Source organism: Varroa destructor, unplaced genomic scaffold, assembly GCF_002443255.2.
Source record: "Varroa destructor unplaced genomic scaffold, Vdes_3.0 BEIS01000003.1, whole genome shotgun sequence".
Taxonomy (NCBI): domain Eukaryota; kingdom Metazoa; phylum Arthropoda; class Arachnida; order Mesostigmata; family Varroidae; genus Varroa; species Varroa destructor.
The window spans coordinates 8,796,397-8,940,575 of NW_019211456.1; the positions used below are offsets into that span (position 1 = coordinate 8,796,397).

Consider the following 144,179-nt stretch of genomic DNA (forward strand, 5'->3'; position numbering starts at 1 on the left):
GCTCCACGTAGAGAAGAACGCACCACAAGGGCATCGTTGCTAAGTTTTAACTGAAATTCGGTTTCTGCAAACTGGGACCATAGGAAGAGTCATGGCTTTACTCTAAACACTTTGAGTAATAACTTAACAAATACAACCCTGATACAACGGTTACTTTACCTGTTGTTCCATGCTGAGTTTACATGTGAGACCATGAAACCGTGAAGCCGCTGCTATATTTCATCTGCTCTGGTATTACCGTTAAGGGAAGGACTGATACATGACCTGCACTGTGGTAAGTTACATAAATCGCCGGGCGCTATGACAGACAGCCTTCCCTAGTATATTGGGCTTAATATAAATATTACTAATTGTTGGAAATCAAGATGAATATAAATAGAAAGCAATTACTTTTAAGTTTTATCACATTATTGACAGTCAGCCGAGCGTGTCAAGCGGCGGTATTGATAGAAAAACATATATTCTTCTCATTTATAAGCATTTTTAACTAGAGCTACTTCGAGAACACATACATGAAGCATTTCTAATAATATCGTATGGAAGATTAAAAAAAAAAACAAGATGAAAATATCCTTACTTCTCAACTCAACCAAAAAAAAATGATCCTTAATTCTACGTGTTTCATTATATATTGACTAGGCCATTTAGGCCCAACTGGTCTACATCGTTGACTTTGCCAGCAAGAATTCATACACTTACAATTAACACCGATAACATTTTTTCGATGCACTTTTTGAGATTCTCCACGGGGCTCTATCGACTTTTATCAGGAAGCGGAAAAATCGAAAGGTCATTCGATGACGGGCCGACCCGATCCTTGTATTTACCGCAATGTGCGTATTTGTAATCTATTATATAACAGTGCTCGGAACTCGTATCTCGCTTGTTGGTTTCCATTTGGGTGAACGGTTATAGGTCCCCGAAGGTTAAAGTTATGAAACGACCTTGCTCGTTCTGTAGCTGCTATCGTTGATGAAACCGGATTATTTAACAGTATACTGCTATTTACAAGAACATAGTGATACGATGGTGACTCGGACAATTGTTTTCGCAGTAATAATATACCTGCAGCAGCAGCAGCAGCAGCAATGAGATCAGAAGACAAACTCCGGACTAAATTTACGACCGAAAATGGAGCTAGCTGCTGATAACCCGAGAGGGTTATACAGGCGTCTCAATTAAGGAAAATACTTTCACGATTTGTTTAATGTAATGTTCGAGAGTATACCAAACTTTATGTGTTGATCAGATCAGAATCTGCTAATCGGAAGGTCGCCAGTGAACGGAAGAGGCATCACGCTGCACAGACGGTGCTTACCGAACCCACAATCTGAACGAACAATATGATTCTGCACGTTGGCAGCATATATTCGTAAACAGATCTTATTCACCGAATATAATTGATTTAGTTAGCATGAATTTATCTAGATATCTTTTTAATATGCAAGATGAAGCTTTTTGTTCAGCCGATTACTCACCCATTGACAAAAAGCAGTACAAAAACGAGCAACAATCCTTCGGTCTTTTTATCGGTATATGTAATAATACCATGAGAAGCGCATGACACTGGTGGGCAGATGGGTCAGCCGCTCTGTCTAGACTGTAGGAACATCATCAAAAATATATTTTTCGTTACGCCAAAAGTATGCCTAGCGAAGACTGTTTTAGAAAAAGTTAAGGCTAGAATAGCGGATTCGAAAGTTTCACTGAAGTCTGATTCCTAAATTATTCTTTGTCGCAGTTTTCTATTCAGTAAATGTAGGTGCAGTCTGCTCCATATACGTGTCACAGTAATTAACCTAACTAATAAATAACCTAAGATTCTATGCTAGAGATTTGGGCTACACACAAATGTAGCTCGGATTTGAAACTGGTTATTGGTACCTAACCTCGCCATTCTGCTCATACTGATACGCGTTTAACTTACGATCTGATCCTGATGCAATTCGAACTAAGCTAACTCAGTGTCATCTAGAAGCGTAACAATGAGTATCTTCGTTTTCGTACATTTATGAGACCGATAAGGGAAGGTTGCTTGGACTCAACTTACGCCATTTTAACGACCGCCGTCGGCGTTCGATTGTCCTTCAACGTTTTTCATTGCCGTAAACTCTATCGTCATTGTCACCATTTAGGAAATTGCAGCCTTAAAAAGCTCATAGAGAAACTAACGGCAAAAATGACAGATAACAGTCTTTTTGCTCGATCATTCCGCGCACCCGGGCTTATTTCGTCATCCTCGAATAAGCCCAATCAAACCCATCAAGCACATGGTATTGCCCACCCAAGCAATTCGTTGACAATCAGCTGTGCTGACTGACGCACGAGCAGCGACAATCCGTGCCAGACCAATATTGATTTCTCTTATTTACCGACGAGCAGCGTGACGATGAAACGGTCAACTCATTCCGAAAATTGATCGCCTTCGTTGGTCTGGTCTCCGTTTTTCAGCTTCAGACTTAGAGCGATTCATATACAACCGAGCGCTGCCACTGATCTGTGTAAATAGCTAGCGTATAGACTTCTTTTAAAGTAGGGAGAGGCGCAACAGAAGACCGTGATTTGCCGATTAAACCTATAATCGTACATGTCAAATATTTTACAGATGACCGCAAGCGCCTATAATTATATAGGTAAAAGATCTATCATACATGCGCATTATAATGATATTCACAGCTTATTAAAGGTAAGCCAACCTATCTTTAAATTTGTTGCTATCGGTTCACTTCCACCGAATAGATCCTTAATGTGAGCGGATGAAAAATAATTTACTAGTTACGGACCCTTTCTAACGGACAAAGTATCACAAGCGTTACGTTATTAAGGTTGGGTGTGGAAAGCTTTATCCGTCAGCAGAAATAGAATGACTGAAGAACCGGTACTTTGTTAACGTGACAGGACACGAACGAATACAACAATTAGACCGACAAACCGACCGGAATCGAGTGGACAGATCTACGTAACCGAAACCACAGTTTTTGACATAAACGAACACTTCTAGTACCTTAAATAACCAAGCTTAATGGTTCTCTAGTTAACAAACTCTAGCGGCCAATGTTCTTCACTGTCAAGTAAAAGCCATAGGATTAAAGAGATGAATGACATAATGTTGCCTCCGTTTTCCTTGTTGATAGGATTCATTTGTCCAGGTTCATTTTATGCGCTACCAGATGGTTCTTTTTAGTAGTCGATGAATGTACGGAGTAGTGGGGGGCGCGTTTTGCTGAGGAGGTACCGCTATCAACTTTCTACAGCTTTTGCTCAGGCTTATATTCCTTCGTGTCCAGCTCAAGCTATAATCGAAAAGCATGAATGAAAACAATGAGGGAACGTAGTTGTCGATCCGGTCGTTTTGAATGTACGCATGCCTGTCTAAATTTATTACGTTACGGTCTACATTTGTCGTTTCGCAATTAGGGCGGACTGGGTGGAGCGAAGACGGACGTAAGACAGAGGAACATGACATTGGCTGACCGTTAGCTTAGCAACAACTTGAAATGTTTTTATCAACGACTGGGATCGAAAACAGCATTATGAGACTTCAATTTTACAACATTCATATTGGTATGGACTCGAGTAAAAAACTAAATATGATAGGTTCATGACCTTTTTTTTTAATTTGAACTCTTTACTTAGCGTAAATTTGCCTCGGGCTCAATTAAACAATAAGGAACATCATGTGTGATATGATAACAATATAAGACGTTCAGCAGAAGTATCCTGTTGGGGTAATAGCCGTTGATTATTATAACTCTTATTTTTCTTTAGTTAGAAAATGATTAAGATAAACTAATTCTATAGGCAGCTAGGACAGCCCATTCCATCAGCAAGATTATTGAAAATGTCTGTTGGAGTGTCACCTCTTAGAACCCGATTGGAAATACATTTTCATCTCTGCACAAACAACCGACCTATTGTTGAGTTTTTCCTCACTGCCTTGAGAATAGCGTAGCTACTTGTGTCAATCAGTCCTGTACGAGTTCTCATTGCAGTGCAGTATGTTTATAAGTTTTTCCTTCATCTCTCTATACATACACACATGCATCTGTGTATACATACATCTATAAGGGGTTATCTATAGGGTCTTTAACGTTTCCAAAAGAAAATCCACAGCGCGGCTAGCCATGGCCGCTTGAATGACGAGGGTCCGAATGGAAGAGTCAAGGTGGCAAGCAACAACCGCAGTAGCTCGTGCTCCAGCAGTACGCTGCGATTGCTACTAGTAGCACAGCTGCTGGTGATAGGAGTCGACGAGAGATGCCGACACCAACGGGAATAGCGAGTGGGAACGGGGCTGTTCGGCCTCGCGACAAAAAGGACCAGCACTCGATAAATCGGCCCTGCTGATTTGTTCGCTTTTTCCATAAAAAGCAGCGATTAAACAAGATACAATGGCAGCGAAGTAGCACAAACGATGTTAAGAGCCGCGAGTCATTCTGTTTGTTTCGTTGTACATCCTACCGGTATGGTGCATACATGTACTTACAGCTATTTGGAGATTTAACAGCTAGCCAGCTAGCCAGCCAGCCAGCCAGCCACCCGACCAACGTAAGGGGAGCTGGCCTTCGGGCTTGGCCTATTTAGAAGAATGAAGAGGAATCGTGAATGAGTGTTATTTGTTAAGATGATAAGAAGAGTGAATCAATATAATTTTTATATAGATATTACTTGAGTTGAGACACAATACATGACTTTAATTGTGGATTCGTTTAATTCTAAGCCACGTGTCCTATTACCCCTATACAATAACGTCAAAAACAAGGCTGCTTAAATCCTCGCGCATATTTAAAAGGTCTCGGATATAGTATTTCTCTGATGGCCTATGCTAACAACGATATCGTGTAACTCTTGTTATCCAAGTGGTCAAGCGTCCACCTCAAACGGCAAAGACTGCTTAGTATTTGGAGACAATATCTGCGTACACACTAGCTCCCTAATGCGTAGTAAACTAAGGCATACCTGTTTAAGAAAGCATTACAGTGCGTATAATGGATCGAGGTAGTGGTATTAGCGTAGGACCAGCGACAGGGTACATTAGGTAGTGGATGTCATTGCAGTTAGGAAGTGCTGGAAAAATATGAGGCTCGGTGTTTGGAAGAGGGATTTACTTATTAACGTTGTGAACGTTTTTCTCACGTTGAGATTTTAGATCTATCTTTGAAACATGTTTTGCACTATGTCTAGTTAGTCCAAGTAATGAACCAACTATCATCCCATCGTTTGCCCCATTAGCCCATTGTAGCTTTTTTTCTAACGGTAAAGTTACTCACCGCTCAAAATGATTGATTTCAAACTAATGCATATATACGTAACAATACATCGTGAAGCAAAAGCCATCGACTGCAACATTGTGAACGAAAAGAAGAGTTCTACGTCAGAGATGATAAAGCTGCTCTGATGTACTCCTATGGTAAAATTGCTTTACTTCGTGGAGACGGTGGAATTGAGTCGATTTCAAACTTTTCAAAAGTTATACACGTGTACATCAAGTTTTATACACGCATGTCCCGCCCGATTCTTCTTGGTCTTGTTATTGTATGCCCCTTGAAGGTGTACGAGGGCCCCTAACGAATCAAGCAACACCAATCACTATGATGTCGAGTTGATCAAAGGCAGCAGTAGCATTAGTAATAACATCAGCTATCGTCTACTGCCTAGCGCCTTGTAAAAGTTGCCAACAATTCGACATGAGTCGTAATCTTGCCTTACATCAACCAGTCTTTTGTGTATTGGTAGAACTCGTTAAACATTGCCGTTGCCCGCCTCCACGCCCCTCCATTTATTGACTCCTTTGCCACACGATGACGATGACAACAACAGCAGCAGAAATAGCGTTTACCGAGTTTATCTTATAAACGTTTCGCATTTCGCTCGTTCAGTAGCGTTCGGTGGTGAAGCGCTGAATCCCTACTCGACTCTGCCAATGTCTGATCACGCGCCTCTTTCAGTCGCTGTCGACTGCTATTGTCCGAGTGGGGCTGTGACGCTTCTGTGTATTTGCAGAGAACAACAACACCCCGTCCCCCCAACGGTGCTGATGAGTCTATTCGAATGTCGTCGTCGATCTCATTATCTCATCTTCACTGTTAGAGATCCGCCAAGCCGCGGCAATTTACGGTCGTGAGCGTGGTGTGTATACTACCATTGCGTGACCGATGGACCCTTTATAGCGTATCACAGATATTCATGCATAATCGCGTAGGTAAATCGTAAGTAAGGTACTCTAAAGTTACTCTCTAACTCTGTGATTATGTATGTACGCATTTGTAGACATAATCCGAGCATTTAATAAAGTGGATTTATTTTTTTCGTCGAATCGATTTTCTCGCCATAGCTGTACTTTCTTCCTCAACAGAATAAATAGCTTAATTTAAAAAAAAAATAAATTATACAGGTGTGATTCAATTTTTCGCATGAATGTACAAATCCACCTATCATATCAAAGCCTATTATTTAATGTATGCGATACTTTACCATCTAACTTTGTGCTGGTTTCGATTAATGTAACTTCCAATTCTTCATTCGCTACCATAGATATTGCAGGCACCACTAATGAAGAACTATATATCGATATCGACTTGGAAGATATCTAGCTAACAAGCAGTTACTAATGACCAAGCCGACTACAGCATATCTTCTAACAATTTCATCGTAACAGAACAATGTATTTTTTGTTTTTATATACGGTAAGTACTATTGTTGGCGTGCCGTCAGCTTTGGGCTACAAAAATAGTAAAATAAAGTGTAACGTGGCCGAGTCTGGGCCAAGCGGTTGAAGCGGAATAACAATCGAGTATTGGCTAACATTTGGTATTTATATTCGATGCGCGAGAAATTGATCTTCGATCTGGTGAACTATCATGTTTGTGGTTATCGCTTAGGCCAATGTCGCATGGGTGTGATCTCGTTCCTTAGCACAGACAATAGGACACATCATGTATTAAATGGGACATACGCGGTTTGAAAAGATGGCAAAATTAGAATTGTTCCAATGTCGCCGCCACAGTTGGAGCACATAATGAAGACTTGCAAAAATCAGTATGCTCTTTATTGTGTATTTTTTTTTCTATGCTGGGCCTATTTCATCAATAACAGCGGCTAGATTTATTATATGAATTATTTTTTTTCGTGATTTAATCTCTTTGAATGTTAGAACTGCGACTGATCGTATGTGCAAGGACGACTGTGTCTGTGATGAGAATATTGCTGCCTTATCCGCGATGTGTACCTATACGAATACTCGTAGTGACGCTGGTCATGGTTCGAGACCATGACGGGCTACTAGTGCTATTTGTTACTCTGTATACGTACACATGCGAGCTTACGGTAGCAGGAAGCAGCATCAAGCGGTCGTGTCCAAAGATCGACTCATCAATAAGTGCTTGTTCAAGGGGCAACAGTCGTTTTGCCCAATAAGTTCGGGTCTGTCAAGTATGAAAGTTCAGCATAATGTCTCATCATATATATATATATATATATATCTCGAGCATCTGAAGCGAGCGCATACTAAGAATTTACATGAAGACATCTTGACTAAATTCAGATGAGATGATATTCAGTAAAGAAAACGTCAAATATGTGAAGGAAGACCGCCTTTTATTGCGCCGTACCAGTCTTTAAGGTCACATATATCCTGTTATATACACGGCTAATACATCTGTTGACTTATAAGCTGCTCTAACGGGCGACAGAATAGGTAGATCATTTTTCCTCTTGACCCGCGCATCAGCTACTCAGCCCAGCATGGCGTACCGGGAGAGGTAGGCGAGGGTTGGGAAGGGAGGAAAGGGAGCACTTTCGAGAGCACTGCCGTTCTAGGGACGACACATACGCCCTCGGCGGATCGAGAGCAATCAACCTAAATGACGATCATTATTTTGTACGGTAACAGCGACGGCGCTGTCGTCGCTCCCGTCTACGAATCAAACGGTACTTCGAATACAGCCAGCGACATCACACGTCGTCGGCATTCATGTGACTGCATCACACAGCATTGACTTGTAACGGCGTTAACAGTGCTAGATCGTTGTATAAAGAGTCGTTCCTTCCCCCTTTAGAGAATAATGATAATAGCACCTTGATTCGCGTCTTGGCTCCAATGAAGGAGCGTTAGATACAAACAGGACATTCTGACGATGAGCTGGTAGCGCACACCGCAGTGCTTCCTCAAGGTTTAGGAAATGAATGTAGCATATACAGCGTCGTGCTGAGATCAGTGACACAAGCATTGATCTCACGTAGGTTGGCAGGTTACCAAATTGGATAGTTAGTAGTGGGGTCGTCATAAAAGTTAAAGTTGAATATGCGACAATAGGTCCTCAACAGACTGGCTGATGGCTTTCATTTAATGTTTCCTTCAAATAAAATTCAATAATAAGTATACAGACAACTCTGTGTCCGCGAGTTGATTACCGGCTGCGCTATGGCTCTGTGAGTTTCTCGGTCGTGCGAAATCGCGTTTCAGATTGTTTGTCCTTTACTTTGCCGTGGGCGCATGTTTGAGCACGAAAAAGGGAACACTAACTATATCCAGCTGAACAATTGACTTATTATATTATCGCAGCAACGCTCAAGGTCATACAGAAATACGAGACAGGTAGGTGTCCAAGCACCACTCCAGCCTTATTATGCAAGGCTCATCAATAGCTCCACCCAAGGCCTAATATCGTTGACACGGTGGGGTGCATTTCAAACACTCCTTAGCAAGCAGTAAGTATGAAGTTGCCACCTTCAATCGTCAGATGTCCGGACAGCCTTTCTCCTAAAAGCTTCCGTTCAATCACAAGTCCCCTGTACAAGAGAACTGATGCGCTAACCTGATGATAGGTACGCACGTATGTAAATACAGCAATATTTATATTTATGTCCTCAAACATCCTTTCACGCCGCACGTGGTACATATATATATATATTAAATACAGTGTTAACAACTCTAACAAATCCCTAAATGCCAACATATCACCTACTCGAAATGCGACTCCACCTGTACATAACTATTGCATGTAGCCAATTACAGGTACTCATGACTCCGATCTAGCCATCCTTAACAGCGCCAACAGGAAGCTCGTCGTTCGCATTTCGAGGAACGAAGCATATGATAGCGTCCGATCTATAACCGTGTGCGTGAACCTGCCACACCGTATCAGAGATACTAGGAAAATGAATGTCATGCCGAAATGGTGGCATCGCGGGCGACCATAGGCCAGATCCTCTCGGAGGCAGTCCGGCACCTTCAACTCGCTCTCTTTCTATTTGTGCTTCTCTCTATTTTGTACATTTGTTTCTCGTCTGCTGCTTCTGTGTAACGGCAGTACTGGCGACGGCGGCAGCAGCGACGGATAAATGCTAATAAGGCCGATACCACGGCCACTCGCTGAGACAGTGGGGTGTTCATGCTGCATTTATTCAACGCGGATAACAAACGACGCCTGGGACGACAAATCTGCACGGTGCGTCAGTGGCGCCGCAGCTGCTCGTGTGGCCTTTCGCCTCAGTATGCCGTGACATCCAATGTCCTTTTGGGTTCCGGTAAAAACAAACTCCTCGCCAGATCGCTGTTGTTCATCGCGCTCACTCATCCTAACTCCACCCGGCACCATGACAGTGACCGTATAGGCTGTCACGGTTACTTCAGCAGCAGTCGAAGCGACAACTATAGCGCTTCTACGCTAGGCAACCATGTAGCAACAACGGATGCCGCATCGGCGCCTATCTGAAACATCTTTTCGTCCGTCGTACTCGTGGCCGCGCGTTTTGCCTAGTAACGCTTAAAGCCAGCTAGTTAGTTAGCCTGTCAGTCGTAGTTCCCATTCCTGCTATGTCATACTACGGAGAGTCATGCTACGCATTCAAGCAGATAGCCGTAGCCAGCGGCGTGTCATGGCGGCACTCGCTGTTCTGATGGCGTACGCTGCTGCTGCTATGACCGTGCCTGACACTGGTGAATTATGTCAGTGGTAACGCTGTCTTAACCGAAGAAGCCAAAGCGAAAGAGCGACGACACCGTTCCAGTCACGGAACGGATCGTGCTTCGTTTATTGCCATCTCTGTTACTACCGTCACCAACATGGCGACTACCGAAGACTCACACACACAACAGATTACACGTATATAGTAGCCAAAATCGCCCAGAAGCCGACCTACCAATCTAAGTAATAGATCGTGCGTATTCTTTGGTCTCGTTAGGGTAATTGTAACCTATCTTGCTCGACGGTGGCATCAGTACTATACATATATATATGTATGCTAATATTTCATTCAGCTGCCAAAAATGCCTGGAGAGCGGCTCTGAATGTCCACGCGCGCGAAGACAGACGACTTCTGCTTATGTATATGATTTCGTTTCCATTCATAGCACTTCTGTTGCCTAACGGATCCATTCGAAATTGTCTCTTCACTATACCCGCCCTCTTCCAGCATAATAACGATGGGCTCTCACTGGAGATTTATCGACTTATAGAATATGCTGTCAGGCAGGCACTTAGTATGCTTTTGAGCGGTATATTTAAAGCTAACAACAGAAACGAATATTCTTTTTTGTGGAAAGCAGAACTTGATAGAAACAAATAAGATTTGCATTATGCAGCAGAAAGCTATAATGCCTTTGCAGTGATCAAGAGCACTTAACTGGGCTTTCACTGAGCTAAGCCAGGATAAAAAAATAGCGGGCTACTCTTTATCAAGAACAAAAGTCGTCGAAAGTAGTTAACTTGCCATTTAGTAACTTCAATGTATTTGTGCAACTTCAAAGATAAAACTAAATTGTTACAACGATAACAAAGGACTTAGTATTGTGCTTTGAGGTAAGCCTTTTCTTCTTCTTTTTCGCGACAGCCATCGTATCGCTCGCTGTACATAACATGATATAGCCTTGACAGCCAAGCCAGATAAATTAAGCCACCTCTGATAGAGGAATTGGATAGGTTTTTATTTTAAGATAGGGAGATCTTTACTTAGGGATTGTTGATCATGCAATTGATACGTACACTTTTTTGTAAAATGTACGTTGTGTGTTATATCATACGGGTGCACTTCAGTAAATTGAAGCTGATCCTTGACTTGCTTTCGAAAGCTTGGAGCTAAGATGTACACCATTTGAATACATCGCTAGAGACGAGGCAAACCCATCGGAAGGTACATCGGCCTTTTTTGAGCTCCCTGAAAAGGACTCATGAGCCATTCAAGTGGCAAAAATTGAGGGATCCCTTACACAACGAGCAGCAGAAGCCCTCAATCAGCAACGGAAGATTCACTTGGTCCCACTTAAGTAGTTCAATAGCCTTTACTGTTTGCCAGCCGTCGTCCTTAAGTGTCATTAGGCGCCATTCTCAATGAAGATTCTATTGTGCTATCGAGATTATTCCGACCGATTTTGACGTACATGTCAGTCACATCATACAAAGAAGCCAAAGATAGGTGATGAGCAACGGCTGTATTTAACATGTCTTTGAATGGGCGTGCAACAATTTCAAAAGTCGTATGGAACTGCCAACCATGTTACATGAGACCTGCTTTCTAATTACCCATAATCTAAACTGTACCCTACTACGAAACAGGACAAGTCTGAGTAAAAAAAAAAGAAGATTGAAAGGGAGTCCATTCTTTTCATGTCGTCTTCTTTACCCATAATTAAACGGCATTTTGTATATCCCAAAAAAAGGAAAGGACAGAGTGAAAGTCAACGTCCAGAATAGTTTTTCTGAACTTGTAAGTTGAAGCTGTTGCTCAATGAGTTTGCGACGGAACCGATTCAACAACGCAACATCTCGAAGGAAGTATTGACGATTCTATTCGCGTACGTAAATGTGTACTTTGTTAAGTAAATGCATATTGATTTCACTGGATCTCCCGTCGGACAGATCGACGTTATCGGCGGCGATATATACACTAAATAGACACCAATTGATCGTATCGTATTCATGACCCTCTAGCGTTTCCATGCATGCACCGCCAGCTAAAATTAGCTGGCATTTGTAAATTCGGTATAATTAGTATCTTGTAAATCTAGGAACGATGATGTCGTTATTTTCGTCGGGTGCCATAAACCTAAAAATGTTATAGTGCTACGGTCAGTCTGCCCAATTGAACAGCCTAACCTTTTGAGTACACCCGCCTAACTATGGATAGGCCCAGCTGCACATAGAAGCAATCTAACTGTTCAACGAAAGCTATTCCATATTGAACATATGCAGCATATTTTGCAGCAATTTGTAGCAACGGGCAACAAACAGCCTCTGACGAAGGTCGTTTGATTTAATGGTAGTCATAGCGCACACATACCTACTGAGCTCGTTCAGTCCGTTCATATCATTTACAGCTCATATGCCTAAAGTACAAACAGAAGAGCATGTGTCTGAAGAAGCTTTTGCAGATCTATCGTAGCACTCTTTCCGGCCGGAGTCTGAACTACTTACTCCTTTAAAATTCGGACGGACGAGCCCTTTGTAGGTTAGTGACAGCTTGAAGACGTACAGGTGTCGTTTTCAGCTGCGAAGCCAACCGAGATGCTTCGACATCAACGAAAAAATTAAAACAACGACGACGATGAAGCTAAATGGGTAGCGTCAATCGTGAATCCAGACAGGAACTCAGCTGCACGTCCTTCATACGTGTGTGAAAACGTGAAGTAATGAGCACTATACTTCTCTGGCCACATTATCGATCTCAGTACAAAAAGTTAAGTAGCCCTTTTTCCGCTAGCGAACGTGTGTTGTGATCTTAGCATTTGCTAAAACATCAGTACGTGAAACGAGCCGTTCTAATTAGATATAAAAAGACTACACACATTAATAAGATGTTGGTTTTTGAGTTACGTACGTCTTACGCGATACTGAAAACTTACCTTCTAGCTAACTGTAGCTCTAATGAAATTCTAGGTTCATTAGCCAATCAGAGATCCTCTTCGCTAAATCCGTCAATAACTTCCATTTTCAATTGGAACCGTCACTTATTTATTTGTGCGATCTTTATATACAGTAAACTATTTTGATGAATCTAAAACTTTGGCGACTGCGCTTGTTAAACTAGAAAAGTAGTGCTATTTAACTTAACAAAAAAAAAACTTCTGCGACTGCTACGAAATCGCGAATCGGTGTTAAGGTCCTTCGTGTTATCTCTGATCGTCGGGCTGCAAAGGGGCGCAGTAGGATTTCATAGCGTATACAGGTAGAACTACAGATAACGTTTGCGTTTTCGATATAACGTACAGTTACCGGATCTTTCCGATCTTTTCTCGAACTGTTTAGTTCTATTACCATCTATGAATCATTTTTACGCTAGCATGCCTAATGATAGATACATTTTATAGAGTTTCCATAGATAATTTCTAGAAAATATACCTAATTTTTACTTTTAGTATTCACAAATTCGTCTCGGAGATATATATATGTATATATCAACCACTATAAGCTTGGCACATCTCAGACGCATTACAAACAATTAAATACTTTTCATAATAAAATAAATTATTTTCAGTAGTATCAGGTGTTCTCAAAATAGATCTGTCAGGTAACCTGACGTGTCATGCGAACCTATGATCCCAGATAGCTTTTGCGGTCAACGCGTCATGGCAACGCTTGACCGCTGGTAGCGTTCCCGATCTTCTGAAGATATGGTGCCGGCAGCGTATAGCGATGGTCTAGCTTATATGTGGCCTTTCTCAACAAAATATAATAAATTAGGGTTATCTGGTGACGTTGCTTCCTGACATTTCCGACTCCGCCACAAAACAGAGTAAGCTTCCGAAAAAAAAAAACAGCAAGCTATGTTTTGGTCATTTTACTAATCTCCGTACGTATCACCGTTTCGTTCAGTCAATATTATTTCATTTAATTATACAAAATTACCTAGATGACTCGAGCTCGCTTCTACGACATTTGCTAATTCTATTGCTCAAAATATTGTCGTTTTTATTTAGAAAGGTTGGCTAACTTCATCCTAATAGGCTAACTCATGTGTGAAAAGATAGGCAGCTATGCTATTGCCAAGGTTATGGGGTAACAAAGCTATCACGCCAACCCTTCATTCAAATTTGTTTCGGTGCCTATCTCTCCCCGAGGCGTTGGTCATCCTTAAATTATCCCTATGCTAAAACCAAGCATGTCATACGTAGGCACATGCGAATAGAGATAAGACACGAACGAGACCCAAACGTTTCGGTGTGACCCGTTTGATGCCGACCATCCGTAAGTGTTTTAGAAAAAGGATAGAAAAAATCGCCGCTTTTTAAAACCCAGTAAATTTCTCGTGCAGAGTCGTAATTAATTTAGTTTACACGTTTTGAAGGGCGAGCAAGCCCAGCTAAGCAGAGCTTCAGCCGGGCTCTGTCATTACAGATTCGGTTATTAAGAGCGAAAAAAAAAAGGCATCCACCTTTGCTAACAAGTGCTCGTCGTCGCCTGAGGCCCTGGTGACCTGACTGCGTCACTTTGTCGTCGTTAAATTCGCTAACGAGGAAGTGTAAGGCTATTTATTAACGCTCGGCCAATACGTTTACACATCAGGAATAGAATAAACGGAAACCCATAACTGTACATTTCGATACGGTGGTTCGCGTCATGTTGCGTCCAACGTTTCGAAGATCCATGCTATCGAGCAATTGCAATCTATTTTATTAATCGAGATTATATACGACGCTCAGTTAGTGGGGCGTTTAGACTTATTTCCAATAAATTACGATAGTCAAACCTACGCTCATTAAGGACATGGCCTCGATGCTGCCAAGATGGTGTACCTAGTACGTTTTTGCCATAGAGTGCGCTCCAATGCAATGGTGAAAGTTGTTCTTTTATAGATGAGCGTCGTAAAGTTTGCAAGTTTCAGTGGCTTAAGCCGACAAAAAGTCGCCTTCCGTCCCTCGATGCCGTCTCAGAGTCTACCGTATGTCAAACGAGCCGACGCATAAAAGGGTGTAAAAGCTATATAGTTTTTACGCGTTTCAAATCAGCGACTGGATTTGACACTCGACTTATGACCACTAGCTGATGTGACCGTCTGTAAAACTTTTTATAAATTTACGTATTTTGACGTCATTATCGAACGTGACGCTATTAAGGAATTAAATTATAAAAACAGTAATTTTGTCAAGGGTTGACCGGGAACGGTAGGGATAGATATACAGGAAGTGTCATTTTTGGTATCATTAAAATAAGACTTGCTTAGTAGCTACGTATTAAGCTGAAAACAAAAAAGCATGGCGGCATTTTGTTCTCTTTCGTATTCGGGCTTATGAGCCAGATTCAAACAGAGGAAAAGCAAAAATCCGAGACGCTCCATTTAGACATCTAGCTCAGAAGCTCTATCTGAGCTATGCTGTGCAGCCCGCTCCACTCTATTGATGATGATGCTGCCGCCGCTGCCGCTGCTACTGGTGGATGCAGATGGCGGCAAGATGATGATGCGACATAGAACGACAACGGTTACAACGACAGAAGGAAGGTATCGCACTTGACATCGGTTCTATCTCCTCTTCGATTTTTTTCGGCTGGGAACAAAAAGTAAAAAGCCGTACTATCGTCTTTTCTGCTTTAATCTGACTTTTCATAAGTGAGATGGCTCTCTCGCGACTCCCCAATAGCATCGATGCCGCATTAGTCGTTTGTTTGTTTGTTTGTTTGTTTGTTTGTTTGTTTGTTCGTTCGTTCGTTCGTTCGTTCTTTTGTCGAATTTGGCGAGTCAGACATATCAACAAACCAAAAAAATGCGTACCAATCGACCAGGGCGCATCGAATATATGGATAGACGTATTTTGTTTGTGCTCTATGCGAAGTAACAAATGACTTTTCTGGGCGAGGGGAATGAAGCAGTTGCTCAGGGTGAACGGTTAGAATAGTCTGATCCTTTGCCGCAGCCCGTGCCACGCCGTAGTAAATGTAGCATAGGTAAACATTTGCAAGCTATTTTCGAGTGCTTTGTGTTTCCGCTGGTCGACTTCTGGGCATCTCGCTGTTGTCGGCCCATTGGATAGCTCGACTGACATCTGTAGCCGTTCGTGACAATTTTTGTCGTCGCCCTCGTCCCCCTTGTTGACCGATACGATTACGCAGAAGCGGCGAGATTGAAGTGTTTGATAATACCGAAGACTCACCCAAGGCATCACGCAAGTTTTCACCATTCGCTACTTAACAAACAGCGGCTCGACCCAGTTGGATCCGTAGTGACTATTAGCACCAGAGCAGCGATGCACGGGATCCGAATTTGTCTACAGACACCACCTGCACATTATCGGCCATGTTAGGAAATACTTCTGTGACCTATGACAACAAATAGATGACCTAATGGTGAGCGATACTGATTCGTAGATGTGGACCCTACGCTAGTAGCGTCGAAACGAATGATGTGTACGAAAATATCGAAGTCACAAATAAAGCCGTCCCTTTTTCGGAGGGTCGGAAACAGTTGATTCGATCTACCGAAGACGGCAATGCTTCTGAACGACTACGCTCTCAGGAGGCGGTAGGTGTCTTCCTCCATTAGAAAAGTATTTGGCCAAGTTCCAGTTCAATATTGAACTTGTAACTTAAAGCAACACCTGTAATGGACAACATGATTTCATTTATTGTACTGTTTTACAGGCTTCATTAGTTGGTTCAAATAGCAGGTTACTCGTAAAGCAGTTGCGTGCTATTTGGTGAAAGGCGTGTCCAACTAATTCACAGGCCCTTCACAAATATCCGAACTTATCGGTTGTATCGCATTTTATTTCAGTGAAGTACGAACTAAAAAGTATCGACGATAGTAGACAACAGCGTATGCACTAGGGCCTAAATGTAAATGCCCCCGAACCATCGGCCGAGCCGTCAATCACGGAACTATCAAGCCCGTCTACGATTTAACTAAGCCTGATTATTCCTAATACACCACTGCGATCTAATTCTGTCTAAGCATATTTATCTGAATTTCTAATCTTATCTCTTCACTGAATCGATTATTTAGCGACGATTTAGTGAGACGATTATTAAGATTTGCTAAATCTTTACACACTTTACAACGTTTTTGCTCATTTTTATCTTCTTTCTTCCCAATTTTCTCGACGAGCTTCGAATCGATTTCTACTCAGCGTGTCCGTATTGCCTCTATATGCATGATAGAAGCGCAACGTCAAGCTACTGTGAATCATGTACCGACGTACGTATGCGTATTTGCACAGACACGGGCAAGTCGGTGGTGGTTGATTGTAATTATTACCATCGTAGTAGTAGATACACGGACCGATCTGGCGCATGATGTCAGCCATTTACTCGTTTTTGTACTTTTTTACTGTAACAAGCTATTCCAAATGCTGCCCATAACGCGATTAGATTTATTGTCAAAAGTCAGCCTTTGGCGAGAGTGCGCTAGTAGCGACCTAAATAATTATGATAACAAAATGACCTGAGCCTCATTCAAGGACACGACTGGAGCTTATCTTAATTAACCGAAAATCACATACAGATACATTTGTATAGCCAGTAAGAAACGCACCTGTTTATCTCAATGTTGCCCATTTATTAGTATCTTAATTCATTTTCCAATATTTTTACATTTGCGATGCGAACTCTCTTCTAGCAACAAAACAGCCCTATAAGCACTTACAGGCATGAAATAGAGACGTGAAACATCTGATATAAATTAAATTATATATATGTAGAGATAAAAAAAAGACGTACAGGACAAATGCAGCATGTCCATTGAGTATATCTCAATGCGGTAAAGTGTACAAAAGTGTTCTACGAATAGCTCTGCATTGTAACATGTAATGCTGATTGACGCTCTACGATGAAGTGACATCTTATAATCAATCAATCGGCTTCAACGATCAGAGTAAGCATTTTTATTGATATCGAATAAAAAGACATATGTATTATATGAATTGATATTTACAGACACGTGCAAACTCGTAGTTTTCACCTTTAAGGGCGTCTCTAGCGTCATTCAAACATTCGGTAGAGATATCACTGACAAACCCTTATAGGTGAGACTTAGTTTTTTCCACAGCTGTATAGAGCAACGTGAGCCAGCAGGCTCCATTGAGCCTAGCTAGATAGCGTCCAGTTTTGACAGGTCTGTGTTCACTAAATTCGACTGAACTAATGGCTTGCAGTGTCACCGCATGGCCTTAATCACTCGCCGAACCGACAGCTTTTTAAAACTATGGACCAACGTGCTTCGTAACACGCATCTATAATCGTTCACATATAATGACTCGTGCATTGTAACTAGGAGAAACATCTGAGATAGGTTTTCTCTGTAACACTTTGAAGTGCAGGGTACTTCGTTAAACGTCGCTGAGGATTTCTGAAGCCTTAAGCTGACTCAGGTGTATTTTCAATGCTGTTCTCCCTGTTGAAAATACGCTGAAGTTGCTTCGACCAGTCAACGGTGGGACTGCATTACGTAGCAAAGAGGAAGATTGAACGCGTGTTCTCAACAAGTATGACTCGCGTTTTTTGTGTCCTTTTTCCTAGATATAAACTTTATTTTATTCAGTGGGTAAAAATGTTCATAATATCTTTATAATGGTCGTTCTGTTAAGTGTACCGCATCAATTCAGCGAGACGTTTCATTGACAGCACCATGCCTTCGAAGGAACTCTTCGATAACTTTCTGGTCTCGTTGCAACCACTTGGCATTCGAGATGATACTCTCAATGGTTTGCTTAATCGTTAACTCTGTTCCCGGTATGGCTCGCTGGAAACAACAAATGTGTTCTTTTAGTTAACTTTTGCTAAACCGAACTAGATTGGACTTCAGATAGGCAGCAAAACTGTGACTCCTAGATGAAGTCGAGAGGTAAGATGGAGGCGAAAAATAGGTCTAGAATTATCTTGAGATGCATTGAGTTTCTCCAAGCAAGCTACAAAAGAACATTCTCCCGGAAAGCTGTCGACTTATCGAGGCTAACGAAATTCTTCTTTTCGAAAATAATTGGTAAAACGCTAGATAAGGTAAGGTCAGGTCGTAATTTGCATCCATATTTGAAAATTGTGCAGACGGCCTATTTACGATGTTATATATATATATATATATATATATATATATGCTAAGGGAATCATTTCGGTTGTATTTAGCCTGTTATCCAAGCAATTAAAATAGTTAAGTTTATACTGAAAAGGATAAATTTCTACTTACGTTGGCAAAGAATTGTTCAACCTCCTTTGCTTTTTCGAACGTTTTAAAATTTTCTGTCACCCCCTTAATGAGCCGCGAGATAAGGAATCCGGAATTATAGCGTTTGCTGTACCTATTGTTGAGATCGATCAACAAACATAGTTAGTGCTGCGTAACTTTTATGCCTATGAGAAAATTTCAGTAACAATGCAGTCGTTACGTGAAATTGTCTAAAGTCAAGATCGAGCGTAAACGTATTTACCATTTGGAACCAGTCGTCTGATCTAATGTTTAAAGCCAACTCTAGCAGTCAACAATAATAAACCCATAAGAATCACTCATTAAGGAACTAAACGAAACATTCATTCATTCTCATCGATATATTAAAGCTTCCTTTATAGATTCGTTGCTAAATTTGTTTTGCCCAAACATACGGAGAAGCGAGTAAACTTCTATCTAAGCAAAGCTAACTGAAAGTGGCAATTGTAGCTTGGAGCAGATTTTGGCTAAAAATGGCGTTACCGTTTGTGATTGGCCTGATAGTGCTTCCAGGCGAGGTCCCTTCCTTGTGCGGAGGTGGATACTGAAGCAATCACTGATATGGCGTCCTGAGCTCGAACCTGGTTCGAGAACCAACCACACAATGCCCAAAATGAATAGATACATCGTTAAACGTAGACATAAATCGTTCATAAAATATACCGTACACGGTAAGTGTGATTAAACAATGACTAAATAAAAAACTATTTATTACATTTTCGATATTATTATCTGGATTTAATGACAGCTAGCTTGCAGGTATACCAAGGCGTCCTGCACAACTGTTATCCTAAATTTATAGTTAGGAAAGGCGGTATAAAGACTTCAACCAGTCAGTTATTTAAAGCGATCTTTAACCTGCTCTCTAACAGTAGAATGCAGTTACTTTTTTCACATAGCATACTGTGTATTAATCCCGAGAAGACCTGGCATGGCAGAACTCTGCTATGACATAGAAACCGCAATCGTTAAATCAATCAGATCTGCCCCTTCATTTGTAGCGACTTCGCCTCGCGCCTTCTTCGCGTCTGGGAGGGGCAAACCATTGACGCGTAGCGTCAATGCTGTTAAACCCAATAATCGACACGTAATAATACTTAATGCCTTCACTGTTTTACAGCGAAAATACAAACCTCAGACGAATCGGCAAAGTTAAGTACTTTCTGAATGTATTCAGGCGTTGGGACATCACCAAGCGCAATCAGGATCCGCTCTGCTTCCTCTTGAAGGTTTGCCTCCTGTCAGAATCAAAGAGGACCAATCTGTCAGTAAATCTAAAAGTCTTTGAAGGATTAATTATACAAATTACACTGCCTTACGAACAGATATACGCTCGACCTTGTGTAAATATCATAAATTCAAGTAGATAATCAAAGGCGTAACGTTTACCGATCGACAATTACTTCAATTGGCTAGGAATACTTATTCAGTAATGGATTTAAAGTGAGTTTACCTTGTGTAATTTTATTAACTGGGCCCAACTCGTCGAATCTACGGTTTTGGCCACCGCGTGATACACTGGCGAGCGAATATCAGCTGATAAAATTCGCCTACCATCCACATAAGCGTTGAATCTACAAATAGTCACATATTTGCTATAGCAGTCAGGAAGGGCTAAGTAAAGGTGATCTTACTTCGTACGTAAAGGAGCCCGTTAGTCCGGTAGGCAAGAACTATAAAAAAAAAAAATATACCACATAACAATCTCCGGCTTTTGCAAACGTGCGCTTACTTGCTAGTCGAACGGTAAAAACTGCCGCGTAAAAAGCGGATTGTTCCAGCTCGATATTATTCAATCGGACAAAGTTGGATCTACTCTGTTTGTTTTTCTCATACTATGTTTTTCGTCATATCGAAACCACGAGTACTTATAAAATACGAAATAATTAGACATTTACAATGTGTGAGCTGTTTATATCATTAGACAAAGCGAAACTTCCTAAACCTGGTTCTGGCTTCGGCGAGGATCTCTGCATCGTTGAAGGTAACCAGCATCGATAAAACAACTGTGCGTAGAAGGGCTGTTGTGTGCTCTGCAATAACGTATACAAACGAGCGTTTACCTATAGACCAGCTTTTATGCAGCCTTCAGTCGCACTATTTAAGCGCGTCTCCTAAACGAAAATTCACATTCTGTTTGCTCTATTTGTTTTAGCGTACCTTTTATGCAACCTCGTTCATTTTACAGATATATTTATATTTGATAAAACATAGTCTGTCCAGGTAAAGCATGTCCAATTTAGTTCCATACTCTATAATATCAGCCAAAACATGAAGGTTTAGGCAACTTACTCTCTCCCGGCTTCGTGTCCCAACCTACGGACTTGAATATGTTGCGAAACAGTTTGGCTCCGAACTTATGTAGCTTCCCGACGAGCTCCACGTCATCACCGAGCAGTAGCGACATCTTCGACAGCAAAATTGCCACCGAGTTCCACGTCGAGAAGTCCGTCTCGTTTTCGTACGCCTTAGTGAACTCCAGAAGCTCTGTAGTGTTTCGATACCCGCTTTGGACCTAGGCATGGTTCACAGACATGTAAAGTCAGTACCAATAAATGTTCTTTGAAAGCTATGTTCTATCAATATTGCAGAGTAAACTGTACATGCCGGTCCACCCTTTATGTCGGTAGAGGCTATTTATTATTAATAGTTTTGGCCTGGGTGACTCAATGGCTTGATTGAGGAAACATGGCTACGATGCATTTATAATATGCGATAAATATTGTAAAAAGAATGCCATCGATGTCATTAAGTGCTGTGTGGAATTCTATTGGTTAAAAGAGTACGTCCACCACAACGGACACTGTAAAAATGAATTCCCAAGGTTACGCAGGAATTTGTCCTAGGGTATATATCCAGAGTGTGAGAAATAGGGTCGACGTTACCAGTGCGAAGAGGTCAGCGTGCAGAATAAACCGGTTTTCAGCGCTGAGAGTCTTGCTTTTTACAGCATCGAGTAGGCCAGCGAGCATTTCTCGAGAGTACATTGTACGGAAGAAAGAGACAGCACCGTGATTTACCTAATGATGAAAAAAAAAATAAGCGATTTATAGCACAAATAACGACAAAAATAATCAAAATAGCTTCATTGCGGAGAAAAATCGCTCCCGATGGTTTTCTAACCTGAATCCACGATGCGTTAACTGCGCCTTCAAGGGTGACTTCGGTTTCCTGTGCTTCAAGTAGGATTTTCGTTTCACCCGTCGAATTCCCTCCCCATGCAATTGGAATAGGTACCTAATCAACGTTGAAAAAATTAACTGCTTAGAAAATCTGTCTGATCAGCGTCACGTATATCGAAAATGGTACAACATTGCAACGACCGTCGTTCTGCTCGAAACGCTCGTAGTATAGTATCTTTTTGACAAAAAATATAGCCAAAGCGAAACGACCGATAATCGTTCGCCAAATGCGATCCTTCAGTATGCTTAATAACTGTCTTCATTAACGTCGTACCTTCCATAGTGGCTGAGGCTCGTTCCGTTTTGGATTATCAACCTGTGAGTAAAATTTGTTTTGTCGCAGATTTAGTACGATATTATCACCTTTATACAGGGCAGTCACCTGCAACCAAAACGATCAACAGGTATCAATTGAGCCAATCGTCGATTCTGTATGAGAATATTGTTCATTACACTTTACGTCCACTCAAAACGTTTGAAAAATACTGTTTAGAATGGGCCGTACGTAGCAAGGCTATACGCCTTGCTACGTACGGCCCATTCTACTCTACTAGCTCTATGACAGCGCTCCATGAATATGTTAATTGCACTGGGACCGAAATTTCGTCCGTAAGATAACGTTCCGACCGAGATAGCGTTCCGTAAATTAGGTTGTACGATCGATAAATGGCAAATGTTAATTACCTTTTATGAAACTATCATACGTAAGTGCGTAGATAGGAAGTGAACGTTTTGCCTGGCATTAGAAGATATCCACATAGATTTTCAACTGGGCCAAATATACTCGTACCTGGATTACAGGGAAGCCGACCTGTTTAACCCAGCTGTTCATAACGGATTCAACCCGAACACTTGACACTTCCTCCAGTGCCTTCCACAGATCTGACGAAAGCGTGTTCGAATATTTATGACGATTAAGGTAGAGCTGCATGCCTGCCCGAAATTTCTAGAATTTCATATGAACATGTACATTCGATACCTGTTATTTAACCATGGAAGTAAAATGATGTTACTGAAACCTATTTTGTATTGGGCTTGCTTACTGTTTAGCTTTAGAGTAAACCGATTTTTTCCTTTGGCAGATCTATTTGCATTTAAAGTAGAAAATTCAATACAGGTCCTTACATCGGCTCCTAAATGGCTGTTGAGCATACGAATGATCGAAGCGCCCTTTTCGTAGGCGATATTGTCGAAAATTTCTTCAACCATGGCTGGATGCTCCACGATTACTTCGACCGGATGCGAACTGTCCAACGAGTCGAGCTATGTACAATACCATTCAAATATATTCATAGGCTTGGGTGACCCACGTACGGTACGTACTATTCAGCTAAGTATCCAGTCGGATATAGACACGGGAAGAGCTCGGCGCAAGCCGTCGTTCATTTAAGAGATTAAGTTGAATAAGTATGACCAACCAGGGCTAGTCTGCACTTTGTTTCATTGAGTTTTAGAAATATGCGCTTAGCCCGTAAAAATATACCTTCACCTATTGCTGCTAAGAAGTACGACCTAGTCTGAGAGAGTTCTGGTAATTGTGCCCATTATTGGATAATAGGTGGGAAATTGAGTTAATTTTTGTTACTTACGTTGAGGCCTACGTTGAGCGTTTCGGCAACGAACTGGGTCCACATATCGTAATCCGGGTAGATGTGGTCCGTGGTCAAGCTTTCCATGAACTTCGCAAAGCCTTCATTAAGCCACAAGTACGTCCACCACTCCTGAGTATACGAGCGATGCACCAGTCCAATCGAAAGAGGTCAATGAGCAGGGTGACATTGAGAACTCCAAGTAAACATGTACTTGTGTGTCTTAAAAAACGTATTATTTAAGCTAACGATCTGTCTCGCTCGTAGCAAAGTAACTCTTTTCACATATTCAATGCGATTGTTTATTCCAGTATATGTGTGTGTGCAAATGGGCAAGAGCGAAGTTCGAGTTAAAAAAGGAAAAGGTGGAGAAGAATTCGTTGAAGCTCTTGAATAGAGACGTTTCGGATAGAGCTAATGTATAATAAAGCTTCAAATAGCTTATCGTTTTTACCATGGTTACGAGATTTCCAAACCACATATGCCCAAGCTCGTGTGTTACAACCGTAGCTACATTTTGTTTAATATTCGTTGAGGAGTTCATCGGATCGTAAAGCACAGTTGTCTCCCTGAAACGCAAAAACAGGTCAATTAATCGCAGATAATTCGCAGTGAAGGAACAGAGTGGTCATCGTCGCCCCATTTATGTGATAGTCTTCATAATGGCGCAGCGGTGGCGCACTTGTCGACTGAGGTTCGAAACTAACGTGACATCAACAATGTCGCTTGTACCAGACGGGGGCGCTGCGAGCGAACGACGGGAATAGTGCTTTGTATTTCTAGACATGAAAAGGTGTGAAAGCCTAAGTTTTCAGTACGCAGCTTTCTTGTCGAATGAAGCCTATAGAAAAAAACTAGAAGCGGTCTTAGCGTTTCCGATCATATATATATATATATATATATATATATATATCGTTGCTTTATATGTTAGCAAAACAATGTACTAGCTCAGCTTTTAGTTTAAGTCGAGACATGTACTATGACGACAGACCCGTCCGTAGCCTATTTGTAATTAATCTTGTAACTTGTAACAGTGGCAACATTTAATTATTCGGTTAATAAACATATATTATATAAAAGCGGGTTTAATGATTTTGATAATTTTTGGTGATGCTTTCAACGGAGTTGCTAATTTATTGGTAGAAGAGACATTTATTATGATTAAGCGGTGCTGACTATACCTGCAAGTGATAAGGCCCCAATTTTCCATCGCCCCTGCGGCAAAATCAGCAACCGCCACCAGGTCGGCTTTTGATAATGGGTACGACACCTGCAGTTATTATACAATGCAAATAATAAGAAGTGAAGCTTCGCGTCGGAGCTTTATTGACATTGACTGTTATAGTTCATAACCAGGGTAAAACCATACTGCTGCTCCCTAGAATTCCCTAGACCTGTCGTGCAGCAGTATGGTTTCCCTTTTTTTCTTTTCGTAACAACAAGGGAAGTTTCATGATTTATTTAGCCTCGGATCGCGGAAACGTTATGAGATTGACTATTCGCTCCAGATTCCCCTCCAGTAGCACATTCTGAGACTGGCCTAACGTTCTAACCAGGTTGAGGTCACCCACCACTAAAGATCTAAGGCGCTTATATACGATAACTTCAAAACGAGTTCAAGTTGGTCGTCTTATTGAGAGCATTGCAACAAGCAGCTCCACGATATTTTAGCCCAAAGAGCTTACTACAAAAGACCCCAAACAGACAATGCACAATAAAGGTCGCAACTATAAATCCATTCCAACCCTCCAAATGTAACTGGATCGCTTGATCCAACGGGGAAAATCCGTCTACGGGGAAAAAAAGCAAATGAAACATACCAAAAACATACTAGTTTCGGGAACAGGCCCGAATTGCGAGGTAAACCGGGATCATCGGGAATAGGCCCTAGCTTTTAAAAAGCTCTCTTAAAATATAGCCTAAGATGTTTCTTTTTATAAATTAGCCTAATTGATGTCGGAGAGCTGTTGAGCCGCAAAAGATCAGAAGAAATCTCCCAGTAAAATCGGCCAACCATAGTCTACAGCCCAGGATCTTATAGCTTCGAAGCGATGGGCTAACTTTGCCCATAACAGCAGCAACTTAGCTCAGATGCCCGTCTGGCTTAGTGGGGTTAAACAGACAGCACGTAAAGCACCGTGCGGCAGTATATACTAATCGCCGTATAGTGCAAAATTAATTTGATCTACATGAGTGTATCGCCAACCTCAAAAGTGATATGTTAATTTTTCGTATATCTTTATTATAATGGTGTTCTTTTCAACAGTTACTTCATGTGAGCAAGTCCTTATAATCATCTATTTTTAGGTGTAGCATCAAGGGCTTCTCCCAACAGACCTATGGAACGCCACAACTACTATACAAGCAAATATGAACCTTCATAATAATAATACCCTACTATCCTTGATTGCTAACCTTTACTTTGTTCCATATTCATGGGATCCTTAATAATTGGTGATATTTATTGTTCGAATGTTCAGAGCTGAACCAGCGTGACAGCCTGCTTATCAGTTACCATTACTAAGCCAACGCCCGTTCGAAGCACATCGTCCACGATATAGCGAAAATTGCCAACGTCTACCAAGCACAATAATATTATATAATGATAAATAATCAATAGAGGGAAAACCGAGTATTCAAGCAAATTCGAGTCGTTCAAACAGAATCGATTGAGAGAATATCAGGATTAGAATTTTAGGTTTTTACAGGCTCGCTACGAGAAGAGTACATGCCAGTTTACATAGGGTCCACCAAAAAAGCAATTTCCATGTTTTACATTAGATCAAACAAACGCGTTCCAGGCTATATATATATATATATATATATATATATATATAGCCTTTTACTTTATTATAAATAGGATTTGGCATTACAACAGCCGATAGGCTTAACTGGTCAGTTGGCAAATACGTATGGTTCTTTAGACCCGATACGCCGCCCTGAGCATACGCAGATTACTTTGTTTCTTTATTTCTCAACAGAAAACATCGAACAATGACCTAATATACAAACCCGATCTATGTTCCTTACAGATAAACCAATATATTTCCGGACCATTTTCATTTTCGAACTTTAAATCTGCGGTAACAATTTGGTATTCCGGACACATTACTGTTTGTATTACAAGTATCTACCTAATGGTTGCAATGTACGACGATATTGTACGAGATACCGGTGTTACTTACGTTGAAGTACTCCTCGAGAAAGTCAAGAGATTTTACAGCTGTGTGAAGAGCATAGCGTCCTTGTTCCCTTTTTCCCAAGGACGTATACACACGGACGCGGACGTTCGACTTTGTATAATCCTCGACATAGTCATGATGGCCCACTACAGCTGAACATCACAAAACCCATATCCAACTTTATATATATGATATATAATAGTACTGGAGTTAGTTATCTGTTAATTGACTTGAGTCCCTTGCATTGCAAATGCAAGGGACTCAAGTCAATGCAAGGGGAGCCGTCCATCGACTTTGCTTTTCATCATATTGTGAAGAAATTACGTCAGCCGAGATACTTGGATCATTTTAAAAGTGAAGTGGTAAACACCCTCACATATAATCTATAAAAGGCAATATTGGTTAAACCATAAAACAGGAAATAATAATTTTAGTGGCAACATTTTTTTAGCTTCAAAGCTAGCCCGGTATTGAGAACCTCCCGAAAATCCTCAATATGCTTATCGACCAAAGGACTTCTAAATCAGGCCCAGTTGCTGTCTAACGGCAAACACGTTCAAGCGTTTAGCGGCAGTACCAAATGAGCGAAATCAAGTTTGGACTTACTGTTACCAAACATAATAGGATTAATTTGGTAGGTAACTTTGCTTTGGCTTGCGAAAATTGAGCGAGATCCTGTTTACTATTTTCGGAGATGTGTCAGTTCGAGGCCTAGTACTAATAGGAAGTTGATTCCAAACTAAAGGTAACGGAAAAAAGTTCGAAAATTGCTTTCTGAAAATGACCGGAGCTTAACTTCCTCGATTTTCCAAGCTTAACGAATTACGTTGTTGCGAACCTCCGTGGGGCTTTCGAAGAAAAGCTCTCGTATATGAATGAATTACCGATTGTTTTGAAATCAGAACATCTACTACTTATTGGCGTGTTATCACATTACCGGCGATTGATCCCTTGGAGGCTCTTGGCCTTTTTGCAGTATTCGGACTGCTTAGCTCTTTTCGGATAGTTCCGTGAAGACCTTTTCGGCCGGCCTATGTAAAAAAATTTATTTAAGTACCCGTTTTTATTCACATAGAAGCTTTGCAACAAGCAAAATCAATGTCTATATAGGCCATCCAATATTTGGCTAATTTCTGGTTCATTTTCGTTGATGTGATGGGGTAATCCAGTTAATGGGCCTACATAAATTCGTAAATGTGGAAAATTACTAGCTGGTTAAACTTTGTTACAAACCGAAATGATGTCCAATACATAGAAAATTAATAATGATAAGTTTTAATACACCCTTTATACTTTTATGTGTGACTGGGTATTATTCTTGCCGCTGGAAAAAATTTCCTTAAGCATCCAGCCTTTCTAGAATCGCTCTAGGAAGCAAATTTAAAATATACGTTTAAAAAACAAAATCAAAGCAATCAATTAAACATATTTATTTTTTCTGAAATTCGACAATTCGTTAAATAAAGTTGAATGCTATACGATAAATTTTACGGTTCCACCAAACGGGCTAGAGTTCAAAAATTAGAAAACAATTTCAAAAATGAGGCTACGTTTGCTCCTATCACTAACTTCGGACGTCACGACTCATCTGAAGTGTTCCTTTCTAATTTCTAAACTATCAATTTCTTAAGAGACTCCTGTTCGCCTATGCAAATAAGTGGGAAAAAATACAGACGGCCGCTCGTTATGTAATTTCGCGTTGTTCAGCTCTCGTGTAGAGGAGGAATGAACCCACTGTTATATCTAAGTACGATAGTAAGCCATTACATAAACAAATAGATATTTCTGTATATAAATATATAGTAGGTTGAAAAAAATACATCGGATGCCTGTACTATACATTTATTTATTTTATATAGCGAAAGATGCTAACATTAGCACCAGCCTAGCCTTACCGATAAATGGACCTTTTCCACTCCGACCTAAATCTTACCGGCTACGAGGTACGTGCTCATTTTTGGAGTCGTTTCAAACCGAACTACCTTCCAGGACTGATCCATTTCGTAAGGTGACTCCGCAATCGGTCTCGTATTGGATAGCGCAAGTAAGTCTTTCTGGACTATCAGCGTCATATTAAACGTAGCTTTAAGAGCTGGTTCGTCCCAACAGGGGAATGCACGGTGGGCGTCGATAGGCTGCCAAGGAAAAATAACGTTACTGAACACCTCGATAAACCTTTCCTGTTTCGTTCTTTTACAGTTGACTTTTATAACTCAAAAACATTTTGCTCGACAGGGCGAAACGTTGTACCGTACCTGACGGTTTTATTATTATATATGTGGAAACATCTGATCCTCCTACCTCGAAGTGCGAGACGGCAGCATATGAATCTTCGCCCCGCTGATTTTTGCCTTTTGATCGATAGAATCCGCGAAGGCTATCATCCAGTTTTCCATGGAAATCGCAGTGAAACTGATTATTACCTGTCGACCGCGTAGGGCATATTCACACGAAAACCCAATCAATGTTACTATCTGAGTCTTCGATACAAATCATTTCAGCGCATCTCACGTGTGAGTCACAGTCATCCTCTAATCTGTATTTACGTATGAAACTTCAAATGCTGAAATAACCATCATAGTTACATTAGTACTAATGTTAACTATTATGAACTTAACTATAGATATTGGGGACATAACTATAGATGGGGGGATGTTAGGCTATTTTATGATTAATTACGTTAAGTTGTTACGAGCGAATCCTATTCTGAAATGTAAACACTTTTGAGAATGATAATTGATTTGCTGTCCATGCACTAGTTCCAGCCCTCTTCTAAATAATCCTATACTTACATTCCCGTATGCAATTTCTCTTTCTGTGACCTCTTAAAGTCAATCGATGATGGGATATGCTTGCCCACCAATGGGCCTTTTTTTAGGGCATGGAAGGTGCCGTAATTACGCAAACTTAAATCAAGGTAACAATCGAGTTTAGGCCAACGCTGCATACAGTTTCGCTCAATCGAAGCCGATGAGGTCTGGTATTAGACAACTACACCGCGTTCTTCCGCTGCATTCATTGTCTCATTTTCGGTAAGTGTAGCAGACGTTTCCTTTGCAAGTACTGTTATTAACTTACATCACAATTCACTCGACCTTGCTCTCGAGCTCGATTCCCTTTTACCGCGACGTTGCTCTGTCGCTTGTCAGCAAGGGTTGAACCATGTCTCGTCTACGCCACCTATATGCCCAAGCGGGCTTCTTGTTTATTATAGTTAAAGGTCCGAGACTTACGTATGGAATATACCAAACGCCTTTTCAACGCGTCCAAAGACAGTTCGCGAGTCACTCTAAATTTTCTCCGCTAGCGGCCTTTCAAGATCTACGAAATTTTCTTGCAACAGTCTACGTTACTCTCATAGTATAAAATATATATACGTATAGCAATTTTCATGAACTAAAGCTACCAAATTATACTGGCTTTCATATAGCGTCTATGTAACAACTTCGTATAACATGCTAAATTTGAATATTATATATATATATATATATTATATATATATATATATATATATATATATATATATATATAAGTTCGAATATTATTATATATATAGTAATAATGCAAATTTTCTTTCGAAATGGACAGGTTATAATTGATGGTCTCGGGGGATGTTATGAGGGGCTAATTACTATGTCTTGGTATTGTTGCCGTACGATATTATGTTCCGATTATCGAAGTTCCTACCTTAATAGACCATAAACAATTATACATTTCCGTTATTCAAAATACCCAAAGGGGCTATGTCTTTCACAAGTAATACCTGAAGAGGCATCGTCGAATAGGTAAATGAATATAAATATGGGACGACCACGTCCTGCAAAGGGTAACTGAATTTTAGGGACAGTTTTTTATCTTTGCGAAACCGGACAACGAATTCCTGAATAAACAGGCCTTGAATAAAACTTTCCAGAAAACATACACCTAACATATTGCAACGAAACCTTAAACGGGGACCAGTTTTTCTCTGAAATCAAGTAACAGCATAGTCATTAGAAGTAATATAATCTTTTATTTAAACTAACATGGTTTTTAAATATATTCCACTACGTCATTTTCAGTCTGCAACCTTCAGAACGTTTGGCGCGTTTTAACGGCCGTTACTTTCTGATGCATTTAGAAAGGAACGTCTGAAAAAATCGATTCCGTTTTTCCGGTGCCATATCATTGATCGGTCGTAAACTTACGCTGTCTGATATGATACGATAAATTCTAGAAAAAAAAAGTCCGATGGCTTCATATTAGCTTAGCTGCTTGTTATAGAAAAAGCACTCTCGTATGCAAAAACGTCATTACATACAATAACAGCACAAGCAAACCAGTTACTTAAGCGCGTGTTATTAAACGCTTTTCCACTGTATCAATGCTCATATCTGATTCCTTAATAGTTCAACACTCGCTACTCTGAGCTCAATTCGCTTCAACTCCTGACAACGATTAAATTCATTTACATCGGTAAATAGATATGGAAGCCGGTTGTATAAGCGCGTCTGCTGCGACAAGACTAGGAACGGTGCGACACAGTACTTGGTAATTCTACATCCAGTCACTACATCGGATGAATTAAAATCACTCATCTGAAGGCTACCTTCGTGAGGATGCTCTAGCGTCTTAAAGGCTCACTCTATTGAAAAGATCGTGTTAACTGCGACACCGTTCTAGTACTGCGTGTGTAGTAGACGGTGTTCATCGTGTGACGGGGTCATTTTGATAATAGGATCTTTACGCTAGTTAGACTCCTTGACATTCCTTCTCCTGTAAAGCACAGAAACTACTAGCAGAGAGTTGTTAATTGGTAAGCGGCTATTGCTGCTATGAGAATGCTATTGCTTGAAAGGTTCGAAATGTGGAGAAAAAATACGCTTGAGCTGTGAAAGCAAAATGTCTTCAATATCCTAGTCGGATAACGTCAGTGCCCGCTGTTGGCTGAACAACAACACATCTCACGTCTCCATTAAACACAATCCGGCATCTCTTTAAAAAATGATTTCGTGCTAGTGTTAGAGAGCGTTTGAGCTTAATCTTTTCGCAACAGATGAAATCTCGCTGCTTTATCTGCAAGTCATATCAGAGTAGGAACGTGCCTGGGAAACATCTGGTCCGAGTGTAAGCTACTACCAGTTGCCAATGCTCACGTTATTAAACGAAACAACCCTAATTTCGTGTGTCGTTGGCTAGCAGGAATGAGTATTTCACGTAGATTTCTTCATAGATTCATATTATAACAGTTGATCCATTACAACACGGGCTGACTTATCGTTGTACCCCCAGCGTTTAGTGCGTGCGCTTAATTTTATGTTGCGCTGTCAAGGTCTTTTACTAGTCCCTACGGGCACGTACTGTTCGGAAGCTTAAAAGCCAACTGGGTTAGCTGGTGGCAAAACTACTGACTTTTGATGTGGCTAGGGTGCCTTGCATGAGCACGCGACAACAAGCCCGCACAGAGCCCCCGTCTTCGTGAAGCATATCGTGATGTCGAAGCAGCAGACTTAGTTATCGCGGCTGCTTAGATGCTTATCCACTTTGGCGGCAAATTCATAAATGCCGAAGAATTAGAAAGCGATGCTTCCTTGACTTTTGCTTGGTTGCCAAAATTTAGCTGTGCCATACCTTCACAATTGCACCCGCCATGGTATGCCTCTCGGGACAGTGGCAGGTGTTTTCTCTTTGGGCCTGCGGGAACAGGTGTCGGACTGTCGCGGCTTCTACTTGTAAACGACTCTAACTGCCTCGGCGTAAGAACTGACGTTTACCACAATAACAATTAATAAAAATAGCTGAATTTGCGGGTCTTCGGGCGTTAGCCAGGATCACAGTAAATCCGAGCTTATCTCCCAGTTAACCTAACAGCGCAAACATATTAATTGAATGTCTCCGCGTGAAATCCTGTAGCGGAAAATCTGGCCAATTTGGACGACCCGGCTCTCTATTAGAAGAGTAACCGTCGCCTACTTTATTCTTGAAGCTGTTCCATGCAGTCGCTTCCCACGTGTGCGGACAAGACCATACTCGGGGGTATCCATTGTAAGTACTGCCGGTCAGTTAACGTCCCGCTATCCTCATCTAAAAGCTCAAATTTTTCTATCCAGTTTTTTGGTCGAGTCTCGTTGGACGCCAACTCGCCAACGATACCGTCTAATCACTCAGGCGCACAATCAGTCAATTCTCCAACGCTTCCATATCGCCGGCTGTCTCACCGCTGTCATCAAAATGAAGACTGCCTTTGGAGAAGATTTGTCGCGGGCTGGCGGAAATGAACGCTTCGCAACCACTGGTTCTGCGTAAATCTATACGTAGACGTATAGGTAGGTCGGACGTTAAGGTGATGGTAGTATTTACAGTAAATATCAGAGGTATCTGCTACTATGAGGCACTCGCCGAGATGAACGCAAAAGATGCAGCTCGTTATCTCCACCCTTTCGCAAGAGACTCATTGGCTGATGGCACGATAATCGAGCGCGGAGTCTAGTTTCTTGGCGAGAAAGCCAAAGGTGATCGCCGTGCCTTAATTACTTATTGGGCAGGAAAATATCCAACGTTGGCTTCAACAACGCTTTTTTGAGCTGAGGGCACTGCTTCTCTCCGAATTATTCTGCGGAACATGAGCTGCTACCCTTTAGCTTATATTTTTAAGATAACCCGCCGTAAATCGTATGCATCACAAAGTCATTGCACAGCTGAAGGCGTTACGTTTTATCGCTAATAAAAATTACAAGTGGCTAACGTACGATGGCTGCATAGCGGCTTGCTCGATTAAGTCTTCGTCCTATGTTATAAATCACTTCTCAGATATGCGTTAAGAGATATGCAAAGTGCAACGAGGGTATCTCAGTGCAATACAATATCCTTCAACAAAACCTATGGGAACCAATACAGTGTCTTGGAAGCCTACGAAATAAGAAAACCATCAGTCTAGACAGGGTCTCCAATGAACAACTAAAACGCGCCGTCCATGTGGCACCGTGCTGGATGGCATTATTTACCGATACACTCTGAGTCCGGTGAAGAACTGCTGCCTTATTAGCTGCTCCCCGGCTTGCTGAGTAAGAGACCGAATAGTTATTCTCTACACTCTATCCTAACAGATTAACATGAGTTCTGGAGCGAACGCTTTACAAAAATGGCGCGCAGCGTCTTAATGGCCGACGTCGGAAGAGCATTTGCCATACAGCGTAATCCGTTATGCGTGGTCTTCATCGACTCTAAAGCAGCTTTCGACTCGGTTAAACTCGAGAAAAGGTCATACTCACAGTGGCCGTCGTGGCTGTCCTTACAAAAATTCTCGACCTTTCTTTTGCGATTTTACCGAAAAATAGAATAACCATCAACGACAGAGTGACCGATACCCTTTACACAAATAATCAGCCTGGCTGAGCCAGACCTCGTTGAGAAGCCAATTACTATTTTCCATCGTGCTGATCAGATAAGAGGGCCGAGGGAAGTTTTATCGTATGGGGCACGTGCCCCACCGTTAGGAAGAGCGGACAACCTCGAATAATTAAATCGCGTCCAAGCTTCGCTCCTCAAAAAACCTTTGGAACTACATATAGCGGCCCAAAATTGCCTTATGTATCTCCTAGTTGACATGCCCTTACAATCCCGAAAGTCTGCATCGCTGTAAGCGGCCGCTAAGGGAAGCCTGTAAGACTAGCTTCAAGAGCTGGGAGCAATTTTTTGCTTCAGATAGGACGAGGAGAAACAACGAGAGGAAAAGGACGAATTATCTAGATAAACATATCGTCAATCGCTTTGCCGTGTATGTGTTCTACCATAGACTCTGCAAAAAAGCAGATTTCCAGGAGCCTGATGGAACATTTAGGTGCATCGAACGCGGGGGAGATTTTGATAGATATCCTGCTACGCATTGCCCCTACCATCATTGCTAGAACATCTAGCAAATGTCTCAAAACAATTTTATCAATTCAACAAGTTTCGTGTAACCCACATGACGCAAACTGTGTTCGATGGTCTGATTGATTTCTCCTGCTATCGATTTACTTCAAAAAGCTATAGGTAGATGGCATACAAAAGCGTGAGAGATGGGTGTATGGCTGTCCACAAGCTGCCAAAGCACCAGCTTAAGTGTGTAAAAAACATAGAAGAATACCTCGAATATGTTGGAAAATAATTTTTCGACCGTAGACACGTGTATTGTTTTTGTGCGGGCCTTAAACTTGCGTCATTTGTGGTTAAGAGCATATATTTGGCTCATACATTATAAAAGGCTTTTTCTGAATAGAACAATGTAACCATCATCTATGATGGTCCTTTTAGGCCTTTATCAGCAGCAGACTAGATGCTATAAACAACAGGTTGATACGCTCGGCTCTTAGCTGTCGTGGTACCACTAAATAGCATCTGATTTTACTAGACGTCTCGTAATGCAATGCACCCTCTTGCCTATACAATGTATAGGTTGTTTGGCTTTGATCATAATATTGGCGCTGTTATCCGTGTTTTTAGTCGATCAGCCCTCGCCTGTATTTCACTCACTTTGTATTTTGCAGCGAGCGATGCGTCACGAGCGCTAGGAAACAAACACTTACCTAAATCATGACAAAAGCATTATGCCATACCCAAAAAAATTGTTATAATACCAAACGAGACATAATAGTCGTACATAGAGTGTGAAAAAATGGGAAACAACAAATGAAGGTTCCCTTCTGTTTAGAAATCAAGCGGTGCTTCGCAGTAGCGACTCGCACTACCAACCAGTAATCCTATCTGCTAAGTATTATTGTTGAATGATCCTTGTGTGCTTGCCTGTGTTTAGAAGGATTATTTAGAGACATCTTTTGATTTATATATTAGAAGGCCAAGTGAAACGCCAGAAAAATATCGCAGCGATGAGTCACACTTTTCGCTTTTTAACATACATACAGGATTCATTTGACGCGTCCATATTATTAAAATCGAACAAGTGATCCTCAAGATTGGGCCTGTACTTCGTTTCCATAAACGCGCCGTGTGGCTCCTACTACACCATTTATATGACACTTGCATATATTGTGTTTTTGGCACAGTGAACGTATTAAAACGTTTAAACAAGTAACCAATGCACACGTATCTATACCTCAATAAAATCGTTTACTTTCTAAATTTGGTGTGATGTACACCTAGCGTTTATTTGCATCTCATATAATCAGTGAACAGACACCGTAGCGATCTGAGCGCATTAAGGTTCAGAAATGGATGAAATTTAGTTAGTACACAGAAGGCGGATGGGCAACACTGTAAATAGTTGTGTACATACACAAAATGAGCGATTATTCGCAAATTTAAATTGGCAGTAAGTTTTTTTTTTGTTCTTTAAAATCCATGGAAGTTTTAAAAGTGTACTGAGCTTCATTAGTTTAAGTAAAGCTGAAACACAACCTTGGCACGCAACTTACCGAGTGGTAAGTCTTCATCGAAGACGAACTCTAGACGCTCCTCGTCGGCCAATGTTTGAACCTTGATTGGTCGCAGCACTTCACCGGTTGAGGTTACTGTGAACGTCGGATTCTTTATGTCAAGTTCCTGACTATCAAGTTTGATAGTACGGGACACTTCGTTCACCTAAAAAGGTAGTCCATAATGTTTCTGGTGATAACCGAAAACAAGAGGAATGCATGCACGAAACGTTATCAAGACATTTTGCGACACAGTAAACGAAAGAGTAAACCAGATCAATGAGTTTTTAAATCCGAACTCTTGGTCTATCAGATTAAAAGTCACCTTGACATAACTAAGGCTACCGTTCATCTCTTTGATGAATAATTACCTTTTACGGCGTTTCTCATGTTGATTGCGCAGTCAATACGCCCGTAAACGATATGGCTTATTATCAGAGCGTTTTTTGCCGGAATATATTTCTCCATAACTGGCTCAGCGTTAAGCACAATACGGAATAATGCGTGTAGCGTACGTGTACCCAATAATATACGTATACTACGACTACAAGAATCAATGTTTGCTTCCGACATTTTCTGCCCTGCGATTTTCATTGTCCGGGCCTCAAGTGGTCAAGAAATCGCCGCCTCGGCGGCAGCGCGACTTCCTGCACACTCTGCCAACCGTCCCAATACAGACTGTAGCCTTGCGGCTTGGTTAATTATTTTGCCCGTTGTAGATTTGACCTCCACCAACTACTACGGGGACAAGTGCGATCGGTTCGTTCTGCAGCTTCCTTATATAGGAATAGTGACGGAAATAGCTAAAATTAAATACATAACAATATATATAAACGTAAGCCTTATGACGCTAGGGAACGGACGTCAGAACCGATTGCATGGTACGAAAAATTAACCAGGTAAGTCAGTGAATCGTTCACAATGCCGCGAATACAACTCGCTAGTTAGATCACCTACGATCTCTACACTTCTCGGTAACCCAACTACGCGACATCACTCGACCTTGGAGGAAAGCCTGCTTCAAATTCAAAAACAGTATCCTATGGCAGAGGTCAATACTTTCATCGAGCATTGAGCCATTTAAAACGATAACGTAATGTCAGCGATATGTGCAGGCTCGCTCGGGAGTCCGGGATGCAATTCGCTCGTATGTGCCCTAAACCCTAACATTAGTGAGTCATACAAATGACTAACTGAAAACAACGCTCCTATGTTCGAACTCTACACGATCACTTATCACGGTCTAATTCAACAATATATCTGGATAGGTGCTGGGAACACTCTGTTTTATCCACACATCGATAGCTTTCGCGGTCAACGCCAACAAACCCAAGCAACACGCTTGAAATACTCGGTGGCACCGTACAATATATAGCTGTGAAACTTCTACCACAATTCTAGATCTGTTTTTTTTTCTTCACCCGACCCAGAAAAGCTCGAGCCTATCATCAGACCGGTAGACAACGACGAGTGTTATATGAAATTACTTGGATGAATTGTCAACGTGGTTCTTTACATAAAAGTAAATATAAATGACCATAACACAAGCAGTCATCCAAGCTAGATAAGCAAATTAGGCAAAATCTCATTTTTTTAATCCGGACGATATATAGATAATGAGTTGTATTTCTGTACGTCTTCATGGCTGCAGAAGACAGTTCCAGACAGAGATTTATAGTTAATATCCGTAATTAAAGCTTATTACTGATAACGAAGGACTAACATCTAACTTCACTAGCTAACTAAAGACTGTAGATAAACGGCAAGGATGCCGCTATAGAAATACGGAGGGGTCCAAATCATGATGATTCTTCAGACGCTACCGTCACGCGATGCCTTTCAAATGATAAGTTCAGATCGATATTGATTCGTGTGTGCACGGATAATTATTCGCAAGAATCCAACAAAAAATTTTTCCTCAAACCTGGTTAGTTGCTCATTCCAGGACAACCATACCATGCTGATTTTGTGATGCAAACTGGTTTGCCCCCATTTATCACTGGTCAAATAATTGCTAAATATAGTCTCCGTATCTATCTCACGTTACTCGGTGGCCTATTGCCATTGAAAGGTCGAATGTATCCGTGAGCATTCTAATAATAACCACTAATCAATCGAATGCTAGAACTGATAAATAGAACATTTAAACCGTACATCGCGGATCGTCGATCTAGCTACAGAGAAACCTCCCAAGAATCCTTCGAGTTCCTTGAAGTTTCGAGAAGCCGCCGATGTGATTTTATCGCTTTGACGAATGCCGAAACAAATCCCTATCAGAGGCAAATTCATATTTGTAAACTGTTGAAATTGAACTGACATCTCCCTCATCGTGTATTATAGAGCGGAGTTAGCCCACTGAGCTTCTTTCTAAGCAAGATCATAACCTAAAATGATGGGCTACGCTCGAAAAAATCATTAGTCATACTACTTTCTTAGGTTGCGTCATGGTCACTCGATGTATACGATCGGTCTAAGCGTCACGAAAAAGGCTTTGCACAGTGATGTCTATCAAGTCGGCATTGTTAATATTCAGGTAGCGTCTCGAAAATCATGTAGCTCGGGCAGCTGCCAGATGTGGGTTGCAACTCAGATTGGGGCTGAGTTTAGGTAGGTAGAACTCGTTTCTAAATAATACTCCCCCCACCCAAAAATAACGAACTGAGTTTTTATTATTAATTAACTACGCTCGTTTGGAAACGAAATCAAATACCTTAATAGCGATGCTGACGGAACCATCGAAGACAAATCTATTCAGGTCAGGCTTCAGTGTTATGTTATAACTGACAGGTAAAACATTTCGTGGAAGTCGGGTAAATGTTTTGTACTTTACAGATGCTGACGACGTGCCCGAATTTCTGAAATCAAAATGGGCATCAATTAGTGTAACGGTCCTTTAGTCTCTATTGCGATAGTAACTGTCTTAGGCGTACTATCATTGACTGGCTATAGCACTGGCTTAATAAAAATCGATTCCAAACGCTATATGTTAGTTGTGTTATTACGATATTAATACGATAGCCACCGGGAAATCACGCCTCTGACCCATGCTACACTTACTTCGACATCATTTGCCACCTTACCTCTTCTATATACACTATACACACAGTGTATACAAAACCCAAGACTTGCCGCGAATCATAGTCGACTATAAAGGGGCAAACACTTGGCAGAAAAAGGAACAGATCTGCCAAAACAGGGTGCACAGAACAGTATGGGTCTCGGTGTAAGCGATCTTACAACTGAATAGCAATTATGAATTTATAGAATAGCGTTAACCTAGCTGATATTCTATGGGTATATTCTATCTGTTGGGTATGGCTTTCTAAGCTTGCGGTTATGACGTTCGAAAAGCTTTACGTATCCATAGCCTTGCACTTCTAGTTTAAGCTATGTCCTGATCCGTTTCAAGCATTAGAAAACTCGCAATAGAAGTATTATGATTTCGAAGCTATGATTAGCAATCGCACGCCATATATACACTCGTTCTACTTTTTCTTATTTCAACTTAGTTTTAAGGTTAGAGAAAAAAAAAAGTTAGAAGCTAACGTTCATAGCCTATTTATATCATACAAGAGGTACTTGGGATTAAATTGGATCGGCGATCTTGAACTGAGTAAGCTTTCGGGCAACTGCCTAACAGACGTACGTTCCATACAGTATTGTTTGATACCGCTACCCCATATGTTGAGTTCCAGCCTGTAGTCAAATGCAATTGACTGTGAACAGTAGAGAGATGTGGCCTAATGTGGCGTTGATAAGCGGCAACCAACGGGAGCATAGAAAACCGGGAGTCGTGTCCAATTGAATTGCTACGATGGACGCATTTCATGGTCACCTGCTTCTAGACGTCGGTAGAGGTACTATGCCATGACAGGTTGTTCCCTAACACTGTGCTCATGGCTTTAAGCACCCTATAACAGAAGCATGTACATACCTAACCAGCATTAAATGCGGGCAAAAAGCAGTCGTCCGCACCTATATCATATCGTATTGTATGTTGGCCAGCATTACAGGTTATATTGCAATCCCACTTCGTTCGTGGTGCAGGGGATGCAGTGTTAAGGCTGAAAACCTGCACTGAACAGCTCTCTTTTCTACGAATTTATATCATATTTGTAGCTATTAGGTCAGGCAGATTTTCTAGCTGAGCTTGATCTAACTTACGTGTACGAAAAAAGATAATACAACGCACAACCTTCGGAGAGATACGATGGAATACAGACCCAGGTTTATTCATGGTACTGCATTTTTGACGATGCTCGATGAAGTACTCGGATGAAAAAACACGATAAAATGAGTGATACCATCATTTTTAGATTACAGCAACATCGTCATAACCATATCTGGGCCTTAATTATAGGCCAGTGATAGTGTTACGTGCGTCCGCATTGGTTTCTGACTGCCGCCTAGCAAAGAAGTATTCATGTAATAAAGATCTCTTTCAGCAATCAACCTAACTAAGAGTAAGTGCAGCCGTTTAGAGCTGAATTTTATATATGCTCGATTTTTGTATACTTGTATGCATATATAATTTTTAGCTCTTTTTTTAGCCTTTTTCTTCACTGCGAAATTCGAGCACCCCAGAACAAACTGTTTACATAACGTAGTTTTTTTCTCCGGATTTTAGCCTATCGGTGTAGTATACACTTCTGATATTTACACAACATAGCGCGTCACTCGAACCGACAGCGCACATACATAGACAGACCCCGCTATCCCCCGCATATACATCCATCAATATACGTACTTGAATTCTTGCCTATTACCATAATTTATATCACACAGAAGCGCTGTATGTCAACGTTCAAGCAAAGGGTAACGAAGTGCTTCCACTCGGCAGTGCACGACAGGTGCATTTTAGCTGTAGCCCATGCTGTCGACATGTAACACGCCCGGATCTTACACCGCGGACTGTTGTTGAAACAGTTGTTGAGTAAACACGATAACCCTTACGATGCCGGTTGGCTAAACGTGTCTCCCCCTGGTGAGCTGAAACTCGAACAATCTGCAACTCGATGCTCAACTACTGCTAGGTAGAAAGCCAAGGTAGTAGCAAAGGTCGAGAGCCAGCGTTGGCAAACAATCGTTGGGCAAAATCTTGGGAATGGTGGACAAAATATTGAGCTGTCTCTTAACGCACGTCGATAAACGTGTCGTTAAGCAGTGCATTAAATCCTGTACGCTGGATTCTAAATCAAGATGACCAAAGATAGGATAATAAGCACGAGAATGATAAATCGCCTCCAAAAGAACAGTGGAAAAGGAACTAGACAGATCCTGTGATCAATCGAATACGAGAGACCTGAGCTTAACTGCCAATCAGTAAAAAGTACGAGGCTAGATTAGTAGAGAAGAACGTTGAGTTCATTGAATAACGTACCGACAGAAGGAGAGACGCTATGTGAAATCGTTAACTTAGATGTTACGTTGCACATGAGTACAACCTTCTTGCGAATCCCGAATCCACGAAATGTCAACGCTGCAAATGTGCAATATCTCATGATTTGAACAGTCTTCCTGTCTATTTAGCTAGTAAAAATTTAATTGTTTTTCCTCGTGATTTCCCAAGATGTTACTGCCGCTCTGACACTGTCCTTCGCTCTCATTGGCGTTATAAGTAACCTGTTTCTTTATCGAAGTTTAACTTTACATTGTTAGCGAATCTGACTAAAAAAGTTTGATTAATAATAGAGACTATTGATTGATGAGCATTAGTGTAAACAGGGCCAGCAATTTTCAGTTTTTAAAAAACTACTATCGTGGCCAGCAGGCCTTTGAGGATCTCTCTTCAGTGCTGAAGATACACCGGTATTGCTTAACTGGCAGGCATGACAACTTACAACCTCGTAACGACTATGGGCTTTTTGCACAAACGGAGACAAATACGGGCAAACTAGAACAACACTAAAATCCGGCTATGCGATGGCTTTTGACTCTCATACGTGAATGTGGTTACTCAAAAAAAAAAAAAAAAAAGAAAAGAAGCACGTCAGATTTATGTACAACACATACTATCCGTGTTTAGAAGCACATAGAACAGGTTGAACCGACAAATGTGAAGAGGGGCTGCTGAGTTATTAGCTTACGAGGCAAAACAAAAAAACACTGCACTTAGTAAATCACACACGTCAACGTAAACGACGATAAATTCATCTGTGTTCACGTTATCGTTTTCCAGAAAAACCTCTACCTAGTAATTTGCACATTCGAATTTGAGACATGTAAATGTTAATGTGTTTGGCTCGTTTTCTGATGATGTGCTACTGCAGCTCCGGACATTAACATCGAAACACTCGTTTTTTTACATGAGCACATGGCGCGTATCGTACTAAACCTCGTATCTAATATGTAGATGGCTTTATTAAACTTCATCTAGCAAATATGAACGGCCACAGAACACAACATTCAAATCTCGCTTTTGTTTAGAACGCACATAAGTCAAACTGATCCGAGCAGATACCAACTTCAAAGCTTTTAAACCGCCAACTCGGCTGAAGTAAAGAACTTCAAATCATTAGGGACATACACAGCTTATGGGACACATCATGGCGATAGGTTAGCTAATAGCGCTATCTCACTGGAGAGGGGACGTTCACTATAATCGATAAGTTTGAAATTCAGAGCGTTTGAGGCACCTTCTACTTCTATTTTTGGCAAACATTTAGATGATGTTTTTGTAGCCACGATATAAATAGCATGTCCAAATGTGGCTGCAATCCAATGGGCTAGGAGGTTGCGTACTTTACATAGGGGTTTCATATCAAATTATAGGAATGGAAAAGCACAAGTACAACCGGCGCGAAGAAACTTTAACTCACTACACTTATCAGTTCATTTAAAGAAACAAGACGTCCTAAACGAGTATAAGTGATTTTTAGCTTAAGCCCTTTTACACGAAACGTTTTCCGTATCGTCTTTTCGGCCATGTTTTAGGACACCTGCCGGGAGGAATCTAGCCTAATTAACTTGGTACCCAGCAGACCTACACACGCAATAATAAGGTGACCTAAACACCTTCCTGTGGCAGTAGGGTAATTACTTTTCAGTTTATTTGAATTTTTCCATGTCATGTCAGTCACTAAATCAACCAAATGCCGATGGATACTAGAGCTTGTACTGCATAGAGTATAGAGAGTATACAGATAGCGGGTCAAACCTACTCTGCTAGTGAGACATCCATGAGGTTACGAGAGAATCCTTCGTCGGAGGGATTTGAAGCTGCGTTAGGATAGGGAGACATGAAAAATGATTACGCTCGTAATACACCAGTATTTACTGTAGCTAAAAACGGCTAGCCAACATAGTTTTAGTTCAACAAACTATCAGTCATCGAATGAGAGAAGACTGTGCCAAGAAGAACAGAATCGGCAGTAATGTTTATAAAATTTTACGATAAAAACCATTCCAGATGGGTGCACAAATAGCTTCCACGTTCATTTGAAGTCATAACGACAACATCAACAAACCAACTACTGCTTCAGTCCAAGTGCCTTATTTATTAACAGTTGACTTTCTGACTTAAGAATAACTTCACTTCTGATATGTGTGGCATTCCTTCTTTCAGATGTTACTCGGACTTCGCGTAGCTGCCAGAGCCGCATGCTACAAAACAAAAATTCTGCTATATTTTAACTTGGCAAAGAGCCTGACAAACAGGCAGCAAGTGGCAACAAAGGATGTCAAATCACAGATCAGACAAGCCTCGTGTAACAGGGAAAAGAGGAAGCTGGCTAACAAAAGAGTCTGTCCGGACACAGTTGACCTAAATCCAATGATTGCTCAGCTTTAGAGAGCAGGGTGATTTGACAGATTGGCATAGTCATTCCATGAAAATTGAGTTTGGATACGCTCCCCTAGATCTCCTATACAGATATAAAGCTGATCCTTAAACCTTATTAGTAACCCTTTGCCCTTGAGAGAGAAACACAATATATAGAGTTTAGACAATTTTAAATTCAGTCTTTGTTTAGGTTTAATAACATCCAAACTGTCATACAGTAATATACGGAACGTAGACGGAAATGAAGATCGTCTATATGATGACGTCTATGAAGATATATAGATAAGTTTAAAGTCACATATCTCAAGTTACATACATCGTACTGATGTCATTTGAAAGCCGAGACTTTGCAATATGGATACAAATTACAGGAACGCCTTCATTTAGATTTAGAAAAATAGCAACTTTAAGATAACTACAATTTTTGTTCGAGTTCGTTATAGTTTACGATCTTATTACAATAGAGGCATAAATATGGCTAAAGCCGATAAAAAAAAATATGCCGTTCATGGTCAAGATGCTACATCAGAAAACGAACGGCCTAAATATGGCGTCGCTTTTATTTTGGAAATCTCACCGTATTAATCGACCAATTACATAAAAGGCAATGGTCAAATAACTATCAAAGCGGAGCGAGGCCGACACGCGGTTAACGATTAATTATATCATCAGAAATAAAAATCTACCACCAAACGATCTAAAACTATTTGAAGAAAGCCGGGTGTCGAAAAGAAGTTCGATATTCGGGAGCCACAGAAATTGACGCAGGAGAATTTTCCTCTTGAATTTCGATCTGTCAAACTCCCATAACAAATTCGAGCCATTTCTAAAACGTGTGACCACGGATAATGAGGGGCTGACCGTACACGATAGACAATGACCTTCACAATCTGTGTCCAAGCCTAGACTGAGAAGATTACAGCAAGCCATCGAAAAAGATAAACTCGAGCTGATAAGAAACAAGGCGTTATCTTCTACCGTGAAAGTGCCAGTATATACACATCTCTTTAGCTTCATGAAAAAAATTAAGAGAACCTGAATACAAAAAAATTTCGTGCATCAACCATATAGCTTAGATTTTACACTTTCAGACTATCATCCGTTTCGCTTCTATAGAACTTCTTTAGCTTAGTTTTAATGAAGGGATGCAAAAATCGCTTGGCACAATTTTTTGCCAAAAAATCATAGATATTCCGCAACGATCGAATTACGATATTATCAGAGAAATGCCAGAAGAGCATCGATCAAAATGTTTGCTTTCTAACTAATACTGATATAACGTGCAAATATATTTTAGTTTTTGCTTTAAAACAGTTAATACTTTTCGTGAATTCATATAGCATTGTGGCCTAATTTGTAGGGTATCAGGACATGGAAAGTAGAGGGCGCCATCACGCCTTGATAATATGGGATCAGCTTGTCAGTGTCGGCTACGAATAATCTTCTAAGTTATAGTTAATGCCCCAGCGTGCTTAGAGCGAAATAATAATGCGTTTGGTTTTTTGCCACCTGCAAGCAATCTGATGGGCCATAAATGTTCAACCGCTTTTTTCCTAAGGGTCGAAATTTCTACCTCTGCTTATACTCTATGCCTCGGTACGTTGAACTTCTCTAGTTCTAGTGTTTCCCGTAGTATTTAATAAAAGCTTCCTTTAATTTATTTGAAGATTCATCTTTTTTCTCGCTTGAAGTTTCCTTTGCAGACAACACAACTTGTTTTTTTTTTTTTTTCATTATTTTAATAGGTTTCATTATGCATCGAAAATTAAGTACTTGCAAGATGAAAATCTTCATAACTTTGAAGATCAACACTTTCTCCGTTTCAAAATAGACAAACTGGTGGTATATTTGGCATTTGTCATTCAGCAAACACTTCTTTCCCTAAAGGAATTTTTATTCTGTAACAAAAAAGGACTGCTCATAAACATGCAGCCTCTAATGATTTCGCATAACACAGATCTCATCAGATAACCTCAATAGTATACAATGGATCTGATGATGTCCATGAAAAGCAAGGTGACATCGAAGATCACCGTTGATGAAGGAAGGAGGAAATGTTTACAGTGTACAGAATGCTGCCTATATGAAAGTGGTGTGAGACGTGGAATCAACTATCATGCCTAGTAAAAGATTGCTGTGTTTATTGCCCGTTAACATTGAGCCCAAGCAAGCTTGTAACACAGCGGGCTAGAGCCCTTACAGGTGGATATGGAATTCATTGTTGTCCTACGATTCCCCCGCCTGGCAGGTGGCAAAGTAAGGCTAATTAAGAGTACTGCTGTCGATAATGATTACCAAATAAACGTGATCAGTAAAGAGTTGAAGAATGCAAATGTACAAAGGTAACTGATACAAATAGTAGAATAGAGTACGAGTAAGGCATAAGAAAACAAACGGAAAAAATAGCGTTCGAAAATCCGGGTGTCTTGCGCCGGTGTAGACGTCGGCGCTGCTGTCCTTAACAAAATTTTTTCAAAACAATTTTTCAAGAGAACGTCAAAGTTGTAGCAACATTATTAAGGATTACCATATATGCATAGCCGTATTGTCCACAGGAGGCTACTGCCTCCCATCCGATGCAGTGGCGTGGGGAAGCAATAGCCGCAGTAGCTGTTGCGCCAGCCCTCCACGACGGGCATAAACACAACTACGTAGGATGAATAAAGTGTGATTTTGCTTAAACATATATAGTCTAATTTTTATCGGTTGTGGATTGGTGCGAGGCAAGGCGCGTAACACGTGGGGTGTCGACGCTCATGGGAGCTATACGGTACGTGAATGTACCACTCTTGTAACAATGTATGTTCTGGGGGAGAGGGCTGAGGTGTACATGTACTCTCTTAGACATCTCTGACCAAAATATGTGTGTTCATAAATGATTTATTATGAATCTAGGGAGTCGTAGCTCTAATGAAGCTACGTTACAACCTTTCATTTTTCCTTATTTTATTTTTTACGATGTTTATATATTTAGACATTTAGAAGTTTAATGATTCAGAACGTATCGATCCATTCCGCTGTGACTTGCTTATAGAATAAAGAACGTTATAGTAGAAATTCGGGAGTTCGCGTGTGTCATGTTTTTGGTTTAACTCTCACTTCTTAAAGTGACCCGCCAATATGTATTTATGCAACTTAAAAGTTTCTTAAAAGAAAAAAAAGACTTATAACAAATCATTTGAAAATGACGCGGGTTATAAATTTTACAAAAGTTCTACTGGAGTGTACATATCGAAGCTCATTGTGTTTCGGACATAGTAGCCTTTCCTATGAAGCTATACGGCTGTTGGACCTCTATGATGATACAAAATGCACGTAATACCGTTTAGAAGAAATTCGACTAATAGTACTGTTGACTAACCCGTAGTAACCTCAGATATATTATACAGAATTGATAACAATAGTTGGGATAAGGCTTTTTTATGCTGGAGTACATGTCACATGGTGGTAAACGTAGGCTCAATGTGCTGAAAAGGTGTTCAACTATTGTTGGACGCAATGTACAACTGACACATGTATAAGCACATAAAATCAGTCAAATGACATCTCGGCAATAAGATGGATCTACAGTGCGTACTAGAATGTTCTTTTCGTATGTACACTGCTAGACGCGTTACTGAAACAAATACGGACAACGCCCACTAAACACTGAAATTGGATCTCGGAAGCTGAGGAAACTGTTTCGCCACTCCCTAGATTACGCAAAAAATTGGCTTATCCAACTTAACTTTATACCATATTATTCATAGAGAGCTTTGCTAGCCGTCTTTGTCTGTCCTATTTTAGGATAGATTTATTCCGTTAACATAGGCAGAGGGCTTACGAATAACCCGACGCTCTTAACCTCCTCATAGCGAAATACTATTAACTTGTTTCTGTGACAAACTTAGATGATAGCCATAGAAGAATAAGTCAGGATTAACAAGAAAAAAAATCGTAAATAAAATTATTCCTTAGCGTTTGATTTGCCATCGTATCATATACTATTAGCCAGTAGCAAATTCACTAAGTTATAGAATCATATACTGTGGAGCTATATTTAACGATGAATTTCTTAGCTGCACTAATACCTCAAAGACCTCAGACCAACAAGGAAAAACCTCATCTTCGATTGTATGCATCTATTTGTTTTTCTCTCCTACGCGTCAGCTTTTGATTTTGCTCATGAACATTTAATTTCGATCGATTTAAGTACGAGGTCATGAAGTGGTTCTTCTCGTCGAGTCCTGACATTATGCTCCTCACAGATGTTTTTTGGGGTTCTGCATACCTCTTATGAGGCAGTCGAGTCGCTCTTCTCATTCTGTACTCGTATTCAAACGATCTTCGTGAAGATCACTCTTCATCTTCGCGTTGTTTATATTCATTATTGCGCAAATAAGTCCGTGTGAAATTCTCGAGCGGCAGTACTTCGCGACCCTAACACAGACAACTCTGAAATAGCATGGCAATAGCTTAGCGTTGTGTTGCCCCTCGCAAGCGTACAGTCTCGGCATGCACGTTTAACACGCCGTGGCAAAGGACAATGAACTCCTCTTTAATGGTGAACGAGCAGCTGCTTCAGCTACCGCAACTATTTATAGTTGAAATCGTGATTGCACGGCGCTAACGGCTCGTTTGTATGCAAATGCATGTTTAGTTGACAACGGACGTGTGACAAACAAAGCGGAAAACGTTGCTGTCCTTAACTCGTTCTATACGTGTTGCTTGCCTTTACGTAAGACGATTGTAATCAATCGGTGGTCCCCAAGGACGTAATGGCACTCGTCACGTGATGCCAACAACAGACCATGCGGGCTTTCCCCATACATGAGCGACACGAATACTTTGGCAATCAAATACTACTAATGTTCGTCTCGTGCTATTTCATTCATCAAGCCTATTGTTTTCTATATTAATCATAATATTTCACTGTAGAACATAAGGTTGTAACAAGATGTACTGTTGTTGAATAGCGTTACCGATCTGTCTTCACATAATTCTCCATATAATAACAATACGTTACTGGACCAACACTAAACACGCAACCGTGCAATGCAGAAAGCCATCAGATTCCGTCGTCTTCACAGTAAACACGCTTCACCGTATGCGACTCTCAATATGTAAGCGAAAATCTTCTAAACTAAAAAAGCCCGGCAAACTCTGCTTATTGCACTGTTTTAATGAAACAACCATTTACTCGACGTATTTGGCAATAGCTAACGACTAAGTAAAACCCGTATTAGCGAATTGAGAGGTATCTATAGGTGTAAGGATGATGAGTTAATTCCTGCGCCACACTGAAGTTGAAGGAAATCTTTCTTCATTGATTATTTTACCACGTAGCTGCTAAGGTAACCACGAAGATACAACAGTAGATCCTACTCATCAGGTCTTCGAACTAGTGAGCATCCGGTTCACTATTCGATTTACTGTGGAATCATATTTTAGACGGCTACGATAATGCGGGGGACTATGTGCACAAGCACAGCGACAGGGCGACAACTTTAGCTGTTAACGGAAATATCGAGGGCATAAAAGATGCAGGCAAAAGTTCAAGTTCGACCACAAAGTTGAACTGGCCGCTGTCCACTTCTGGGGGGCTGCTTAGGTCAAAAACCCACACATTTATTCAACATCAAACCTCATCCAGAGACGTTTGACATGCTGATGTAAATGTCGTCGTTCGCCGCAATGAACAATCCAATAAAGGTTTTATCGACAGGCGTCGCACATGTGCATCGAAGTCTACCATCTATTAGTGAATAGTTTAAATTAGAATTTAATAGCGCTAAAACAACTGCCCAAAAAAATCAATTTTTATTTTCGCAGACCCATGCCGACAAGCCAGCGGCCGAGAGATTCAGCTGCATTTCATTTGAAAGTTTTTTTATCTTTTGCATTTGTTAGCACAAGACTGAAGTCAACATCCTGATCTTCGCCTTCGTTTTTCTGTGTCTTCCTAAATGTCTCACGTCGAAATCTGTTCCTATCGCTCACTCATAATAAAAAAAAAGGAAGCCTCTTCGGTGAGCTTGTTTCATTTTGTTGCTTTCAAGTCGTCAAAGCAACTTCTAGACGCAAGGCTTATACGCGACGGTATAAAACATATGAACAGACACATATAAATATAATCGCATAATCCACGAAGGTGTTACTATATAATAATCGTAATAACAATAACAAACGAATAACGCAACGGAAATAATACAACTACAGCTTGTAGCGTTACCACACTTTGCATGTTCGGACATTGTTCCCTCCACGCCCGTTTGAAGTACCTGTAGCTTGTTGTGGGACATGTTGTGTTTCCCTAAAGGCTTTTGTCAAAGAACCGTGATACTAAGCAAAGCGTAGCCCCGGTTCGTAATCTGGCGGGGCGCCGATCTGCAAACGACCCCATGGAAATTCTTCACCAAACAGCGTACGGGGCTGGCCTTCGCGCTCGGGGGGTGCGAAGCGACTTAGGGTAATGGAATAGTTGTGTAACGTACATGTGTACCGAACGTGAGCACCTGAACGACATAATAGCAACTTCCAGTTTCAATATACGCTTCGTTATGCTCAATATTATTTAGGCCAGCGTCACTGAGGTGTAAGGAAACATCATCTACCGCAATATATACAAATGTGAGTATGTGTGCGCGGGCTTGCTTGTGTGTGTGTGTGTGTATCGTGCGTGTCTGTAGGCGTGTGTGTGTGCGTGCGTATTACGTAGCCAATACACCCCTATATTATAAATATATAAACCTAGGAACTATTACGTGTTCAATCAAAAATCTCAGAATTCTGCGAGGCTTCTCTGGAAACAACCTCGATCTGACTGAAAGCTAAAAAGAAGTGAGAGCGCTGCTGGCTTTATCCCGTCCTAGCTTATTGGTAAACGTTGCACTTCATGACATTCCGATTAGAGTACGTAGTCGACAGTGTGATTTGATTGGTTCAGTCATAGGGCCTGTTCAAGCCTTCCGTTCTTGCTAACTACATCTAAAACGTGACTTCAGTCCAGTCGCGCTAAATACATGAACGAACAGACCTGTAAATACCAGACGAGATACGTAAAACGAAGCTTCTGTAGCGGAATTACTGTTGGCGTATACCTGGCACGTGATATACGTTAAGCCGGATGTTAAAGCGTGCTTATTAGTAAACGGTTACTTGCGTGCGAAGCGAATTCAACTTACTCTATCATTGCTGGCGGTGCCGCATAGACTTCATCGTATATATACAACTAGACGGCATCCTCACATCCCTCCGTTTGTCAAATGCGCTAGCGTATAGAACGAGTAGACCTAACTATGACTGGAAACTTTTATTTCCGCAAGAAGAAACAGTATATCATAACATAAGGTGTATATAATGTCCTAGTGGTCCTATCCGCACAGTCCATTCCATGCACCTGGACATGTTTTGTCATCTGAGCCATCAGTAAGCGTCCTTATTTCTATGAGGCCCATCATTCATGATTCGTCAAAGTTTAATAGACTCGTTATAGCTAAGTGTTTATAATGGCGTTTGCCTCACCCATAAATCATTAACAAGCTTTATAATGAGTACCGTACAGACACTCAAATGCAAAGGGCTACAGAATCAATAGCAGTAAAAAAAATACGCTGTTAACCCGAGCTACGTAAAGGAGCCGTTGCCCCGCTTTTCCATTTGCGTTCGTTTAGAACGTTTATGGAGGAATTCATTCAATGGTCACTCACAACCTATTTAGCTGAGGCGATCATAATCCATTTCACTTAAGTAAATTGTCAAATAATCAGTGTGCAAGAGCAGCGCAAGAGTCTATCCAATATTCTTCACGCAAAAATGAAAAGAAATAGCGCCTATTTAGACGATCAGCCATAGCCGAGGATTAGGATTATCACGGACACAGAAAATGTTTGAACTTGTGTCACGATGTAAAATCACCAAAACATACGCGCGAAGAAAATCACACGTACTCTTCTTTTTTTCTGCCTATAAATTATCAAGCTAAAGTAAATTGTTTAAATGCGTTTAAACTGTAACTTATAATAACGGAAATCGATTCTTTATGTAGTTAAGCATAGGTGTGCGGGCAAACTGAGGCAGTAGAAAAGTACTACCTACTTCATTGCATCTGGGCTTATTTCCTTACAACAATGATCAGTTTTAATGGTAGTTTATAGTATACAGTTTTTTTGTGGCTTTGTATGGGCCAGACCCGATACAGTGTACGGTATTGCGAGCTATCTTCGATTAAAACCCACCCTGGTGACAGAAACGTGCAATCTGCCAATTCAGTTGTCATGTCAAATCTTTTTTGGTCCAGACTTTTTCCCCGTCCATGTCCTTCCATGCAGGCCTGATGGCAACCGTTCGAGTGGCTCAACCTGCAGCTCTTTGCTAACAATCTCCACCTAAGTCGCCTGTACTAGAAGAAAACAGAACCGCAACTGACCTTCTGTTAGGCGACGATAAGCGTTTTTAACCCGGCGTTTTTCGAGAGTTGTTGTGATTATTTATGGAGTCAGCTGCTATTTTAGCTTGGCCATTCAGCGCCTTCACCTACAGATGCATTCATTCTCACCCGAGATACCGAAGAACTCAGTTAGCTGTACACGATTTAAAGGGCAACGGATACTGAAACGAATACTACTAGTATGTACGATAACAATGGTTACCTACTTAGCCGAAACCCCCAGGACACTAGCCCCTCAGGGCCAAGACTGACAACTGCGATAATCTTAATCGACTGCTCATCGCGTCACTCTGAACTAGCTTACAAATTCACAAAAACCTCGACAGTATGACAAAAGCGTTCCCTTAAATCTCCTTTTACTCAATAATAGCCTTGTTTTTCTTAGAAAACACCGAATGATTGAGACTCTCGACAACGCAACGCTTCCGCGGCGCACCATTATGACTAAACTAGTAATCCCATTACGTCACGCTAACAATCATCTTAATATAAATACGTTACAAGTAAAGTTTAATATTTCTCAGAAGAAAACCGTGGTGCTAGTACTGTGTTTGTTATTGTATGTTGATGTGTAACTACGCCGCACATTGAGGTAATTCTGCTAAAATCAAATCTAACAAATCGATAGTGAAGCATCAACAACTAAAAAAAAATAACGAAGCTATTGATGAGCTCATTTTCAATCTGGCGTCTAAGATGACTCTGTTTATTTAGCAGTACACATAATAATACGACAGGCGATTGACCCAATAGAGCCCATCACTATATTTAAACAACTACATTCAAGCCTGAACAATGAAGTCTCTGTACAAACAATCGTAGATAGGCCATTTTGCAACAGCCGCTAGGAAATGGGAAAAGTGCCCAAGGCAGCCGCACTTAACCCCCCCTAAGAATACGTTTCAATAAGAATTTAAATGTATAGTTGGTACCATTCCGAATTAGTATACATCTCGCTATAACTATATGTTCTCTGGAAAAATTATTTATTTGTTTCACTTGATAATCTAGACTACCACAAGCCGAACGCAGCGCATCCTGACTATCCACCAAAATAACTTTGCATATATTCACAGTGTCATGTCTTCTTTCTCTCATAACCTCGATTATGGCGTCTCAGTACTGATTCGTTCGGCAGTAGTAGCAGACGTTGTAATCCTACGATTGTTCTGCACTTTTTTTTCTGAGCAGTACTGCAGTGGCCTTTATTCGAAACTATATACGTAATCATGTAACAGAAGGCCATGAGGAAGTACACAAGAGCCATGCTTCTTTCATATATGAACGACGAACTAACAACTACCGTAGGGACATAGATTACACCCATGAGACAAGCCTAAGTAAACAGACGTTTTGATCGTCAAGTTGCAAGTGGAGAAAACTTACCATCGTGGGCTATTGTGCTGCATGCGGGGTTCGTGCAGCAGGACAGATAACCTTCTTGTCACTGTTACTGCGGCCGTAAAGGCACGATGAGCCGACGCCGCTGCCTCCTATCAGCTCCAGTAGAAATTCTATTAGACTTATGCACGAAGCTCGTAACACAAGACACGCCGTTATATACACATGCGAGCGACACATACTTGGCCAGACACTCGACCCGACTCTCCCTCTAACCGTTACCATTGCCCTGTATCCGCGCCATAAAACTTCTTAGCCGTTCTTCAGGCTCTGCTCAGCCACGCTGCTTCCCCGCACCGTCAATACCTTCACCAAAGACGCAAGAACAAGGGGCGGTGGTTGGAGAGTTGGCGTACTTCAAGTGCTTCAAGCGCCACAAATGCATTTAAGTAGAAGTAAAAGGAGAAACGGGAAATACAAAGGAAGGATGCTGCCGCGCGCGAGCTACAGCCCTATGGCAAAATTGTGAAGTCGTAATCCCGAAAGGAGACGCGCCCGGGCCTCGAAAGCAATACGAACGTCAGCCATCGCCGAGTGGTTCTCAACGTCTGTGACGCGTGATCGTAGTTATATGCACATAAAGACATGTATTCGCTGCCTAAGTACTATAAACTTGAGTAGGCTGAGCAGTTAGTTGCATTCAGTGAAACTTAGCTAAATGTCGAGGAGTGGGTAGGCAAAATGTTACGGACTTGTTGACTAAAGCCTTTCTATAGTGCCATTACTAACTCATGGTAAAGAACTGTAGTATCGTATGTTAGCTATTTTAGATAAGAGAAGCAGCTGTGATGGTTTTTGGAAGGTACACGTTCTAGCCGTAGCATAGTATTCCGTATACCCACCTAAATACAAAATTCTCCTCAATAGAAGGGGTTTCTGGTAGAGGAAAGGCATTTCTGGCTAACATTGCTAAACAAACGGAAAACCAAAACGTATCTGACGTCGTCGTCATATTTTATGTTGGCCCATTGTTCCCTGTTACTTAGGGACATCTATCGAAGGATCAGCGAAGATTATACAAACCGTGGCTTCCATTCACATTCGCGATTTTTTCTAAAGGCGAAAGAGGTAAACCGGATAGCCAAGGCTTTTCTTTTAGTACGGTTACGAATTTTTCGTTCGAAAACAACGCCCATATATCTTAGATTTAGCTCAGTATCTACGAAAGCTGAAAAGTCAAGTAAAGCACAAGTATGAAGAGACTTCACGCTTTTGTTCCAAAATCGACAAAGCAACAAAGCAGCAGGTGCCTTCTTATTACCTAACTAATATCGGTCCAGAATTGAATGTACAAAATAGGTCTCAAAAATCCGTTTCCAAGTGAGGCATTTAGAGAAAACCGGAAGCTTTACTTTACGGCCTTATAGCTACTGCCATCCGCTTGTTGTATTTCATCCTGTCATTGCAAGCAGCAAGCAACCGCTACCCGCCCCAGCCTTATGCGATATTTTAGTATAAAACATTCGTTGTATATTCTCAGTCCCTGCTTTAATAATTCTTTGTTCCAGCCCCTTACAAGTACAGTAAAGGGATAACATTGGTTTCGTTAGATCGAGGAAATATATGAAAATCAATATGTTCCTTACTGAATAAACGGAAAGCAAGTCGTCAGTCAATCCTATAGATCAGCATTGATAGATATTGCGGCGAGTTTTCATAGCAGCAAATATGGGAAAATGATCGAGCTTTCCTCGTTTTATCGAACATGGAATTTCAGAATCGTAACGTTAAATGAACGATTCAGTCTACATTAGTGGCTATAAAAATATCCCCCTTCACGTAACATACGATCTCTGAAGCAGCGACTAGCGACTCCTTCAGCCTATTCATAGGTCGTCTTTACGGCGTTACTTGGCAACGCTTGACTCTGAGGGGCAGTCAGCAATAAGTTTCTTACTAGCTTAGGATATGGACAATTTACATACTGGCTGGGTTGCGCCATTTTTCTTGTTATGTCGACGTTGTGCAAGCTCTGCTAAGACTCATTTTAAGACTGGTCAAAGGAATTTCATAATGAAATTTTCCACCGATCCAATAGACAGCTTCGCAAGGAACTGTAAATTGATTTTTGCTTTGCTGTACTATGTTTTTTCCTGCACACAGTAGAACAATACAAAATACCGGTGTCCGACGTCAAAGCACAGGATTCTAACATAGACCTAAATTTATATCAGACTGTCTAACATCATACGAGTTTATAGCCAGCTCGGAAAGTATTCCATAATTCATCACTATAACATTTCTATAATTCTTCAAAACATAGTGTTGATTAAGGGCGAACAAAAAAAAATTGCGAAATTGTCTCTGTTTCCCTCCTATATGCCTTTACGGCTTATGAAGCACTACTGTAGATAGGGTAGAAGGCAAAACCGTTACATTTTATTCTACCGAAATGCATTTTTAACGCTTGACTTTATACGAACCAGGCTAGACCCAGACAGCACGCCTCATCGCAATCGCAAGCAAGACCCGGACTGGGATTAGACCAAATTTACTTACGCGTCGTATCTTTTGTACACGCGCTGGACAGAAAAATCCATCACAGTCGGTTATATATCACCGGGCACCTATTACTAGCTGTCTTTTTTTTACAAGCTGTCTCTCCATGGTTTCGGTAAACTTTAACTCGTTTTGGTTCAACCCGGGTTTAATGGTCTATATTAGGTACGGAAGAACTAAGTGTAACCAGTTAGTTACACTTAGTGCACTCTAATTAAGATATTCCTTAGACTGCATTTCAAAGAAGATCTACAGTATTATAGTCACGTTGTGACCAAAAAAGAATAGTCTGGTTGGAAAATAGATTAGTTCCATACATTTTATGTAGAAAAAACCGAAGCCGCATCAGCCATGATTTTAAATCAGATCGCAAGTATAGTCTTTATCAATAATGTGTGCGCGTTGCATTAAAAAAAAATATCCAATAAAACTAACATCATCGCATCGCTAATCTCTATTAAAATCGTCTATTGAAACCAACGGTTTCGGTACCCCTAACGCATAAACAACATCACACTATGACGTCAGATATCGATATATAAAAACATTTCTCACAAGATTATGTTTTTGTTTTTGTCTGCCTTTACTAGTGTGCATACTATTTCAACCGTTTTGTTCCAATACACATTAACAAACGTATGCAACCGTTATTCCTGTGCCGCTCCTTCTCCTACATCCAATAGCTAGTTCTCCCAATAGTGCGAATACTAGGACACGAATAAAAATTAACCGCCGTAGAGAACCGTATAAGAAAAACTACTGTGGACGATAGGTGCTTGAGGGTGTTACGATGCTACGGCGCTTGGCGGATACGGCCAGATCGGAGAAAGACGAACATAGAAAACGAAGCAAAGGCAGATATATACACGTTATTGCGCGTTATTGAAGGAGGAAGCTCTGCGCGAAATCGGGGTCTTCCTTCAAGGCCTTGGAGAAAAACCCCTGTTTGCCAAGCGACAGGCAAACACCAACAGCCGCAGAGTATCTTGAATCCATTGACCTAGTGGCCGCCGCCGAGGCAGACGACGCGAGTACATACATATGACCGCTGTGAATGCTTGTTGCAACGAGACCAGACTGGTAGTTGGCCGCTTCGGCGGTTAGAACCGACGATGTAGCCGTTCTGTATGAGTGTAAATACATGTCCACTGCCGCCAATAGAAACACTAACTGACCGAACGCCGACCCGCCTCATCTTCAACATCGCATGCTAGCGCCCCATAGACACGCGTTTGCGTCTATGGGGCGCTGGGTAGCTGGATGATTTCCTTGGATCAGCGCGCCGACTGAATGCATCACTGTGTTTGCCTGTAAAGTACCACTTAAGCGTAATTGACAAGGACAATCTTTGGAAGGGACGAGAAGATCACCGCAATATTGCGTATTGACGACTGAACGAACATCAACCACAAATGGTCTAGCGAGATGGTCGGCAGAGTCTACTGGGAACGAATACTCGCTGGGAGAACGCTATACGTAACAGGTAGGCACCACGAGAATTGACATTACGAAACAGTGAAGCAGGTGAATGCATATGACCTGGCGATAAATATATACACGTGGGGTATACCTTGATTTTTGTGACTCAAAGGTGTGGGCGAATGAAAACGAGAAAGATTATTAATAATCTTCCTCGACGTCATTACGACTTTATTAATTTAATATGGTCGTAATGACGTTTTTACGTCATATGACAATTATTTCTTCGCTCATATATATATATGCAAATGCTGCTGTATATATTTGAAAAAGCCAAGTTATGGCAAGAAGATACACCTGTCAGGAAACTACTGCTATACTAGTAGGTAAGAGAGCAGAAGTAATGTACACGGGGCAAAGGCGGCTCTTTTCTGAACTGTCCTCCTATCTAAGTTTATAAAGGGCTCGTTAATGACGTGACACTCGAGTAACAGGGCATTTTAGAATGATGTTATGGATGGTCTTCGTATAACTTTCTCACTTGTAGGCTTTGTCTATTTTAGAATCGTAACAACCAACACTATGATGAAGTCATCCATATTAAATTAAGAGAATATGGCGCTAACTAGTAAGTTTAGCGACTAAGTCTTGATACTGGCTAAGTTATACAAGCTGAACTTTCTGTTTTTTATTGTAAGCTACTAACTAGCATATTAGAACAAGGACCTTACTCGCTTGACTTTTGCTTTTCAGCTACTTCAATTTTCATGCAAACTGGAGAAGCAAAAACTTTTCACATCATTTTGATGTGTATATATATGTATATATAGCAGAGCAGACGGACAGTCTGTGCGATGCCACAATGTGCCAGTATCATTGTCATTGATTCCTGCCAAATCAATAGCGAGCTTAGGCACATCAACTCCGTCGTACCCATTTGGTTAATTATGCTCTGCCAACGGTAGGATAAATAAAAAATAAATAAATAGGCAATATGCTAACATAGGATATGCGAATCTAGTGCAGTATGTTTCCACATAAACCGGGCAAAACTGAGCTCTATGACCGGATAAATTCTCCAATTCTTCCCCTTCGGCCATAGCTAAAGAATAACGGTCACTTGGGGTACACGTGAAAAAGGGGCATTGTTCAGAATCTGCAAAAACAATAAGAACACACTGGCATAAGTAAATAGATAATGATTAAATCATTTTACGAGAATGTTGACCACAATGGTGGCCTTGGTTAAATCTTGAACGTGCCCTAAATGTCCGAGTGACATAAAGTTCTAAGACTCGAGAACCTAGCTACAGTTTATTTATTTATTTTCGAAATGGGTACGTCTTAAGGCTGATGACTACTGAAGAAACATTGCGAACACTCGTATGACATGCACAAAAGAGAAGCAAGCTATGCCGGCGATGATCCCCTTCTTGAATTTTTCCTGAAGGACGGCGCAGTGTTAAACACAGGATTACGAGAGCAATATCAAAGCAGTACGACACACTGTGCAACAAGATCCCGTCACCAAGGCTCAACAGGTGAAGCCTGATGGCCTGAAAATAATCTTTCTAAACATGTCTATGCAAAGCTGCTAGGCAAAATCTACTTTTGGCCAGGGACACTGTAAAAGTGAACGCTAACTACTTCCGTATGTGTCACTCGAGCGACGTTTTCAAAGCTCAGAGCAAGCGAGTTATATAGTTTCTATTTAAAATATGTGTGTCGAAAATTGGGAACGCCAGAAGTGAATATACATATATATGCAAACGGAACAATTGGGAACAAGTAATTAGTATAGAAGAAATTTACAGTTAAATAACCTAACCACCTATCTACCTATTCTCATTGACGAGGATGTATCACAGGTTCAATGAATGACGGATTATTTTTTATTACTTTTATTGGCGTGTATTGCGAGCAGACCCGCCCGCTCGCGACATAAGGAGAAATTTAAACTTATTTTGGTAAACCATAATAAACACACAATGACTCGATCATTTTCGATGTTCACTCAAATCCAAAAACAACTAACGACCAGTGGTCTATCACAGAGTTTACTTTTGGTCTAAAATTTGATTCATTCTAAACGTCTACTTTTGTGTATGTATAGTGATACCTGTACCACTGTCTCCAATGCCTGTTCTCAAGAATGCTGTTTGCAACCTTTCGCTAGACACAAGTTGCTTTCTGCCATCAGAAAGCTCTGTTCCACTGTTTCATTGTTGCCGATATTGGACCAAAGTACAACGATACTTTTTGCAGCACCGCCGTAGTCGAACAAACGTGTAAGTACAAATAGAATCAACTTAGATTAAACATAAGTTTAGCCGCTAAAAACAATTTTTTATTTTAAATGCGAGTTAATGCTCTGACCCTGGGAATATTACGACGATGTCAGCTGAGAGAAAACACGTCAGTCAGAGATAGCATCGACAAGGGCCTATTAACCACAATCGGACAAAGCAGCACCAATGAACATGTGCTCGCTTCCGTCTAAATTGGTCTCCTGTTTTCTGCCACATAGATATGCAGAAATTTGTACTTCTAGGAGAAGTGTGATGAAAACCATCTGTATCTTAATGACGAATCCATAGGTAATGAAACATGCTATGATCCGAAGCTACACTTCCATGCTTTCCAATGTCAACTTCCTTAATCGACATCGTGAAGTCGCGAAAGAACTTAAAATTGTTACTTATTTAAATAAATACTATTCAAGTCCACATATATACAAGCTTAACAAGCAAACCAACTCACCCACACGATAATGCATTAAGCGTAAATATGACAGTATCAATTAAACCATCTTTCGTAATTTGAATGGGGGCACACGTGTTTTTCTATTATGGCACTTAGGCTTTAGAACGGGTAGCAAGCCTTTTTCGACCCTACGCGCCTGAGCTCCACATAGTACGAACGTTCTCAAATGAATTGAACACTAGCCTATGTAGAACGAGACGTATAACACATGTAAACCGTGCGTTTGAGGACCACACATATGCAAAGTCCTTTTAACTATTATAGCATGGAACGTCATCCACGCCAGAAATTAAGGCATCGGTATGCAACAGGGTAATACATAAACGTAGACACTTTGGGAAAACGCATTTTTACGCAAGATAACTCAATTTCGTAAATCCTTGTTATCGTTGGGATAACGGAGGTCCGGCTGATCCCTCCACCAGAATAACTGTCGTAATGTACCTTCGCATGTAACGAACCGACAAGTATAACCTACGTTAGATTTGGGAGCTCTTTTAATGTTAGCAGCAGAAAGTCCCACTTATCAGAGCACCGCTGCCGCACCGTGTCCCTAAAGACCTATATTTCAAGTATCTTTTTCCAGCAGGTATACTGCAATCCATACGCAGGAAAACAGCAAACACTTCGATTGGAGCTTGGTTTTTTATGTACAATTGTATTTAAATGCGGTACATTTAAATTTCACATTCGACATATACAGAAAGAAGCGTTTATTTGATATTTTGATATTGTCAAACCTTTAAACTGGTTGACAGAATAAGCAGAATCAGGGACTCAAGTCTCTCCAATGACACGTCCTATACGATGTGATTAAGTAAAGAAACGAATTCTACAAATGTACACGGTAAAATAATTTAATGCAGCTCGATCTACTATGTTTTTTCTTCCACCTCGCCTTTGTCCAACAGTTTCACTTGTTCCAGAGCCGCCTTTTCAAGGGTGGACTGCGAGTAAGTTACAAGTAAAAGTCATGAAGTTATATTGCATCATCCTGCTGGAGTGTATGGGGCAGGATAGGATGGAGTTATACGAGCCGCTGCATTTGGAAAATATATGCGAATCGGATCTCGTCCATGTTAACTTTACAAAAAACTAAAAAACCGGGTGGCCTCGGAGTGCAAGTCAGCACACACAGTTGTTTCTCTGAGGGAAATAATCTCAACGGTTTTACTGGCGTAATGGTCAACGCAGTACGGTTAACCTAAGCACCATAATGCGGATAATTGTGGTCGTACATCAGCTGAACTTACGATGGATAATTATTTCTATCAAAATCTTGGGTAACTACAATAGCTGTATAGCGGTCAATCTGGTTAAGTTGATTTGAGTTTTTAAACACACGGTGCACACATTTTTATCATTATTCATCGCTTTTTAAACAACGCGCAACTCGTCTATGGGCCAATATTTGGGCTGTTGAATATTTGGACTTCGCAAACCTTCATATGAACTTACGGTAGACAAACAAATCATCATCTTTAACTTCACAGTAAGTGATTATAAAGTATCGGCTTCTCTGATTATAACCACCCTTTTTCACTAACAAAAATATGCTTCCTTTAGCCTTAATGAATGCCTGACTTCTTTGCACGAAGTCGTTCCTGGCCTATTGTCCCATTTGTACCCCATAATACCACCCATCCCATTTGATGATATACAATGTATATATCAAGGTCTTGCATTTTTCGCGTCAATTCTTCTCTAAGCCTGTAATAGGACCTACAGGTTGGACTAAACTATGGATATAAATATTATGTACGCAAAAACGATGTAAGGCAAGAGAAAAAAAAATATATTTATATAATAAAAAGAACCTGTAAGAGGTCTAACAGACGCCACGGGAACACAACAGAATACAAAATATACTTTTAAATTTTATGACATTTATGGTAACCCATTTTGCTTGTACTATGATCAGGACGAGCCTTTCAGTGAAGCATGAAGTTCAATATTTTATTAAATCCATATTTGAAAATAAAATACCTTAATTTAACACTAAAAGAATAAAAAACCTTTTAACTCTATCAAACAAAGCAATTACTTTCGCCCCTTTCAGTTATTCTCATTTTGAATGAATCCTGTAAACTCTCTACTATTTGTCAGTTAACATGGAACAGTATAAAGCTTTTTCTCCAATAACCATACTGCTTGATATCAATATGCACCATTATACGAACCAAAGAAAGTTGTAATATATATGTATATATGCACAGTCAAATAGTTAAATGTACATACAATGATCATGATGATAATAACATACCCTCCACTGCGAGCGGTGAAGACAAACATTAAGGTAAATGCGACGATGAGACAGAGTCCGACGGTGACCATAGCGCAAATGCGCGTAACGGTTGGGGACGGCATTGTCCTTTGTTCACTTAACAGCAAACTGGATGGCTGGAGAGCTGCGTAACAGGCAGCTCGAATGTCTTCTAGCTGCTAGTCACTTTTGTTACCGATGTTCTTGCCAGGAGACGTATTTTGACTCCGAAGAAGAACTTAGCCTCTAATATACTTCCCTAATGCTTTACTGCAGGTGCTAAACAGTACGAGCATTCACTGCTCGTATCAGAAGGTCTAATGGTAGTGCTAGAAGTCCGTGTGGCGCTCTCAGTTGTCACACACACACTCACATTGAGACACACACGCGCACACACATACACACATGCACACACACTCATACATACACACACACACACAAAAACACGCGCGCAAAGAAACACAGTAGATAGGCTCGCGCGCTTGAATAAACGTGCGAACGGGGAAACACTCTAAGATGTATCAGTTTCTTCTTCTGCTTCTGACATCAAGTTCGGTTAACACTGTGTTAACACCGCTGAAGTACTAATGTGATATAGTCATTATAATAACAGCCATAAAGGTGGCGTGCTTCTTCGCGTCGAGGTCTGGCTAGCTAAAGCACAGAAACAACGAATCACTTGTAAAACTCAAAAATGTTTTCCCGTGGTATATTTTTAACAAGCGTCAGCTTGTACTGATTGGCTGGGCGTTGTCGTTCGGTAAACAAAGACAACGCTTAACTACAAATCAGCTGCAACTGACGGCAGCAGTGAATGACGTTTGTCTGGTCGCTTCGCAGATTCGTCCTGTCAATTTCTCAAGACATCCTACCAGTTTTCACAAATGCTGATATTATACTTTTAGCTACAAGAAGTTTGTTACGTTATCAATCACTTATTAAAAACGAAGTACTTCCACTAACTTGAATAAATCAACAGCCAATGTTATCTCCAAAAACTTGTTATATATGTCTAAGCAACTCTTCGCTCCTTGTCCAGTGAATATCATGAGCAGTTCATTCGCTTAAATTTAGATCAAATGGATGTGAGTGTACGTCTTCTACGGTGTGCACAGCCGTTGGATTAAGAAACATTAAAGTACTACGAGTACCGCAAATACACCTATGTAAGCTCCTTCTTAACGACTGGTACAGACTGAATAGGGTCTGCGTCGAAGATCTTACCATTAATGCAGTTTACGCCGCTTAGCCCGCGTGCCCGGAGCCATTCAGAGACGAGTGACCACCAACCGCTCCCTCTCTCAGTAGGAGAGGGATACACGAAACGTCAAAAAACGGGTGAGAGACAGTACGAGTTAGGACTTGTTGACAGGTCAGTTACAAGCGTCATCATTACATAATTTTTCTACTCCCCTTCGCTCCCTTAGAAAAAAAGCAGACGAAGCTATTATTGAATAGGGGCATACGTAATAGAAAAAACAATTAACATTGCACAACTACGTATTCATGTGTAAGAACTAAGTAAAGTTCAATGACCAACCACTGAAGCCAAACAATTTGGATAGCTGATTGTAGATCTATGATATAGTGAAACATCTACAGTATGCAACATAATCGATGCCAAAGACAAAAAGCTGAACAGAATTCAATATACTAATTAGACAATTAATTCAATGCATTATTATGTCGTTGACATAAATTCCGATGAATTGACGATTTGGTTATCGGCACGGACTCCAACAGAAATGGCGCTCCTTGATAGCTTTAATGGGTCATATTAAATCGACAATCTATTTGAATCATTTGCGCTCTACTAAGCAACGCGCGAATCGATTCAAAAGCTAGCAGACGACGTACGGTCTGAAGAAAGAAAAGGGTACCTTTTGCTCTAGTGGTTTCGAAATCATCAGACGCCGCCCTATGGTATTCTACATTCAACAATAACAACAGACAACAGACGCTCCGAGCTTGAGATGAAGGGAGAAGAAGGTCTATTAAGAAATTCACTGTAAATTGTGGGATTTGTGTTCGGAGAACGTTAGAAACGTTACCGGTTACTTGATAGTTTCGACCATTGGAGGGATATTTCGGCTCTAGGAATCGGGCGCTTAGAAGCTTAAGGAAGAACGGGCGCTCTGTTTGCGTATTGAATAACGAGCCGGATACCGGCAGAGTGAGATAACACTACACAGTGAGTGACTGGTGCTCATTCTTATCCGAGCTGCAGGACAAACTCATGCTAATTCTAACTTTCATAGAGTGTTTAAAAAAATGGCAGTGAAACATTAAATTTAGTTTTTTGTTGAGCAATAAAACTTACCCTGAGTAGTAGTCCTCTGTCAACAGAGCCTGAACAACTCTTAGAGCGCGCGCACAGATAGTATTTGATATGAGATCTGTCCCGTAATAACAAAACATTCGTCATCGTACCGTTTGCTAAAATTTAAAAAAACGTCTGCTTACCCAGAATCTGGAATACATTTTAGCATGTAATTCAATGATGAAGATAGCTTCAATATCGTTCGTACCAAGAAATCGGAAGTTATTATGCTACCTCAACCTAACCTTAAGAATTTGGCAGAATATTTAAGCTGGGGTTCTTAACGCGAAAAATTGGGCGAAATACGATCGCTTTCCTAGATTACATATTTATGTTTCGAGCTTTATGGCCAGTACCGCTGTTAAGCATACCGTCGGACGGCTGGCCTCCAGCAGAAAATAAAGTGTGTATCAATGTTCCTGCGTGTTGCAAAGATTGTCCTAGATTATACCTAAAAGTGTCTAGCGAGCACCTGTCAATTCTACAGTAGGATCATTGTGAGGGCATTAAATTCTCTAGAGCATAAGCTGGCTATGACAGGAGAACCTAAATCGGAAACGGAACCACTGATTTACTTACAAGTAGAGTTAAAACATTTGATATATCCGACTGTGTTCAGGTTGCCTGGAATTATTAAAACTATTTGAATTTCTTGTTTAATAAGACATGAATTCGAATGCATTTCGCTTAATTCTCGTGAACTCCACGATATATATATATATATATATATATATATATATATATATATATATATATATATATTGATCGTTGTACTTTGCAATTAATTTTGTGTTTTGTATGTCCTTGATGCAAGTAAAGAATAGCCTACGAATAGCTCGGATAATTTGTTCTGTGTAGTGATTCAAAGCTTAGACCAATATGATTCAATTAAAATAGATTTTTTTCAAAGCTGAAAAACAAACGGAAAGATATTGGAATTGAATGTATCAAATACCCTAAAAGTCCTTACATTCGTACGAGGCATTCAATGCGAAGTCTCATGGCTTCGATACTGGTATTCCGCTTAAAACAGAAATTTTTCAAATGAACTCACGCCATTCCCCTACCAATACCATTTTCCCTATAAATGGTAACCCAGGATTGAAACTTATAATAAAGTTTGCATCCTCTATGTTTCTCCTTCTACACCTTAAAAAAGTATGCATAGAAGCTATCTGAACGACTTTACGTCTTTATGAACATTTATCTTGTAATTTGGTGAGACTATATTGTAAACTGGTATTTCTCTTAATTAACGCGATTGGTTGCTTGGTAGGTTCAGAACAAAAGCACCGACATTATCGCCGAATTTAATGGATATGTCAGCAATTGCAATGAATGCTTCCGGGGAGGACCTTTCGGTAGCAGCTGGTGGCGATACTGATAAATTTTCACCCCCATCCGACGGGGGTACTCCAGATTGCCAAGCGTTGAAGGTTCCAGATGAACCCATTCCGATAAAGGAAGACGGTGCGTTAAGCTGTATAGAGATTTTGTAAGCTATTTGAAGTTTATGATACGACCATGTAGAGTTTACGTACAAATGCTTTATGCACTTGTATTATCACAATGGTTTAGACACTACTAAAATGCATGAGCGGGGTTTTCAACAGGGGAGCGTGAAGAAAGAGAGGTACGAAAATTAACGCTAGAAACTCTCCTACGAGAAGGCGTGCTAGAAAGTGGAGACGGAGTCCTTTCGATGGAGTACATGGTAAGTTGACGTTGTATCGTTATGTCATTACATTTTTGTTCTGGTGAAGATGAATTATCACCTTGGGGTTACTACAATATTAAATGCCGTGCGCCTCATAGATTGTAGCTGTAGGAGACAAATCGTCCAATTCAAAATTCTTCTAAGCTGAATCAAGTTTGGTTATGTTAAACGTATCCTGATGGTAGCTTAGTGAGTAACGTATTTGTTTGTTAATCTTAGGGACGCGTCGTGGTCTAAGTTCCAACCCTGGCATAGAGAGACTTCGTTGGGAATGCCTAACGGCGATACCAGAAGTGAAACTCGAAACATAGAGACAGACATTGCGTGTTGGTCCAAAACATTTTATCGGTTAAGATCTTGTTTAGACTGGAGTATCATGCTTTGTTCCTGAAGCTTTTTTCATCGCAAACTTTAGTTTCTGTGCTAGTAACTATAACGAATATTTAACGTTGAGTTTGTTTTGAACGATTCATTGTCCATGAATTGTTCAATGTCGATTCATTGTCATGAAAAAGACCTAAGTATGCATGTTTAAATATTCATTGCAGGGAATGCGTTTTACTGGCGATTTACTTCCAGATGGGTCAATTCGATGGGGTGAGTACTAAGTTCGTAATTACTACCTTTTGTCGGGTAAACCTTCTTTGGGCTTCTAAGTATAACAAAACTATATTGTAAGTCCAGAATCGCGTACTAGGTATACACCGATAACACTGAAGTTTTTTGTCGGGGAAAACCGATGCGTCTTAGGTGAGTCTGGTGAGGTGTTTCCGAGTCCATCAGCCTGGGCAATCCACTGTAAACGCATCACACAACCTGATAAGAAGACATCATGTGGCTGGTCACAAGTCAAGTAAATGCTATTTACTATTTTATTCATTAATAGTACTTTATAATAACAAAGCGTTGCCGAAATGTCCCTATTATCTCAACAATCTAAGATAAACACGAGAAGATAAAACTATGTGACGATAAGTCAATTATAATTTACATATTAACATATTTCATGCCCATACGCTGGAACTGTCGCGTGTTGCTTCGTGCGGTGTACGGACAGTTTACAAGTTCTGCCGTCTTTTCCTTGATCGTTATAGATATAAAGGTCGTAAGCTGGAGTTGTACAAACAGGAGTGGCTGCATAGACACAAGACAGCGAGGCCATCCAACATGGGTAACACTATCACCATCACGACTACGGCAACGAGCGCCGCATCGCTTGTAAATCCGCTAACCTCTGCGTTGGCAGCTAGTACTGCATCCCCTGTTGCAGCTGCGGCAGTGGCGGCGATGGCAACAGCGGCAGCTGCTGCTGCCGTCGGGACTGGTCTTCCCGTGTCCCCACCAGCACCAGCGGCGGGGCTATTCAATGTTGCCAGCGCTTCCGGAATTGGTGGTGTTACCCTTGCCGCCCCAACAATCGAGCCTACCGCCACATCTGCTTCTGCAGCCACGTCCTCTACCACAATTGCACCTACGACTGTGACATCAATGACTCTGACGGCCACTGTGACAGCTTCCCCCGTAACAACTGTCACCAGCGTTGCACCTGCTGCGACTATACAAGATGCTAAGCCGTTGGCAGCGCAGAACAATATTGTTGCCCCAACAGCTGCTGCAGCAGAAGGAGCAGCTGCAAATGACCCCACAAAACCTCCGGAAGAGGAGGGAAAACAAGGCAAGGGATCCATATGATGGAACGTGCAAGGACGATTGTTTGCGAACGTTCAAGATTCATAAGAGATTGAAAAACTATTTTATTACAAGGTGTAGTGGAGTTTGAAGAAATCGGCCTGGATACAGACGAGCAATGAATGAGGTTCTGTAGTGTAGTCTTTGCCTGTTCAGTTCCTCTGTAGAAAAAGTTCTTCTATATATATATATATATATGTGTATATATATATATATATATATATAATCTACCGTTTCATCTGAAGATAGACCCGTGAATCTGAACTCCAGTGTTACCGGCTGTAGTGTCTATATACTTCAGCTGTCATTTTTTCATTGTTGATATTGTACTAAAAGTATTTATAGCGAAGTAGTAAAGGTGCTAACTATATTACTCCGTTTAGCTTTTGAAGCAATGATCCGCGTTGGCAAAACGGTTATCCGAAAACCGCGCTGGTTCATTGAAGCAAAACGACGTGCTCTGGGCCTTCCGGGCGAGGGTCAAGACGACAACAAAGAAAATGGGTCGAGACAAGGCGGCTCAGACGGAGACTGCAATGGAGCAGCTCTCGACAAACTGTTAGTTGTCCCAGTTTCTTTGTAGCTTCTTATTTTTAGAATGCTAATCGTACATTGTATACATACATAATAGCTGCACATATTATTGTACAGATAACTATTCAAGTAAGCACATGGAAGCTATTCTAGTCAGCTGTACGTCGCTCCTGTCAGAATGTATTGCACATTGTCCCGTAAGTTAGTTGTCATATTATTCGTGACAACTATCATTGATCGTGTTTGATTTCGCCTTATAAGCAAATTTTTTTCACAAAGCTTATACAACTCTCTCTCCTAGAAAAAAGATCGCAGCATGAGTGTCAACGTTTGTGGCGCGGGTTTACACAGCATATAGCGGGATTAGGAAAACTAACCTATTCATCCACTGTGTGTTAAACCGCGCACGCTTTTAGGGGGCATTCAGTCAGTTCTTTATTGTCCGAAGTGAAACAGCTCGTACGATATGATCGTTAGTTCATTAGGGAATCGACATAGATATTCCTGCTACTTAGAAAGTTGAAAAGTACATATGTAAGCTAACACCCTTTGCTGAAACGGTCGCTTTTTGTGCACATAACAGGCCGGAGAATCCGCAGTATGATCCGGTGACATTTGCCTCAATCGAACGGCTTCAACCATTTCACATTTCGGTCTCCTCAAACGTTCTCCTGCTCGTCGATTTTCATTGTCATTTGAGCAAGTACGTTAACTTCGACAGAGAAATTACTAATTCTTAGGAACATCTAAATACGTAAGGTCATCTGATATCGGTCGAAGTACCGCAAATGCTATGCTGAGAAGGAATCGTTAGTTCAACATTTTTTACAACAAAACTGTTTACGAGCATGACTCATGAGTTGCTGTTTAATTGCACCGGTTAGGCCGAGTTTAACTCGTCTTACCTAATATATGAAATGTAGAAAATATGAAATGAAGGAACAGCCCAAGATCGAGGGACGTGCTTCGCTGTGTTCGACTTAGCCATGACCTTCGGGCTTATATTACCAAAATTTAATAGCCTGTACCTGTTGATTCTTAGGACAGAAGTGTGCGGATATCTAGGTGGTACGTGGGATGTGGCTACGCACGGTAAGTTTAGACAGTTTGTAACTTACTGCATCATTCCAGGATGCTTGTATTTGCGTTAAAATCTAGAGTAAGCGTGAACGCTTTCTAGTGCAACTCCGCAAAAAATCTTCCTTCTTCAGGACCATTTGATTTAACTATAGGATAGATAATAAATGATGGTGAACTTCTTAGTAATGTCTTCGATAGTACAGTTTTTGAGATTTTTCTAGAGAAAATTGTTCTTGTTATCTCCCAACAGCTATGCAAATCACCCAGGCGTTTCCGGTGAAAGTTCCGCTCGATTCGGCTGATCACGCTAAGGTTATGGAAGAGGTAAATAAAAAACCAATAAATGTTGAGATCTTAAAAAAAAAAGTACTTTTTTTACATTTTACTTTATTGCGCTTTTAAGAACTTAAGCTGTAACGGATCTGCGATGTGCAAAATTTTTTCTAATACGAAGCCAGGTACTGAATGCTGCTGGCGAAAAACAAGCGGGTAGTATCTAGGTAAATTCTAGTCGTTCATACACGTAGATTTTAGTCGCGCAATAAACGTGTCAGAGTAATAAATTGCCATCAAAGTACATGTTTGTTTAATATGCGTTTAGATACAGCTTTCAATGTGCTCGCGAAATCTCTATCCAGTTGGATGGTACCATTCACATCCGAGACTGTCTCCACACCCAACGAAGAGGGATGTTTTGAAACAACTCGACTACCAGTTGGACATGCGTGGTGACAACGAAGCCCAGTATATGCCTGTTATCGGTCTCATTTGCTGTAAATATTGCATCTACTAACTTTAGTCTATTCCACCTACACACGCTCTTAATAAGATGTTCTTAAATTTAATTTTAGATTCAGCTTTAGCAGAAACTTATTTATTCGATGTTCTTTCAGTATATTCTAAATATATTAAAACTGACTCAATCAGCTCTAGATACCTTAAAGCACAGCAAGCGGCCAACATAGCTGAGGGCCCTCTCCTTAATTTATTATGCAACATTTCACCGGATGCTCGTCTAATGCAGCTCCCCAGGGTGCTATGGATTCGCTGACCGAGGCTGAGCTAATGTTGTACTGGGTAATGCCTCCGCCGGAGAACCGCCCTCATGAAGTCGGCAAAGCCATGAAAATGGTGTATGCGCACAACCAGGACAGCTTCCTAACTCAGGACCTCCTCATGGAAATGGTATGTGTTGTCGCTTTACCGAATATTTAAATATCAAGTATAATATGAGAAGGGGCATAGTGAGTATCTGCCTGGATATCCTTTCAAAAAAGGTTTTCATCCCAGAAATAATTGTCAAACATTATGGCTGGCGATACTGGAATGTCCTTTTATATTATGGTAATTTTTGTTTTGTGCTAATTTTACATGTAGCATCGAAACCATACTCACCAATTGAGTACTACGGGCACACTATTTCATACATCATTATGCCAATTCACATAACATAATGCGGTTTGGCGAAATAGATTCTTGTTATTTTATACTAGTGCTGCTTTTTTCAGCGTCTTCTTGCCGAACACTATCGCAACGGAAATCGGCTAGCCGATTTTACAGCTTCAACAACGAGCTCACCACCACATACGGTCTGTATGTATAGTCAGTGTGCGTCGATCGATGTGAACGGAACTATCTCTCAATGTATTTCATGTTATAAATATATGATTCTGAAACGTTTTCCTTGCTCATCGCTTTCGCCCTATGATGCGGCTAAACTAACAAGGAAATATACTTCAATACGAATCTCGTCGAATCGCTTAGTAAGGTCTATCAAAATTGATTGTTACTGTGTAGTAAAGGTATTTACATTAACAGGTTTGGGATCAACTAAAAACGTCCTTAAGTACAAAGCTGCCTCGGGATCTGCAAACAACATCGAATTCTAATGGACAAGGCGGCGCCGGAGGTAATTTTTTCTTAGGAGTTTTTCAAATTTTGCAAATCGATTGAACAAATAGGTTTCCTCGCATAATTTACATTTCAGGTGTAGTAAATCGTTTTACTTTCCAGCTCTCTACATCCAAAATTCACCTATTTACATTTAATTTTACGGTTGCCTTTAGTGTAATGTTACTCAAAATGGGAACTGTATAGTGTGGAACGAGTTAAGGCTGTGCTCACGCATAAAAACCTTTTTTTGGTGTACATACCTGGTTTGACAGAAAAGCACCGCAGTAAAAACGGCACGCTCGGGACACCTTGGGTTCTCTCTAGCTAATAAAAACATCTCATGTATTCAAATTTTTTTATTACGAAGGTCGACCGGCTGCAGCTCCTTATCTACGTTCTTTTTTATTGATAAAGTTGAAAACAAAGTGTCAAATAAAAAGCTTGTTTTATTATCATTATTATGGTTTGTTTTTATCGCCTTAACAATCTACTGGGTTTATCCGATATAGGTGCTTCCCAGGATACTGCAGCTCAAGCTGTGCAGCACTTCTGGGAGTTCGTGCGCGGTCTCATCATTCCAAACAGCATTTTACAGCAACAGCAGCAACAACAGATGCAACAACAACAACAACTGCAGCATCAACAAATACAACAACAGCTTCAACAGCAGCAACAGCTGATCCATCAGCATCATCAGATTCATGCACAACCCGGTACAAGTAAAACATAAGGAGTTCAGGAAATGTGGCCAACGACACGCGACAACTTGGTGGAAGCGAAAGATGATCTGTTGTTGAAACATAGCAATGGCTTAGTTGGAAAAATTAAGCGTACTCAGTTTGGACTTTGTGAATGAATGGTAAAATTATCAGTCTAAGAGAATCGATATGCAGTCACCAACGGCCTGAATTGCGGAATGTGTGCAACCGGCTTTTCATTACTTTTTCATTTGCTAAGCATCATTTGCGAAAAGATACACATTACAAATATTAGGCACCAAATTCTATGGGATGAAGCTTGCATCAAATTTTCAGCCCAATTTTTTTTAGCAATGAGAGCCCTTTCTTTTTACAGTACATCGATTAAGGAAACTTATGGGCAGGGTGGCGTCCTTCTTCTCGTGAGAGTGAAAATCTCGTTATCTAATAATAGAAAATTGAACGAGGGAAATTCGTAGGTGTTGGTTGTTCGCCAGTCTCCCATTACTAGGCTGAACGCAAACAATAAGCCCAAGAAATTTGTCTACTGGCGAGCATACTATTCGGGTGTAGTCATTATTTTTATAGTAGTATCGCTCAGCGAAATGGCAAAGTTTTCAGTTGTGTTTCATCTTCCCTTTTACAAGTAGGCGACATATTTAAAGAAGTCTTTTGCGAAAAACGCGAATAGCATTTGCTCTCCAGGTTTCTCTAGACAATAGAATATAAAATTAGCATGGTCATGTAGTGTAGAGCTCTCAGTTCCACGAATGTACACGAAGCATATGGGATATGGACTCCTGATTACTTTGTGTGCCGACAGTGCTTCACAGAGCATTAAGTGGAGATTAGGATTTAACAACAGATGCCGAATGTACAGAATTAATCCAATATGTAACCGATTCGGTGTCGATAAAGTCGGACGTACGTATATGCAATAGGAACAAGAGCAAGACAAAGATGGAAATAGTAGTTCTCTGAACGAAGCTATACGCTATATCGTAAGGGTATTTGTAGATACGTACATGGTTACCAATTTTATTTTTCAGTTAGTAAAATATCATGTTTTTAATTACTTATATGGACAATAATTGTCCATCACTTGTATATGTTCTCACCCCATTGTGATTATTCCTGGCCAACTATTCTATTATATTTAGCGTATACATGGATGAGTAAAGAAACTTTATGCAGCATCATATTGATTTTGGCGTATTTTTTCCTGTTCTATCCACGTACCCAATACTGCGTGTTCATACAAACGAATTGTGTACAGCTTATTCCTATGACACGGTAAATTTTCTTGAGGTACAGCAAAAATGGTTAGTATCAAACTGTCACATCTACTTACCAGTCACCTAAAAAAGACGGCTTATGTGCGTTATATTTTTAACTAAACCAGTGTAAATGTAATTAACATGGTAAAATTGAGTACTTTGAGGAGAAGATGAAAATAATGGTATGGGTGTTTGCATTTTTGTTAGAAAACACATCAAAAACATTTCAGATCGCTTCTCTTGTATAAGTTCGAGAAATTTCAACCAAAATTTCGCAGTTTTCTTTCGTTTCGTGGGCTCTTTGTGTCGTGGGAATTATCTTGCCTACCATTGTACTGGGACTGTGAACTCGAGGTTCCCACTATGTGGTCGTCGTACGGTCTCAAGCTATCACGATTATAGTCGTACGGCCGATAATAGTCTGAATGAAGAGCAGTGCCATCACGATTGTAGCAAATGGCGTTGTTACACTTATCTTCACAGCAGTACATTCCTGAAAGCATTTGAAATGCGGTTATTATTATTCAACATTTACCCATTTGCTACCTACATGAATGTGTACCATACATACATTGAAGAAAACAACAAAGACCGACAACCAATAGTCTGGTGAAGATCGAAGCTAGCCAAAAGAAAGAATACACCCTATGCTCATTCGGCATGAGGAAGACAAATTACCACTGATCTTATTCGTGTTCTTTCACTCAGGTACTATGTTTTTCAATAAACGTGTTTCGTTGAATTAGATAAACTACATCTTTTGTAGCTAATTAAATTTCTTCGCTTAGGCGACCTTTAGGCATTTCTCTAAATGCCACCTACGCAAAGAAAATATGCACGTGATGATACACATGTCATATTCACATATTCTAGTAAAAAGTTTTTTGCATGAAACAATCCAGTAATGATATTTCTATAAATGGATAGTATGCACGAAATTCAAATTTTAGAAAATCTGGCATAGTTTAATTAACTGACCGTGAATATGATGAGTAATCTCTACTCCCTTTTGCACATATACTTCACATTTCAACAGCGTTCTAATGTGAAGTCGAGAGCATATAACTCAAAATGGAGAGTGCAAGTTGATCATATAATCAGTATTTATTGTTTTTAAATGAGTACGCTCATATCGGCTTCATTGTGTCATATATTCAGTTCACAAACGTTTAAGCGTTTATCACGGTCGTTATCCAAATGTTTAAATGTGTGCCAAAAAAGATAATAGGTCAGCTGACACTGACCATCATGGTCGCATCCATCCAGTTTGGCAAGACTGCATGACCGGGCATGCTGAGGACAAAGTAATTGTCCTTCGGATACAGCTGGACATCGTTTATCACGGGGTCGTCCCAAATAGTTGTGTGGCGGATTATGGGGTAAGGCGGTCGATGGGTCCGTCAAAAAGAGCACTGCCACGTACACCAGTATCGACAAAAATAATTCCATCACTAGATAATTTGAGGCCGAGCTTGATCGTCCTGTAACAGTATATTGTTCCTTTGTTGTTTAGATACAATTTACAATTCACGTTCATCGTATTTTTTTTCTAACTATTGTTACTATCATCGTAGAATACCTCAAAATAAATTACACACAATCGTGCACAACTGCAGGTTAGAGTTGTTCAGCAGGATATCTTATTTACATCGTCCGTACAAAAGCATTTGGTTGTTTATTGATAATATGAGTTAGTGGGATACTAGGCACCAGTAACAAGTAAAAAGAACGTGCTTGAAATGAGTACTGGGTTTATGATATCTGACTATGTGCGGGCGTCGCGAGATTACTGACGCGTGAAGTCACCATCTCACAATAACGATTCTATGACTGTGGCTAGTTAAGGGTGTGCCCACAAAAGCATTGGTATCGCCCAAAGCCAGTCCGCACAAAAGGTCCGTTATTTTCATCGCTAATAATGTTTACGCAGGCTACATTCTCCTAAATGGTGACAACATGAGAATCAGGAAACTTAATCGCAGAGAATCAAACTAATAACACATAATGAGTCCGCCAGCAATGTCATTAATTCAATCTACATTCGTTTGTTTAAAAACTGATACTTCTAGATCATATTTCTAGGTACTCACTAAGCTAGAAACACTTATATAGTGACGGCTTGTATGTGAAGTCTCAGTTGTCTTTTAGCGGCGGAAACAGTTGGTCCTTCAATTTCACTGGTATCTGAAGCGTTCTCACAAAGCACGTTTCTACGTCAATATCATTCAACAGAAACGTTGTTTTGAAAGACAGAAAGCACGCTCGACAGTCACAAAATGTCCTTTCATGAGCTTTTTTTCGCAACAACATTTAATTCAGATATGGCACTTACGTATTTTGCGGCTTTGCAAGTCTAAATTTGACACGATTAGAAGATGTCAGCTGTTTTCATTCAGCTAACAGGTCATCACTCTGGCCGGAACCGACAAAGAATTGGGTCTGCGGGCTAGCAGGTGCTTTGCAGAAGTGTCCACAGTTGACGTTAGCGCTGGTATACGCCGTCGATGATTACGGCTCCATAACGGAATTTTGTCTGCACGTTCCGTTCAGCTCCCGCTGGGTCACTTTCACTTCACATTTACAGCATATGACGAGTAGCCACGTTTGGTACGATGACCAGGGGGCATCGTAGTAATCATCTTGCCGCTAGTAAAGTGCGGCGATGGAGTTCAGCGGATTTCTCTTTTTGACCGTTGTAGCTACTCATGATAATGGTAAAATTAGAATTCGTTTTAACGGTGTTCGTGCAGATCGTGCTAAGATTTCCTTTCGCTGTAGGTGTCACTATGCAGTAGTACTACTGTAATTTTCGGTAACGTATAACAATTTACACATTTAAGTGCTGTTAAAACGTTAAGCAAAATTCTAGGATTAACACAAGCACCCGATTTGACGTTTATGTAAGGTAAACTGAAAACATAACCTTTTATTATATACATAAATAATACAAGAGCAAATGCCAAATAACCAGCCACGAAAATTTGTTCTGTCTATGAACGAAGTACTGAGCAGAATGTTCTTTACGTATTTTCAAATCCTGTGTGTGTGTCGGAGTGGGGGGGGTCTAGCCAATGCTGAAATATAAGAAAATAAGTAACCCTCAAAGAGGTCATCAATGTGTGTTTCTAATTAAGATCGTGTTTTTCGTGTGCTTCTTCAGTGGCCTCTTTGATGAACTTTCAGCTTGGCTAGTTGTTTCCGTCTTCTTCTGCTATACTGATGTGCTAAAGTCAGCAACATGCCGTCGTCGCGCCAACGAATATCAAATCTGGGCCCACTTAATTAAGGATGAAGAAAATAAATCCTCACTGTAGGTGCCAGATAATTCAATCCCAGTTTATTTGCTATTATGCGGTAACGGTATGTTTGATATGAATTCCATTAAAAGTATCTATTAAAAATGCGCTTTTAACATGTAAGCAAATATAGCTAGTTGACAACGTAATATTATACTTTTAGACGATATATTGGTAAATTAACACTCATTATTAATACTAATGTTTCGTAATGCCTGATAATTTTGAACGATATTATATTATTTTTATTTTATTTATTTACTATAGCTGCCGGTAAAGTTTTTGACAGAGTTTTCTTGAAGCGCAAATTAGTGACGCTCATTACATGGATTTTCTAACGTTAATTGAACGACCATACGTGTTTAAAAGTGGAGCCTATTATCTTTTCTAACAACTGGATTGGTATACTCGTACACCAATTTATGCACCTTCCTATCGAGAAATGCTCGAAAGAGAAGAGCTTATAACGGTAGTTCGCGTCAGAGCTTATCAAACCCAAAATTCATATCCAAGTTAATGTGCTGTTTCAAGTACTGTGCTTATTAAAGTGACATTTTTAATTGATAGTAGCTTTACCTTGTTTTTTTTAAGATTACTGGCAACGCACTGAAATGCGTTACCCCTAATCAGTAAAATTAATACAGGTCTTCCATGTCTCATCGATGTGCAAGTTTTCAAACTTCACTACTATGCCGTAAAAAAAGAGGAACGAAGGCTGAGTTAACATGAGATAAAAAAAAACAAAGCGTGGAAACATTACTATCAAGATTTTTCATGTTATTTCCTTATTAAAACTTACAATAATTTTATTCCCTGTTGTCTGTACACACATTCTATCTATTCAGAGCGAACCAGTAGAAGCACTTCGAATATTGTACGGTATATATTTATATATGCCGTATAATATTTAATAATATATATGCTCCAAATTGTATCTGTCACGCATTCTATAATGTATGATATAATTCATTCATACATACATAAATTTTTGGGTTAAGCCTGTCTTATTGTTTTACGGCCTTTTAGTTTCATTATCCACAACTTTTGCTTGCAATTTCTTAGCAAGTATTACAAATTTTCTAACAGATCTGACCTGCCTTCTTAGATATCCGCGATTTTTCGGAAATATGTTTATTTAGAAGCGACAGAAACGTCACTTTGGAAAAAAATATTGTATTGGCATAGCAATACACGTATAAAAAATGGCTAAAGCGCACTATAGAACGATTCATAGATAAAATAATTGTTGACTGTTGTTCTACTGGTGTCAGTTCTTGATATCTATTTGTAGCTATTATCGTTAGAAATGTATCTTTCGAATACGTCCAAATAAAGTTTTGATTCAGTCTTTTATCTGATATAAGTCTTATATCTGACAAGAGACAACTCATCGATGGCTATGCCGGTCATGTTTCGTTTATCTCTTGTTTATTTTCTGTTTTCCCTTTTCGGATCGAAGGCACCGACTTCAGTCAAATTTTGACCAAATGATAAACCGGTCGAATCATATGATTCAATAAGGGAACTAATGACAATTACTGAAGGGTTATCGAGAATTAGCGTATTCTAAACGATTGTTTCTGTTGTCCCAGGAGAGTCGAGAGACAATGAAGAATGTGGCGTACTGTTCACAGCTCCGGTTTCAGAACAGAGCCAAAACCGATTTTCAGTCTGGGCGGTTAAACATAAAATCGCAGTAAAAATCGTGATTCCGCAGGCCACCGTTGAAAAGCATCGCAGCCCATCATGGCTGTATCCTATCTGCTTAAGCGTCAAGCGGCCAACAAATTCAGGCAAAACGTGTACGCGAATCACCAAGTTCACAAATGCGCGACCTTGCTTGTTGAAAGTTATAATGATCTTGCAGACACCTAAAGGCATGACAAGAAGCTTCCTACATACATGCATTTCAGGGCTTAGTGGTTATTCGTGAGTCTTACCATTTTTACCGACATTCAACGTAGAATTAAGCTAACATTGAGCTCGGTGCTCTTTTGACTGAAATTAGCGTTGATTTCCTACTTAAACTTCAGTTAAAAAAAGTCTGCCTTAAAAACAGAGTGCAACTACGTGATCTGTGTCCCGACTCGGTTAAGCTTTCGGTGCTATCCATAATAAATTAATCAAAAAACGGGCGAGCGTCGAAAGCGAATCATCAAAAGAGTTAAACTTTCTCAGAGGAGAGCCGGCTATACGGATTAATAATGTACTTGCACATGTTGAAATACATTAACACCACCGATGTAAAACAGCACAAACGGTCTTAAAAGGGAACCTAAAAATTTAATTTATCGGTATGGTCGAGACTTTCATGTGTCGTACAGAATGTTTACTCAACCATGGTATCCTCACAGTTATCACATGACGGCATCGCCTTAAAGCCGCACAGTTTTTATCATTGTAGTAGATCCAGTGCAGGATTCTCAAAGAGTTATTATTAATAGTATTGTTGCTCTTATGCTAAAGATTTTGATGGTAATTTAAAACGAAACGTTAGCCTTAGGCAACACCAATAAATAAGTTCCGTAAATATTATTTTAACAAACATGTCTCACACAAGGTATCTTCGTTGTTAAAGAAATTCATCCTACTATGCGAAGGACCCTCTATAGGCATAAGCAGAGATTTCAGAGAAAATGAATTTCCGCTCCAACCGAATTGAGCATGAAATCACTAAAAACATTTACATAATCGTTCTGCTAGTACACCTAACTACCTAATAAGGTCTAGAATGAAAATGCTGTTCGTAAACATGTCATGAACTGAATATTCGTGAAGCCTTACCAATGAAGCAATCGTTACACTATAACTAACTTATTTAACTTTGTGTCTGAAAGTAATTATCTGAAATGGACCATAGAACTGTGGGCGCATTGAGTAGGACAAACTACTATAAGAAGCTAACTTCAAATAAATTTAATTTAGTGTATCGTTGCAATATAAAGACCTACTGCGACGTGAGCAAAAAATCTATCTCAATATTATTATTAAATAGTTTTAGTTTATGAACAGTGTCTCTGATTCTTATGTAGCGGGTATGTATCTGACTGTTTTTTAGGTAAAGGTTTTTTGGAAGGCTAATTTTAAAAGTGGCCGAAGGAACGTGTCACCAAAACAGCATTTCGATTAAGGTATTTTCTATATTTGACAGGAATATAAAATAGTACTATACAGGATACAAGCGGAATCTACTAGTTTATGCTAATACTTGTGTATTCTCAACGCCATTCGAATGTCCATCTTCATTGGTAATATAATATTGAAAATAACTAATTTAACAACAACAGTGGAAATACGTTTTTGAATGCTACTTGCTAGCTGTTGCTGGCGCCAATTTGAAATGTACATATGCATATATTAAATTGAGAACAAGCTCAGAAACAAATTATATTCAAGTACAAACATTGCAGAATTACTTTCACCGTTATTCGAACAGAACATCAATTGTAAGGAAACCATTCTTATAATTAAACAGCAACAAAAAATGTTGTCATATATCTATTGTATCTAAATCCATTGTACAGTTGCAATGAAGTTCACCGTTAAGCTAAGTTATATAACCTGTGAAGGTTTGTGGCTCAATCGACATGGTATGGAAGAATCGGACACCATAATCGTCTGATAGATGTTATTAATGTAAAAAAATAGTTAAAATTGGTTAGCGTTATCATTCATTTTCCATAAAGATGGGACATTCTATCATGCTAGCACGGGGATATTTCGCGACATTATTTTCCTCTTAGTCAAAAATAGCAACTTTTATTGGCGAAATAGTATCGAAGAGTAAACTAGCGGTAGATTCGTCTCCTTTTTTCATTCACGTACAATGACTAATCATTTTATAAGTTGTTTTTATTGGTGCGTCTACAACATATGGCTTATAGGTTCTAAGAACCTGATCTGAAACATGTTTCTTTGTCTTTAGGTCTAAGCAATAAACACAACCAAACCATAAGATACATATTTGATTTCCAAAACGAAGTGTCCGTACGTCGCATAAATATTAATAGGCACGCAGACATATACCCGTAGGACTTAGCTTTGTCCTTACAGGGCAGATGCGAAGGATGATTTTATGTTTCTATTACCTAAAAACAAAGCAGGGAACTCGTTGCCAAATTACACTGACTAGAAAATAGCGTTGTCAATTAAGGTAAGGCTCATTGCTACAATTAGTAGTTCAGTATATGAAAATATTAGACTCGCAGAAAACAATTAGGATAGTTATATGCCTGGTCTTGGATTTAATTTGATTAATTCGACAATGTTTAATTACTAGTTAAAAGTATCGCAACAGTCAAAGGAGTCATCAGCTATATAACTTGCTTAAAAGGTAAAAGAGATTAAGTTAATGGCTCTCTTTTTAGTGGTAATCGCAAGAAAAGATGGCTATAATTTAAAAAAGAAAACGTATCGTCTCAATCTATGCTTTCGGACCCTGCATACACTAAAAAAGAGTTGTACCAACTCCTGTCTCAATAAACGTTTGACTTACGAGTAGAAGATTTGCAAAAAATTGACGACGACGGTGATTAACATCTTCACGTCTACTTTGCAATAAATTATTGCCAGTGGGTACCTACTCTTTCTCCACAAACGAGCAATATTGTTTCAAAAACATGAAGAACCTTTGTGTGTGGTCTGATCGTAAATGACCCGTTAAGCAAACAGTTTATTACATATATAAATACTTTGATATTCACAAACGATATATGCCGCACAGCAAACTACATTGTATCAAGATAACTATAGTATAGATGTTAGATTTCGAATTCGTATTTTGCAATGGAAATAACACCTAGTTAACATTTGTCCATTACGCTTTCGAATAGTTTACAGGTTTCTTCAAAAATCATTTTCGGCATTTTCAACAAGTTTCACAATTTCATATGTACAAGACAGACTTATCCCAGCTTGGCATAAATCACTACAGGAGCAATAAATATGCAGTCTGACTTTTACACTGTAATATTCAAGTTTTGAATAAATATTCTCGTGTTGTTAGTCTTCCTCGAGCTTTCTTTTGAGACCCTTCTCACCCTTGAGACCCTCACCACTAGCAGGCGCTACAACTTCGTGTGATTCGACACTAAAAACTTGCTCTTCAAATGCTTCTTTTCCATCTTCTGTCATTTCGACACTTTTCTCTACCTCATCTTTTGGAAGAGAGCTAGACTTTTCATCGGGTACTGCATTATTATCCTCGTCAAACTGAACTTTTTCACCGGCGTCTTCTCCTGCAGTAGGAGCAATGGTTGTGTCTTTTATGTTAGTTTTTCCCTTAATTACATCTTTGAATGGTGCGCTTGTCCTCTGCCATATCTGGACATAACTTTCAGAGAGCGTTATCATTTGTGGCAAAATTTCAGTTACGTGTAAATCTTGCAACTCGTACCATTTTCCCGACCCGCGGTGAAGGACATGGCAACGGTAAGTTCCTGTTCGATAGAGTAAAGAAAAAGAATTTTATAAATGTTGTAGGCCATAACTATTTTCTTCATATATGCATACGAACGTATATGAACTAAATATAAATAAAAAGAGCGTTAAAAACCGCCATATTTAAACAATCTGCGTAATTTTAATTATGCTGTTATTAAAGCATCAATCTTGGGTTATTTCGCGTACCTTTATTAGGCTCTCCTTCATGAACAATGTTAGCAACAAGATCATACACGTTCTCGGGATTAGCTTTTCGTGCCTCAAGCGCGAGCACATCTCCGAAATCAACGTTGCGAATAGGGAAGTTAACAATTGTGGGATTCTTCTCCGTGAAAAACGTGTTTCGCGTAAACCGCTTCATATAAAGTATTAAATACCTGAAAAAATACACGCAAGGCATTAAGTTCCAGATATGATATGCAAGAACACTGGGGTACATACAGCCTTGTGTTCCTGCTTATAAACGTCCAAGTCAATTTACAAAACGTTTATCACCTTCCTGCCTGTTAAAAAGCTTTGCCAAAATTTTGGGTCACACTCACTTTGGCAATTTAATTATTTCGAAGCGTTTAAGGGTGTTGTCCTTGTACGTCTTATACTCTTTTTCCTGGATTCCGTTGAATTTGGCCATGATTACACTTAAGGGTACCTGAAAATAAAAAAAAAACAAAAAATTAAATCACAAATTGATGAAACAAATAACGCATTGCACAGCATAAACATGTCATTTACGAGTCCAAAATAGAGTTTTTTTCAAGTTGAGTTCCGGCTAATAATAAATCGGTGGCACTGGCTACCACAAACGATACAAATAGACGTGACAGTGTAATAATTAGCAATTCTTGAATCACCTGAGGAATTATATTTTCACGCTGGTCATCACGAAACAAAGGCTGCGACGGTAAATCCACGGTGAGGTACATGAATGGCATTTTTTCTTCCTGTTCAAAACAACAACGTAAAGGTAAATATCACATTAATACTAAATGCGTCTTTAAGACAACACACTTATTTGTACTATAACAAAGGTAGGAATTGACGTCAAACAGCAAGGTACACGAAGAAAAAATACTATTTACGGACTTTTACTTCATATTCAGCCGGATCGTAAACTTTTGGTTGGTGCTCAGGGTCTGTTGGAAACAGCTTCTTTGAATATACCTGAAAAAAAAAACAAGAACGGGATATTTAGTTTACACTGAGTTAGACTTGGTAAAGGTGAAAAAAATATATATATTTAGATAAAAATGAAATACGAAGGAATATTGCACTGAATCTGCAGTTGACTTCAACAATAAATGAGATTGTTAATAAAATATGCATTTGTGGACTTTCTCAGCCTTAGAAAATCATAATGGCGATTGGAAATTTCATATATAGAGTGAACTGAAAATCCCAAAAAGCTGCTGAAGATAAGACTTACCCTCATTCGTCCCCTAAAAGTTTTGTAGATAACTGAGCTGGAATCTTTGTTGGTACCGTTAAGAGCAATGTGAAGCGAATTCAAAAACCAAGATAAGAAGTCTACGGGATCGCCCTGATTCGTGATTTGAAATCTGAAAGAGTAGTAGCAATGTACACGTTTCGCAATTTTGACCTATCTTATTCGATATTAAATTTCATAATGGAGACATTGAGCAACTGCTTTGAGAAAGTAATGTGCCTTGAAAGCACCAAATGGGAGAACCAGAAACATGGTAAAATTAACCGCGTCAACCCGGATGTAATATCATATAGTGGGTATACAAACCTCACTGTCATTAGTCTAGCGAATACCTAATTTATAAAGTCACTAGTCAATGACCCTGTTAAGATCAAATATCTTGTTTCCATCGGCACGCACCTCTTTTTTGAGCAGAGAACAACAGCCTGCAACATTTCATGCGGCGACACGTGAGCTTTGAAGTGGCGTGGGTTCCACAACTTTCGAAGCAGCTCACCGAATCTGTAAACATAATAAAAAGTCATAACGAAGAAATAGTCTATATATAAATATTCAATATGCTTTTTCTATTCGTATATCAAACAACTAAGGCACATGTTACATTTACAGACTCACGGAAGAAGTACACAACAATGACACAATTGTCATAATACGTCGTCGACTGTGGTATAGAATATGGAAAGCATAAAGCTCTAGTAGTACTGACAAAAGTAGAAGTTGGGGTTTTCATGACAAACGACAAATTGTATGGCCTCGTGGCTATAGAAATGCGTATATCGGAAATTCGAATATTCGGCCTAACGGTTTTTTCAATGGTACTAACGTCTGTTGCCACTTTGTCCTGCTTACAGTTTCCTGGAAGATTCAGATTTGATGTGACGACAGCTAAGTTAACGCTTCATTATAATAGTACGTGTTTATACGTTACGAGTGAATATACCTTTGTACAATGAGAAACATGTTGTCACCCGGAGGTCTCTTGATGTCTCTGTAGTTTTCATCCCGTAACATATAGTCTCTTAATGGGGCAACCCCGCTCAAAGCTTGCAAGATGACGTTGCAGTAGTCATTCGCCTTAATGTTGTTAAGGCCTACGATCCCAGGCAAATACCTCGTTCCTTAAGAATCGTCACAGATGAACATCATTTTAAATAAGCGTACTAAGAACTTTAAAAACGAAAAATATTGAGCGCAACTTCTTATTGTGAGGCAGTCGTATTTTTAACAATTACGTTTCAAACATATAATTAGTCAAAAAAAGTTGCCCAGTCATATATATATATATATATATATATATATATATATATATGGAGAGAGAGAGAGAAAGCGAGAGAAAGAGAGAGCAAATAAATTATATGTTCTTATGTGTAATATAGTAAACTCACTTATTGCGTATTGTGGTCTTTCGCAACAGCCGATTAAGTATTGCATATTAGTTTGTTGTTCCCCGTGAATATGTAACCTCTCTCAGAACTTATTCGTACTCAAATATTGCGGATGATCGCTTCATTAATTACCGTCAAGCGCAATCGATAGCTTCTCCGTCTTATCGAGCTCCTTAATGTCCTGATGAGAGAATCTTGGCTGTAGTACGAACAGGATATCATCTAACGCAGAATCGACGACTCGGTAATTGTCGGGAAGACAGAAAAACTCGAGTGACTCCAACTGGAGGAAGACGTGATGACCTGCGTGGACACTATGGGTATACGCATGTGTTGATGGTCCTCGGCCCTAAATTGAAAAAAAATGTAATACTTGACGTTTATTAGTCCGCGATTTCTGTTCCTATGGGGTACATGCGTCTCATTTGAGTAGACAAGAGAAGGCAATGTAATGTGGACAGAATAAATCAACGGTTTTTATCATTTATTTGACATAATTTTATACTCCTCTGCATATACAACCAACCAGCTAAACAAATTATTTGGCAAACGGCATGTTCTTTTCAAATCTAGGACTGATATAATTTTTAATAACCAACTAGCATGTCTAACCGTAATTTCTTTTATCTTGCTTTAACAGCAATGCTATCAGCATAGTGCGGACCTAAATAGATTGTTAAAAATTATTCCACGTTCTGAGTAATGAAAGAAGTTGTATCAATAATTAATGTTAAAAAAGACAGGTAACATACCTGGAAATATTTTCCACAAACTAAACAGGCATAAACATTGATTCGACTTAAACTAACGGAACAAAGCTTCTCGAAGTCAAAATCAAGCACGCTCCTGTTAATTGTATCCAAATAGGGACAGCTTCGACTTTTTGCAGATTCTTTAGACATTTCAGTTTAATAGCGAATAGATTTCTAATTGTTCGAAATCTTGAAGCTCAGGAGCTTTACCAGAGGTTCTACAGAAAAGCCTTGACAGTGAAGGAAAAATCTTAATGGTCCTAAAAGTCACACTTAACACTGCACAGCACCTTTTTCACTAGGTATTTCTTGTTACTCAACGTTATGCGGATATAGTAATAGCGAATGTATCCCAGCCAACGTAAGAAAACGTTTCTTATCGAGTCGAATGCGCACCGGCGTCCTTTTATTTGTTTACTATTTGCTAGCAGAAGTCCGCGTGAAAGGAGAGGAGAACTCTAGTGGAAAGGGTGGCACAGGAACAATGATATGGCGCCGGACTTTGCAGGCTGTCTAGAAGGAGAAAAACTTCCACCTGAAGCAGTTATGACATAGAAAGTCTTAGTGAACGGTAGTGTACCCGAAACATCGTAACAACATCTGAGAATACATTAGATAAAATCTCGAATGAATAGATCGTTGGCCGGAAGTCAATGGTAGAAAACTTGTTTCAAGTAGCAAACAACGTCTTGATTTCACACAAAAAAAAATCTTGCTAAATCATGTAAACTCATGCAGAGACTCTCAGAGGGGCTCCAGGTACCTATTATCATTACCGCTACTGAAGGTAGTAGCCTAAGTCAACATAGCGGATATAAGCTGAATAGAGCCTTTTTGTACCTAATCTACAGTTTAAGCTTACCTTTTTGTACTAACCTGAATACTCAATAGTTCGTACTGCAGGCTTTACACAGTTTTTTGACTTTTTCTATCTATGAGTTTCTGGCCATTGTGTCTAGTGTAATTTGTTATTTTTTCCGGATCTCTTTGGTAGGTCTGTTAGTCATTTTTTTCCGACGTTCCCTTGAGACGCATTTGCACCGCTTAAAATATTCAAACATTAACTCTATTTATAGAGAGTCATGTATTTCTGGGGTAAAATTATTGCTTCTGAAATCAATGAAATCGATGAATTGTGACGAAAATGAAAGTTGCATCTTAATCCGAAAAAGTCTGACGACTGTTTTAATAAAATTGTTCAGGCACTGCAACATTGATAATTCCCGCATGTGAGATTTATTAACTGAACCAAGCGTATTCTACTGCATATCTCAATGTTGTATAAATAATTAGGCCATGGAAAGAGAATTATGGGTCAACTAGTTCAGTTAACCTTATCAGGTATAGTATGTACGACCCGGAAGCCCGTGTACTATTAATTCACGTACATCATTGTGCTAGGCGAATTTGTTATATTTTTTATATGATATAAAAAGAGTCGTTGATTTATTTCATAGCAACCATTGTGCTCAAGATTCGTTCCGTTTGTAATAGAGTTGGTCACCAAAAATAAGTTCTGGTTGTTTTTAAAGTTGGTTTTAACCGCGACCTTTCGAGTTCTGTGTCGTCATAAAAAAACAACAACAATAAAGGAGAAAACATGCGTGCACCACGCATATGTTTGCGAAATGTAATGAAGCTGTTATAGTTGAAAACAAACATACTTGGTCATTACCAGTTAGTGACTCGTAGAGCTAACAATAAGTGAATTTACAATACAAAACGATGATAATGTCTCATAATATGCTTTATCTCATTAACTTTTAAGGCACAATTTATTTTAATATTATATAGCGGCCACATATGTTTCTAAAAAGTAGTATTGCAAAAGAAGATTTAGCTCATTAAACTAAAGCGATTTGTTTAGTTTCGTTATTATAAAAATCTCCTCCAGTGAAATGCAGCTTCTTTGATTCGTTTCCTCAAGGATAAATACCACGGCGTTTCTCAATATAAGCAGTTTAGCTTTCTTCTTTCTTTGTGCTTATCCATTCAAATATACTTTATGGGTCCTGAGGCCATGTGTCCCTCTTGGCTGGCTTGCGATTCAGTAGCCCCCTAAAATGATCCTGCCGCTTCTTACAATACTACCGCTTCTCCCTGCCCTTCCAACTTACCGTTAGCTCATCCTTGAGTACCAACAGCAGCAGAATGCTTGGGAAGCAGCGATCGCTTGTCACCGCATCGCAACTGCAGAACTTCGTGGAAAAAGTGAAGATGATGGCGACCTTTATCACTGCACAGGCTTGAATCGCCGTGGCTCTGTGTCAAGGAGTTCTTGCGATTTCTAATAATATTGTCTCGGATACTAGCGCTCCTGACGCTGCTACAACTAATAAATTTCAGCAGCCAGCTGCTTGGCTGCAGTTGTCGCCGGCCTTTGTTTGTTCCCAGCGTGATTTTTTACAGATATCCGCGCTTGAAACTCTGCATCACCTAGGGAAATAAACACGCCCCTAGGCGTCTGTCATACTCCGGACATGGAGCAAGGGGACGGGCAAGCCTGGGGATGATGTTCGCTTTTAATGAAGGAAATGATGTACTAGTAGTACGCCATTTTTATACTGAACACGATTTAAATAATTATCGAAGAAGAATGGCCAGAGAACTCGTAGATATAATACTGAAGTGACCATCAATGCTCGCTAAAATATGGGTTGCACACGGAGAAATTTATACCTGTCTATAGAGAATTTAGTAGGACGATTTTCGTTCCGCTTTTTTCTAGGCTGCACCTAAATCGGGCCGCGACACCTTCGTACTTATCCAGTGTAACTGCCATTTACTTCGGTCACGGCTTTAATTAAAGACCGTTAAAGCCGTTTTAAACCTCTCACAAGCTCCAACCAAAACAGTTCTATTAATATGCTCTAAGATCCTCCCAATAGTGGAAATGAGCGAGTCGATTTTTCAGATCGAGATTTTCAAATCTCTGCTCGGTAATGCTCCAAAAGCAGTGGATTCGCACGTGTTTTACTTGTTAGTCAGAGATCCTTGTTTTGGAACACATGTGCCTAGCGAGCCTCACACTGTCGCATGTACGAGCAGATGGGCTATCTTGTTGAAAGAGATCTAGCCTATCAGCACGGTGGCCAAATACGGTCATATTGTAACGTTTAGCACGTCGAAATAAAATTCTTTGTAAATGAATACGTCATTCTCTAATAAATATGGCGCCATGATATCCTGTTCAACATATGCAGTATTTAAAGCATGGCACTGGTTCGATGTTAGGTTCTTCTTATAATAATGAAATATTCTGAATCGTAGGTAAGTCAATGATCGGCCCTGCAATTTATTTTTACCCTTATCGTAACTATTTTCCTGTCTCAGAAGAATTGAAGACGTCCTATCTTATGTTGGAAAGAACTAGTTAGCAAATGCGTATTGATTGAGTCTCTCGGCTCGAATTTTTCTTAAGTAGCCTGTACTTAACTTGATGGCATATGAATTACGTCTGAGGTGTTTAAGCAAAAGCTTGGAACAGCCCTATACAAGATCAATTAAGCCGCCAAGATCCGTACTGTGTGACTAGACTGATCAGAAACGGGCGTTTGCTTTCCTGCCATGAACAAAATATTGTTGAAGACGAATTCCGGTAGGGGTTGTCTTAGCATTGGCAAGTGCACCTACTACACCGTTAACCCGTAGCGAACAGCAGTAGCAGTAGCAATTTAATCTTACCATCTCGTTGGTCTCGTTCTGTGAGTTTTATCTGTTTATAAAATGTCTCACAAAAAGAAGTTGATAGTAAAGTTTGTCTAATCTCACGTTGACTATCGATTCATTATTGCCACACGTGCTAACGCTAACGATTTCTATACCTTTTAATACATTTGTCCGTTTCATTGCTTTTCATAAGCTAAAATCATTGGGTTTATGATGGGTTATGCCTTCTTTTTTATCTAGACAGCTAAAAATGTAGCTAGCAGACATGTACAAAGTACACTGGAAATTTGAGAAAAAAAATGAAGTTTGTAAATTTAAAAAAAAAAAAAAAAAAATTGAGAAATAAAATGTTATCAGTTTGAAATATAGTCTGGCCTCAAATATCTCGGCTTGTTATTTGTCGGTGCCATAGAGATTTAGCCAGAACATTTCCAAAAAGCCTGCTATTAGGATCCAGCATTGTCCTGCGTCGCATAACTAGATGCTACGAGATTTTTAATTAAGTTCAGGTGGGTCCGCTCCCATAGGCAACTTCGAAATATATCGTTGATAAATTGATGAGAATCGTCGATCCTTTTACTCTGCCTCGCTGCTTCTCGCTTCCGATGACTCAGAGGCAAGGAAAATGAAAGATTCTCACGGAAAATGCGTGTACCTCTATACGGCGAGAAGTCGATGCAGACACACGCTCGTATGCTCAGGGCTAGATTTAATAACCGTTCTTTCAGGGAGATTTTAGCCACGTGAACGGAGTTAGACATCTGACACTGGGGCAGACAACTGGAGTTAGCGTCGAACAGACACCTATGACTATCGATATATATTCACAAAGGATAGCTATATACCTCTTTTTGTAGTTATTGAGATGCTCTAAAGAACTCAGCGGAGCAATAGTCTATCTCATTATTATCTCAACGACACAAAGTGTTTGCTTTCAAAACAATAGGTTTACAAAACGGTACTTGTTAAATATGGGCAAATATCGCCAAGAAACGACTGTGTAATAAATATAGATTCTTTTCGTCATTAGATATTCTAGAGCCACTGTACTACTACATAGAGCCTCAATGTTTGTTATGTTCCTTCTTACTGAGCCTTCGGACGGTACTGCATACGTGACAATGTGGCTAGTGTTTCATACGTTGAGCGCGAGCTGATATTAAGTGTGTAAAGCTCGTTCAAGCCACCATCAAGAGAGATCTGCGAGATTTTATGGGTTAATTCTCATGAACTTTCGTAGATTTAGGTGTCCGACTTAATCCTATGACACTGATTGAAACAACTGGAATAAAAATGGTCGAATTACATGGTTTTTCTTTCCGTTTTGTTCTATAAGAGTATAGTATAACCATATTCACCATAAAAGTAAACATTGCCTAAACATTGCATTAAAAGTAAACACCGCCTCGATTCGAGATCGGCGTGAGTAAGTCCAAATTTTACCAATTTTTTTTTAAATAAATAGCGCACTGCGTATTGCACCCGGTAAAGACATCGATATGATTCTCTATATTAGTTCTAATAAACTCTTGGTTCGAATAAAAAAGGCGAAAGGCACACAAATGTCATTATAAAAACGAAACGTTTTCAGAATGAGTCTAAATAAGCTTTCATGACCATCAATTTGGAAATGCTTTAACTTTTTTTTATTACAAATTGCGATGTCTAAGTTAGGTTTTAGTATTCAAATCCTCCAAGTAGTAACACAGTGTGCGCTTGCAAATCATTGATGTTAAAGTTTGTGGTGTTTGTCTAACGTCATTCTCGAACCATACTCAGGAAGCAGACATCGACAAACAGCCATACATGAACTGGGTTTACTCATCCATCGAAAACGAGGACAAAAATGCGTCCCAACGGAAATGCAAATTCGCAATCGTCCAGCTAAACCCGTCAGCGTTAACTCAGTTACTGGTATACCAACACTACGGTTGCCACCCCACCGATTGACCGCCCAGCGGCTCAGACCCATGCGCAACCAAGGCTTTAGCTCATTCTCTCGTCGAACCCACTCTAGCAGAACCGCCGAGCCTCTGATACAGACGCTAGCCCGGGACACTTACAGGTTCAATTCATTCAATTCTGCAGACGAAAAGCTTACTCGCACTCACAGGAGTACATATACTTAGCAGTAGCGCAGCTGAGACTTCCTCTTCTGACCTTTTATGCTTGCCGAAAGGCGAAAAGGTTCGTCGGCCATAGCCATTCTACAGTCTAGCTAAGAAAGGAAATTTTTATACCAGCGCAGTGGCTAGCGCATTGGTTCTCATGATTGTGATCGTGATGCTGACGATGACGATGATAAATTGATTTATTACATAAATCAACAGATTGGGGAGCCGGTGGCAGCGTTCAGTGGCTTATAAAGCTCGCCAGGTGCTATAGGAAGGTTAGAAATTCTGAGCGAAGACAAGCTGAATAGCAGAAAGGGATAGGAAATAAGGGAGGCCAGAAAAACCCGGATCGTGGAAAGGGGATTTTTTTGGGTTGACGGGGTTATGCGACGGAGTACAAGAGGGGTGAACTTTGGGCGGTCCCAGGACAAGACAGGGGAGGATAAGAACGCGAAAAACGAACGTACTCGTTCATTAAGCGAATACGGCGACAGCCATGACTGCAGTGGAGTTGGCAGGACCCTCGTGCCCTAAGGAAAGACTGACTAGCAGCAACAGCAGCCTAGTTCACGCTGTTGATTGGCACGAAAAACGGTGAACGAAAGAAAAACAAACCCTTCAAAGTCCAGAATACTGCAGTAGGACCTATCGGTTCCCGTATCTGGACAAGTTCGTGCGTGTACCACACAATGCGCCGTGCACTACACATCGCTAGAGCACACTATAGCCACACAGCTCTCAATATACGGCCGACCACTCACCTGGGTACTTACATCTTGGTCAGGAAATCAAATTGATTTTTCTAACTAAAGATATCCGATTTAATTTTGACAGAGTAGGGCATAGGCAAATGTTGTTATCCTAAACATAGCTGGACTAGATTAGATAGGGAACGATGAGTCAACATGTCCTGCTGTAATAGGTAATTCGGTTTTCTATAATAAGTCATTCCTAAAAATACTTTATAAAGGAATTAAGTATTACTTATTTTATTTATTTATTATATCCACTATTCATGCGAGTGCACTCTCACCATAGATTTCCTGTAATATGCAAGACATAGTCGCCAATGGCATACAATATTGTACACTGTACACGGACAGAAATAATTACTCTGCTTAATAATACATTTTATGCCGCATGTATAGTCTAAGATGTGCACACAGACCGAGCCCACATCCTCTCTATATTCCCTGATGTATATTTGTTCAGTGATTTTTTGCTTTCTTTTTAATATAGCGTGTATAACGAATAACTCGTCTGGGATACTATTCACAAGAGGGTATCCGTTCGTCCAGCTTGCTTGTACAGGACACAACACTGAAATGGATTCTATTTGGCAGAGAAAAACGACCTAAGCCATAGGTAAAAGTGGTACACCTGTTGACAAAATAGTAATGTAAATGTATTTGCGACAACTGATGTACGCAGAGTAAGAGTTTGCTGGTAATCCTCAACACATTTGTCAGAAACAAGTCTATTTTACTATTATATTTTACAATGGCAAGTTGCTTTACCGAAGCTGGCACTTATATGATTGTTCCGATTCTACATAATTGTAACAGAGTTTCGCTCTATCGTTTATGCACTCCGTGTTAACTATTGGCATTAGTGAAGAAGGACCTCAGCCTTTACTTCATTCAATAATACATAGCTTTCAGTGATAGAATTTTATTCATATGACTTCAATAAGAGTTGAAAAGACATATTAAAGCTATAGAAAACGATAATTAATCATCAGGTTAAGGGAGCAATGTCGTTTGACGCAGTCGTTGGATTTTTTTATGGTATGCTTATTGAATAGGCCGACTCATTCCTGTTATATGATAGTAATGGTTACCACTAGTTCACCGTAAGCAGAGTCCAACAAAGACTGGGGCGCCACTTCTGAATGTTGCCACGAAGTAATGAAGCAACGTTGATATCAGGTCGATAAGCACTAGGGTGAATGGTGGTAGTATTACTGTTTGGCGGCAAAAAAAATGAACTCCCAAGCATTGTAATCAACTAGGGCGAAGTTATGTCACGCAAAGGTTGAATGGCCATTGTTTCTCACATGCAGAACTAGACACACGTTTATAGAGGGTGCTGTCAACAAACGACGGCACAATTTCGAATCTTCATCAGAACGTCAGATCACTTGCGTTCATAAAATCGTACTGAGTGTTTTTGAGGACGTGGCGGAAACCGTACTCGTTGTTTTGCACTATTTCGAAACTGAAGGTCCTAATTTTTTCGGTAGTTGAAAATAGCCTATGGATAGACCGAACAGATATCGCTTATTAAAGCAGCTGACGATTAGATGCCTCGGTGAGTTGGTGGCCTACCAAGTATACACAGCTCAGGTGTATTACTTTCTATCATTGGCAAAGTTTAGATTTAGACTTAGTAAAGCGAATTTTTTCTTTGTCATGCAAAGAAATACTGAGCTATTCTCGGTCGCAGTGTTTTTTTCGTCACGAGACTATCTACCTGCTATTAAAGCTTGCTTTGCACAACGGGAGAAAACCAACTAGAGCAGGTCTCCCATGTTAGGTGTTCTTTATGACACGATCTCTCAAAGAGACTTGACGTCTAAATGTAAGAGAAACGAAATTGTGTGTGTGCCCATATGACGGAGGGTACCTAAGCGTATTTTTCGATGAGCTTAAGCTAAACTGCATTCCCTGCAGCTGACTAGATAACTAGCCACCCCGTTCGCTCACTTGGGATTTAGAAGGATTTTTCCTCCGTCTTAACACATTGAAAAGATGTCGACGACGAGCCTATTGCTGCCGCTGCTGTAAAGACAGATATAGATGCACAGAAGGCTACAAAAACGATATTTCATCTTTTTCCTGCGGCTGTCTGATCTTTAAGCAAACAAATTCTCCTCCCGCGTACAGCTGGAGCTCGGGCTTATTGGGACAAGTGCTAAGGCAAATTTTAGGAAAATTGCCTTAGCACTCGTAACAGGCCAGTCGCCCGTCGGCTGCATTATCGCGCGTCGTTGAGAAGGCGGTATCAAACGGTCGCACGATGGTGTAACTATCAGATAATACAGAATGTGTTTACCATTCGCCGTGCCGCTCCAGTCAGTCTGAAGGTCACTGAACGCCGTCAATAGCAAAAAAAAAAATTATTAAGGCCTACTTGACGGAACGCAGAAGCGACGAAGACCACCCACGCTAGAATGCTGTAGGCTACCATAAAGAAACGTATCTGTCGCCGCATAGCCCTACGGACTAGGCAATAACCACAAACCATTAGCCAGCCGGCACGAGTGAACATCAGCGAAGTATAGCCAATGTTTTTTTCAAAACGCATAACAAGTTGCCCCAGTAACAACAAGCTAGTGTAACTTACTTCTAGCGAATGTAATAGTTTCCTGATCTTAAACATGTGCATGTGGCTAAATGTCGAGGACGCTTGCGATCGGTCTTGCGAGACGCAGACGACCAAAACTTAATTCATATGTTTACAGAAATTAGACGAATCAACGTTTCACGTTAAGTCAAGCGTGTACAGGATGATGATCTGCAACTGGAATTTGTAGATAATTATATTGCAATAACAAAAATAGTCAGGGACGCTTCCGCTATTACCAGTACCCTCTTACATAGCGGTTCTTATAAACAGGATAAACTTCCTCCGACAAATGGTAAATAAATAAACAAACAAACAAATCCTACTCATTTAATAATGGTTTGGCATTTAATAACGGCAATGGTTTTGGATGCGCAAAGACGTGTCGATCCAACGTCAAGTGGCTGACTGAATTCGTGCTAATGTAGACTGGCGGGGGGACACCTCGTCCCGGTGACAGACCCCAGCAAAACAGCCATGTCTACAACCGAGATTAGAGCTTACGTACTAATTATTCATATAACGTTAACCGTTCGAGCTACTTCACGAGAACGAGGCAGACACTGCAGATGAGAAGGATACCGTTAAAAGCAACAAGTACGCGTATATGCACCATCCACTAATTGTTCGAGTCTCCGCATACGAACCACACGAGCACTAGAGATCGTGCATGATCAATCTGACCGAGACGATTATCGCTCTCTAGGGAACGAAGAACATTAAAGAACAACGCTGGCATATTGAGCAACAATGTATCGCTTGTCGATGTCTAGTATTGTTCTGAATGTCCAGTAATAATATCCCTTAGCAGGTGGTTGACAAGCATAATATTCCGAAATATCAACATCAAATGTGGCTCTTTTTTAGAAAAACTACATCGTATTGGAAGAAGCCATGTCGACGTTGGCCAGCCGCCACGCTAAAGTGTCGAGCAACGAACGCTAAGACGAACGACAAGACTGCGGACTTAACTACGGCTAGAACCTGTAGTGGTACAATATGATTAGTTTGTCTGACGAAGCGCGTCGCTCATACCCGCAGTCGACATTCGGCCTTGGTTACATCGGGCACACGGGATGGCGCCTTCATTAGGCTAAGGGACGACAAGAGCATAACATAGACACACGCCCTCAACTAACGACAGGGGTCGAATGGGCCGTATTCGTCAATGGGATTGGAAGTCCCGAACGATGGGGATTCATTGTTTATTTACATATAGAATCAGACCTGCTTAGATATCTAGGCCAACTTATAACTTTTTTTAAAAAGAGCATATATATATATATATATTCTCAACGTGCTTTCCGGCGCGTTAATGCTGACTCGTTTCTACCTCGCGATGCTTGAAGATATGCTTCATTTATGCTGTCCTTCCTAAGAATGTGGATCTATTGCACAGACTGACGACGCTAATTTAGACTGCAATTGTTCGTTGGATTTTTGTGAACTTCTATAAAAGCTGCATATCGTGCTCAAATTTAGCTAAGAGAATGGTCACCATACATCTACTTTTATTGCTCGAAGCGTAGAAATATGGTGCAAATCGTCGACTTGCTCCCCAGGCTTCTGCACGGGCAAAAGGATGCATCCGCTATTTATCACAGGGTTCACTGCAGCAACATAGCTGAAACAGTTTGTTACCTACAACGCAATGACGAAGACTGTTCTTATCGTGGCTTCTGGCAATGAACGATTCGTTTCGTCTCTTTACCGAAACTTGCTCCTCCGAAATGAGAGCTGACTGAGCCTGCAAGGCTCCCGGGACGATGTACCAAAATGACGGTAGAGCCCAGTTATAAATTAACTAACAACACCGAGTTACTTCATTTAGGCTACCATTGCCATCACTGCTACTGATGCTTGAAGTGCGGACCTTTAAAACGAACCACTGCCCTCTTGCGGCTACAGAATAACAATAACAGCTATAATATAAGGATATGTTCAGCAAAAACACGTATTTTCTGGACAAATTTCAGTTAAGATTAAATGAATATCAGATCATACAGTGTTAAAAAGATCAGAAGAAGCTCAGCAGTGCTGCCACGACGCTCGACGCATTTTCGCTTCGATTGTACGCAAACGTTCATTTTGCATGTTCTTGTTTATATAGAAGCGTCCACCTATGCTATTAGAGGAATTAACAGCATTTTACTAACGTTTATGTGGCATCGTAATAGCCGAGCGCTGAGACGTATGATGCCGACAGCTGAGCAGAAAGCTTACTTAGGTGAGTTTTGGTGTCAGAATCTCCAATTCTAGATCGTTTTTAGTTACGATATCATTGATTAATGGGTCAAGCTTGACGACGATACATATATGACACACTTGTCATACTGAATTAATTCGTTCCTATAGAAGTAGAATTCTGCGTTGAGAGACGTGTCGGAGACGATCACGAAGCCGGCATTCATTAATAAACTATTTATTTTTAATCCTATGGCTTGAAGCATAATTAACCGGGCTAGGAGCAACACGCAAAAACCAATGGCGTCTAAATTCACTCGAAGACCACAAGAAGACAATGGCCGTCCGTTATCTTAACGTGCAGTCTTCCCAGGTTGGAAGCGGTGTGTGGAGAAGCATATTATCGGTTGCTTACTTTGACTAAAGCTTAGGCACTGTCTGTTTGAAGAGTAGCCAGCCAGCCAGCCAGCTAGCTGTCGTACGTGCGCATCGTCTTTACGTGCCAGATATGCCTCAAATGATTGTTGCGTGCGAGCAGAATCGATCGTTATAGAAGTAAGATAGTACCTGCTTACACATAGAAATACACAGAAAAGACGGTCACGATGAACTTGAAGACTGTATGAAAAACGTTTTGGCAATAGGATCGCGCACATGCCTATACACATTATTATCTAATCCAAACATAGGTAGCCATGTGTGATAAAAGGTCGTAGACGAAATAAACTAGGTAATTATACACTGTGCATGGACTCTATTTTAAGGGTGGTAACGCAGAACTGCAGCCGCATATAGGAATAACTGTATATCTAAAAGATATGCGTTTATAGGAAATTTTGCTTCTATTTCCCCCAAATATTCACTAACGTCTAAAGAAAGGATTTGAATGAATGTATAATTTGACATATCATCCCTGTTCTTCTAGGTCTAAAAGCACTGTCCCCTAGTGACTCGAATTGATGTGCGGTAAGATACCGGCGCAGAAGGACTGGTTAATGCTCCCTGAACATTTTAGCTAACTGAATTACCTTGCGTTAAATTGAATGAGGTTAGTTGTACAGGTGAATCTATCCTGACCTGTGAAACCTTCAAGTTGAACTTCGCAAAACAGGACTGAAATTGTATAGTCACATCTATACGAAGGCAACTTGCCAGTGAGATTCTGAAAAAGTAACGAGGCTAGTTTCTTGAATAGTAAAAGATAATTTTATCAAATGGCTTAGAAAATTGCTTAGTTTTAGTCTACACATAGATAAACCGTAGCGCGCGTATGTGGATTTACTTAAAATTAATCCCACGTTAAACGAACGTATATATATTAGACTCTGTTTTTGGGCGTAAACGTTCGAACCAAAGCTGCCATGTTAACAGCATCGATCGCGACAGATTCGGGTCCGAGATCTGAGGCTTTAGATTCATTAGAAACATGCAAAAATTTCACGAGAGGGGCGAAATAGCTTCAAAAGTACAGACCTCATAAACAAATCACTAGATACGTCGCCTATATTCAACTCCATACTCCATTTCTCCCTCTGATTCCGTATTTAATCCATATAGAACTTGTTTTATTCGCTCAACTCAGCTTTTTCCATATATAGATTTGATACGAAACTTATACTTACTCAGCTTGGCAATTCATCTGATTATGGTTATTAATAAACCGCGATTAGAACGATTAGCGCAGGCAGGATGATGCACCCTAAAAGCTCGACGAAGAAAAATAAATTCTTAAACGCCCGTTATAATAAAAATAATACGTAATCGCAATGGATCTTGAGGATCCTCAGAATAAACTGATTCTTTGACCAGGTAAATAGATCTAGCAGGCTTTTCGTCCAGGGCCGACAGCTATAACATAAACGTGCTAGCAGTCGTTCACCCAAAAGCTAAATAGGCCAATTACGTACAATTGCGCACGTATTATCGTTCCGAAGATCAGCACGATCGTCGGCCGCTACACAATGGAAGAAACCGAAGAAACCAAAACAGAAACACAACAACAACGACAACGCAGAGAGAGATTAAACAAGCAGATGAGGTGACCTCTGTCGAAGGCACTGGCAATTTCTTTCGATACATACAACGAAAATGCCGCGTCACCATTAGAAGCTGATCACTTCGTCTGGCGTACAGTTAAGTCTATGCCACACGGTCTCGTTTCTAAAGCTTAGCACTACGTACAGAATCAATCTAACGCTTGTGGGCCGGATGTGACAAGGGCAACGTAAACACGAAACAGCTTTATCAGACAGGGTTGGTTGATCCTAACGTTATATGAAATGATAAAAAAAAATGCTGAGAAAACGACAGCACAAAAGGCGAGTAAGCTTTCGGGGTAGATGCTATGTTCAGTTCTGATGTGTATCATCACCGACCTTCAACAGTAATTATAATTACCTATTGGTTAATGGAAACTGTTACTTACGCATCTGTGTTTATGGTAGCGAATCGATCTAGGTAGTTCTAAAGTAAAATGCTAAGACTTCTTCGCTATTCATACGCAACAGAGGTTCTAAAACGTGGTACCGTAAAGTGTGTTGATCTTAGAACAAGAAACAGTATTTATTCCCCGTGGGTTTTTTTTTCGAATTAGATCATCTCTGCAGAGGTTTTGGTTAGTAAAAAGTACCCGCACTTGAAGTACGATCTGCTGTAATAGCCGCCGATCCGACGTCCGGGTAGGGTAAGTGACAAGACAATCTAGTGCGTTGTGTTTGGTAACGAAACAGAATGAATAGGTGCTCGTGAAGCAAACTTATGTTCAGATCGTGATACGATCACTACTGCAGTGATGCATTGCAGTGTTTACTATTATGACGCTTTAGGACATGTTACCTATTCATTGTGTTGTTAGTTGCATATTTCTGTGCCCCTCTGCTTTAATTAGCAAATAAGGAAGATCACCAGTGATCGGTAGTTAGGTCAATGGCCATCACTCGAGTAATGGACGTCCGACATCCGGGTTCTCCACTATGACGATATGCGGAGCAATAAGGACGAAAACATCGGATGAGAAGCTGTCTAGAGATACGACGACGATGATGATACGGAAAGACAAATGCATCGAGCATGATTCATGGCAGAGCACCAAAATGTTTGTAATTTGGCATTAGGTGTACGCCTATACCATGCACATAGGTGCGTACCGAGTTTGTTAGAAGCCTTGTAGTAAAATGAAGTCGTGGCTTTTGCAGGACAAAGTGTTCGGATCCTCTTTTCTTATCCAAGGATATATATATATATATGTACACCTATGGATATGTTAAATAATTGTTCGTTGTTTACATCGCAGATGGTGTCACAACTTTCCAGTAATCAGGCGCTCGGTGTAGAGAACCCAACAGGATTTCATAGTGAACTCGAGAATCCGCCCATTTACCCGGGATTACACGATACGAAAGTTAGCTGAACACCTAAAAACGAAATGGATTTAAGTAATTGTTTGAATGGATCTATTTACTCTCGCTGGTAGTAATAACCGAACTACGTGATGCTTTAAATCGGCCGCCGCCATGCTACATGATAGCAAAATCCTGCTAGCAATTCTACTGCAACTAAGACATTCCATTTGCTACTTTGTACATAGCACATTGATTAGTTACATACCATAAAAATATAATAAAAATCGATAAAGCTTTTGTTTGGCTTCGTAGGCTGATATAGCAGGTAAACCAATTATGACTGTATATATTCTGCGTTTGTCTAGCCTAAAATCATTTCAGAAAGGCTACGAGTTGTAAATATAAGTACATCATATCTGCCAAAACAGATCGGAATTAACACAAACAAGATTTTACGTCGCTGGATCTCGGCGTCGTACACAATTGCGTCAAACCCGAGCCACCTGAAAGGGTCTGGTCAAGCGTTGGCTGTGTTCATATTGAAGCGGCGAAACATTTTCCGGTGGTTGAAGTACCCCCGTAATCGATACGACTAGATCGATCGCCTGATCGGCATTACCGTCATCACTAGCGGTAGCGGCAGTAGCCGTGGCAAAGCTAAAAAATCCAAGCTAAAAAAACAACTTAAACGAGCTGAGGGACTGTGGACCAGCTGATTATGTTAGAAACGTTCGGTTTTCTTCTTGTTGTTCGATGGTGATAATTTACCGAGCTGTTATAAAATGTCTTTAATACATACGTATATATGAAGCCACTGATGGGTTGTACGTGAGCTCATATACTGTTCTTGCTCAGAAAACCCACGAAGAAGCAAAAAAACGCAAACCCATTCAACGAACGGGCGCTTTCTACCTATGAAAATATCGATGTGTAGAAGGATCGTGCGCAGCCACGACCAGCTAAAACGGCAGGAGAATATTCCTGATTTTTGTGAGACGCATCGGCAATTACTTGTGTGTGTGGCTAAGTAGAAAGCGCCAATCGGTGAGACACTGGTGAATTAGCTTAAGCTGTTTATTAAATTCTCAATTAAAGGGAAAATATGCTTTTTTGACAATATTCAGTGCAGTATTGATGGCGTACGACAATGGCTGATTAGGGTAAAATAGCTTAGACGAACGGAGCCTTGGCGTGTGTTCTGTGTGATTGTTCAAGTGTCATCGTCACTTATTGATGACTGATTCGCTAGTCTCGCCATGCTTGATTATTTAAACTAAATAAAAACCACCGATGTTCATAAATTGTTTGCAAAAAAGACAAAACGTACGCCGCATATACGTATGTATCAGTGTATGTGTGCAGCTACCGTACATTGATACTGTGCTTCATGAATAGATACTCATTCGTTGACCTAATTTCTATCCGATCTTGGAAAACTCTAGTAGCATGTTTGCTGTCTTGGCTAACTCATGTAAAACAAAAGTCAGAAATTAAATACTTAACTATGCCTAATATTTAATACTAGGCAGAATGATGTATTTTTATGATTAACGTAGGCTGTTGGAATTGAGAACCAAAGTCTGGCGGTGCACAACCTTTTTTTCACCGATCAAAATGGGCTGTAACATTTAACTGGGTTTAAAGTCGGTCAGCGCCATCGGCCGCCCAAGCACTTATCGCCTGGCAATGCAATCAATGAGATGCGTGTTAGCCATACACAGTATGCTGCCCTGGCGAACAAATAGGCATACGGCCATCGCTGATACAAATCTCAGTGTTGCCAAAAATTGTTACCAGGGGGGTTCACCACATAGAGCTGCTTGTAGGGTCACCACGCTGTCCCACAATGCTGTTGAAAAAACCTCGGACAGACCCAGCAGGACCCAGTGCGGCTTTTTGCTAGGAGCAGGTCCTTGATTTTATATATAGGGAGATGATTCCGCGAAAGTGTTAAAAATGGAAATGAGCACATACGCATAAAGGAGTGCTTATTTTCTCTAGTGGGTCTAAGAAGAACAGGCATCTCCATTAAAGAACAGTAAAGATCTATTCGAAAATCAGACCTTTTTCGTGCGATTTCTAAACGCTTTTAATTACTACAGACAGGTACTTGGCTCACTTTATTGTAGATAAAATGAAATGTTAACGTGGACAATCTTTCATCAACAAATTGCCTTTATTCGGATAGAAGGTAAGCAATATTAATTAATTTAATTTTTTTTTTTTAATCCGATGCTGTCCGCCAGTGGCCATAAAATCATGGTTTATCAAAGCAGGGGTTACAACTATATGCCCAGCCTCTTCATACAATCTGCAGACAAAGCTGTTTATCTGCATGTCTCAATTGTGCCTTTACGTGAAAGGTGTCTTGATTAAAATTATGAAAACCATTTTGCTGGTATAACTATCCACTATATTTTCTACCGCTGTTAATAAGATACGGGTCTCCCGTGCGGTGTATTCGACAGGCTATCTTCTATATAGGTAAAGGGAAAGATAGATCCGCATTTGCCCATAGTGGATGCATTAGTAGATGTGGACAGAGAATCTAGGCCATCTCAAGTGGTCAGACCGGATGAACAAACTACGTAAAAACGATTCATTTTTTCATGGGGCATAACACTGTAGTGGAATACGTACAGCAAAATCATCTGTGAACATTGACCTTGCATACACGATATGGCGCGCTACGAAAACGCATACGAATCAAATCTAACGACTGGGTGTGGATAGCTTATTCAATCCGTTTATGAGGAAATCTCCCATACTCCAACAGGCTCGTGTCTCCACTCGTCGTCGGTATTTATTTCCCAGTGAACTGTCCGGGGTCCCGTTCATGCAGCTCATGGGACCATCCAAGTTTTCACACTTTTCATTTCTGTTCGTTTTGAGACTTTCCCACTTGCATATAAAGTCGTGGCTGGGCATCGTCGTGGTAATGGCGGACCGAGACAGCTGTCGTGTTATGTCCCTGACCTGTTATGGCCACCCTTACCACTCATCCTCGCCCAGTTGGGTGAGGGAAGCACCTGCGTTTGTGAAGCCGTGAAATGGCGTGCATTCGACGAGCAGCTGAGCAGTTCACTCTGGGCTAGGGCGGGCCGTGCGTCGTCTGGATACTGATACACGGCTTCCATATAACTGCGACTTCAACGAAGCGGCGCCAGTCCGACGGCTAGTCTGGGTGAAAAGTTCTGACTATCGTAAAGAGCCAATGCATAAAACTAAGTAGAAAAAGAGTGGGAAAACTCGATGTGACGAAATATGGGGAGTTACAACCAATAAACTTGTGCCAAGTTGAATACATTGCGTTAATCGCACCTCACTCACTGTGAGCTGAATTTGATAGCGCAGGACCCCAGCTTTCGTAAGGAGAAAGCGAGTGGTTAAAGTTTGTCGTGCCCTAAGGCGGGAAGCCGCCGGGGCAAGTTAGGGAAATTGGAAAAGTTCTATTTGTGTATAGTGCGAAACGTCGAATACGTTGTCACAGGAAAGTCGTGAATAGTCGGATTGGACTGCAAGGATTTTGGAATACGGTGTGAAGCTCATTGGAAGGACATAGGGAACCTGTTTGTGTTGTTGGAGATATCACTTCTAATTAAGTTGTTTCAATTAAAGCACCGGTGAAACGTTGGATACATGTTGTCCGTCTGCTATAGAATGGTCTGATGTTCAAAGTTAAGGTAGGCGAAAGAGATATGTATGTAGATGTGTTCTTTTTTTTGTCGAAGTGTCAATTCTGAAGTGTCTTTGGGCTTACTTGGAGATCGTGTTGGCCACATTCAGTTTTCGTTAGATTGAAGTGTGAATGTGTTCATTAATGATGACAACTTCAACATATATATGAATACAACATAATACCAATAGTATAATATTTAGAACAAGAACACAATATATTGAAATCGTGGAAAACTGATATCTACCTCGGGTAGGGAGAAACAATGGCCGCGCAAAGCGCTTGATAATAAAATTCTATTGAAGCTCCATGTCACAACAAAAGAATCCAAATTCTCGGCTTCGTTTATTTAATTTCATCTAGTAAATCTTATATGCATGCGTCAACTTATAAAAAAAAAAAAAAGAAAAAAAAACTTGAACAGATAATCAAGGGCATTAACGTAAAGCAACGCGGCTACAGTCGAACGTGGGTTTGGCTATCAGTAACTGTTCATGGGTGTCACTATGTTACTGCAATGTTGCGTGGAACGCCGAACGACGCGCCATTTTTCTAACCGAAGTCGCTCGTGCAGAGTCATCGACCCGGGAATGCGTGCGGTGATTTTTTTTAACCAAACTATTACGTGTTGTCGCTTGTTCTATTGAACAGGACCGTACGTTTGAGTGTGGCGGCGGACTTTCGGAACGAAGAAAACACTGTTGATAGCATTATTTGTTATGCTCGAACAAGACGATCAAGAACAGATGTCTGTGAACGCGACACATAACGCCATCGCCGAACAGATGATTCTGGATAATTGCGATATTTTTCGATACTGACTTTTTACAACCTAGTAGAATACCTTAGGTTGTGCGAACGGTATTTAGTAGACAACTCCGTTTGTTCTCGTTATTCCCTGTGAGCTGAAATAAGCATTTACCGAACGTAAATTCAAATAATACCACCAACATGTTTACGATCGATGCAATGAGCACTAGCTGGATCATCGTGACTCAAATTCACTACTAGAAAATATAGAGCAGTATTTAAATCTCTGAAAGAACGAATGTGTGAGAAGTCTATTTCATTACCATTTGTTCTTTCAGAGATTTGTAGGAGGGTAGGTACTTCGAGGATATGTAGGAGAAAATAATCAAATTAGTAAAAAATACACTTAACAAGTATTACATATGATGCCGGCACCCGACTGTGAGTAACCGCACACGGTCCGTGTTGCGACTGCAGAATTTCTTCAATAGCGTTCGGCGTAACTTAAGTAAGCAAATATTACAGGGGGATATTTTTTAAGCCAACCGGTAGGATTCATAGGGTGGTCAGGCAGCCGGAACAATCAGTGCTTTTTGTTTTTTTTATAGAATATATTTAGCCATAGTTGCTAGTAATCGTCCTGTTAGGAAACGTGTCGTCTCAGTTGATACAGCCACTTTAACGGTACAATCGCATTTTGGCTCTAACGCGGTTTCGGCGACACGACCATTACGCGTATATTGCTCAAACGATGGGTTGTTTTTGAGGTTCACAGACGGTATTGATATGTACATGAATTTACCAGAAGTGGAAATCGGCTAAAATGGCAAAAAATGTCGGCACGAACGTATTGATAACGAGCTAAGACATTATTCAGTGGCTCATAACGAGTATGTTCCCAAAGTGTTCGTTTTAGATTGCTTCCGTTTCGACAAACTCTTAAAACCAGTACGTACTAACAACGTATAATACGGACAGTTGTACACCGCGATTTTGTCAATCGGCGACGTTGTGGAGGATTAGCCGCTGTCTACTCATTGGTTATCTAGTACGATAGAAATTTTGCCTCTTATCATGGCTGAAGCACAATGATTGATTCTTAAAGGTATAGCAAAAGGCAACAATTTCTTGGCTTTAAATAGAGTAACTAAGACAGTATTAGCTAATATTAATGTTGAAACCTGGGCTCATATTCGTCATTCTGTGGAATAGTTTTTGTATAGAGAGGATTTTACATCCATCATTAAGTTGCACGGCTGAGCGAGTAGACCGCGTAAGGCCACACATCAGAGCATCGATTATACGAAACGACACTTGGTTCCCTGTTTTTGAAAATCCTATTCATGGTAAAGTACCTTTGCCCTCTGAAAAAAGAAACAGATTAGAGTTTACTGCAGCTCGAGCGGCAGTTCGCGAATGTCTTAACTATTTCGTGTTCGTGACAACAAAAAAAACTTGTCGTCCGTGTTGCCAGTTGTCTCTAACTACAGTCTCCGAGAACGCTACCATTTGAAGAATACAGAAGGCCAAAATTTCGCTATCTTCCGACGAACAATCCGAAATTTGTCAAACACCGTGCACAGGAGCACCAGGATGCCCTGTCTGTTCCACTGTTAGGCATGTCAAGGCCATTCTTCATATACCGCTGGCTCCCTTAACCCACTGTATTTAAAACTGAGAACTATTTAATTGATTGCGGACTCGGATTCGTCTCGAGTCGCTAAGAGTTACGGCTACCTGTCCTATCCGCACCTATTCTTGCTGTGTATATGTAGTAGGTATAAGCCTCAAAGGACAAACTACTTGGTCTACGTTTATAGCAAACAGAGTAATTTGGATAACTCACACATTTATTTAGATGTAGCTCTGGAAAAGATTTAATTTCCGTTACAGCATACTCAGTGACAAAAAATGTCTGCGACCTATCAGCAACGACACTGCATAACGCCAAGAGAGCAGTGATTTTAAAATGTTCGCTGCGGCTTGCCTATACTTGTAGGTAATCGTTTTTGTCGATATTACCTCAGTTTTGTCAAGTGACTCAACTTCAGGAGCACTAGTTAATAGCTAACACATGAAATACCGCATGATATATAGGTATGTAGTAACAGCAGAGCTCCGAATCTCTCGCTGCGAGAACACGGTACAATGACCAATACTTTCCGCTGAGTCCACCTCCTGCCCCCATTCTAGCGACATCCTATGCGAATTGGAGAAATATTTCAAGGATCCTAGAGCCACTTGAGTACTGGAAAGCTATCCACACGTTGCTATTGACGAAATTCTATCCAGGCCTCAGGCCAGCTGAAACGAAAACTAGGACCGTCGCTTATCCGCACAAAAGCTTCTCCTCTAGAAGAACCTCGCGCCAGAGTAGCCTATCAACTGTCGCAGACATTCCTGATTCGTTTAAACATACAACAAAAGTTTACGACGAAATTGGCTGTTTTGATTGATACGATTAGTTCCTCGGCAACTAATTATTTGTGTTAGCTACTTATGTATATTCCCATTCACTTTCTCATCAAGATATTATGCATTTCTCTGATTGATCAATAATGCGCATGATTGAGTGGAAGACATCTTACTCGCATACGGCACAGTCCTATACCTCAAACATCTTGAGAGAAGACATTGTATCTTTATAGGCGTTTTGGCTGATTTTTCTCTTCGGCATGTCATCACGATTCAGATTATCCAACTGTCACGTAACAACATAAAGCATAGCGTTGTCTGCTAGATACCTGTTTTATCTACTACCATCTATAGGACGAAGCAGTATAGCTTTTTTGATAAACTCATCGGACATTTATAGCTCACTTCTAATCCTGTTTTAGTACGAGCGGTGTCGAACAACCTTAAAACGGCAAGGAGAAAAAATGACAAATGATTCTAGAACTAGAGACGGTTATATCTTACCTGTTCCTGTCGAAGTGAAACACGTATCACTCGATAGTGAACGTGAAGCAGTCCTGTAAAAATCATGTTAACAGCACCAACGGTTACCTAAATTATGGCTGGGCTTGGGTTGCGGCTGTAACAATGTTCTAACAATGTATACAATTGTCTCTGATATGACTGTAATAGCTGTCTGGGATTTGTATCTGCAGAAGCAAAATACCCATTTGCTAATGTTAATCGTATTAGTAAGGTTTAATTAATTAATAATTTAAAGCGGACTGTTAAAATAACCGTATTCGATGCGATGTGCCGCACTCTAGCTTTTGCTTAACGAGTAAATCGGTCCGTGGTTACTGTTGCCAGAATCTCTACTATGATCTTCTATCTAAAACGAAACATTTCAGCAAGCATCCACAGCTCGTAACGCAGTAGAAAATCCTGATATCCTGTACGGATATCAACCACAGGATGTCGATCTGTAAATCATGTGGTATGGTTTCATAGGACTAAATAGTCAGCATGTGGTCGTATAGCGTATCAAATACATATCTGTTTTAAATGGATTAGAACAGTTGGCTATTGCTGAATGATGAGAAGCGTTGCCCCCTTACTATATGAGCAATTTCACTATCGAATATATTATATGACGACCTATAACCACTGAATTCTCGATTCGAACATACGACTGAGCTTAAATTTAACGTGTTTACAGAGTGCTTGGTCTGGACGCATGACAGTGATCTAAGCCCAGCCTATAAGCGAGATGTGCCTGCCTCAGGCGACAAGTATGACCTTGTGACATGTTTAATATGGTGTATCTAACTTCAAATAACAATTGCCATTTGACGCTGATGGTGGCCGCAGGTAAAGAGAGTGTGGCTATCCTATTGGCATTAACATTGATAAGCGCCACAGCAAGATTTACCATGATTTTATTTGGCCTTTGCTAACCACGAGCTGTTTTCAATCGGAAAAATTCGATTTCGGTACACGACAAGCACACTAAGGCGATTTATACATATATATATATATATATATATGCCCAGTCGTCACTAATTGACACAGTCTGACCCATTGTTGTAAATTTCTCAAATGTTCCATCAGGATGAGTTCAGATCGTCGTCCATGGCGTTTATATGCTTCTTCGTTGCGATTTTTTGGCGGCCGGCCCTTAATGATAGAATTTCACGCATCGTTCGTCCTCTGCACTGTTATTGTTATTGTGGTGACGACTGCGGCAGCGGTTCAACCCTTCCCGAACTGACGCTTACCATCCTGCCGACTCGGTGTCCACCTATCGTTAGCATTCAGGCAACCCCAACGCAACGGCATTGGCGCCGCAGCGTTGTCACTCAAACAGCGCAACTGCCCTACTACAAAGGAATTTGGTGTGTCATACTACCCTATGCTGGTCGTAATGGCGGGGCTCATGGGGCGACACCGGCCGACCAATGGACAGCAAGATTGGATATTGAAGGAACTACGATTCGCCAGTTGTTACCTTCGTGTCGGTGATGGTGTGAGCTTGTGCTCGCGCTGAGCCGTCGAACGAAGCGGTATGACGCTGGCGGCGGCGGCGGCGGCGGCGGCGGCAGCTGTGGCGGCGGCGGCGTCGTCGTCGTCGTCATCTCCGTCGTGCTATTCACAGAGTCGGCCAACCACACTGCCATAATAGAAACGGAGGGACGCGGTGTATTCATGTGTGTTTTCTTGTCCGGGTGCTATACTATAGGTGTAGTTGGAAGCAGGTGGAGTGGAGGGAGGGAGGGAGGGAGGGAGTGAGTGAGTGAGTGAGTGAGTGAATGAGTGAGTGAGTGATCGCGCACCGCCAAACGACGGCTCCAGGAACAGAGGGAGAAAGATTCTGGGTCTGCGATTACCGCTGCTGCTTGTGCTTCTATCTATGCGCAACCTACAATTGCTCACATTGGTAAAAGTGCTGACTATATTAGGAAACTGAATGAGGAGCATACATATATACAATAGTACTAAATGTTAGTACATGATGCGGTGCAAGTGGTCATCGTCATTTCTCATTTTTCGCACGAGTTGATGCCGGAAAATGCCGACTGATTCTGTAAAGAAATGCGTAGTCGTCCAGAAGCCGTACGCTCTATTAAAACTATGCGGGATCGATTTTACCTGTTAGCGGACGGTCAAAACACCTCATTGTGCTGCTAATATGGCCATTGATAGGATGTGAGCAAATAATCAACATTCAAAAGCCCAACCCCATATCAGGAGATTTGGATCTTTGCCGAACGTTGGAATGATCGTTCTTGAGAAAAACAAAGATGGCGCTAAGTTTAAGCCAATCGCATCACTTTTAGTTATGTTCTAATAAACTAAGTTTGGATAGCTGAGCGAACTTCCACTGAACTTTTTCATGACATCGAAATGGATCGTATCTAGCTTTATAGTGATTTGTACTGTCGCCAGCTAACTAATGGGCCCATTTAGTCGAAATGTGTCTAACAACATTGTCAAAAACCAGCGTTGGAGAGAAAAAATGTACACCAGTATATTCGTTAAAGACTCCCGTATTATAATGTGGCCTTGAATGTAGATTGGGTGCGATTCATTTATTTTCGGGATAATATCACTTGAGAACACCTGTGTCTTTAGCGCATATAGCCCTTGAAAATCGGATGATATGGACCATAGGTGGAGCTATATGGGCAAGTGTAAGTTTCATGCGAAAGGGTTCGTAATTCGTCAAAGCTAAAGGGAAAATTGTTTTCTGCATAGAAAGGGCTGTAATAGTAGTTAAAGAAAGCGATTCATTATAACTTTTTACTGCGGATTAAGGTTGGAATTTGTCTACCATTGATTCAAACGTACACAGTCCAAAGCCGAGTTTTGAAGGATCTAGGTCTTGGCACATCGACGAGTTGCATTTTGTCTGCAAAACCAGCTTAATCGGACTGAGTTCTATGTAAATATAGTGCTTAGGTATAATTCCAGCTCAAACCTATGGTGATCTCTGATCGAAATATTGGTTATACGCAATGTTATATATGTCGACAATATCGTTTTCGACAATAAAAGCGTGATAATTTCGTTGAAGAGCAGCAGAGAATGAAACACCGCTGAATGACCCAAAATATGATGCCCTAACCTTATCTGAAATATATATCTACTAAGCTGAGTTATACATTGAGAGGACGTAATTTATCTAGTCTCTTTGTGGAGTTGGCATCGACTTGATATATACGCCCGAAATGCAGTGGCCCATCTAGGCTTATTTTTTGACAACTGGTCGAAGGAAAAAATCCAGTAACACGCGAATTGTTGTATTAAATTTCTGACCCATTGTCAACCTTGAACAGAGTGAAAGCTTTACCATGTCAAAACCTAAAATCAACGTGCGTTTGTTAGAGTTAAACATAGTAGGACGCTTCTGAATCGAAGGCTCACTTGTCGCAGTAGACATAAACGGATAGCTGTTATAGCATATGGTCTTGATTTCAGTGACATAAATATTTGAGAAGCTTTTTGTTGTGGTAATTATTCGCCAATGATAATTTTTGCCACAATTGGTGTTTGATTTTGGTGATGGCACCTGTCAAAATCGACGGCGCCGTTCATCGTAGTGTTTTTACTATCGTTGTTTATTATAATTGCGCTATTTTACCTTCCGTTACTGGCATTGTCTATGCATATATATATATATATATAGGAATGCTGTTTCTTCGTAAAGTGATTTTCCCTCGTCGCTAGCACGGTAAAGCACTCCTTTGGCAAAATATCAGTTATAGGTTAAGCCAACTCGCGCTGCTATTGCCGGGTCTGTTTACGGTGGACTTTGCACCTTGACGTTGTTACCGGCGCTGATGATGCCCTCGTTGCTCCAGTGTCGTAACGGCTGATTCCAGGATCGCCGCTAAAGTGGTCGGCTGACGAAACGCTGGATGCCGAGAACGCCGTAGTGTGGCATTGCGCGATTCTGTAATTCAACTCTACGAGTAAAAGAAAACATAAAGACAGGCACAACAGTCGACGTCCTTTCGCGTCTATGTAGCTCCTAACAGCTACCATTGCCATCCGTCTATTTAATAGCCGTAAGCGACGCCGTCCATCGAGCTTGTATAGCGATCGGCGATAACTACAACAATCCACAGCCACTAACCTCAACGCGGACCCAACTCAGTTCAACTTCTCATGATTTGTTACGAGATGTCTACATCTACACATCTTTTTACACACAATGACTACTGCTAGTGTTCGGATAGGCAAGAAGATTCTACATGTATGCATCCGGTAACACGACAGTCGGATCATTACACACAATATTTTATAAAGACAATCCTATTCTCTGATCTTATCCATCATATTTGAATGGCTTTCTCTCATGCTTGGCCACAATTCAATAGCTAACAGTAGCGACTGCAAAAAACTGACTGCTTCTAGATACGGCGGCGTAAACATTACGTCTTTATTAGCAACGTTACTATCACCGTTCCACGCATGAATGTTTGCTGATTTTACTGTTGAAATTACCATAATTTGCTATCTTGGCCAAAACACTGAAGGCATACGCTATGTCTCTCAAACATCATTTTAGTCAGTCTATAGATACCTATTGGGTAAACTGCAATTTGTGGGGATATCTACAGCTCTCTGACGTTTACGTGCGCAGACGTCTGATTTACCGATTGACGCCGCAAAATTTAACTGCTTCTCCTTCGATTGAATATCAGTCGTTCTGCTGGCTTCGCAGTGGACGAACGCTAGCAGTGTACTGGAACTTCTACTTAGCTTCCGTCATGGAACTACTAAACAAGATACAAGAGTCGGTTAAGCGTTAACAAGATGAAGACACTGATTGAAGACGCATCGACTTTTTGTTACACCATTGCACTCACGAAGGCTACGCGAATCGTTCGCGGAAACTGAGCGGCACTTGCGAACGAACTTATCACTTAACCGTGTCGTTCTCAGTTTGGTGTTTAATTAAGACACTGAAAACACTTTGGAGCCTATAGAAGAGAATTGATCTATACTAGTAAAATTCTAGTAGTAATACGAATCGCTTCTGAATTTTTGCCCGGGTCGAAAGATGCGGCTTTTGCACTAGTGGGCCGCTGAAAGTGTACTCGGGCAAGCCACTGACTGCTTACAGACAGCAAATAACAACATTTCGAGTGAGGGCAGGCAAAAGCTGGCTACGTTGAACGGTAAATGGGGGCAGATAAAATATAGCATACGATGGCGTCGTATTCTTGTTACAACTTTCAAAAGCTATCCTGAGCATATATTTCATTGTGTGTGCTAGCCGATAGCACTGGCAAGTTGGGGGACGTGTTTAGCATTCAGTACGAGAGAATCGCTAAGCCACTGGCTTCCTTAGAAGTTGATGTCCGTTACTAATTTAAAAAAGACATAACATTCCTTTAGAAACAATATAAGTTATTGGGCATTTATCGTTACTCTCCATTACGTTTCTTTCTTTCATAATCAGTATGACTGGTTTGGAATCACCTGATTTGGTGCTGAAAAACTTCCCCAACCGGTGTTTGGGACCTTCTTCGCATCGTTAAATGTATCGATATGAATTTTATTTGCCAGTAGACGGGAAAGATGTGATACGTCGGCACAAGGTCTAGAAAATGTGGTCCTTTGTAAAAACAACTCATAGAAAGCTGTTTATGAATGTCCCTTGTTATATATTTGCTTTGACACTGCCGTGGAGGTGGATGATTTCGCCTTGTGTGTCGGACCTCTACCTATCGAAGAGCTTCGCTTAATCAGTACAACTGAACTATATACAGGTATGTACTTGATGTAAGCGAGTGTATAAGCCGGTTATAATTCCACCAAATATAAATCATGGCCTTTTTCAGATGCAGAATTGGCTTAGACGTCTTTTTTTCCACAAAAACTTTTTCCTTTTCGTTTCATTTTGACGCGAAGATTCCATTGCCGCCACCCATAACAAGTCTCTCTAGGCACCTGTCATGGCAGCTGCACACCGCGGGGCACAAGCTGACGAAATCCTATTGGATGAAAATCGCTACCACAATGCAGGGTATTTTCTCATGAGGAAAGTTGTCTGATGTCTTTATCGACCTCGGACCGCCGACATAAGACTGCAGAGAAAAGCGGGTGGTGTTGCAAAAAATAACGTGGAAGTTGTCACGGCGCTATCGCCAGTGTGTGCTTTTATTTACCTTTGCGTAGAATCGTGTCGATGCGATCGCAGAGTTAAGCATTTCACCGCTTGCGTATGTCATTAAACTGCCATTGAGTTAACTAGTCCTTACTAATTTTCACCCTTCGATAGGTTAAGTTCAAAGAAAGGAATAAAAAATAACTTTTTTTTAGTCAGTTATTTCGAAGCGTTTTTTTTTTGGTAGAAGGGCGGGCGGCTAGTGAAGCTCAGCCAGGGGAAAAAATAGTCATCAGGATCGAACAACCGAATCTATTTGGGTTCGACTGGTACCCAACCCCCCAGCCCAGGTATTGCAACAAGGGTCATAAACGCTCCCTACCCATGTGAACATTTTTGTTAACTAGACATAGAAGTGAACGTAGGACAAGCTTTTGTATACGAAAACATGACCTACAGTTACAATTAACGCGGATCTATTTAGGCCTTTGTAATGGGCAGAACGCATAAACATGACTCTTTATATTGTAAGGGAATGCAAGCGTAGCAGAACGCGGTTGAGGAGAAAACTCACAAATTTTGTAGCCTTAGCGGAAAATTGTAAACTGAGTGGGTCTTAAACAGGAACACCTAACTTATCCTCATATGTATATGTCTAGCCGTTACTTCCCTATAATATATAGATATAACGCTTGTACATGGGGTCATAACGATAAATGCACTTGCATATTATCCATATTCACAACGGCTGAATTTGGTGTTTACGCGTTGTGTTATGACGATGCTATCTCAGCACACACCGGACGCGTGAAGTAGTGCTTGCAGCAGTAATATATATGCACTGGGTTTGTATGTTTTGAAGACAAGACCTACTATTTAGCATTTCTTTGAGCTGTAAATAGACTTGTTAAAGGTGCTACTCCTAAGATCGATTTTTGCAAAGTGGGTCGATCTTTAGTCCAGGTTTGACGTGGACCTTACTCACTTGTTCAATGTGCTTATACATTCAAGTTAAATCAATCGATATTTAGCTGTTCGCTGGCGGAGGCCGTTTATTCCGACTTAAGTGGAAAGCGGCGGCGGCGGCAGAGGATGCTGGTGGCGTCTTCACGTCGAAGCGGTGAGTTCGGTTCGCCAATCTCTTCCGTCAGAAAATTAGTTGTTAGACATCTTTGATTAATACCTGCAGACGCGAATCTTTGTTCTTACCAGAAGCGCTGGTGCTATGTTTGTGCCGTTTCGACAAACATTTCCTGACGCGGAATACTTAAACACGACATTATACGTATCACGCCTGTTCCGCTGGTTCGTTCAGAGGTCTAAGGAACATCCAGAAGACGACGTGGACGGGCTCAATGCAACATGCAGATTGATCGGTGTTATCGACTTGATTCGATAAAATGAGATGTTCTATGAGAACTTTTATTATATACACACACACACACACACGCACGCCAAAACCATAGTATGGGCGAGATATCAAAATGAAATACGACTGTTATCAGGATGCTGTGCTGTTATGGCAGCCATATAAAGTTGAACGTTTGTCGGAACGAATGATATGCCTGGAGTCCAAAGTGTTTTGAATCATATTGTCGATAGGACAGTGTATGGAGCAACGTGTACGTATGGAAACTACAAACTTCGCAGCATAAGTTGGACGGACTTGAATCGAAATAGTTGGCTTTATCCATGACCGTTCGTTTATCCATTTTATATAGGAAGGCAAAAACAGAACGTGCTTATAGACAAGCCATATCACATACAACTTGTCAGGAATATGTTTGTTTTTGGCTTTACTTGATTAAGCTTCAAAAATACGTGTTTTTATAAGGCAGATTGACTTCAATAGAATCAAATGAATTTTTCTGTACAAACAAATAGTTGTATTATCTGTATTGCTTCCAAATATTGTCCACATGTGCTTGTTGTTTTGTGTGTGTGGGCGCACAATACCCCGCTGTTGCCGTCTACTGGAATAACTGCAATTGCCTACATGTAGGATTGTACAATAAGTTTGTGCAGCTGGAGTGCATTTGTTAGGATCGTTTCTTGAGCGAGGTATTCGATTTCTGCCTGGCCATTTTAGCCAGTTTCCCTGACATCTTTTGTCGCAGGGCCAAAAATAGGCCACAATAGGCGAATCGAATAACTGGAGAGAGAGAAACGGGGGGCGGCTGCTACGAGGCCGCTTGAACTCCACAGCTGGACTTAGCCCTGCTTCGCTCCGGAACCATCACCACCCCACCGACACTCCACATCATCACATCATTTCGCCGTCGTACCACCGTTCCACTCGGCCTGCCGCTCACTCCCGCACTTGGCCCATATAAAATTTGTCCGACCCGCATCTTTCATTTTTGTTCACTCACTGTTCTTGTAAGAGGCAAAACACGATGATAGAATCTGTTCCTTCGCAGTATATCTAATACATCGTTCATGTATATTAAATCCCATGCTCTTTCGTACAACAGTCCCTAGACCAAATTGCATGTTATCTCTAAAGGTAATTAAATCCGTATGTAAATTGAATTTCGGCGTATATTTGGGCGCTATTTTGTGGCTTTGATGATTGTGTGGTGTCGATAAATATAACGAGTGGGAACAATACACTTCCGCTTTGCCAGAGCGTGAAGCCCCTTCCAGTGTGTACTTCGATAGTAAACAGCGGCACCCATCTGTCAGTCGGCTAAACCCTGGTCCAATACTTAAAAAGGTAAACAGATCAGAATGTATCCAGTCGAATCTTTTAGGCATGCTACAACGAGCGTGCTGTCTTATTTTGTCAATCGGGTCGGACTTGCCCTGTCCATGAACAGGCCATCTTACCTTTTTTACTCGAGACTAGGTCATCCTAAACCACCCCACCCAGCCCAATGAGAACGGCAGCCTCAAGTGTGGGAGCCTGTTGGCGGCACCAGCATCAAGCCCTACAGATTTTCGACTGAGCGACTCCAGAAGTGGAGTGATCTACTACTCTTTCGTTCCCCCGAGCAACAGCGGTTCAGGAAAGATTGACACGAAGAGGGTGAGCAGATGGAGCTCCAGCTGTATCTACGCTTACTGCTGCTGTTGCTGTAGGACAGCTACTGCTGTTGTTGACGTTGCACTCGGTATCTTTCGGCCGGTTAGGTCGTACGCGGCAATGTGATTTGGTAAATTCTAGGAGCAAGACTAAGCCGACCACTCAGAGGCTACGGCGACGGCGGCATTGAATTCACATCGTTGATGCGCATACAATCACATTCAACAAAACAGTAAGAACGATGGAGAAAAAAAAAAAGGCATACATGCGTACAAGCTTCCTTTGACTGTAGAAACAGCAGACTTAAGCGGCAGCAGTTGCCAGTATTCAGCCATCCAGACAGGCGAGCAACATGGGATAGGTTCCGATTCAGGATGTACATGGGCTACTGGCTTCAACTACCGCCTTTATCCGCTTGCTATTCGCACGATGGAAAGAGCTTTAACAAGATTGATCTCTTGCTCCTCTCTTCGTTCTTCTTGCTCCCCTTTTGGAGACACTTTCGCGTCGTCGTCGTCATCGTTACCTTTCCCGATCTTCTCTCCTGTTTAGCCAATCCCACTACTGCACGACCCTCGACCACGCAGTTCTTTCGGGTTTGCTTTAGGCTGCTTGATCTGTCGTCTGTCTAACTGGACGGCTGGCCCGTTCAGTGCTGGAACCAACATTTTCGCAGTCGGCACTCGGTGACTAGCCGAGACAGTCTAGCGTTTCTTCAAGAGATTCGTTCTTGCGCGTTTGCTGGCTAAAGTCTTCGGCGTGCGGCGTGCAGTAGTTCAGCTTGCCTCGTGCATGGCGCTTTCAGTGCCTGCCATAGCTTTAATGTTGTCTGCTTGGGCAGCAGTCGTAGCGCTACACCGTTCAATGTACAGCTGGACCAATGTGCAGTACAGCTGAAGAGTTCAAGTGTAGGGAGTTTTAAAACCCACGCTCATGGTACAAATTTGCAAGTCGTCTATTTAGTGTGATTGGGGGAGGGGTAGCTAGCGCTCTGGCTGAAATGTACTACGATATTCGTGTGTCCGATAGCGACGCGTCACTCTTATTCTGGCCCACTTGCTTGGGCCGGGTTGTGCTGGATCGGCGGCTACTATTCCTGAGTTGGACGATTGGGCATGCCGAGCCGGACCTCACCCGGTGACGTTGGAGACGGAGGGCGAATCGTAGCAGAATAAGAGGAGGTAGTCATCGGTGAAGTCTCAAGGCGCCGTCGGCTTTTGGCCTTGGTTGTTCGTTATATACGAGCGCGCGTAAAACAAGGCGTACGAAAGTATTCTCTACTGTCACAGGTGTGCATCATGTCGAAACAAAAGATCAACCAATGTGAAACATCAAGTTATCTATTTACTGATTGAATGTATTTGCTAGTTCTATACCTCTATTCACCTGGTGTCAAATGTTAGACTGAAGCTTTTTGCGCAAAGCTATGGAATATATATCATTTTTTTTTTGTACGGGCTAAGCGACTTGGATACAACGATCAACCTATAACCATAACAAAGGGGAAATCAATTTTATTGGAAAAATCGCTATATGTTGTTCTGACTTCCGCTCGTGCGTGCTTTGGGTAACTTATTCGGGTAATCTGTAATTAAGCTCTCAAGAGCCAAATATTCTCTACATACCGTAGATTCTTAGGTCGACTAAAATGCATGGACAAATAAAGTTGTATGGTCTATAACGAACTTCGAAGAATACTTCGAGTCCGTCCACTAAGTAAAACGTATCTTCATATAACGAATAAAACTTGTTATTATCTAATAGAATCGTACGATCTTTCCGTGCCATTTGCGGCAGATCACACAGTAGAAACGTAAAATTATTTAATACGACAGGGTTGTTTCGATAGGATTCGTTATATTCAGCAAAGGACTAGTTCACCTTTAACAATAATTAGGTGAATCCCACGGGAACGAGTGCTGCGTCTGTAACAACTCTTCTACATTCTAAGCAGGTTATTGAAATTAATACAACTCCAGCAACTCCAGGCTATTGTTGGCTGAAAATCTATTTATTTTATTGCTTATTAAAAAATCTAAATACGGACATATTTACAAGCGATGTATCTGTCAGGCCATTCTATGTGTACATATACAAAGACCTCTATAGCGGTTGCATACATCTGTTTTGTTGACAATTAACCGTCACTCGTTTGGTTTGTAGGAGTCGTCACGTAAGTATACAAAATGTGGCACGCCACGTATAGCAGGATATGTAGCCGGTGCTCAGAACGAGGTAATCTGCATACAAATCCTGTTCGCGGAAAAGCAGCCTGTGGACGGTTGCCAAGTAATTAAACAAAGAATCCTTATGTCTCAAAGCTGCCGCATTGTCACTAACGTTGTACCGGGTCAACTACCTAGTCTAACTGTCGGTCACAGACAATGCCGATTCTGTGTTGTGCGAGAACTGGATCTGGGGTCCCCTCGATTTTCAGCGTTTGATCACTGCCCCCTTGCACCACCCATACTGCTATTGCTGTTACTGCTGCTGTTCGTATGCTCGCCCAATCCAACTTTGTTAACGACGATAATAGCTATAATAACACCGTCAACGACAGCGTTCGTTATACAGCAGCTTCGACAACCCTCGTTTCCCTGTTTCTTTTTATCTCATTTTCTAGGGCTGTCCCAGTCTATTGTTATTAACATGATCATTATTCATTCGTGCAACCAAAACGGGCTCCAATTATCTGGAGGAAATAATTGATATTAGTTAGATATCCCGAGAAGCGGAGAGCAGAGCTATGGAAGATATGTTGTTTTTAAAGCTTGCATGCCAAAAGCTAACATAGAGACGCGGGGCATATATATATATACGCAAAGACAGACATACATACACACATACATACGTAAACGTGCATATGCGAGTTATCCCCCGACCAGTATTTACTTGTCACTCACTGTCTTGTCTATCGTCATCGTTCGCGTCGCAAAGGAACAGATGTGACTTCATGAACGGGTGTTGTCGACAGACGGCCTGAACGAGAAGACCAGGGCCACATCTGAATGCGCATTGCATTGCGAACTGTGCATAGACATGTCCACCGGTACATCATAAAGTGAACGCATTAGGTAGCGTATATGGCTAGTTCGGTTCATGCGTGTTTTCTGTTCAGATTGTTGCGTAATATGCTTGAGTGACAAATGTAGCCCCTTTGTTCAGACAGTCACTGAGCTCCTGCCGACATTCGCGTATTAGTTCTGCTTCGAAAATCGAAGTGGAACGTTTGGACCTTGTCAGCCGCTTCATACTCCCTCGATGTTGAAGCCTATATGCTGTCTTCTGTGAACAGACAGTGTTTCTCTGACCCTCTTACTCTTAAATCATTCCCTTGTTTGGTCCTAACAGTTCGGCTGTACTGGTCACCCTACCCTCTATTTTGAGCGGTCATCCGCTAGGTGTCCTTATCCTCCAGACGCCCCTTTTCCCAACTCTCTCAATCTAAGAGCAACTTTGGCCTCTCCATCGTTAGATATATATTGTTCCCCTCGCTTAGCCCCTCGTCAAGTCCCGTGTCTTATTCGTTGTTGTATCTGATTTACATGCTAATTTCATCCATCTTCCTGATGTGCCCGTGGAGCTTTTCGGGTTTGTCCGCCCATTCAGCAGGACTGTGCCAGATCGAAGGAGAACGAAATACACAGGCTGATTTGCGCACCAGGGCGCAGAAATCGTGGCACACTTCTTTTGTAACAGCTCGTCGCGAACTTGGCACATTGGCCTTCCCACACGCGTCCAGTTCTACACAGTCACGGATAGGACTTCTCCATTGGAAGGGTGACAACAACGCGGGGCTAAGGAGGGGAGGGACGTAACAGCAGCGTAAGCAAGTAAAGTGAGAGGTCTTGCGCGATCTAATCGGCCTACAACACGACGGAGACAACCCGTTAGATCTTGTTGTTATTGCTTCCGTTGAGGTTATTGCAGACGGCAAAGTCAAGTTAGTTTTATTCATGCTACCCGCGGAAAAATATCTTACTTGAATAATTATATCTCATATAGATTTCTGTGTACGAGCATTTGAAGTTCATTACTAAAATTATGCTCGTGTTAACGGTCCGTTACGGAAGAAGTTTTTCGCTGCTGGGTTGTTGCCGACGTACACAACGGTGTACCTATGTAGTAATTTTTACGTAATCATTTGGTGGTTGACTAGTTTTAGGGCTACATTTTGGTAGATCATATAGTTATGTAGATATTTTTCTATGGAACTTAGCAACAATAGTCGTTATTGTACTACTGAAGACGCATTGAAAAAAACTACCCAGTATATATGAGTTCATTGGACTACACAAAGTCGACAATCATCAAAAGTAGTAGGGGTCTGTTCGCATAGCAACTATTTCGAAACACTGACTAGCTACTGGAAGGATCCTGTTTACCTCAGGTTTGGGTAACTTTTTAGGAGTAACTCGCGTTTCAGTTAGTTGAATAGGCATTCGGGCGCGCACAAACGTCAAGTCTTCACGCTCTCAGATGACCCAGCGACGACGGTCACCCATGCTGAGATGCAGGCTGGACTACTCATTTGAGTGCTTTATGAGACAGTGCTCTCTCTGCAGCAACTTTCTCTGAGTGGCAGCGGCGGTAAAACAGCTTCGCCCAAATCTTCTTTGTGATCTTAGAATTAGGCCAAGCTTAAAGACGTAACGAGTATCGGTCTCTAGTCTTTTCTGGTCTGAGGCCTGTAACTGAGGTAACTGTTGGTTCTATTCACAGTTCAAAGTGACGTTAATTTTAAAAGCCATAAGCTAATTATGTATTGCAATATCCGGTCCAGACATTGGACCTGATGCTAGATGTAATCCCAAAAACACGTTTTTTTTTTACACTGAAACTAAAGCGTTATAGTCCTTTCATATTCGAATACTATATAACAGCTGCTACATCGTTGATCTGCAAAATGTATTCGTTATATTTAAGGCTCTAAAATTGGAACAGATACGGCCTGAAGCCGGCTCTAACGGGGATCAGGATCAGCCTGGACTAAATGATCAATGGATTTCGGGATACGTAAAACCGGCGTAACAGGGTTTTAGCGCGTGACGGATAACAGGATTCGATTTTCAACGTTCTAAAAACTGACGCTTTCTCTAGTTGAAATCGATGAGGGTTTAGCTGGGCACTTCCAGCCGCAAAAGTCAACCCTTTTGTTGGTACTCATTGAAACTAACAGGTGACTTCACTTGCGAGTGATGCCAATATGCATGGGTTCGCTTGCATACGTGTACTAGAAATTCTTTTTGAATGAGATTCGCAAGCAATACGAAATTGTGATACCGTTGACGTTTCTTTTTGGACGTACACGAGCGTAAGCGCAGCTTCCCGTCTGAGTCCTAGAGATTCAGGTCCAGCGCTCTGCCGCCGCGAAACGTTACTGTCGGTCGAATACGCTGGTAGTGGATAGTGGACGAACAACAGGTCCATGGTTGACTATTAGTGGGAAGATGAGTGGGTGTATGGCCTTTGTTTTAATGATTAATCTCAAACTGTGACTCTCGCACTTAAAGCGAACTGAGTTGTGACATATGTTCACGACTTTACAAATGACTCTAAATGGTTTTTAATTGCCATGTGTTCACTTGATCGTATTTCGCGCGCGATTTTTTACAATGTTGTTGTTGCAACATGCAATGCAGGTGCTTGCCTTTGATGACAGATGACGTGTCCTAATTGCGAAATTAACAACCATTCGAATGAGATCAGTTGCCGTATCATCAGCGTTCTCCGTGCTTGTCCCACCTGCGTCTTTTGCACGATAGTGAGCGCTTGACCCAAACGTGCAGAAGGATAGCGACCCACACTGTTCCCCCAAACATGGAGATATGGCGCCAGCCCAACGTAGAGCAGCTAAGGGAGTGTGTGTGTCTGTGTTTATGCAGAGGGTCATGTATCTGCATAGAACAAAGTACGCTGTTAAGCCCGTCGTTCTCCAGCTTGTTAGCAGTAATTTGCATTGCTACAAAGCTACGCTGGTTTTCGTCCTTCCTGCTTATTTGCCAGTCTTTCAATCTTCCCGTCTCATTTTCTTCGTCGTCGATGGTGGCGCTGCTGTCGCCTTTGTAGCTTCTTCTCTTATTTGAGCTCTTTGGTCTCTCTCGCAGCATTAAAGAAAAACTTGATTCAAACACCGTATCATCATTATCTCCGACTTTATGCTATTTACGCAACTTATTATGGTGTAGAAGTACTATCACACGTGTAAACGACATAGTGGAAGTAACACACATGTATAAAAATGGCCAGCTGAGAACCAGTTTTCGAAGCGAAATTGGCTAATGTTCATAATAACATAGTGTCATCGTCGTCGTTTGCTGTGACCGGTAGCTTCAGTAGGTTTGACACAAGTTACCGTGCTTTGCCGTTCTTCAGACTCTTTGATGCTGCCTCAGACATCGGAGGTTAACAAGGCTCGATTCAGCGGGCAGCGTCAGTTTGCTTTCGTATATATATATTTACGTATTAAACTGTAGCATGCATGCATACTTGCATAAATACATAGATCGCTAGAGAAGAAGAGCTTGATAAGAGCCCTTGTGGGGAGCTTAAGTGACAGGGATGAGGCTAGCTCCTCTATGAGGCTGCCTGTGCTGCTAATCGTGAAGTACCGAAATGGTTATAAGCAAGGGGAACTAAGGCTAAACTACTGGGATGTATCATACATTATCGTTGGTGTACCTTTTCATCCTTTCCTTGGAAAAGCAGCCTCAACACTTTCGAGCCTTGAGTGAAACTTCAAAGAAGAAGGGCGGCAAATTTTTAACACATGCAAGCGCACAGCAATGCAAATGCCTATTTGTTTCCCACAAGATGGCACGAAGTCGGCCCATGCTCATGTCCACCCCTATAATTTTGTGGATTCTCTTCTGACACTCCTACCCCCATTACTACATTCGCTTGATCCCACAGTAGCGTGGGGGTTGCTTATATTTTTGTGCTTCCTGCATTTCCCTTAGGGGATCCGTCCAGCTACCTTCGATCGATGGGCCGGCCAGCTGCTAACTTGTGGGCTAAACCCTCCGGCTTAACGAAGGACTTAGTGGCAGCGTCCGTGTGGAGCACGATGCATCCCTTTCCCAAGAAAAGGGTTGGCTGATATTACTGGTACCAGAAAATGGAAAAAGAAAGTATTAGGAGCGGAAGGGGGGATACAAAGTTGCGTACTTCCTCAACCTCAAACCGCTGTCGCGCGAAGGAAGATACGATAAACGGGATGACTACAGTCAAATTGGTGTAGAACTACCATGCTGGCTTTGGGTTACTACTCATACATAGTGTACTATATAAAGCACGTCAGAACTTCTGCTTTATATATATAGGAGCGCTATAAGCAGTTGAGCCGCCGCAAGCAGCAATGGTAATAGACGGAAATGTTAGAATAGCCCTTGCAGAGTCCGACAAAGTGGATAAGCTCGGGAGGAAAGCTCGGGGACGATTGCGGAAGAGTTTCGTTTATCAGGGAATTGGAGGGGAATATAAGCGCTAAGCCAATGCTGCAGGCGCGATGGATGAACGAAGCACCGCGGAGGTGGGGCAATGCAGATATAACTACGTGCTAGCGGGACTTTACTAAGTAGATAATAGCCGTAATATTAGTTATACCGGACGTAAGAGATTATTATTAGGTTTCGTCTACATATGGCTAAAACCGACAAGCGAAAGGTAACGATATGTCTACGTCGATTTAGCTTATCTATTACAATTAACAATCGAAGCAAGTTAATTTGCAGAAACGATGGGTTCCATCAAATCAACAATGACGGAATGCCATGACGACTGCAATAGAATCATCATTATGGTAATTATTGATCATTAACTGTGACTTATAATGTATATCGAACAGTCTATAATAAATATGCGTAGCTTGTTATTCAAGTATGATGAATGTGTAGTTTACGAACGCGAAGCAAATATAATTTATAATAAAAAATACAAATGTTTTAAACAAATTTTCTAACTTCACATTACGGAGCGAGTTCTGCAGACGGCTCGATCGAGGTTAAGGTTCATGCGAAGGACAACAGGCCGCGGTTTTCCTTCGACGTTTACGCCATCCGATTCATTTCGTCTGGCCGTTGTTATCATAACAATATCTTTTCCTCCTTTTTTCTCGGTGTCATTGTATGCTTCGGCATGCCGTTGCCGCTAACAGCTTCGGTGTTTCAAAGCATTTGAAATGCCGTTTATTGTTATCTGTGACGCATACACATTTAGAATTAGTACCCAGCGTGTAAAAGGACGCCAAATTGGGCACATGCTCGTTAGAGCATACTTTGCTTCTTTTAAGGGCTATAAAAATATATGTTTCAAGCTGTTAGTCTGGAATTGTGGTCTGTTATGCCTCATATCAGACGGCTGCTGGCCCCAAGGGCAAGACTTATTGTGTATACTCCTAGTTTCTCATATACACCTTACATGTGTCCCTTTAAGCGATGCTAGTCCTACTCCGACTGTCCACAGTTATTATTGATTCTGCAGGCCGTGCCACCTAATCACGGAGTATTGCTGGCCTGCCCACCGGCGGGTATTAGTCAAAGACAGAACAAATTTTCAGCAAGAATTTCGGCTGATCGGCAGCTCCCATCGCGCTGACAGTTCGCTTTTCTATAGAATACATGACGTCCTCATCGGAATAGAGTGTGCTGCTGGTGTACCGGCAGCTTTAGTCTTCGCTTTGAAGGCATCTGTTCATGCTTTTTATCGTCATCGGTCCATTGCTCGGTTATCGCTTCAGCTGTCGTCAGGTAGCTTTCTGTTGAATAGAGAATATGTCGTTTCTGCCGCCGTCTTTGGTTCTCGCTGACGGAACGAGCACAAGCAAATGGCTAAGTCGGCGCCCGCCTCAGCGTCAGCAGCGACAGAAGTAGCAGCAGCGCCAGTAACTAACAACACAACGTTGTTATGAACGTGTGCGTGTGTCTGTATGTCAGCCTGTTCCCTTCTGTCTTTTTTTCCTAATAATTTATTTAGACTTAAACTATTGCCACTACACCTGGCAGTTATCTTTGTACGCCCGTCGGTCAGAATAACAGCCAAAAAGAACGAAGTGGGAAATCGTCTGGTTCAACGGTAAAATAACAGGGCGCATATATATTGACGACGATGACGCATGCGCGGGTCAGTGTGCATACTGCAACCAAAAGGAATCAAAGGTATTCGCGCCATCAACGTTTGTCCAAGGGAATGAGACAGGGTAAACATAAAGGGCAGGAGAAAACACACAACGTGTTTTAACTAGCCAATGCACCTAAAAAATTATTTCCAAGCCGTTACGATGGCTTTTGAAACGCCCTTTAAAAGTGAAGGCAAATCCAGAAGGTATGTTCTATCCCGAAAAACCTATGAATTTCTACCTTGAGAACTTCAAGTACGTTATCGAGATCTTAGAAACCATAGCATGTTTTTCACTCGTTTTTGTAATCACAATGAATTTGTAAGCAAAAAGCGCTGTCACTGTCCTATATTGTGATGGTACTATTTCTCAATCTTATATTAAAACAATGATGTAATTATAAAAAGAAAATGGAGCGGCACATAAGGTAGACCTTTTCTAAGGATGTCCTGACCTACATTCCAAGTGGTTATAATAACTCATATTCTGCAACAGTGAGGTTATTTTACTCTAACGCTTGGCACCAACAAAAAATTGACGTGTTTTTATTCACTTTTAAAGATTTTTTTTTATAATGATCATTATGTCGGCTCCTATCGCCCATTCTTTAAGCGGTGTTTTATAGAACCTGCAAAGTGGATAGCTTTTATGTTCCGACCATAAAGACAACATTTTGGAGGCCAGTATAACTCTCTATAAACAGGACATGTGGACGATATAGTATTTTGTTTTTTTTCTGTATGGATACGACTGAGCGGTCGGTTTTCGAAAACAGCGATATGTAAGTTTTCTGTTCACATGGTGGTGACCGTCTCTCATGTGGAAGCTAGATTCCTGCGTAGGTAATACCAGGTTGCAGTAAAATTAAAAAAAAAAAAAAAAAAAGGTCTGTAGACACAACACACGCACAGCTCTCATGATATATGCATGTACCGACCTCAAGAAGTTATCGCATGATTCATACCCTATTCGCGTAAAACTGGTATAGGGATTACTAACGCTATAATCGTACGCAGACAAATATTTATCATACCGATGTGTCAAAAGTGCAAGCCCTAAGAGGAGGCACTAAGTGTTACGGTAGGCTTAAACTTAAACTTGTGGATCTTGATGGGAATTATGTATATTTCTCGTCAAGACTCATCAATTTTCGGTAATGCCTGACATCATCATTCGGAGTCTCGGCTCATATGTTTACGTACGAGAATGCTATTATCGTGCATTAGCCGGCTGATGGATAGCTTGAGGTGCACAGTATGCTGAAAAAAAATTATACTAAGAAACCTTTTTTTTTTTTTTTTTTCAAACATTATTACCTAGTTCGCAGCGATTGAAAGGCCACAATTCATAACAGCACTTTATAGTGTGTACGTAGTACATGTAATCGCTCGTTGTGTCGGTTGAAGGAACATACTATATTTTGCTCGGTGGTAAACAACAAGTATGGAGCATGGAATTTACATGAGCTAGAACAAAAAAAATCTGATGTAATAAATCGATCTGAGATAATAACGCTCAGCACCCTGAACAATGTTTCGGAAGAAAAACAAGATTCGTTTGAACCGCACGTTGATGTTGACGTTGTTGGCTTCAATGGGTCGATCTGTATAGCTATGATTGAGTTTACTAACGCAGGGGACTGTTAATCTCGTGGTTAGGTTTATCTATTTAGTTCGACATCTCGTATAATGCATGGACAGATAAGCAGATAGATTGACCTGTTTCACCATCATATTTCCTAAGTTGTCATCTAAGCTGGCTATGAGCTGAACGAGTTTTCTGCGACCCTCGATACGGCGGATGGTGGATTCATGTACTATGATAGTCGGATGTTATCTCTTAGACTACAAACTACTCCATGTAGAATTCCACGTTGAACATCAAGGTCGATTATGTCGATATATGTGTCAAATAGGGCAAATTTTCGAAAATTCTACACATGTCTGTCGAGATATAAGCTTCTGGCTTAGATCTCAATTGAATTTTAGATGCGGATAGAATTAATTTACAATTTACGCGCCTGTTACTCAGTGGTAAATGGCAGTTATGTCTCTAAATGAAACGATCATAAGCGTGCAAAAATAAAAATTGCCTATTTTTTTTCTTCTTTACAGGTGAGTAGCGAATATCGAGTCGGCCTCTTCTGTCTTTTCCTGGAATTGCTATCGAACAACTGGTGAACCCAGGTTACACAGCAGACATTGGTAGCAGGTTATGCCGAAGGTTAGGTGAGACATAATGACGCCAACACTTACGTCCGGCGGCATTATACTCACGTATGCGGTAATAACACGTTTTGTTGCATGAAATGCTAAACAGACACATAATAATCTCGTTATGTATAAACAGCTACATAGAAGATACACGCCCGGGTCCTAGGCATAGTAAGCTAAGTAATCAACGTACGTTAATACAAATGAGCATGTTAGCACGCTTCGGAGAGAAGCTCTCACGCTTCAGCCACGTCAGCTTCTCCCCGAAAGTATTCGTGCACGCTCGGATCTTGTCTATGTCTATATGTATTATTATAAATTATTCCAATAACTTGGTTAGATTTTGAGTCTGTCCCGTTGTGCGGAATGTTACACACTCACCGATTAAACCAATTCGAATCTAGTTACCAAGTTTCCTTTAACACTTTCAAAACTTAACCGAAAATCTTTCATTTCCGCAAAACTTCCTGTCTAAAGGCAATATGTTTCTACCCGCTCGTAGATCCCCGTGAAGCTGAACGAGACAAAACGTCATTGCTTCGAACTTTAGTAATTACAAACAAAGACGACACAACTTTTTTTAATAAAAAGCATTTCTCGTGTCTCCGTATCGTTTAAGCCTAGCAAATGGAGAATCCAGCTGGCCGATCGGTCGTATCTCAAGTTTCTCTTTTTTGACATCAATACAGGTCATCACTTGGCTAAGTTGTGTATCCAGGCGTTACGTAAGATACACTTGAGTAACACGCTCTTCGAACAGTGATCTCACTTACACTTATTCAGATCGCAAAGATATGAGAGAAAGTTCCCATGAACATTTCGCCATAGGACACTTTTTTTCATTTTTTTGCCGCTTCCTCTGTGACGAAAGCGCAATATGGCTAAATATGTAGTAATAATTATTTGAGTCAAACAATTTAAGTTTGTTCCCTAGTTGGTACGCTGTGCACAGCATACGATGCAATAACATTTAAGCATATGTCCCGCTGCGGGCCTCTCGCCTCCTGACCGGAGATCTGGCCTTTAAGATGATGCCGGTTGAGTTAGAAGTAGATGCATCCCAACACGTACATTACTGATGCTGTATGGCGATACTGTAATTAGTTCTGAGTCGAAACCATATCTGATAATGAATGATTGATTACCTCATGACTACGTGAGCGTATTTTCCTTGATCGTTCTTTAGCGTGAATTTTAGCGTGCGCCACCCCCTGACCATATCGCCCATAATTCAAAAATTTGGACCTGATTACTATTGGTAAAACTATACTTGAGTCCCTTAATACCTCATTTGAGATTGATGCCCACTTTGATGAGTGCATAGCAAAGACACGGGGAACTCTAATGCGTTTTCACTATATGAATGAAATTTTAACCTATATTAGTGATTGCGATCGCACAATTTAGTTTGACAATAAGATGGCCGGTCCTTGGCCAGGCAGAGCCCTTCAGGTAGATCCTCAGCAAGGCCCCACCTGAGCAAACACGTTGGAACACTTAGTCGTCGTCGTCGTCGTCGTCGTCGTCGTCGTCGTCGTCGCCCTTTGCCTGGTGAAACGATGTTGACTTCACATAGTGAATGCCGTACACGCTCAAGTCCGGCTGCTGTTGCTATGCTGGTAATTTTGATGGCCGTTATGAGGCTCTCGTGCCATTATACGCAGGTCGCTGATCCTCCCCGGACGCCGAGAGAACGTAATTCGAAGTCGAGGTGAAGCCTATCCTCACGTGCTGATTAAGCCTGTTGGTAATTTACTTAAGTTACTTGGGTGATAAAATAATGACTTGTATAGATTCCCGTAGACGATTGATAACAATTACTGCACCTTGATCGAACGAAGTTTTCTAGGATTAGAGTGAATTTAAAAATGTCTCACAAATGCAGAGTAAGCTTAATAAGTCAATGTAACATTGTATATATACTGAACATGCTGTTGCGCAGGAATTGGTTAGGTATATATAAAATTCGAGCATTAGGCGTGCACTCCATATCCGAAACTCGACAAGACCTTGATGTGGATACTGTGGTACGTAGCTATTAAGATGCGCCACAAAGCTTTTGCTTTTATTAGCTGAGACTTGAAATGAAGATCCTATTCTGGCCAAAATCAGTATTCAAATACGCCGATGAAATACAAAGTAACTGTCATTAATCTTCAGTGACAAAGGCTGACATTTCTGTGTGGACCATTTCAATTTGCTGCTATACAAATACGTAGCGTCGTTATGACGCAACTGACGAGTATCAAGTTGTCTAATAATGTCACTTATTGAAGACGTGACGTATATGCTTTTTGTGGCTCTAAATAATGTCTTCACAAGCCGAAACAAGCTTCATCGCACTCCGAAGTGTAAGCGCTAAACGCGTATTGACAGAGACGAAAGCTGACAACAACCAATAATGAAACAATGATCTATGTGTATCGATTAGAGCATCGACTTATTTTCATTGCAGTGCACATCATACATGTAAACGCTAATATGTACAATCGTATATCGAGGACAGCGACACGAATCCCCATCAACAAACCGTCATCAGAGCTCCTGGCCACATCGTTTCGTTCGTCTTGTGCCGAGTATATCGGATCGCGTAGATCATTATCACTATGCGGAGACTGCACCGTCAGAGAAGGCTCTGATCTCGCACGTTTCCCTGAGACCCGACCACCGCGCCACACCACCGCTGTTCTGATTTTGATCATAATTATCTCGACAATTATCAGGACTCTTTTTATTACTGCCACCACTGGCATGCTAAAACCATACGTGTACTTCGATATGTGTCCTGTCTGTCTGTTTGTCTGTCTATGCGCGTGTCTTCGTGTGCCTGAGATAACTAGGCCGGTGCCGCGTCTGCGGCTATACAGGCTCTGTAGCAAGAGAAGTATCGAGTCGTCTTGCGTAGCTTTGGTCCATTTCGTTCTACTTCAATCAGAGGAGAAGCTGCTAGGGAGGCCAAGCTGTGAACTGGCGACTCCGACGACACCCCATGCACACTTACGGTACGCCAATAGCCCCCCAATCGTCCATATGCTGTGCTTGACGTTAGTTGACTGAACTTTACCTTCGTCGTTATTTTACCCGACTCTGTGCAGACATCTACATCTGCCGAGAAGCACAGAAGTGTATTTACTTACGAATTACCTGCAGACCATCGTTTCCTTCCTCAGCACGGTCGTACTTGATGAAATGGAAAATAAGCTGGTGTAGTAAGACGCTGAGCGTCACGCACATCCTGTTTGTCAGTGTGTACGTTATGCAGCAGCGAGCTAAGGCTAGCTCATTCTTGTGAAGCCTGTCGTTCACGGAAGCCATATTCTATTTATTATAGCTACATGGTGAGAAGTCGTCAATAACTGTGCCGTGTACGATGGGGTGATGAAGAATGATCGACTCGATATTTCCAATTGGTTGTCATAATTCGCTTATAACACTAGAGGAATCATAGTTAGAGTTCATCGTTGTTACTGATAAAAATAGTACCACAATAATAATAGGAGCGTAGCGATGTTATTGTCTTAATGCTGAATGAGTGGTTTACGAATAGTAAAAAAAAGTGGAAATACATATTTCCCGGTAAATTTAGCCAATTATGATAGTATAGAACGGATCATTTTAACAATGGACTTATCTTCAGGGAGAAAGACCTCTCTTTTACCAGAAAGACGTGTGTGAACGTACTAGTGTTTTATGTCCTCAATGTATCTAGTTAACAATTAAATATCGGCTTGGATGCAAATGGCTATCTTTTTATTCGTGCCATTACCGTAGCTTTCCGCTTAGAAAATAGCAAACGGAGACGTCCTGTAGTAATTCGGTTTGTCGATGTAAGCCTACACATCGTCATCTTAGGAGAACAGCGTGATATTTAGTATGGAAAAAGCTTAAACCTTATTTTTTTTTTTGTCTATTAAAGCTTTTGCCCTATTGACGACTCTCGTTTTATTTGAAAAATCTATGAACCTCGTGTCCTAACCGTTAGGATGGCAGATGGTCTATTCGCTATCGGATCACCTAAGGGTTGATTAGTAAATGCCTCTGGAACTACCAATAGAGCCAGTGGACAGCTGGCTCTACAATGGGACAAAAAAAATCACCTGGACTTCCTCCAGCAGACGACGATGACCCAGTGAGGAGCCGGGCCGTAGTCGTCAGTGGCCTACAGAGTCAAAATAATGCATGACCTAATAGTTGTCAAGGGCATAGGCTATGATAGTACATGGGTTCATTTAAGTAGATTCGTTTTTGATTTAGCGCCACAAAGAGGGAGATGTGGTGGGAAATGTGAAATATGTACTGAAATGAGAAGGAGCGGCATCCGCTATTAAAATAATATTGTTAACTGTTAAAGTCGATTTTGCGATAGAAGACAGCAGTTATTGTATCTTCGATGGTCGAGTATGAAGATGTCATATATATATATATATATACAAAACACGGGTCCTGTCCACTAAAACATGCCAATAAATGCTTCATCTTCAGTACCGCCGTTCAGTATTGTTTAGGACGGCCCAGCACCAAACAAAACGTTGAAAAACGTCCGAATCCTTTCGAATCTTCACATGTACCAATAAGGTAATCGGAACACCACTGAACCATTGCTAACTAAACCGCATTAGTGAACATGAGCAAATGGCGAATGAGATCATCGTCACTAGTAAGCGACTATCGTCTTCGAAAGAGGTTAACAGTTGTACACAAAGTGACAAAAAATAAGCGTGACCCACCGCATGTTGTTCAAATTATGACCGCCTGCCAATACGGACCTCTTGTTATGTATAGTTCTTGTTATAAGTTAAGGGCTTGTTAAGTATATTCAACGGAGGTACGTTAGTGAACGCGCAGAATTTTCGAGGTACTTATTGCGAGTGCTACTTATACCTAGTTAGAGTAATATTTTGCCCTGTCTCCGCATTTGATTAACTAGTGCCAAAGGCTAGGTTGTCGACGGGAGTGTAGTGATTATCTGGACCAACCGTCTCCATTCGTTCACTTCCGCCTGTACTATGTAACTGTGATGCGGTTGATGCGATTGGAAAAATGGGCGAAGAGTATTAAATACCCGCTTTCCATCCAGGACCATTCTCCTGTTCTTCCTTCGCTTCCCGATAGTTTGGTGTGCTTGCCATATTACCACGAGGAGGACTGGGTAAGTAATATCAGCTTGCTGGTTGAGTACATGTGCGGCTACGCCAGGACTGCGTTTAATTGTTGTACACTATAAGGCCATACAACAGGGCGTCTAATGGGGGCCACATCACTTCTGCGAAATAATTCAGCCTGTAATTCCCAAGGTATCGACGCATGTATCAAGGTCATTTTAGGCCAGTCGTAAAGTATAGACCTACAGAGGCACGATCCTGCCGGACGTAATGAGAGCATAGAGAATCTGTCATTTTCAATCATTCTGCTACCGTTTGATTTCCTTTTGATTGGACGGGTGAGGAAAAGAAAAGCAGAGAGAGACCAGTTGGAAACAACTGGCAGTTGAAGAAACCCTTCAACTAATTGAATACGGGCCACTTTACCCTAGGGACATTACTGTTGTGTACTCATCACTTGGCTTGTCTCATCTGCATTGGCTTAGTCGGAGGACGCTTGAGGAGATTGATTTGAAAATTAAAATGTTACAACAGCACCCTTTCGTTTCGTTCGAAACAGGGGCGGCACATCGTTGATTGTGGTATAATATCTTTCCTCAATCTAATTGAGATTGGACGCCACTTATAGCATTTTAGATGCTTTTACGAGTTTCATTATGTGGAAGAGTATGTTACCGATGTGGCTATACAGGTGTTTATGAATAATTGACTAGCTTTAAACCGTAAGTGAATCGCCAGGCCAGCAGGCACCCATGTGAATATATTGCCATTATAATAAGTATTGTACAAAAAAATCTAGGAATAGTGAAGACCTTTCGTGTTGACACTGGTCAAACGTTTGCGTCGCAGTGTCTAACGGTGGCGTTTGGTCGGTGTTCTTCTACCTTGCTTATCGTAGTGTAGTGCTGTCTATGGCTTGCATTCATTTAAGCGAAAACAGACGACGACAACAACCGAATCGTTTATAAATACGAGAAAAATTTGAGGCATCACTCCGTCGGTCTGTTCGTCTCTCTCCCTTCGTTTGTGTGCCCTTTCCTCTTTCGCCAACTTTTGCTTCAGAAACCCTTTCATGCCCGCGGCGGATGAATGATTTCTCAAGACCATTGATCCGCGTATAGATTCGAGCGACGTCATCGACCTCTCAATATAGCGTTCATCTTCAGCTGCTCAATTTCTCTTCATTCTATCGTCACGTATTTCTTTCCTTGCTACTACTAGCACTACTGTTACAGCTGCCATAGCTATCGCCGCCGCCATCATCGGCGCTAGTTGTACCCCTATTGCGACGATTAACGATGGCGTACTAGGTGGTGACGTTATTTGATCTGCTCAGTTGTATCCTGTAGCAAAAGTTATTTAACCGATTTATGTCTTCTCTTTTCGTACTTTTTGGCACACTAAGTTAGGCCTTTGCTTCGAATTTCTACAGTACAACTCTAACTAGAGCCCTGCTAAAACGGCGGGCTTGACTTTATACTTGTGCCGCTGGCCTGTCCTTGATCTTGGTACTCAGTAAGTCTATTGTCCTTTCACCCGTTTCCGTTCGTCGCCTGACGATGTCACCTCCTGATTCCACTTAACTAACCAGTCGAAATACTGAAGATGGCTTGCTATATGCAATCGAATTTACATGGTCAACTACTGCTAGCATCCCGTCGTGGTCAGAACCGGCATTGGCGAATATGGGCCTGCTAGTGCATACTTTGCGCAGGCGAGTGGATACGCGAATGCAGGTGGATATCGGGGGTTGATGTTACGCCTGATCTCTGAGCGCGAGAGGAAAAGATCCCAACAATGTTAAGAAACCAATGTGGGCCTTGACCAACAAATGTGGACAGATTTGTATGGTCGGTCTAGTACTTGTGCAGTGCAACAATGCTGAACGGGAAGAAGCAAGAGATCGAACGTTAGCTAGAAGGGTATTGGGCGACGGACATATGCGGGGAAGCTCACTCGACCAGGTGACCAACGAGGCGTGGTCAAATCATCCAGGGCCACCCTAAACCTCCGACCTCGATCCTCATTTCGTTGCCTGCTGGCCCATGTTCTTTGCAGGATACATCCAAAATCCTCTTTGCAGCAAGCCGCAGACTTTAAACTCGACGCGCGTAAACCTCATCTCCTATTTCTTGTCTCTATGCCTTTGCGCCAACCCTCCTTGTTTCCTCAACGGCGCACTCAGCCGTGAAGTATCATAGGAGAAAGCTGAGGGCAAGGCCTGTGAAGCCATAGATGAGAGAGGGAAAAGGGAAAGTGTGCGCAATGAAGAGTCACCAAAACGGTCAGGGGCGGCGACTCTGCTGCCGCTGCCGACGACAACGACGGAGACGGTTAGTGGAGAAGCCAGATCCTTGCAGAACAGGGGTTAATCACGGTTCATGCCGGTAGCCGTCTTAGCGGAACAAGCGTGGAGAGGGTCCACATATGCTACATATGGACAGTCTACAAGGACGTCACAGTTGTCCAGGAAAAGGCAGCAAAGCCGGAAAAAGTAGAAAACGAATAGTAGCAGTTGTGGAAAATGATCGCCGACAGGAACAGCAGAATTCGAACAATTGAGATCAGCAACCTTCGACAATCGGTCTAAATGAGATCATTTCTCGCAGCCATTGCCAGTTGTTGGTGATGCGCCGTTGCAATTCAATGTTCGTTCAGCAGGCGTACGGAAATGATGCTCTTTTCCCTACTTCATTTCCGCGCTGGCAGGAACATCCAAGAAATGATCAGAGCTGAGAAATCCGTAGCCGCTGGCATATTTGTGTAAATGTGGATAAGTTACTATCTAAGAAAGAACTAACAGGGGTAGGCTAGATACGGAGCCGGGTTAAAGTCAATTATTCTGAGAAGGGCCAACTATCACAGATAAAGGTTGTACGACGGTGCTGATGGTGGTGCGTGATCAAAAAGTATAATCAATGATAGCAAAAGACTTTGAACAGCAGAGCATTGGTGTGCAGCTCCTTGTGATCTGAGCTACACGAATATGGGCAGCTGAAGAAATGCAGTGGGCGCCTGGGGCGATCGATGAACAGCTAGCGATGATCTAATGATCAAATAGTCTTGTGTAGAAGATGAGGATAGAACTATCAGTCGTGTGTACGCATCTCGAGAGCAGTTTCTGTAAAGCTAATTTATGGCCGCCGCCGCCGCCGCGGCCATCGAGTGATTTTAACGAGTGATTTTAAAAAGTACCCTTTGAAATAGGAATATATATAATTATCCTTATACGTTGTCCCTACGACTAGCACATAGTGAACGCATTGATAGTCACGCATAAATATTATATCACAACGGTGGTCTACAGCAAAGCTCATGTCAACTAGCAGACTACGGCCGTCTAGAAAGTGACGGACCGATGTTTTTGCGCTCAGGTGCGGCCATATAAATGTGTTTTTCTGTTCACCGGAAAGGCAACAGTAGAAAGAGACATATGCTAGATGAATATAAGAGGTATAAAATGAATAAGCTAATAATTGCAGTAGGCCATATGTAGCGTTATGTCCTATTTTCCCAGCGAAAACAAATTCCGCGATTTATGTCGACATGTTAAAAGCGGAATAGTAAAAGTTGCGTAAAAACTCGGCTCGGTCTAGTCTTAATAATTTGTACCGTTATTTAAGGTGCTCTCTAGGGAGTGTGCTAAACCACTATATACAAGAGATGGTATTGTTTATGCTGGTCGTGGTGACAAATTACGTTAATCTTAACCTTCTAACTGAAACAGTTTGTCTTGATTACCGTTTATAACTCGCCCGTAACCTAGTGTTTAGACCTGCTTTCTGTTTTGCAACAATACGGCGATCCTTAAAAATGGATTCATTAACTTTAGATGAATGTCTTGATGGTGTATCACCAAGAAGCATAGACAAAAGCAGCCTTGTTGCGTTGGTCTCTGAGTGACTGACGTAAGCTGTGACTTTGTTAAGATGGATGGGCTGATGGGCATAGGGCATTGTTATGCGCACGAGGATCGCCAGTGGTTATCTATATATGATCAATTGCGTGTGTCTAATCTCTTACTTTTCGAGAAACAGTCTGCCAATACGACGATCATAATCTTAAGATAATTCCGCACGTAATTATTTAATGCAGTGCCATCAGAAGCAATAGGGAAATGGGCGAGCGTTACTGTCTCAAATGAATCTATCTAGCGACGGCATCGTTAGATCCCCTATCATCTTCCTCTATATATATACAGAGAGAGCAAACGTTTGCACTGGTTAACTTACATATTTTACCTATGCACAGCACTTTTTCAGCAGTTAAGCATTGCCTCTGTTCCAAGGGCTAAACTTGATAAATAGGACAGTACTTCCTTTGGGTATCTTATAACGCTCATTGCGATTTAACTATAAAGCTGCGACCATCCTTTCTGAGGAACAATAGCTTCGTATAATTACAGCTTACTATTTAGTCGCCATTGCTTCTCTTACAAACATATTTGTATATATGTGTATGTTATACAAAACAACATGTCACAATGTTTTCTGGTAGAATTAGCCAGCCTATTTATTCACTTTTTTAAGCACCCGGAAACGTTCAGGAGCCTTATAACGGCCTCTTCATGATTCAACACCTCCTCAATTGAAAGCTTGCCGACTTACGATTCAGGACAACACCATTTATTATAACGGGACTGAGATCTCGTAGCACCTTAGATGTATGCGTTTTGTGCTCTACAACTCGAATTCGCTCGCTTGTTATAAACCCCTGTTAGCGACCTTTTTTTTTACTACTGTTTTTTTTTTAAATTTTCGACCCTTGTGGATTTGTTTGTGTGTATCGATGGTGACATTGCGTAGAGCGCTGACGAATCGAATTGTTAGTAAAAATACAGACAGTGTAAGCAATGCCCTTGGCTTGAGTCAGTCTTAGTTGCCGAGTACTATTCGACCCTATGTGAGCTAGTTGTTTATCTACAGAGCTCGTACAGCGGCTTGTGTGCACGAACGATAAAATGATCGGCCGCGATGCGTCCGATTGTTTGCTGCTACTGTCGTTATTGCAGTATTTGTATAAATTTTTTTTGATGGATCGACTGATCTAATTATAAGAACTCGAATCATCTCTCCGTCTATATGGAAAAACGTTCCAGTAGAGATAATATGACGGCTCCGTTATCAGTTAACGTGTTATGCGTTTTTATCATGCGTGTTCCATGTTTTACGATCTTTGTTACCAGTTGTTACTGCCTGACAGAAGGCCATGATACTTAGTTGAGCAAACCAGCTTTGCCACACTGCCGTCAGTGTATAGAGATAACTCGCGGTACGTACGGAAAGTTTAATCCGTCGTGGTAGATTTAATCAAGAATCGATTTTTGTAACCATCTGGATAGAATAATACGGAAAATAGGAAATAAAACCGTTTACAGCATTTAATGGAATTGGACATTGACCGTGTACCTGCTGAATTTATTAACGATGTTTTTGCCTACGATATTGAGATAAGAATGCATAAACGCTACGAATTGCATCGTATTAGATTGTATCCAGCTAAATCGTATTTTCGCCACACATTGAAAGCCTGGTCGTTCTAGATGGCACTCCAGTGAAGTGCCTCGATTCCCTCTTGCTCGCTCGTTATTTGTTGCGACCGTTGAGTGAAGAGAAGCGCGTCCATTGCGTATTCATTGAATTGTGTATAGCGATGTCTAATTCGTCATGTATTGGTCGTTTTTTTCGTATAGGCACTTTGTCTAGGAGAATGTCGGACATAGAAATGAGTGTCTACCTTCGTCTTTGAAGAAAGCCGTCGGCGGCATTACCGCACGATAGCCACCGGGCCAGCGAGAACACTGATGGGGATCATGGGGACAATGAGTGACGTCGGAAGCCTGCGTGTCTCTGTGTCTATCTGTGATAGTGATAGTGAAGAGGAGTAGGAGACGCCAATCACGCAACCAGCACAGGAGGCTTCCTGCGTCTGGTAGTAATAAGATAATAGGAGCTACGAGCGATATAATGAAATATTCAGACTGGACCCCTCTCGGCCGACCATGGGTTAACTCTCTTTACACTCGAACTTATCGTGTGCTTCGTCCGATCTCACTCTCGTTGCCCTCATTGTCGCAACGCTCCATTCCAATGTGCGGAGCTATAGGCGTGCTAGTGCGGGACGAGTCTGAGTTCATCGTGGCATGAGCCACCGCAGCCCCCTCCCGTGCCTGATTGAGAGAAGGGACTGCTCCCTATCCTCCCAGCTTGGAAGCCTCTTCGTCCACGTACAGCTTCTAATCTAGGCGGCTACGCAGCGTCGAAGACGTGTCCCATACAACCTCATCCCCCAACCATCGTTGCAAAACTGCTTACCGCATACAAAGAATCGCATAGTACTGCACCAACAGCCAGCCAAGCAGGCGGCCGCCCTCAGGTACTCACACACACAAAGACACACACACGGTCACGTGCTTTCAAAGACACGAAATCGCATTCACATTTACGCAGACATACGACTATCACGCACATACACGCATTTATAGTACACACTCAACCCCTAATTATCCCGCCGCTGACGCACTGCTGCGTAACTCGTAAGAGGATTTCAGATTAACGCTATAAACGAAGCTAATTAATATAATTATATCTCATGCGCCGACCGTGACGAGCAGTGAAGTAGGCCCGTTTTAGGCTAACTGGCTGGAATTGTATGCAAGAAGAGAAGACCAGTTGGGTTTGGGCTTTTAGGGATAGCTGAGCCAGTCCCGGATGGATGGGGACTGTATTCTTCCGAAGCAAGCAAACCTATCGCCGTCCCCCTGTAAGAAGGTTAACACCTATCATTCTCCTGCTTCTCCTCGAACGCCTCCTTTTCGCTAGCGTATACCCTTGCGCCACCGTCGTCGTCGTTACTCTCAACGCCTTGCAATCTATCTTGAATCAATGAACAGACGACCTAGAGCGAGACGAGCGGCCCGAAGAACCGAACTGGCGAATGAACAGCGAACCGCGGACGCCTACATACTCCGCATGCCGGTCTAGATATTGCCTGCCTGCCTAGGTGTCTCGATGGCGTTATAGTTGAGTTACGGTGGCCGAGCATGCTCCTGGGTCTTGAGTGAGCCATATTCTTCGATAGATAGCGCAGCACGAGGTACCGCGCCATAGACGTGTTGTAAAGGGCTGAAAAGGTCCTAGATGTCATTATAGACAGGGGCATAGTAGTGGATAGGTACACCATTCATTCGTTTAGTAGGTACAGGGCCAGTGGGAGTACGCGGTCGGCATAGGACCATGTGACTTGTCGTACGGAAGGATTATAGAAGGAAAGGAGAGAAGTCCGTGGAAGCCACTAGAAGGGCACCGTCTGCTGCTGTATGAGGGGGCCCTTGAGAGACTGAAGCGAGACGCGCAGATAGCGAGCAAGAAGGCTAAGGTTATTTTAATAATAGTACGTGTGATGTTGGTGATGATAATAATAGCAAAGGGGGACGAAAGAACCCCGTCATTTCTATCACAGCTAGGCCCGATTTTGTCGGGTGTTTCTTTCTTCTACTTCTCTGTTTAAATTAACGTTTCAATTTACATAAAGCATGTAGATGCATGGCTGTCTTAAGGATAGTTCGTGGAGCAGGATAGCTTTTGGTTTGGCAATCTCGGTCCCATAATGATGCAGTTTTAATAATTGTTCTGCATTGGACCAATTGGATATCGCTATACGAATACACACGACGACGACGGCCAAATGGATCTGTGAGCCTTTCTTAAAAGATGGGTAAAAATGCCGAGGTGAGACCAAATCTCTGAACAGTGCTTCGAGCATTATCCATTTAAAGAGAACTTTTGTCAAATACGAACCAATCCTAGCTGCTCTACCAGCTGTTACCCATCGCCATGTTTTTTGTTGTCAAGGGCAATCTGAAAGTGTGGTTATTATTTACCTTCACACAAAAAATACTAAGTTTTTTACACATCACTGTATTCGTCCGCACTTGTTAGAGCAGAGGGCTTTGGCAGTGTTATTTTTACGAGAGTTTGGTGTCTTCTATAGCTGACTAATTTACCTTATTTTGCCTAACTTACAAATTTTCGTCCCTCGATATACAAGTACTTTCTTTACCAACATATTAATTGGAACATGTTTTTTTTTTCGATAAACATAGAATCACCCATAAGACAAAAGGCTTATATGTACTCGTACACGTAACGAAACTTCATGAGGGTATTTCACATAGCTCACATGAATCCATGCTTGGGCTCCTTGCTTACTCTCACTCTTTACATAGGTTTATTGTCACGTAGGTTCGTAACAACGGAAGTCTGATCCTGTCTATCGGACCAAACCTCTCTGTCCTTAGGTTGCCGGTAAGTCTGCTTGGTGGACCGTGCCAAGATACTTCTTTTTTTTGGATGGTTTGAAAATGGCGGTGAGTCGATCGGCAGCCATGTCAGTGGTTAGACCTCTTCTCGAAGCTTTCCCCCACCGCACCGTTCGCCACACTGCATCGCTCGCCATTCTTCCACAGCGCAGGCAGTGCCTCGATACTGGGCCCTTTGGTGGCCCAATCTTGGTGCTTGATGTGTGCAAAAGCCGGGTCGGCCTGTGGTGGGCTTTTTCCCTGCATAGTGTAAACTCAATCACGTGGCCGTAAGTTTTGTACAAATACAGTTATAAAAAAAAAAATAAGGAAGAAAATATCTGTCTCTCTTGAGCTCGTTCAGCAATGATGACAGACTATGCGTTCTTGTACAATGACTCTTTCTCACTTTTTCCCAATTTTTACCCCCTACCGCCGTTTCCTGTCTCTCCCCTATTCGCTCATCTTGCGCATCTTCCTCTGTTTGTGCCCATATAGAGGACTCCAGCTACGTTTGTCTGCCACTAATCTGCAGTCAATGGGCCACTGTGAACGGCCCCCTCTGAAGCTACAAAGGTCTCTATTCCGATGCTCACCCCCAACTGAGTTTTTTTTATAAGAACCTAACTGCAAAAACCTTGAGAGTGAACAAGTGTGGTTAAAAACGGGAAGATTTTTAGTGGGCATTAGTTCTAACTTTCACTGCTATGACTCCCTTGCTTTTTTGTCGCACTTTTTTCCAGCCACTTTTACTGCTTCGATCGCTTTTTCGACACGTAAAGTTGGCCACACAGACATTAAATATCTACTCCACACTTGCACACAGGCACACACCAAGTCATACATTTACAGTCACAGACGCCCACACACGGATACACTCCTACCCATACATGCACACGCACACGTACACGTACACGTGTTCAAACCATTTTGCTCTCCTGAAGCCTCCTGACTCTGTGCGTAAGACTGATCTTTGCTCTAAACAATTCTATTCAGAACTTTGAGAATGAGGGTGAACTTCTAAACGCAACAAAGATCGGGCAAAGCAGTTCGCGTACTGTAGCCAAGCTTCTATTAGAAAAGTTCTCTATTTGGGAGGGACAGATTATATGAAGATCGATTTAAGAATTATATAATATGAAGCTATAATAGCGCTTCTATTCTTTTTGCCCACAGTTTAAACCTCTATTTATACACAAAGAAAGAAAAGCCGTATATAATTTTTTTCCTATCTGTTTAAGCAAACGCTTAATATTAAAAAGGGCTTTTGTGCTCCTTCCGAGGTACATAAGCAGCTAAAGGGCTTATTGTCAAACTGGCCCACTGAGTTGCTACAAGCCCAATACTCAACGACCAGCATACGGTGAAAATCATTATGATAATTTGAATATAGTCCGGCGATTTTGTCGCAAATTATAGATCTCAGCCTACCCCGCCTACCGTCAGTTCCATTACTGTTTTTCAAGATTAGTTTCTTTGCTCCCATTGAACCAACTCGGTGCCAGTTTTTTCCATTGCCGACTAAATCTCCGAATTTAAAATCCATATTTTCATCATTGCTTCCTTCCTTCCTTCCTTGTAGAGCCATGTAAAGCGTTGATCCTTCGCTTCTAAGCTTTGCCCCACCATTTCTGTCGACAGGCAGAATGGAGCACATCGGATCTTGTTCAATAACGTGATCGTACTCGATGTTTCCCTCAGCCATACTTGCCAGGAGTCTTTTTTAACCTACATATGGTGGATCCTTTCAGCCCTCAGAGGCGTCGTTCTGGGCTCTGGAAGGCAC

At 41.1% G+C, this 144,179-nt stretch overlaps 5 protein-coding genes and 2 long non-coding RNA genes across 17 annotated transcripts in view; 3 read left to right on the forward strand and 4 right to left on the reverse strand.

Annotated features, from left to right (window-relative positions):
* Positions 1-17,463: 17,463 nt before the first annotated feature.
* LOC111247374 (puromycin-sensitive aminopeptidase-like protein) lies at positions 17,464-64,266 on the reverse strand. Of its 4 annotated transcripts, XM_086982952.1 has the most exons (22): positions 64,248-64,266; positions 63,024-63,677; positions 39,181-39,325; positions 36,471-36,636; positions 29,380-29,501; positions 29,012-29,213; positions 27,082-27,230; positions 25,078-25,166; positions 24,351-24,465; positions 23,897-24,028; positions 23,433-23,570; positions 23,098-23,253; positions 22,582-22,689; positions 22,249-22,362; positions 22,011-22,145; positions 21,418-21,640; positions 21,071-21,158; positions 20,579-20,699; positions 20,259-20,363; positions 19,609-19,706; positions 19,108-19,219; positions 17,464-18,666 (listed from the first exon to the last, which is right to left on the reverse strand). In XM_086982952.1, exons 2-22 carry the CDS (start codon positions 63,125-63,127, stop codon positions 18,526-18,528), a joined length of 2,763 nt encoding a protein of 920 aa, XP_086839078.1. In that variant the 5' UTR covers positions 63,128-63,677; positions 64,248-64,266; the 3' UTR covers positions 17,464-18,525. The 4 variants fall into 4 exon arrangements, with proteins under 4 accessions (XP_086839078.1, XP_086839079.1, XP_022653914.1 ...); XM_086982953.1 differs by lacking the exons at positions 63,024-63,677; positions 64,248-64,266 and adding an exon at positions 52,467-52,522; XM_022798179.2 differs by lacking the exons at positions 23,433-23,570; positions 64,248-64,266 and having other exon boundaries at positions 63,024-64,241.
* Positions 64,267-64,947: 681 nt separating this feature from the next.
* Positions 64,948-74,985, forward strand: LOC111247087 (MPN domain-containing protein-like). Its single transcript, XM_022797644.2, has 15 exons — positions 64,948-65,214; positions 66,620-66,813; positions 66,957-67,057; positions 67,609-67,657; positions 67,811-67,913; positions 68,155-68,735; positions 69,133-69,307; positions 69,867-69,986; positions 70,326-70,375; positions 70,614-70,687; positions 70,965-71,136; positions 71,388-71,548; positions 71,872-71,952; positions 72,182-72,272; positions 72,766-74,985. The coding sequence occupies exons 2-15, from the start codon at positions 66,657-66,659 to the stop codon at positions 72,984-72,986; spliced, it is 2,136 nt and encodes a 711-aa protein (XP_022653379.1). The 5' UTR covers positions 64,948-65,214; positions 66,620-66,656; the 3' UTR covers positions 72,987-74,985.
* Positions 72,685-76,716, reverse strand: LOC111247089 (uncharacterized). Of its 5 annotated transcripts, XM_086982957.1 has the most exons (4): positions 76,564-76,699; positions 76,322-76,415; positions 75,476-75,712; positions 72,685-74,724 (listed from the first exon to the last, which is right to left on the reverse strand). In XM_086982957.1, exons 3-4 carry the CDS (start codon positions 75,678-75,680, stop codon positions 74,492-74,494), a joined length of 438 nt encoding a protein of 145 aa, XP_086839083.1. In that variant the 5' UTR covers positions 75,681-75,712; positions 76,322-76,415; positions 76,564-76,699; the 3' UTR covers positions 72,685-74,491. The 5 variants fall into 5 exon arrangements, with proteins under 5 accessions (XP_086839083.1, XP_086839082.1, XP_086839081.1 ...); XM_086982956.1 differs by lacking the exon at positions 76,322-76,415 and having other exon boundaries at positions 76,564-76,716; XM_086982955.1 differs by lacking the exons at positions 76,322-76,415; positions 76,564-76,699 and adding an exon at positions 75,998-76,248.
* Positions 76,717-76,846: 130 nt separating this feature from the next.
* Positions 76,847-81,324, forward strand: LOC111247090 (uncharacterized). Of its 2 annotated transcripts, none has more exons than XR_015323285.1 (3): positions 76,847-77,005; positions 77,392-77,541; positions 79,120-81,324. It is a non-coding gene; the product is annotated as an uncharacterized LOC111247090 (long non-coding RNA). The 2 variants fall into 2 exon arrangements; XR_002671953.2 differs by having other exon boundaries at positions 76,855-77,043.
* An 830-nt stretch (positions 81,325-82,154) lies between these two features.
* On the reverse strand, positions 82,155-86,971 carry Usp39 (ubiquitin specific protease 39). 2 transcript variants are annotated; one of them, XM_022797646.2, is made up of 10 exons: positions 86,551-86,971; positions 85,931-86,147; positions 85,354-85,531; positions 84,813-84,914; positions 84,393-84,525; positions 84,053-84,130; positions 83,821-83,910; positions 83,512-83,618; positions 83,156-83,346; positions 82,155-82,965 (listed from the first exon to the last, which is right to left on the reverse strand). In XM_022797646.2, the coding sequence occupies exons 1-10, from the start codon at positions 86,698-86,700 to the stop codon at positions 82,529-82,531; spliced, it is 1,683 nt and encodes a 560-aa protein (XP_022653381.1). In that variant the 5' UTR covers positions 86,701-86,971; the 3' UTR covers positions 82,155-82,528. The 2 variants fall into 2 exon arrangements, with proteins under 2 accessions (XP_022653381.1, XP_022653382.1); XM_022797647.2 differs by lacking the exon at positions 86,551-86,971 and having other exon boundaries at positions 85,799-85,937.
* A 17,316-nt stretch (positions 86,972-104,287) lies between these two features.
* The window catches only part of LOC111246413 (uncharacterized), a 136,843-nt gene continuing 96,951 nt past the window's right edge, over positions 104,288-144,179 (forward strand). Inside the window, exon 1 of one of the 2 annotated variants that reach the window (XM_086985720.1) lies at positions 104,288-104,886. In XM_086985720.1, coding sequence (XP_086841846.1) covers positions 104,872-104,886 — 15 coding nt within the window. In that variant the 5' untranslated portion in view covers positions 104,288-104,871. The remainder of the gene's footprint in view (positions 104,887-144,179) is intronic. The other variant, XM_022795963.2, reaches the window with a different exon arrangement.
* On the reverse strand, positions 112,121-113,707 carry LOC147756489 (uncharacterized). Its single transcript, XR_015325308.1, has 2 exons — positions 113,183-113,707; positions 112,121-112,489 (listed from the first exon to the last, which is right to left on the reverse strand). It is a non-coding gene; the product is annotated as an uncharacterized LOC147756489 (long non-coding RNA).

Excerpts from the sequence above, each read along its gene's own strand:
- LOC111247374 (XM_086982952.1), bottom strand. The coding sequence starts at position 63,127 with ATGCCGTCCCCAACCGTTACGCGCATTTGCGCTATGGTCACCGTCGGA. Across the intron at positions 29,502-36,470 it reads CGATGAAGACTTACCACTCG|GTAATAATCAGTTTCACTGC; the intron begins GTAAGTTGCGTG and ends CGCGGTCGACAG. Across the intron at positions 27,231-29,011 it reads GAGCACGTACCTCGTAGCCG|CTGTAGTGGGCCATCATGAC; the intron begins GTAAGATTTAGG and ends TGTGATGTTCAG.
- LOC111247087 (XM_022797644.2), top strand. The coding sequence starts at position 66,657 with ATGGATATGTCAGCAATTGCAATGAATGCTTCCGGGGAGGACCTTTCG. Across the intron at positions 67,058-67,608 it reads TCCTTTCGATGGAGTACATG|GGAATGCGTTTTACTGGCGA; the intron begins GTAAGTTGACGT and ends TATTCATTGCAG. Across the intron at positions 69,308-69,866 it reads GGAGCAGCTCTCGACAAACT|GCCGGAGAATCCGCAGTATG; the intron begins GTTAGTTGTCCC and ends TGCACATAACAG.
- LOC111247089 (XM_086982955.1), bottom strand. The coding sequence starts at position 76,040 with ATGGTGACTTCACGCGTCAGTAATCTCGCGACGCCCGCACATA. Across the intron at positions 75,713-75,997 it reads TCTCGCGACGCCCGCACATA|GACGATCAAGCTCGGCCTCA; the intron begins GTCAGATATCAT and ends ATACTGTTACAG. Across the intron at positions 74,725-75,475 it reads GGATGGATGCGACCATGATG|GAATGTACTGCTGTGAAGAT; the intron begins GTCAGTGTCAGC and ends AAATGCTTTCAG.
- Usp39 (XM_022797646.2), bottom strand. The coding sequence starts at position 86,700 with ATGTCTAAAGAATCTGCAAAAAGTCGAAGCTGTCCCTATTTGGATACA. Across the intron at positions 85,532-85,930 it reads GCTATCGATTGCGCTTGACG|GAACGAGGTATTTGCCTGGG; the intron begins GTAATTAATGAA and ends ACGATTCTTAAG. Across the intron at positions 83,347-83,511 it reads GAAATAATTAAATTGCCAAA|GTATTTAATACTTTATATGA; the intron begins GTGAGTGTGACC and ends GTATTTTTTCAG.